Below are 144179 nucleotides of genomic sequence, written 5' to 3' on the forward strand. Positions count from 1 at the left end.
AAAAAAATCGATTCAGAGATATATCGAGATGTTACATCACGCAATTCTTGTATCGATTCAAATTTCATCAGTAGCGATTTTTAAACGTGTGTTTTTTGTGGAAATAAACAATTCAGTGGCCACACTTGTACTCCTGTCCAGTAGTTGGCAGCATTGCCTTGCAGTCTGCTGAAGTAACAAAACAACATTAGACTAATTCGAGTATAGATTTGCGTACGTTGCCCTCTAGTGGTTGCTCGGATTAGTCCTTTTATAAGTCTGAAATGTGGGCTCATTTTGACTATGCAAAAACGGAGGCATGAAGAATTTAGAATCCTGCATTGAGGCCGGTTTGGTCTAAAGCACTAAAAAACATAAAATGTTATAATGAAAGCCATATAGTATTCACACATAAAAACATTTTTACTTGAGGGCTGGATGAGGTTTCAGGAATAAATTGGTATAAATGTACTTATTTACATTTTCATTTTTTCGAAAGTGATGTACAAATATCGCAATAATCGTCTTCAAGTGTAGTATTGGGATTAATCGGGATCGAATCGAATTATGACCTGTGGATTGTGATACGAATCGTATCGCCAGATATGAGGCTCTACACACCGCTAACAGCGAATGAGTTAATAAGGAGGTGACCGTAAAATTCCCCCAAACCAATAGGAAGTGACATTAAATCAACAAGAGGATGTCAACTGGAAATGCCCCAAAATCAAGGGGAAGCAGTCTAGAAATGGCCAAAAAAGCAACAGGAAATGATCATAAATTTACAGGAAATAAATATTAGGAAGTAGTATTAAAGTATCTTAAAACAGCATGAAATTGACGCAAAATGAACACGTTGCCTGCCATTGACAACGATAGACGTCTAGTTCATTTAAACTGGAAGGACTGGCTGTGAATGGTAATCTTTCAGTGCTATTGACGGCACTCGATATCCAATCCATTTTGACCAGGAGGGCGCGAATTAAAGAATGGAAATAGCCAAAAAATCAACAGGAAATGATCCAAATTTACAGGAAGTAACTTTAAGTAAATATTAGGAAGTAGTATTTAAGTACAGGTAGTCCCCCGAGTTCCGTTCCTACGCTGGTGACGTATCCCGAATTTCTACGTAAGTCGGTATTAACTCTTTAAGTACTCCAAAATAACTATCCAAAAAGTCAGAAAGTATTGTATTTTGTTTATTGGTGGAGAATACACTGCCCTCTGGTGGCAGCGTTGGGTCTGGCTGGACTGTTGTTCAATAATGCTTCCATATAGGAGAATTCAGACGTCTCACATGGATAATGGATAGCTGCGCTCTGGTTTAGCGCACATAAGGCCGTAAGTTATTTCAGCTAATATATGTTCCTCTATGCTTTTGTAATTAAGTTTACAGCCACAGAGAGAATTTTAAATATGTTAGCATTATTAGCATTTAAGCAAAATGACTTTTGTGAAGTAAACTTGGCTAATTTAATCAACTCAATTTATATATTTATCAGACTAGATGGACGTTTGAACACCAGTCATTTTGTGTCGAGTGTTTTATTGTTAAAATGCATGTCGTTTTGAACAGATGTGTGTTACAGCTTTACAAATCGTCAAAACTGAAGGAAGTAAAAAGCTTCAAAAAACGCAATTGCTCTGTTTGCTGTCTGTCAAGCTGAACAACGTTGAAAAAAAAAAAAACAACAACAAAAAGACTAGAGACATAATCGTGGACGAGACACCAGCGTCGCAAAGTCGAAATCGCGTAATTCGAGTATGTCGTAACCCTGGGACTACCTGTATCTTAAAATGACATGGAGGCGACGCAAAATGAACTCGTTGCCTGCCATTGACTACGATAGACATCTAGTTCACTTAAACTGAAAGGACTGGCTGTGCATGCTCATCTTTCAGTGGCATTGACGGCACTCGACGTCTAATCCATTTCACCTTGGAAAGGGGCAAATAAAGTACCCAGATAGCAGACCGACATTGAATAAACGTTGATTTTCCATCAAAATCATCAGTATGGTTGACATCGAAATTTTCGACAATAAACAATGTTGAATCAATGTTGCAAATACCGATGACACACGGCAGTGACGTTGAAACAACGTTGTTCTACAGTATGTCAGGCGTTAACATTGTTTTATAGTTGAACTAATGTTGACAAATAGTTGATACATGATTAAGCGGGAAATGTGATTGAAAAGTTGTTGAATTATGGATGAGCGGGAGTTTTGGTTGAAAAATAGTTGTTTTCTTGGTTGACCGGGAAGATAGCGACTCACTTCGAATGAACGCCTCTGGAAAGGCCTCATTTATGGATAGCCATATTTGAAGGTAAGCATGCTGCACTTTTTCAGAGCCTTTAACAGCAATGATTTATTCTGGTAAAAAGAACCTTGTTTGTCATTATTACTTGTTTAAAAATGCTTAAATCCCTGAATTCTTCATGGATATGGACGTAAGACAGTCTTAATTCTTGGTTAAAAGCAAAAAAAAAACAAAAACATGCAGTTAGCATTTATTTTATGTAAATTTGTCAAAGTATGATGCTAGTCTGTCAGTCAATGTGATGGCTGCCGTATGTAAACAAAGCTTTTCTAGTGAAAATTCTTGTGAATAAATGCTTAAATCCCTGAATTCTTTATAGATATGGACGTAAGACAGACTGAATTCTTGGTTAAAAGCCAAAAAAAAAAAAAAACACAACTTGCAATTAGCTTTTATTTTACGTAAATATGTCGAAGAACGATGCTGGTCTGTTAGTATATTTGGCGGCCGCCTTATGTAAACAGAGCTTTTCTGGAGAAAATTCTTGTGAGTAAATGCTTAAATTCCTGAATTCTTTATAGATATGGACGTAAGACAGTCTCGATTCTTGGCTAAAAGCGGAAAAAAACGTGCAGTTAGCATTTATTTTACATAAATATGTCGAAGAATGATGCTAGTCTGGTAGACAATGTGGTGGCAGCCTTACAACAAAGAGCTTTATACGTTGAAAATTCTTGTGAAAAAACAAAACATTTAATATTTACCTTGAATCCTTGAACAAATCACCCCTGAGACAATCCTTCCTGTTTGTATGCGGTACACCTTTCATACTTTTTCAACATAAATCCGGTGTTGGATCGCTGCATGTGTCTGACTGCGAAAAACTGAAGCGGATTGTGGGATGGCCCCCTACTTGAAGGCGTAGTGCTGTGAAGGTCGAATCTGACCCGTCAGTATCATTATGAAGTCTATGGTCCTAGGGTGAAAATGTGAAAATGGAATGGACGTCGAAGCCTGTCAATGGCAGCCACTGAGTTAACTTATTTGGCCCAAAATAAACTAATCAGTCCCCACATGAGATGTAATTGCCACAAATGTGCTCTGCGAACCAAAATGAGCTGGACACTCCTGATTTATTTTATTACAGATATTAAACGTTAAGTTAGGTATACTGAGTGATTCAACTGTATTTGGCTCTTATTTAAATCTTGATTTTACCCTTATTATAAAATTTAATGTGGTGTTTTAGTAGAGCTTAGAACGAATTAGTCGATTTATTTAAAACGCCATTCACTATACGAAAAAATCATGATATGAAAGCTACTCCGGAACGAATTATCTTTGTATCTTGAGGTACCGCTGTATTATTTAAAAATGGCTTCTGGTAGAGTGAAAGAATATCATGGCTTACAATGATACTCTGACCTCGATAAGGCTTTCGCAAAGGCCGCTATGTTTCTTCCCTTATTATTGCAGGCGAACTGAAGGCAATGTCAAGAGTTCTGTCACAACAAATCATTATCAGGTGTTAATATTTGGCTTAGTTTTGCATACACATTCGCATGCCGGGTGAGATCTGAGAAATATAAAACATTTTGGTTATAGGACAGTCTCCCGCTAGCATGCTAATGTGACGCACGTTTCGAAGCAGATCTGACGTGACAAGGCTCTTTGAAGGCTTTTTCAACATGCACGTATGCTTGTACACAGGCAATAAAGGCAATATGCTTTGGTATGACTTTGAGGTAGGGACATATTAGGAGGGGGTGTTAATATACCGTCGGTCCAGGGTGTTGCATTTTTTTATACTCGGGTTATAGCAGCAGTTTTTGTGTTCCCAAACTCGAGAGATGAGAAGGGGATGTTGCTAGGGGGGGAGGGGCGGGGTTTTAGGGGGGGGTTTGACCAGTGTTAGCCTGTGCCAGTGCCAGGAAGACCCGATGAGTGTTGCTCAATGACCACTTGGCATTGTGCCGGGGAAACCGCTTGCTGCTGACAGGAAAAAGATAAGAGGAGATAGGCAATTCATTAGAGGGAATTCAAGCATCTTTGTGACTTTTTCATGGTCGAAAGGGATGACAACTATAAGGTTAAATCTTTTGAATTATTTAGATTAAAGTTTGACAGCACTGATGTGTTAATACAACTCCAAGCAAAAAGTATGGAATCACCAGGCTAGGACGAGCACTCACTCAGACATTTTATCATGTAGAACAAACTCAGATAAAAAGCTTGAAAAAATAATGAATTCCAAAGTTCTAGCATCATCACCTTGTCAAGAGTCAAGAATCTGCATTGGACAAGGTGTCAAGAGTCAAGAATCTGCATTGGACAAGGTGATGATGCTGGAACTTTTGTTTGGTGTCGTTCCAGGGAGATTTACAAAGATGACTGCCTGAAGAAAACATCAAAATTCCCTCAGTCAGGGGTTAATTTGAGCCGGATCTTTCCGGAACAAGATCCGGCACCTCTTGATTTTGCCCTCCCTGTGTTCCGGGACTCATTTGGGCAGATCCGGCACCTCTCGTGCATAGAAAATAATTAAAATATAAAAACATTGTCGGAAAAGAAGGAGAGGAGTAGTTGATAAACAAAACAAAAACAAAATAACAGCGGACTGCCGCCACATTCGACCGCGAACTTTTGCTTCTCGCCCGTCTCCCCCTCGCTTCCTACTACTCACAGCTCTCCAGTCCCATTGTCTCTTAAACTGACTGCGTAGTGTCTTGTTTTGAGCTTTTTGTTGACAAACAGTACTGTGCAAAAGTTTTAGGCAGGACACCTGCCTAAAACCTTTGCACAGTACTGTATATTTTTATTATATTATGTATATACAGGATATACTGTATGTATATATTTTCCCCAAGTGGAAGTTTCCATGATCCTAATAAATTTGATAATTAAAAAAAATATATACAGTACTATGCAAAAGTTTTAGGCAGCCTAAAACTTTTGAACAGTACTGTAGATATCGAACCACGACGTACTGACAACTTTGCTACGAGCTAACAGCACGAACACAGCTTGGGGCTGTGCCTCGCTATCTCACTCACGCGTCACATGACCAAAACAACAGTAACGTTGTGTGCACGTCAGGGTGTCTCGGAAAACATTATATCAGAATATTACACATAGTTACGGACATTACAGTATGAAATAAAATTAACCCTAACCCTAACCCTATATGCATACATTAATTTACAGAACAAATCCCAATAATTGAATGTTGTTTATAAAAATTTAACGTCATTTGAAAGAGTTGGAGATTTGTTGATGCAATGAAAAGCTGGACCAACAAATCACGCCCCTGCCATAAGGAACACAGGAACACAGACTCACTCCCCCTTTTTCAATCCAAACTCAAAACTCACCTGTTCAGACTCGCATATCCATAATAATCCCTGACTTTCCTCATGTTTTACTGTTCTGCTAATTACTTTCATACATTAGTACAGTATTTTTATTGTTTTGAACGTTCTATACTTAATTATTTTTATCGGTTTTTAGTCTTTAATTTGTCTAATTGTTTTTTTTTAAATGATTGTACGGTGACCTTGAATGCAAGAAAGGCGACTTCAAATAAAATGTATTATTATTATCATTATGATTATAAAAGAAAAAAAAACTTTTTGAATTTGCGACATCTGGGGAGTAAGCAGACAGCATCAAACGGTATTTCAACATGCGAAAAAGACAGTTGCATTTACTGACTTTTTTCAAAAAGAAGGAAGATGGTTCAAAATGAGTCAGAAAAGCACAAAGAAAAGAAATAAAAAAAGAAAAGTCCCACAGCATGGCAAGTGGGCATTTGCGTTTTTTTTTTTTTCCCAGCACAATTTTCTGTGTATGTTCCGGGACCTGTGCCCATGTCGTCATCCCTGCGCTGTCATATGTACTTTGCGTTCCGGTACTTTATGATTGACAAATTATGCACTGCCCTTAGTCCTTGATGATATGGGGCTGCATGTCAGGCTAAGGCACTGGGGAGATGGCTGTGGTTAAATCTTCAATACATGCACAAGTTTACATTGAAATTTTAGACGGCTTTCTTATCCCTTCAATTGAAAATATGTTTGTCATTTTCCAAGATGACAATGCATCATGCCACAGAGCTAAAACTGTTAAAGCATTTCTTGGAGAGAGACTCATCCAGTCAATGTCATGGCCTGAAAATAGCCCAGACTTCAACCCTATTGAAAACCTGTGGTGGAAATTGAAAAAAAAAAAAAAAAGGTCCACAGCAAGGCTCCGACCTGCAAGGATGATCTGGCAACTGCAATCAAAGAGAGTTGGCACCAAATTGATGACGAATACTCATGAAGTTCATGCCTCAGAGACTGCAAGCTGTTAAAAAAGCCACAGGTGGTGCTACTAAATACTACAGATGTGTTTTGATTGTTATTTCTTTGCTTGTTTCTCATGATTCCATATTTTTTTCCTCAGAATAGAGTGATTCCATATACATTTCCCTGCACTTGCTCTATAAAAGTAACATTTACTGACCACCACAATGTTTTTATTCGTTTCTTTGTTTCTTGTGTTTCTGAATTCTAAAGAGTTGCAGTTTTGAACAAATTCATTATTTTTTCAAGCTTTTTATCTGAGTTTGTTCTACATGATAACATGTCTGAATGAGTGCTCGTCCGAGACTGGTGATTCCATACTTTTTGCTAGGGGTTGTAGGTGCCTTAAAAAAGTATTTCACACAGAATACCACAATTTAGGGGCAGCTCTATTTGAATGGCGATATACGCTGGACAAAACACATCTGCAACATGTTGCTCTTGTTTTTGACTACCTGCGGCACCGGCTCCATCCTAGGACGGTTTGTTGCCTCCTTGTGGATGCCATTGTGTCCTGTGTTGTCATTTGGTACAGACCAGCTGTCCTGAGTCCCTTTACCGCAAAACAGACTGCAAACACATTCCCAGATGAATATGAAATTTGACCCAAACATCCATTTCAATCTCACACATAACTGTCGCTTACCTGCGGCGATATCCAAACATGAGAAAAATGACGCAGAAGATAATACAGGCCGTACCAATGTGAATGCCGATAACAATGCTGCCCAGAGAGGCTTCTCCGTCCCTGCACTGACACGGTGAGTTCTCGCCTGTGGATTTTATATTGCAGACACAGTTACTATACAGAACTGTTTAGCAATGACTGAATTAGTTTCATTTCACCGGCTAAAATGATATGGACCTCAAATGCCTTAACACAAACTCTAAAACATGATAAGTCATTTCAACTCATAGTTTAATCAAACAATGGAAAAATTCATTCACAGTAACTTGGACAACTTAAGTATTAAATATGTACAGTGTATTTGATTGGGCTAGTCAACCTGGGTGTTTAGCTTAACTGTCTGCTTGCTATGCCGCCACAGTGGTGGCCTAGTTTAAATCCTGCTTGGAACAAATTATTACATACTGTACGCAGGGGTTAAAGTGGCCCGGAGCCCTCCAGAGTCGAGCTCCACCTCCACAGTCAAAAAAACAAATGATTCATAATTCAATTCAAATTGTCACTAGAGCCCATAGACTGTACTAGTCCTTCTAAAAAAATTAGCATATTTTAATAAAGTTCATTATTTTCTGTAATGTACTGATGACTGTCATCTATTTTAAATTAATTACACAGAACTGAAGTAGTTCAAGCCTTTTATTGTTTTAATATTGATGATTTTGGTAAAAAAGTCAAGAAAAAACAAAAATCCCTATCTCAAAAAATTAGCATATTTCATCCGACCAATACAAAAAAAGTGTTTTTCAATACAAAAAAGTCAACCTTCAATTAGTTATATCAGCTATGCACTCAATACTTGGTCAGAAATCCTTTTGCAGAAATGACTGCTTCAATGTGGCTTGGCATGGGGGCAATCAGCCTGTGGCACTGCTGAGGTGTTATGGAGGCCCAGGATGCTTCGATAGCAGCCTTAAGCTCATCCACAGTGTTGGGTCTGGTGTCTCTCAACTTCCTCTTCACAATATCCCACAGATCCTCGATGGGGTTCAGGTCAGGAGAGTTGGCAGGCCAATTGAGCACAGTAATGCCATGGTCAGTAAACCATTTACCAGTGGTTTTGGCACTGTGAGCAGGTGCCAGGTCATGCTGGAAAAAAATAAATCTTCATCTCCATAAAGATTTTCAGCAGATGGAATCACAAAGTGCTCCAAAACCTCCTGATAGGTAGCTGCATTGACCCTGCCCTTGATAAAACACAGTAGACAAACACCAGCAGCTGACATGGCACCCCAGACCATCACTGACAGTGGGTACTTGACACTGGACTTCAGGCATTTTGGCATTTGCTTCTCCCCAGTCTTCCTCCAAACTCTGGCACCTTGATTTCCGAATGACAAGCAAAATTTGCTTTCATCTGAAAAAAAGCACTTCGGACCACTGAGCAACAGTCCAATGCTGCGTCTCTGTAGCCCATGTCAGGCGCTTCTGCCGCTGTTTCACACACGCCTGTGCACTGTGGTTCTGGATGTTTCTACTCCAGACTCAGTCCACTGTTTCTGCAGGTCCTCCAAGGTCTGGAATCGGAACTTCTCCACAATCTTTCTCAGGGTGCGGTCACCTCTTCTGGTTGCGCAGTGTTTCCTGCCACACTTTTTTCTTCCAACAGACTTCCCACTGAAGCGCCTTGATACAGCACTCTGGAAACAGCTTATTCCCTCAGAAATTTCTTTCTGTGTCTTAGCCTCTTGCTTGAGGGTGCCTTCTGGACAGCAGTCAGGTCGGCAGTCATTCCCATGATTGCAGTTTTGAGTAATGAACCAGGCTGGGAGTTTTTAAAAGCCTCAGGAATCTTTCGCAGGGGTTTTGAGTTCATTCGTTGATTCAGATGATTAGGTTAGTAGCTTCTTTAGAGTACCTTTTCATGATATGCTAATTTTTTGAGTTAGGGATTTTTGGTTTTTCTTGACTTTTTTGCCAAAATCATCAATATTAAAACAATAAAAGGCTTGAACTACTTCAGTTGTGTGTAATTAATCTAAAATATATGAAAGTCTAATGTTTATCAGTACACTACAGAAAATAATGAACTTTATCACAATATGCGAATTTTTTGAGAAAGACTAGTATATAAAGGTAGCGCCGTAGAATAGATATCATTCTAGCATGCAGAGTCTGCATGGCTCTCTCATATGTAAGCGCTGACATGCCCAACAAATCAGAGAGCAGCATCACCCTCTGCTTGCTCCGTCTTTTTTAAGACAAAGCATCTATCGAGTCAGTCAAATCACCGGTGTTTGCAGGGTTTCTCCCATTAATAAAAGATTGTGGCGCACCACCACACCAATATAAAAACCACCACATCTTACGAATGAATTTTATTTTGTTTTTTTTAAATTCTTTTTAAGATTTAAAGATACATTCTAATTTATCATGTGTATGATTTTAATAATACGTCTAAATGAATATATACAATGAATCACAAAAGTGTGTACACCCCTCGCATTTCTGCAGATATTTAATTATATCTTTTCATGGGATAACACTGACAAAATGACACTCTGACAATGAAAAGTAATCTGTGTGCAGCTTATATAATAGAGTTAATTTATTTTCCCCTCACAATATAGCCATTTATATCCAAACCCCCTGGCAACAAAAGTGAGTACACCCCATAGAAACTACGTACATCCCTAAATGTCCAAATTGAGTACTGCTTGTCATTTTCCCTCCAAAATGTTATGTGACTCATTACAGGAGTGATGTCAGCATTGCTGCAGAGATTGAAGAGATGGGTGGTCAGCCTGTTAGTGCTCAGACCATAAATCAAATTGGTGTGCATGGGTGTCACCCCAGGAGGAATCCTCTTCTAAAGACGGTTCACAAGAAAGCCCGCCCGTCTCATCGGACCATAGGACATGGATCCAGTAATCCATGTGCTTTGTTGACATGTCTTCCGCAAACGTTTGTGGGCAAAAAATTAAAATTTTTAAATGAATAGCTGCTTGAGATGATATGCCGTGTTTAATGGCAAAATATTAATGGTTATCTCAGTTAGCTTAAAAGTAGAGGCTGTGGCTGTGAATGACAATTGTTTATTGATTGTTATGAATGTTGTGAACCTAATCTAAGTGTTAATGTCTTATAAATTTGTTGTTAAAGATGGAGGAGAAAAAAGAAAGGCAAAAAACGAAATTTTGTTTCACTCACCTGTCACCCACTTTGTCCAAGTCGCTGTGTTACGCTTTCAGTTTGCTTTTTCTTTGAGATAGTTAACCACGTTTAGATGGTTAGATGTGTGTTTTTCCTGTTTATCCGGATTGTATGCCTCTTTACAGAATACATATACGTAATTTTCCCTATTGTGCCGAAACACTGAATTTTAGGGCTCCCCCACCTGTCAAGTCCCACTTTAACCACTGACTGTGTGTACTCAAAAGTACGATATAATGTGTGATCCCACTTACCAGTGTTTTGGGCAGTGGTGCCTTCATCTGCCAATGAGACAAGTCTCTTAGAGCAGTCACTCTCCCCATTTCCATTGTAGGCCACCAGTTTGACTTCATACACTGCACCTGGTTCTAAAATAGAAGGAACAGGAATAGCAAGTGAGTTTGTGTTAGAATGCAATCAATTTACTTCTGCTGGTATTGCAAGATTTGCCCTTTAATCATAACCCTGCAGTCATGTTCACAGTAATGAATTTAGTCTATTTAAAGGTACCCCCCAAAAGGTCTATTTAAGTACCAAGATAAATCAAAACCAGGCGTTTCGGTATTAAAACAAGTTCTATTGTTGAGCAATAAAGGTTGATAAATCTATATCCAGTGGAGGATCAAGTGCTCACTTTTTTTCACTCAAGTGAAAGTACAAAAGTACTTGCTTTAAAATTTACTTTACAAGTAAAAACTAAAAGTATTTTCTACCGATGCAAAAATGTAATATATGTATATACCTTATTGGCCCAAATATAAGATGGTGTTTTTTGCATTGAAATAAGAGTGAAAAAGAGGGGGTCTTCTTATATCCGCTGTCTTGACATTATATGCATTCACGACGCTAGATAGCGCCAGATATCATTGAAGCGATGTTCTGTCATGACATATCTCAGCTACTCTCCCCATTCACGACGCTAGATGGCGCCAGATATCATTGAAGCGATGTTCTATCATGATAGGTCTCAGTTTCTCTCAAGTTTAACCAGTTTGCAATTTTTTATTACAATGTTTTTCCTTATTTAGATTTGTTTCAAGCCTACAGTTACAGTTAGACTTCACTTTGATGGATAATGCAGTTATTGCAATTTTGTTGTTTTATCACAATAGATTGTTTTATTTACATTTCAAAAACCAGAAGCCATTCATTTACGAATGTGATTGCACTTTAGTTTACATATGTAAATGTTCAGATATTAAGATTTGAATAAGGCAAAATAACATGTTTTTCTTTCAAATATATTGTTATAATCAGGGGTGCACATAATTTTTTTGCCCAGGTTCTCAGAGGAGGACCTGGAGATGTGACTTGGTCCTCATTGAGCTTGAGAGCCGACCCGCCTGATGCGATAAATTTATGACAAGCTTCACTTAGAGCCAACTAACTTTAATTAATTATATTAACAATTAATGCTTGATTAAAATCAACTGGCACAACAAAATTGCCATTACTTTGAAGTGAAATGTAAAGAAATAAAAAGCACCTATTCAAAATAAAGGGCATTATGCGGCTCCCACATTAACTCCAAGCCCTTTTAAAAGTGGGATGTCCTCCTCATAAGACCTCATTGAACGTGCATGTTTAGCTTTGTAAAATGCGAGCAAAAACACGTTTGTCAGTGCATTTCGCTGTTCATTACCTTTATTCCACCACTTGTCCATAGGGCGAGTGGGGTCCTGTTTGACATCGATAGTTTGCGTAATTGCCACATGCGCTCTGTTTTTTCGTGCTTTTCAAAGTTTGGATGGCTGAAATTCTTTGACCCAACATAAAATGCGCTGCTCTTATCGGCGACATTGGGATTCTCACGGCACATTTTGTACCGCATTTCGGTGCAAGCATCATTTGCTTCTAGCCATGGTACATCCTGTAGCCACTTTTCAGCAAAAGTCCTTTTTTTCGGTAGCTCCGGTGATGTCTCTGTCGTCTGTCTGTCTTTTGACGGGGGTGGGGGAACACGGAAGTAATTACTCAGTGTGGCCTGCCTCTTCGACATTTTGAGAAGTTATTTTCTCGTGTCCGCCGCAAATACAGTGGTCAGCCATCGGTACGCAAAAGCGTATCTAAGCCGTTGAGGGCCAGTGCGTTTGTCTATGTCTAGTACGCATGCGCGCATGCGGACCACTTATGTGCACCCCTGGTTATAATCATTTGTTTCAGATGTACCGTAATTATTTTCTGCATAAAAATTAATTTGGTGTTCAAAAAGTCTTTTTTTCAAACTTGAGTCTTGAAAAAGAGGGGGTCGTCCAATAATCAGGGCCGTCTTGTATTCGGGCCAATACGTGATATGGCGGAAACACAGACAAGACTGAAAAAGCAGTTTCCCTCTCTTGCACCCTTTAAAATAAACTGCTGTATTTTAAGCCAAAAGAACTGTTGTGTTTGATAGAACAATATGTCTATATCCTGCCATAGCAGATTCATGGCGCATTAAGCCCCTGAACTATTTTTAAGTTGTCCGTTTTACCCTGGAAACCCTCGTTTTACAGACACCGTGCAACCGCTTTTGTTTCAACCCAGCCATAAAAAGAAGATAAGTTATTATGTTTATTATTCAAAACATCTGTCATTTTTAGCTTAGAATCATTAATTGATGTCTAATATTTCGTTAAAAAAAAAAAGAAAAGTTAAAAAATTATTCACTCGCATATTTAAAACTTTTAAATAAATTACGTCACAATGAAAAAAATTGTGTCTGTAAATAAGTCACAGATATCTACCTCATAACTATCGCTTAATTGTATTTTTTTTTGGTTTTGTTACTGTCGCATTTTCCCCGATATGTTCGATGATAAATAATCGATCCAAACAAAGAAAAATTGAAAAAGAAAAAACATTTAGAAGGGTAAATATATGAAAAAGAACATCTCGACCACTACTTGATGTCTGGGATTTCTGCATCACGACCCTTGTTATATTACCGTGTTTCACCCATAAAATCTCCCAAAAATCCGGCTGTGGCCATTCACATCTGTGTCTTGACACTCGGTGATACATGCTACATGGAGTTTTTGGATCGAAGCAAGGTAAGTACGTGATAATTTCTCATTAAAATCATGGCGTCTTGAATTATGCTCTTTCATGCTCTCACCTCCAGTTATGGTTTTGCTGTTTTAATTTTTTTTTTTTTTTTTTAATGCCCTCCTGTTCAAAATTTTTCTTCCCCCAGAAAACTGAGATTTTAAGCTTTCCAATAATGTATCACACATGCATATATAACAATTTTGAAATTTGGCCAAATTGGGGGTCTCAGAACGGAACTTCACATCACCTGAGTGTTTTCCGCCATGTATATAAACTCCAAAAATTAGCTTAACGGCGGATTGCAAGCAACCGCCAGGTGCATACCGCCACCTACTGAGTGTGCAGCACCTCTATGAAGGCCGCTGCTCTCACTGTTGGTTATTATTGGTCAATATCTTGTTCACCTGCCTATTCTTGCTTGTACTTGTGTTGCTGCCTTTAGTGCTCGATTAAAGTATATTTGCAAAGGTCTTATTGATTGCGCGGAGGCATGAAAACGAAACTATCACTTCACAATGAGCAACAACAAAAAACAAAAAAATTAACATGTAACGCAGGCGATAATTTGAAAAGTATTGGAGTAAAAAGTACAGATATGGGCTGTAAAATGTAGTGAAGTAAAAGTAAACAGTACCACTTTGTATTTGTACACAAATAAAGTACAGATATACTCGAGTACAGTAACAAGGTACTTTTACTTTGTTACAGTCCACCACTGTCTATATACATGTCATATAAATTACAAAAATACAGAATATCAGAAACTATAGCTTTAATTTGACTACTATTTGGAATCTGCACACTAGTAAAGATCTAACTAAAAAAATAAACAAATAAGTAGTGCTTGTGAAACACAATGATTAAATAGTATTAGCCGTTTTTTTCATAAATAATAATGATAAATGTATTATAAAAGTTATAACAAGGTTTAACCAACTTAAAGGAACAACTCAACCAAACAGTAAAGTGTCACATCACCCCATTAAATGTATTGATCCACTGACACTCAAATGATGAGTCCCCTTTCATTCTCCAGAGCATCTTTCAACATTCTATAATTTAACAATATTGATTCCTGACCGGAGACGACAGTGTATCCATGAATTCATGCTATCAATTTGAGGCACATTCCATTATTCACTTCTGTCATAATCCCTGGCCTCATTTTTAGACTGGTTGAGATCAATTAGAGGGTAAAGTGAGGCGGAAATGTCCATGCGTGTGTAATATTGCTGCCAGTGAGTCTATAATCAAATAACAAGAGGCTGCACAGTGCAGCACATATGATTTTTCCTATGTTGTCTTGTTGTTATGGTAACTAATAGTTCTTCATTGTGAACAGAAGAAGGAATCAGTGAAAAAAATCATGTTAATGTTATTTAATAGGATTTATTCATTCGTCTTATTTTTTGCAGTTGGTCGCAGCGACACATGCAGCGATCCAACGCCGGATTTATGTTGAAAAAGTACAAAAGCTGTACCGCATACAAACAGGAAGGATTGTCTCAGCAGTGATGTGTTTGAGGATTAAAGGTAATTATTATATTTTTCGGACCATGCATGCATTTGAAATGTGAGAAAAATCAATGGGAGAAATTAGCTGCTACAGAATTGGCATTATACTTCGCAATATTTACCGTATTTTTCAGACTATAAATCGCACCTGAGTATAAGTCGCACCAGCCATAAAATGCCCAATGAAGAGGAAAAAAACATATATAAGTCGCACTGGAGTATAAGTCGCATTTTTGGGGGAAATTTACTTGATAAAATCCAGCACATAGAACGGATATTTCATCTTGAAAGGCAATTTGAAATTAAAATACAATATAGAACAACATGCTGAATAAGTGTACAGTATGATAAGGGTTACATGATGCATGAACAAAAAAATGCGAACGTGGCCAGTATGTTAACGTAACATAGCTATTAAGAGTTACTCAGATAACTATAGCATCAAGAACATGTTAACAAGTTTAGCAAACCATCAGCGTCACTCCAAAACACCAAATTAACATGTGAAATTATATAAAAATGTGTTAATAATTTCACACATAAGTCGCTCCTGAGTATAAGTCGCACCCCCAGCTAAACTATGAAAAAAACTGCGACTTATAGTCCGAAAAATACGGTACGTAAAATAAATGCTACCTGCACGTTTTTTTGCTTTTAACCAAAAATCGAGACAGTTTTACGTCCATATCAATAAAGAATTCAGGGATTTAGGCATTTATTCACATGAAATTTCAACGGAAAAAGCTTTGTTTACATATGGCGGCCACTAATTTCCTTACTGACTAGCATCATAGTATGCAATATTTACGTAAAATAAATGCTACCTGCAGTTTTTTTGCTTTTAACCAAGAATCGAGACTGTTTTACGTCCATATCTATAAAGAATTCAGGGATTTATGCATTTATTCACAAGAATTTTCACCGGAAAAGCTCTGTTTACGTACGGCGGCTGCTACATTGACTGACAGACTAGCATCGTACTTCGACACATTTACGTAAAATAAATGCTAACTGCCCGGATCTTTGCTCTTTTAACAAAGAATCGAGACTGTTTTACGTCCATATCTATAAAGAATTCAAGGATTTAAGCATTTATTCACAAGAATTTTCAACGAAAAAAGCTCTTTGTCTGTAATTTCACCCGGTCAGCTTTGACGGCCACGCCAATAATGCAGGCCCCCTATTAATCGGCCCCGTGCCCTGTCAATATAATTATGAAGTCTATGGCTTCTAGTGAAGGAGAAAACCGGGTTAGTTGTCAAAATAGTATGTTTCCCTGTGATAAAGGAATAACAATTCTAAGAGGTGTTGATAAGAAGCTATTCATGACACTGGAACGTCTGTGACACGCCAACACTGTTCTTCTCATGTCTCATTTAACACATACCCAGATCTGCGACGACGTGGGCATTGATGTGACAGGGCAGCTGGATAGGTCCCTGGAAATCAGCACTGGGGACCCTGCGGTAGGACAACCTGAAGCCCTCAGCTTTACCTGCCTTGCTAGGGAGCTCCCACAGTACTTGAACAGCACTGGAATTCACCACTTTGGTGAAGAAAGTGGGAGTGGTCGGTACTGCGTGGGAGTATGACAAAGTAAAGTTAGAAATAACCAATACCTGTTAGCAAAAGTGCCACAATTTATTGCATTTTTAATGGCTAAAGTATTATCCGAGTTAGTACTAAAGGCTCCTTACCGCCACCTAGTGTTGTTGCCACCACAGTGCGAGACTGCTGACTAGCTCCAAGTGGGGAATAGGCCTTCAGGTAAAGGGAGTAAGTAGTGGCTGGATCCAGGTTGTTCACATCATGTTGAAAGGCTCCTTTGCTGATGGCTTCTTGTAGCTCCAAAGCATCTGGTTCTAAAAGCACAGGGAAATCAGAATTTTACTTTGAAATATCAGCAAATATCATTCTAGTTTTTTCAGTATTTTCATGATGACACATACCTCCAATTTTGCGGATATGCAGCACATAACCAATGATACCCTCAGTGACTTCTGCGGGCGGCTGGCTCCATGAAATCTGCAAGGCGCTAGTGGACAGCACATTGACCGCGAGGCCCTCGGGAGCGGCCGGCAGGTCTTTAGCTTGGGCCACAGCGAGTCGGGCGCTGGCCTGGTTTGTGCCGGCGCTGTTCTCAGCGATGCACTGGTAGATGGCCTCGTCCTCAGAGCCGATACGAGTGAGAGCCAAAGTACTGCGGGAACAATCCGTGACATGATCGCTTTACAGTCGCACATAATTGAAAGCATGGATAGAATAACATGCAGTTGGAAAGTGATATTGTTGGTGCGCTCCCTCACTTTTAAAAATAGTTCAAATTTCACCTCCACAATTACAATACAATTACATTCTACATGCTTATACATTTTCCAAGGCTTAAAGTGTACTGCAAATCTAAAGGTCATCGTCAAGGTCGCCAAATCAGTGCCAAAGTTCCCCTAACTACTATAATATACAGCCCCTGACAAAAGTCTTGTCGCTTATCCATTTTGTAGAAACAATTACTAATAACTAGAGATGTCCCGATCGATATCCCGATCGATCGGGTCCGATCACATCATTTTCAAAGTATAGGAATCGGCAAAAACATATCGGACATGCCTTTTTTAAATATATATATATATATATATATATATATATATATATTTTTTTATTAAATCGTTTTCTAATTGTATTTAACGTTACAGACATAATATGTTACACTCATCCAGAGTCTTTAGTTTAGGTTTAAGGTCGGGTTATCAAATTTATCCCGTTAACGGCGGAAATGAATTTTTAAAAAAATGTATCACGTAAAAATATTTAACGCAATTAACGCATGCGCTACACGACCCACTCACGCATTGTCGCGTTCAACCTGTAATGCCGCCGCTTTACCTATATATAGAGCTAAAAGGCAGCGTAAAATGAGTAGAGTGAATTTTGGCAGGCTTTGGAGCCTTTTTTTAATTGGCTAAAGCCTTACAATCCCTCTCCCTACGATTAGAAATATCATGGGAAGCAATGTGGGGAAGAAAGGTAGTAATTGATCTTTTTCTTAACACCCTATGTTATTTCCCAACGCAGAGAAGATATATCAATTGGTACCACTACGCACAGTCATGGTTGCACTTCCTATCATGCATTTGGGCAGAACAGTTAAATGGCTACAGTATCATTTACTGAAAGCTCAACAAATACATTAGATGGCAATATTTAGTCACAATTTACAAAGTCACATTTATCCTTTAAGAATTACAAGTCTTTCTATCTGAGGATCCCTCTCACAGAAAGAATGTTAATAATGTAAATGCCATCTTGAGGATTTATTGTCATAATAAACAAATACAGTACTTATGTACTGTATGTTGAATGTATATATTCGTCCGAGTTTTATTAATTTTTTTCTTAATGCATTGCCAAAATGTATATGATCGGGAAAAATTATTGGGAATGATTGGAATTGAATCGGGAGCAAAAAAAAAAAAAAAAAAAAAGCAATTGGATCGGAAAATTTCGGAATCGGCAGATACTCAAACTAAAACGATCGGGATCGGATCGGGAGCAAAAAAACATGATCGGAACAACCCTACTAATAACCTGACTTTTAATTATTCAATTGGTTTTAGAAATGGCTCATATGAAAGCTAAGACCCTCCCAAATGATGTTGAATGTACAAAAATATATTTGTTTCACTGAAAAAAGATTCATCATTTAATGAAGACTTAAATGTCAAATTTTGGCAAGACAAAAGTTTTGTCACCTACAGAAAGTAGTGAGAAAATTGAACAAAAAATGTACTTCAAATACAAAAATATGTTACATAACATAAGCGAATTAAGTAGTGGTGCGGTGAGATCCAAATTTAATATTTTGTATGACTTCCATGGTCTTCGGCAAGGATTCGTACAATTTATTGATGAAGTCATCAGGAACATCAAAGAAAGCAGTCTTGCATGCCTCCATGAGTTCATCAACATTCTTGGGTTTCGTCTTCCATGCTTTCTCTTTCATCCTACCCCAGACATGCTCAACGATGTTGAAGTATGCGATGGAGCACTATCCTGCTGCAGAATTTGTCCCTTTTTGGTTAGGAACGTAAGAGGCAGCTAAGATTTGTTGATATTTCAAACTTTAATCTCTCAGGGTGCAGACAATTAAAAAACCGTGTGGCATTTGTCAAGGCCCACAGCCTGTCAAAAGGATGGACGCTGGAAAAGTGGCAAAAGGTGGATATTTCAGATGAATCTTCCATTGAATTACACCACAGTCGCCGCAAATATTGCAGGGGACCTACCACGGATCCGAGATTCACTCAGAAAATAGTGAAGTTTGGTGCTTATATCATTACCAAAATCATAGTCTGGGGTTACATCCAGTATGGGGGTGTGCGAGAGATCTGCAGGGTGGAAGGCAACATAAATAGTCTGAAATATCAACAAATCTTAGCTGCCTGGATCTCACAGCACCACTACTTAATTCGCTTATGTTAAGTAACATATTTTTGTATTTGACGTACATTTTTGTTCAACTTTCACACTACTTTCTGTAGGCGACAAAACTTTTGTCTTGCCAAAATTTGACCTTTATGTCTTCATTAAATGATAAATCTTTTTTCAGTGAAACAAATATATTTTTGTACATTCAAAATCATTCGGGAGGGTCTTCGCTTTCATATGAGCCATTTCTGAAACCAATTGAATAATTAAAAGTCAGGTTATTAGCAATTGTTTCTACAAAATGGATAAGCGACAAGACTTTTGTCAGGGACTGTATACAGTACATTTTTAGGGTGTTATGTGTTTTTTAATGTTACATTTTAATGCAAAGTACTATTGCACATTAACCCCCCATGCCAGGTTTACTGGTAATCGAGTACACCGTAGGCCTCAAAGTGATTTCCATACAAACATTTCTCGTCAATATTATTATAGCTATTTAAATTTGGCAATCATCTTAAATTTGATTAGAATGATACTTAAGTTTATCAAAACTGACAAACGCTACCTGTTGTTATTGGTTAACTTGACGTTCTGTCCAGGCATTAAAACCTTTCCGTTTTTCAACCAGATGAGGTGAGGCTCTGGTACACCCTGAGCCACACAAGTGAACACGGCACTGCCTCCTGCTGGTTTGGAAACAGATTGCGGCCACTGCAGGAATTCCGGAGGGGCTGTGGAGAATCAGGGACAAATCAAAGATGAGACTGGTGAAGGAACAACCAACACAATTTGGCATCAAAACACAGAATGAGGAAGAATTTATCACAGATTTCAACCAAGAAACAATGGGTTTGATTTTTATGTATGTATGTATGTATTTATTTACTTATTTTTAATTCATCCAGAAACGACATCATTAAACCTCCTCAACAACCACAGGCTCTTGATTGATTGATTGATGTCTGAACCTGAACTATAATTGTAATTCCCATGATTTTGACATTTGACAAAGTTAATTAGAGCGGTTAGAATTAATGTTAGTGTTGTGTCATGCCAAATTTATGACATAGAATTGCCAAATGCCAAATTAGAATAAGGGAATCTTTATGGATACTAGTAAATTGAGGATTCACTGTGTGTACACTGCTGGCCAAAAGTATTGGCACCCCTGCAATTCTGTCAGATAATGCTCAATTTCTCCCAGAAAATGATTGCAATTACAAATGCTTTGGTAGTAATATCTTCATTTATTTCGCTTGCAATTAAAAAAAAAAAAACACACACAAAAGAGAATTGGGGAAAAAATTAAATCATTATCATTTTACACAAAACTCCAAAAATGGTCGGAATAAAAGTATTGGCACCCTTTGAAAAATCAAGTGATGCTTCTCTAATTTGTGTAATTAACAGCACCTGTTACTTACCTGTGGCACATAACAGGTGGTGGCAATAACTAAATCACACTTGCAGACAGTTAAAATGGATTAAAGTTGACTCAACCTCTGTCCTGTGTCCTTGTGTGTACCACATGGAGCATGGAGAAAAGAAAGAAGACCAAAGAACTGTCTGAAGACTTGAGAAGAAAAATTTTGAGGAATCTTGGGCAATCTCAAAGCCACAAGTCCATCTCCAAAGATCTGAATGTTCCTGTGTCTACCGTGCGCAGTGTCATCAATAAGTGTAAAGACCATGGCACTGTGGCTAACCTCCCTAGATGTGGACGAAAAAGAAAAATTGACGAGAGATTTCAATGAAAGATTGTGCGGATGGTGGATAAAGAACCTTGACTAACATCCAAACAAGTTCAAGCTGTCCTGCAGTCCGAGGGTACAACAGCTTCAACCCGTACTATCCGTCGGCGTCTGAATGAAAAGGGACTATATGGTAAGGAAGACCCCACTTCCGACCCAAAGACATAAAAAAGACAGCTGGAGTTTGCCAAAACTTTCCTGAGAAAGCCAAAAACGTTTTGGAAGAATCTTCTCTGGTCAGATGAGACAAAAGTAAAGATTTTTGGGAAAAGGCATCAACATAGAGTTTACAGAAAAAAAAAAAAAGAGGCCTTCAAAGAAAAGAACACGCTCCCCACAGTCAAACATGGTGGAGGTTCCCTGATGTTTTGGGGTTGCTTTGCGGCCTCTGGCACTGGACTGCTTGACCGTGTGCATAGCATTATGAAGTCCGAAGACTACCAACAAATCTCAGAGACCTGGAGCAGTTGGCCAAAAGAAGAATGGACTAAAATTCCAGCAGAGCATTGTAAGAAACTCATTGGTGGATACCGGAAGCGGTTGTTCGCTGTTTTTTTGTCGAAAGTTTGTGCTACCAAGTATTAGGCAGAGGGTGCTAGTACTTTTGTCCGGCCCATTTTTTGAGTTTCGTGTAAAAGGATTTTTTTTTTCATTCTCTTTTGTGTTTTTTCATTGCAAGCAAATTAAATGAAGATATTACTACCAAAGCATTTGTAATTGCAATCATTTTCTGGGAGAAATTGAGCATTATCTGACAGAATTGCAGGGGTGCCAATACTTTTGGCCAGTAATGTATATTTATGAAAACTGTGTAGACATGAGTGTTTTTTAGATAATTTCTGAGGTTTTTTAACTTCATGATATTTATTTCATGACGAGCAGTATGGCTCGGCGCTGCTCGGGTGAAAAAGATGGCATTTTCTATGCTAATTTTTGGAATTGCGAATGAATTTTCGGCACCAAATGGAGGCCTACATAGATAAAACTCATCTAAGAACACTTCCAGACACTTAAAGTATAACTGTATAAAAATTTGTCAAAATCCGCTTAGCCGTTTCGGCGTTCATAAAACACAAACACACAGACACACAAAATTCAATTTATATGATATGGATATGATATTTTATGGGACATGAAATGAGGACATTTTGAAAATGTTTACATAGTGAAACATTTTTTTACATAGAAGAGTAGGCATGTGCCGGTATGAGATTATGACGGTATGATAACCTTAAGCCAAAATATCACGGTTCCTCGGTATCACGGTATTGCAATCACAGCTCTAAAATGTGTTACTTACTATAAAAAAAAAATCCGTTGAACAGGATTTTTATTTTTTAAAACACAAATTGGAGCATAAGCATAATGTTAAGTTAAAAAAAAAAAAAAAACTGAAATATTCTAAATTGAATTGAAATAAGTGCAGTCCTTCAGGTGAGCTGTGAGTTTAGACTCACAGCCACTGCTCAACATTATTGCAATCAGAACAAAAATAATTGAATTATTTTCCATAAAAAGCATGTGCATATGACTTGTATCATGTTTACATTATATACAGTACACACTCTCTTTCTCAACACAGATAATTGCCAGAGAGAAAAAAAAAACGTTACACCACCGCTAGACACACTGAACACGCTGGAGTTAACTCTCATAGCTGGTGGGAAACGTTCATGACAGTGTGTGCTAACCTTTAATTTTGTATAAATACAAAATCATATAGGACGTATTGCCTCCTCGGTAGCCACCCTTCGTAAACATGTTTTACATGTCGGTTGGCCCTTTTCCTCTAAGCCGTGGCTGTCTGAAACATTTTTTGTAGCCGTAGTATTCCCACACCGCCTATTTCCTTTTCTCTGACGGGAGAAAAAGTTCGGGAGCTTCACCTCCTCCAGCCTTCCTTTAGCATAGCTGACTCACTGACACTGAGCAACACCCAATGGGGGAGGGTTGAGCCTTGCAGCTGCAAGTGAGGGATTTTCCCCTGCATTTTTGGGACATTAAAAAATACCAAATACCGCAGTTTTCATACCACGGTATACCTTGAAACCGGTAATCGGCACATGTCTATAGAAGAGCAAAAAACCACATATGCAGACACTGGACAGATTGCAGGGAAGACCTCGTCTCACCCTTTTTGAAAATTTTTCATCACAATAGACTTGCATATTAATGCACAGCTCTTTCACCCCTCCCTCCCTTCCAACCAGCTCAGTATCTCATTGATCCGCTGCACTCCAATCCACTTTGACTCCCAAATTTAAGCCAACGAGGATGTGTCAACATCTTATCTACCCCATTTTAACATCTTTTTGTTTGCATTCTCTTGGAACCTTCTCATTTCTCACATTCTTGAAACCAATACTAAATGAGCGATATGTGCCTGTGGTGTCATTTTACACGCTCCCAAAATTATCTTGCGCACATTTAGTTGGATATTTTGGATTTAAAATCATGAAAGATCTGACAAGCATGTAAACATGAAAGTATCCAACAAAAATGCTTATAAAACGACTCAAGTTTAATGCTTTGTTTCCTTCATTTCCACCTCACTGCTTTTGTACATGCAATTCACTCATCAATGAGGAAAGAGCTGTCCATCACGCGGTCTGCTCAGCTGTCCAAACGTCATGTTGGAAATTGTCAGGCGTCCTCAGCTGACTGAGTATATTTCGATCCATACTTTGTATTGATCAGTGATTCTGTTGACCTTGAGTTTTACCGCAGCTCATAAATCTTTCTCTTTGTTTGCAATTGTCATTTGGAAAAGACCGTTACATTGCCGTGCAAAGTGCCTGTTATATACAAGTAGCAAAAAGTATGGAATCATCAGTCTCAGATGAGCAGTCACTCAGATATTTTATTATGTAGAACAACCTCAGATAAAAAGCTTGAAAAAAATAATGAATTAGTTCAAACGTGCAACTCTTTAGCATTCAGGAAAAGTAAAAGAAATGAATAAAAAATATTAAAAAAAGGGTTTTTTTTGTTTTTTTTTAACTGACACCTTTTTAAAACGATATATCAAGTCTTGGCAGAACGTCAGCTGCTTTCAAGATGTAAAAACAATAAGTATAATAATAATAAAATAAAATAAAAAAATAAAAAAATAATAAATAAGAATAATAAAATAACAAAATAGCAATAAATAATAATAATAAAATAAAATAATAAATAATAATAATAATAATAAAGTAATACAAATAATAACAAATAATAAATGATAATGATATATAATAATAATAATAAATTAAAAACAAATAAAAATAAGATATAATCATAAATAATAAAAGAAAAATGATAATGATAATAAATACATAAAATAATGATAATATATAAATAATAAAAAATTAAAACCTTAAATAAAAAAAGATATAATAATAAATGATAAATAATAAAATAAAATAAAAATACATTAAAAATAATAATAAAATAACAAATAAATAAAATAACAATAATATATAAATAATAATAAATTAAAACCATACATAAAAAAATAAGATATAATAATAATAATAAATGATAAATAATAAAATGAAAAATAAATAAATAAATAAATAAAATAATAATATATAAATAATAATAAATTAAAACCATCAATTAAAAAATAAGATATAATAATAAATGATTAAAAAAAAAAACACATTTAAAATAATTATAAAATAATAAATAAATAAATAAATAATAAATAGTAACATAAAAAAAATATTATTACTAGTTAAAAAATGAAAAGGTTAAGAGAAAGGACAAAAGGAAATTATTATTATTTCTTTATTATTTTGTTGAATATTGATAAATACAGTACTTTCAACACAAAGCCTGTTTAACTTTGTTTACCTGGGATAATTATATAATATATAATAATAATAATAATAATTATTATTTTTATTATAACCTTTTGGGATACAAAGTATTACAATATATTGTCACACCACTAATATTAAGAGACAAAGCAATCACATTTTGTGTGTTAGAAAATGCTTGAATAAACTTGAATAGAAATCAGTACACACACTGCTTGGCAGATTTTAAGATGTGACAAAATTAATAATAATAATAATTTCTAAAAAAGTGAAAGAGGAAGGAAAAAAGGAAAACTAATGTGTCCATATTGCATTTGTGACAATATTTTTTTCTTTATTATTTTGTTGAATTTTGATGAATGCTGTACTTTCAACACAAAGCCTTTTTAACTTTGTTTACCTAGGACATGTAGATATTCATAATATCGAATGATTTCCAATTGTTTTGAACGTGCTAGCTATCATTTTTCACTTTTTTTTCTAGTTCCTTCTGTGGGAAAGTTGATATAATTTATGAGAACATGAATGCCTTTGTGGTATCTGCATGATAAAAGATCTGCATATCTTTTTTCCAGAGGACTTTGTGGACAAAACCAGAGAGGAGGGGGTGTTATGAAGGCTGAGACAGAAGGAGGGAGCGGATTTTTTTTTTTTTTCAGCACTATTCGATAAATTGGCTGGCCATCTTTTGTGTCTAACACGGCGACACCCTAGTCGCCCTCACCGCCCCGCTCCCCCTTGTGGGATGCTATCCATCTTCCACCCTTCCATAATTAACTAAAAGAACCTCTTTTCATTTCAATGTCCGTCCCGGCACCTCCTCCCTCCGCTCAACCGTTTTCACACTTTTATGCCCCTCGGCCCTCCTGTCGGGGTTAAAGGTGAGAGGTCACACCCCTTCCCCTTTTTCCTCTCGATCCATTTGCGCCCTCCGTATTGACAATTTCGTCATCCTCTGCTTTGTTTTGAGTTTTCTGATCCTCTTTGTCCCATCTTTCTCCCTGACCTGACCGTGGCCGTGGACACAGATGGGCTGATGTCAAGACTGCGTGAAAGTTGGAACCTGCTCGCTAAAATCCCACTGAACTTGATTCAGTATGAGACAACGGATGGTGCACTTGAATTTTTACAACTTTTTCAAAATAGCTTAACTTGGACTTGGACAAGACCAGTTGTGTGGGTGTCAATGGCCGAAATTACTTAAATATTGGAAAAAAAAAAGGAAAAAAATATTTAACTTTATAGTGTTACTGCGAGCCATAACTAGAATGTCTCTTTTTATTCATTTGAATTTTGCTTTTTTTTTTTTTTTTTTAAAATAAAAATAATAACAATAATATTGATTTGTAAGTTTAATTCGTCATAAAAATATAGATACTATTTTTAAAATACAATTTAGAGCTGCAGCAATTAATCGATTAACTCGAGTAATTCGATTAGAAAAAAAGATTCAAATTAAATTTTGCTGCTTCGAGTATTCGTTTATTTAAAGTGGCATTGTAATGGTTTGTTTTGAAAGTGTTTGCATTTAGTTATGTTGATTTGGGTGGATACACTGCCTTCTAGTGGCAGCAGTGAATATGACATCACTCATTTCACATGGCTGAATCCTGCTGCTCCCTGTTAAGACCAACATAAGCTAATTTTTTGTTTGAGCTAATATGTTTTTTATGCATTCATAATTTAGTTTATAGGTATATTTAGGGTTTGTTAAAAGCATTGTAAAAAAAAAAAAAAAAAAAAAAAAAAAAAGTTTGCATTTTATAACATTAAAGCTAGCTGACTTTTTGTTTGAGTTAAGGGTTTTTATGCATTTGTAATTTAGTTTATAGGTATATTTTCCAGTTTTTTAGTGGGAATATGTGTTTGAACCATTTGTAAGGAGCATTTTAAAAAAAGCCTTTTATAGCATTTTTAGCTAGTGGACTTTTGCTATTAAAGTTAGCCTATTGTTCTTTTGTTGTACTTCGATCCTCATTTTTATATCGTTTGAGGATCAGCGCAGGTATTTAAATTCTTTATGTTCTTTTCCAATTACTCGATTATTCAAACAAACTAATTCATCGATTAATCGTTTACTGAAATAATCGATAGCTGCAGCCCTAATACAAATATTTTCATTAATAAATAACAATCAAAACATAAAAATATGATAATATTTATCAGGTGTTCACATATGTGGGTTACGTTGGGTCATTTTTCATATTATGAAATTGAGTAAAAACAAAAAAGGTTATTGGGAGCCAGTATTTTTTTTGTCCAAAATGACGATAACGAAAATATTTAGTCGACAAACATTTTTTCTTGATGATGGCGAGCTAAAAACGTGGCTCGGGAGACTAGAACATAATGAGACGAATGTCAGTTTTCGTCTGATGAGACGACAAAATACGACATCGTCTCTGTCATATGTTCACAATGCGTGACATTTTCATATTGTAAGTGGCGTGCGTCAGCTTGCATTGTAGCGGTGTTTGGGTATCACTCATGTGAGCTGTGCTGCACCTCACTGCAGTTAGGATGTATCTCAAGATAGGCTGTGCACCATCTTGCTTGTTTGGAAACACGATAAGACAAGTTTGCTTATTTTGGCAAGAGAGAATATGCAATGTTTCAATAGTCTTTAAAAGGTCTATGCTGAGTGATCAGCAGACGCTAAAGCGTTAACTCAAACTCACTCAAAGCGTTAGCGTAAAATTCGCGTTAGCATTAGCTTCAGAATGGCGGCCGTCCTCTTAAAACACTGGCCAGTCTTTTTTGTTTTTTCAATGTTTATTTATTTTACGTTTTTTTTATTTTATTTTTTTTAATAGTTCATGGCTACTATGTAAGTTTAATTGAAAATAATGTACCGCTTTACCTTCTAAGTGTGTATTATCACCACAACAAAGTTAGCGTTGTCCATGTAGACGCTACAGTATATGCTCACTTATCTATGTTCATTCGAAATTGTTGGAAACCTTTATTTATAAACATTTGAATTTTACAGACGAAAAAATTTTGAGTAACTGTCTACTAAAACTAAAAGAAATATGTGTGGGATTTCGTTGACTAAAACTAGACGAGGACGAAAACATTTTGAAAATGACAAAAATATGACTAAAAAGTATTTTCGTCCAAAAGACGAAGACAAAAATTAAAAGGGCTGCCAAAAACAACACTGTCGGGAGCCACAACTAGAGTGTGTCTGTTTGTATTCATATGAATTTCGCTTTTTGAATAAATTTTATTGATTTATAAGTTCAATTTGTAAAATAAAATATTGATAATATTTAAAAAAAAAAATAAAATAAAAAAAAACGATATTTTTTAAATTAGTAAGCAATATCAAATATAAAAATATACCGGTAATAGTAATATTTACCTGGCAAATCTTAATATTGTTGCTTACATGACCCAAAATCTGATGTCAATATGGGAGGATGCCTAGTTCTTTTTTTAATAAACAAAAATACCTACCGTAATTTTCAGACTATAAGGCGCACCTGACTATAAGCCGCCATCCACCAAATTTGACACGAAAACGTTATTTGTTCATAGATAATTAATATAATTAACTGTAACTCCTACTAAATATCAGCTGATCCAGTTAAATCATCAGCTTTTTATGTAATTTGTGGTGGCCATGTTAACAGACGATCAGTGCTACTCATTGTCTACAAGAGAGAAACTAGATCAATACATTAATGAATACATTAGAGATGATTTCTATTCTTCCTATTCTTTTCCAATCACTGGAGAGCCTGTCAAGGGCTAAAGTATTGATTGATGTTTCAACTGGGGGAGGTATGATCGCAAGGCTGAATTGTAGGAAAAAGACAAGAAACATAACTGTTTCTGATATATAATTTAATAATGATATTCATTATTAAAGCTGAATACATTTCTGCCTTACTAAGACTTTTGATGAATGAGGTTGGAGTAGTATTCGTTTTAAATTAGTCATGTTTCAAACATTAAATAAGGTATTTTATATCTCTCAGCATTGTATTACATTTACTTAAAATATGATCATCATATTTCCTAATTGTTTGGTTGAAAGAAACATCGTGAATCTAATGCAATAAAAATGGAACGCGGCATCCATTTTTGCAAATGGAAAAAAAAGTATTAGTATTGCTTGATACAGCTCCCACGTTGGGCTTTATTAAAATGGGCAAATAATTGCGATGTCTTGTGAGTGTTTATGTAAAGGACATAATAAGATATGTATGCATATGTATACTAATCCCAAGCCTAAAATAAGGTATGATATTGTCAGGGAAGCTCAAGTTTGAACTCCAAGACAAGTGTTACCTCGATAGCTTGATTAGAGAAATGAATACGACCCCAACCATGGATTGCTTTGCTTCGAAGATTTTATGAGCAAGAGCTCTCGGGTACAAAATGATGTGACCCAGCCAGGAGCTGTAATCACCCAGAAGTACAAAGAAGTACAATTGAGGCTGGACATTTATACTGTTGAAGAGGCAGTGCCGAAGCCCATCGTGAAACGAAACTTACTAAGAAACGAAACTCATCATCTCAAAAACCTGGGTATTTTTCCATACAAAAACATCTTTGACCTGAGACCTTGAGCACTGGTCCCGGCTAGAACGAAGATAAGCTTAGTCTGATAAGCCACAGTCGCTCATTGTATTCATTCAGGGCATATTGGAAAACAGGAACATAACAGTCCATATTTGGGCATATTGTGATACAGTCTACAGTAGTCAAGGCCATGAGAAGGCACACTAAGATTAATATAACAAAGATGCTCAATGCTACAATGTTCTAATGCAAGCATAACAAAAGCATACAAAATATAATAATAATGATAAATAATAATAATGTATAATGGTTGTGTTTTAAGCATGAATAGAATTCTCTCACAGATATGATATGATCATGATATTCTTTCATACACAATCTCATCTGTTCTCTTATCTCTTACAAGACTTATTGTATGTTAACTCAGTGGAGAGAGCAGATAAAGCACCACAGTAAATAGATCCAAACTAGTATTTGCGTCCTTTCATCTTGTTTTGCACTAAACACTCCGGGAGGCAAAGTGCCATTGAGTCCAGCGCACGACAGCCAATTAAAACACAGCTAATGGACATCTGCGAGGTGATGGATGAGTACGCGTCATCAGTGGCCCTCCGCAATCTTCCACCCCCCACCTCCTCCAGGATATAAATTCACAAACAGTGACTCTGATTTCTTACTTTGTTGTCCAACAAACTGCTTCGATATTTTGAATTACTCCATCTTTTATGACATTTTGCAAATTTCAAGTTGAGATAGATACAATGATATCACGATGTGTTTCTCTTGTGTGGACAGAGGTGTCAAGGGGGCTCATGTGAGAAAGATCCGCCCCCATCTAGGAGTCAGGGGCAAAGGTGAGACAAAAGGGTGGAGCTTTGCTATTGACCTTCTCCTTCCTTTCCATTCACTGCTGCTGCACATTAACATAACCAAGTACTACACACGCGTGAACACACACTAGCCGTAGATGCTCGAGGCAATTAACAAAGCCCGCATGGCTTTAACCAAGAACTAATATCAACCCAATAGAACATTTTGACATGAATTTTAGGCTGACATAAAAAAAGCACCTGGCAAATATGATTCTGGTAAAATGGACAACAATTTCTAAGACACAAATCCAAAATCCCCAAAATGTACATACAGTGGAGCAAATAAGTATTTAGTCAAACACTAATTGTGCAAGTTCTCCCACTTGAAAATATTAGAGAGGCCTGTAATTGTCAACATGGGTAAACCTCAACCATGAGAGATAGAATGTGGCAAAAAGAAACCAGAAAATCACACAGTTGGATTTTTAAAGAATTTATTTGCAAATCATGGTGGAAAATAACTATTTGGTCAATACCAAAAGTTCATCTCAATACTTTTATGTACCCTTTGTTGGCGATAACCAGTGTTGTTAATAACGGCGTTACTAACGGCGTTATTTTTTTCAGTAGTGGGTAATCTAATTAATTACTTTTCTCACCTTGGCAACGCCGTTACCGTTACTGAGGACGGAAAGGCATGCGTTACTATGCGTTACTATATTGGTCGAAAAGTCTGAGGGAGACGGACTCACCGAGACGACAGTGCAGAGCAGGAGTAGGGAGGAGGCAAGAAAGTTGTGACGCCGAGCAAACGCGATGCTAGGTAGCTCCAATAATACATGTTGTAGCTGATAGCCGACAAACTACGCCCGCATGTTATGGTAGATATGGTAGACATGGTAGATATCACATGTACTGTACATAGATATAACTAGATGCAAAATGACAGACATGGCACTAAATGAGTTAGTAGACAGCCGCCATCTTAAAGCAGTAGACTTTTTAGACGGCTCTGTTGTAGAGAACCTTCGTAGCGAACCTAATTAACTTTTTATCTAAAATACTTCTAAATCGGCAAAATCTTGACTTGAGTCTATCTTTAAATGATGAAACAGTTTTAAAACTTTCATATGTCGAAAGTAGAAAGAAGGGAACTAATGCAATAATAGGAGCAATTTTAACAACTTTTAACAGTTGATTCAGGGTAAAGGGTAAATTAGGGTAAAGAATTGGGCTCGGGCCAATTGTACCAAAAACCTTCACAATAAACTTCACATAGTGTGGCCAATGTTTTTTTTTTTTTTTTTTTTCCTAAAAAAAAAAAAAAAAAAAGTAATTATCACCAATTACTTTGCCAAGTAACTAATTACTCTTACATTCAGGTAATTGAGTTACTAACGCAATTACTTTTTGTGAGAAGTAATTTGTAACTATAATTAATTACTTTTTTTCAGTAAGATTAACAACACTGGCGATAACGGAGGCCAAACGTTTTCTGTAATTCTTCACAAGCTTTTCACACACTGTTGCTGGTATTTTGGCCCATTCCTCCATGCAGATCTCCTCTAGAGCAGTATGTTTGGGGCTGTCGTTGGGCAACACGGACTTTCAACTCCCTCCTCAGATTTTCTATGGGGTTGAGATCTGGAGACTGGCTAGGCCACTCCAGGACCTTGAAATCTGGGGCTCCATGCAAGATCTCACCCCGTGGCGTCAAAATGATAACAAGAATGGTGAGGGAAAAAAATCCCAGAACCACATGGGGGGACCTAGTGAATGACCTACAGAGAGCTGGGACCACAGTAACTCAGGGACTCAAATCCTGCACTGCCAGACGTGTCCCCCTGCTGAAGAAAGTACACGTCCAGGCCCATCTGCGGTTCGCTGGAGAGCATTTTGATGATCCAGAAGAGGACTGGGTGAATGTGTTATGGTCAGATGAAACCAAAATAGAACTTTTTGGTTTCCTTCCATCAGCAAGGATATTGAAGATGAGACGTGGCTGGGTCCTTCAGCATGATAATGATCCCAAAAAAACAGCCAGGGCAACAAATGAATGGCTTCGTAAGAAGCATTTCAAGGTCCTGGAGTGGCCTAGCCAGTCTCCAGATCTCAACCCCATGGAAAATCTGTGGAGGGAGTTGAAAGTCGGTGTTCCCCAACGACAGCCGCAAACATACTGCTCTAGAGGAGATCTGCATGGAGGAATGGGCCAAAATACCAGCAACAGTGTGTGAAAAGCTTGTGAAGAGTTACAGAAAATGTTTGGCCTCCGTTATTGCCAACAAAGGGTACATAACAAAGTATTGAGATGAACTTTGGGTATTGAACAAATACTTATTTTCCACCATAATTTGCAAAATATGCAGAAATCTTGCTTGTTTGTAGGTGACCAAAATATTTTTTACTCTAATTTGGAAATAAATTCTTTAAAAATCAAACAATGTGATTTTCTGTTTTTTTTTTTCTCCACATTCTGTCTCTCATGGTTGAGGTTTACGCATGTTGACAATTACAGGCCTCTCTAATATTTTCAAGTAGGAGAACTTGCACAATTAGTGGTTGACTAAATACTTATTTGCCCCACTTTATATCATGAATACATTATTTTATGTATGTTATTTATATTATTATTATTTTATTGACGTTTCAAACTATTCTTTAATTTTCTAATGATAACATATACATTTATTGGGTTTCATATACACTTATTTATATTATATATACACACACAAAAAAATGTAGGTTAAAAATCACTTTACACTGTCGGTTCTGGTCCCCATTAACAGCGATAGGGGGGTTCACTGTAGTCCCTTTAAGAGCAGATGGAGATACAATGGCGTACCGCAAGCAACACGTCACTTCCGCTCATTAATATTCATGGCATTAGCTACGGTTGCTATGCAAGGACAAGCCACCATTTGTCCCTAATAGGAAATGAATGGAAATCGTGTACGCAGGAGATGTTTACAGTGCTAAACCTACCAATTCTCTCCGAAAATGATGTGCCTGGTGCCAAATTGACTGGCATAGATGTGGAAGAACATAAAAATGTTCAGTTAAAGAGATGGCTTTAGCGTCGAAGGCTGAAAAAGACGAAAAAAACGAGCCGACCTAAGCATAGCTTTAGCTTTTTTTTAATCGACGCGACTGACAATGACATTCTCCGGTTTCAACAAGCTATCCTTTACCATCAGCCCTGTCTTTCTTATATATCCTCTGGTTGTCCTACGTCTCTTACCGTTCTTGGGGGTAATTTAGTTAGCTTTGTGTAGCGGTCGCAAATGCTACTCAGTGACAGCCAACGAACACTTTAAATTTTTTCATTGATAACACATCTTAATCCTATAATTTATTTACACTTCCCCCTTACTAAAATTGTTATATATATATATATATATATATATATATATATATATATATATATATATATAACAGAAACGGTAACAGTGGCAGTCAGATACCATTGTAGTTTTTTCAGGTCATTCATTGTCAGACAGAAGCAGTGCGGCACAACGTTACGCTAAAAATTAATAAAGTAAAAATATAAAAATGGCTTACCTCTTTGTCCTCTGAAAGACCATGCCAACCCAACATAATGTTTACTGCATATGAAACGTGAATGGATTCGCCGAGCTGGTGTTAAAGTCCGCGCAAGTTGATTCGGTTTTCACATTTTTTTCCTCCCGAGTTTTTGGTTTCCGGGAACGTATGAAGAAAACATCCTTCATGGTCGTAATGTCTAGAGTCGTTTCTACAAGTTCCAAAAAAGCAATGCGTGATCGCCATGTTAGTTTTTGAAAGATTACCGGCGAAAAGTAGCACTTTTTACGTGGGGTCTATGCGAGGGCGGGTCTATAATGTCCCACTTCAGCTTTACTTCCGCTTTACGATGCGACGTCACGGTCTAAAAATGTGGTTCATAACTCATTTAATTTAAGGACAGATCGAGACACAAAACTGCTAAATAAAGTCAACTGGTGATCCAGGAATATGCTGCTACAGTGCCATGGATGAACCATATCGCGAAAGAACACAGGTTGCTTGTTCTTTTCGACAATTGAAGCATTATTTTATATTGCATTGCAATGCAATACATTGGAAGGTAATGCCTTTGATTATTTTAAATAACCATGTTCAAATAAAGAATTTATTTCACAAAATTCACTAATTGGCGACTGTATTGAGTGAAATTATTGAGCTTCAATCAATCTTGTGCAGGGGAGTGTGACTGACCTTGTACCACAAGTCGGCCAAGCGCTGTACGCCTCATCCTGGTACCCGGCCGGTTGGCAGCGCACACGTACACACCAGAGTGTTGCAGAGAAACATCTGAGATCATCAGGTTCCCTGTTCCCAGAACCTGGATCCCTTCCACTCCAATTGAGCGGCCATCTGATTGAAAAACATAGTGGTTTGAAAAACCTAGATGACCCTTCTGCAGTGTTACAGTATTACCTAGTCTGCTCCAAGAAACTATAGGCTTTGGGTTTCCTGTGGCGATGCATTCCAAGATGGCGGTCTGATGTACAGTGATGGTTAGATTCTGGGGTCCTGACAGAATGACTGGCTCCTTGTAGGTTCTTGAAGCTCCACCTAAAAACAAGGGAAATTATCCATTATTCAATGCTGCAATGGCAAAACTGTATTCCCAAAGGCATTATTGTGTATATGTGCAGCCACCTACCAGTCACGTTGAGAATGGCCTCATGGCTATACCTAGTGTTTGCAATATTGGTGGCCATACAACGGAAGACCCCGACATCGGACTGTCTCACACCTGTCACCTGAAGGATCCCCATTGGTAGAAGAGTATATCTGGATAGGAGAAGAGAAGTAGCTAAGAATCTAGCTCAAACAGGATTATTTTACTTCTATCCATATGAAGGACTGTTTGGTTATTTCTTACCAATATTGTCACTTGATTTAGATCTTATTTAATCAGGTTAAAATATAAAAGAGGTAGCTGACAGTTTGCAAACTATTTTCACAAACAGAAAAAAGCTATGGGAATCAAATGGGATGAATACCAAACTTTGTCAAACTTAAGGCCTGCGGGTCATTTGCGGCCAGCTATATCATTTCGTCATGTGCGTCAACGTCATGTTTCTTACTAAAATAAAATTTTTTTTTTTTTGAAAATCAAACAATATTAAAGGTTTTTACAAGGGATGTCCTGATCGCATATTTATATCGATATCCAGTCCCGAACTGACTGAAGATTTTTTTTTTTTTTCATGTCTTTGAACTGCCCCACTGTATCGCCTTCATAATGTGAATTATTTTAAAAAAAGAATAACGTAGAAAAATGCTAGTCTTTATTAAACGCTTCATTGAGTGAGTCCACTGAAATGCACTCACGCTTTGATGCTCACGCTGCTGAGAACAGCTTCTCACTTACACAATGAGTTGCCGCAGCACACATATGGAAGTTTAATGATGATTGACACATTTGTGCCTTTGCTTGTAGAGCTACCAAGCTTCTCTGGCAAAGATCTAAATCACAAACCTGTCAATCATCGTTAACTTTAAGTACCAAACACAAGATGGACAGTTTGGTGCTGTGCGAAAATGAAACAGAAAAACATTAATATATTTATAAATTAAAAACCCGATCCTTTTCACCCGATTCCAAGCGTCTGAAAAATGACCCTAATTTATAATGAAAACATTCGTTTTTAACCTAGTATTTGATATGTAAATAAATAAATAACTGAAATGAAAACTAAATAAAAATATAAAAAATAAAAAGATAATATTTACTGATTTTTCCTGTTTTAAGTAAAAAAACAAAACAAAAAAAAGAATACAGACTTTAAAAGAAAATGTTTTTGTCACACCTGGATGAGGGTTGTCACGTCTTGGTATATTGTCTCTTCCTGCTTTATTTTGAAGCCTCAACGTCCTGTTTCCACCACTCGCCCTTCCTGCCGTCTCTCTCACCTGTCTCTGATTATGATTACCTATTGTTGCCACTTGTGCCCCCCACGTGCTTAAATTGTTTGTCACTCCCTAGTCTCGTGCCAAAGTGTCTTCGCCTTTCGTTGCCACCAAAGCCAGTCCATAGCCAAAGATATTCAAAGTTGTAAGTTGTTCATAGTATTTTGTCATAGCTCTTTGTTATTTTGTGCCTCATGCATAGCCCTTTATTGTAGTTGTATACTCCAGTGTATTTTGCCTGGCTCTCTTGTTTCTAGTTTATTTTTGTTTCATAGCCTGTTTTTTCCTCTTGCTGGAGCGCCCTCAGTTTGTACCTACCTCTGACCATTTTTTGTTATTAAAAGACTGAATTCTGCATCTGAGTCCGCTACATCATGTTTAAGTGTGACAGCTTTCCCCCATTATTGCAAGACACTTTTCTATGAGGAAACTAAAAAAGAGGATTTGGATTAAGTTTAGCTCAATACTGTAATGTCAAATGTACAGCCCACGAGCCAGCATGTTGTAGCTCAGGGGTGCCCAATCCTGGTCCTCGAGAGTCCCTATCCAGCTTGTTTTCCGTGTCTCCCTCCTTTAACACACCTGAATCAAATGATAAGCTCATCAGCAAGCTCTGCAGCAGCCTGATAACGATCCTGATTAGTTGATTCAGGTGTGTTAGAGGAGGGAGACATGGAAAACATGCTGGATAGGGGCTCTCGAGGACCGGGATTGGGCACCCCTGTTGTAGCTCATTCAGACTGTACATGCAAAATCAAATTTTATTATTTTGACATCGGCAATTTAAAACTAGAATTGCGTGACTGAGTGCGTGCACTACTGCACTTTCATATGCACAGTTACATTAATTTATTTGGCCCTTCCCAGTCAAAATGGATTGGACGTCTCACACCGTCAATGGCAGCTCATGTTGTTTAAAATGTCACACAACATCAAATACAAACAAATTGCTTCCCATCCAACACTGCAACCTGTACCTTTTGTCACTAGTACTCAGTGGCACTCTGTCTTTCTCCCAGGTGATGTTGGCCTCAGGTATTCCATTGATCTGACACTGGAATCGTGCAACTCCTCCCTCATCCACTGCCATGGACATTGGGTGTGTGTGGAATTTAGGAAGCGCTGAGGAAGAAAGCAGAGATCAGCATATAGTGGAGAAATATTCAAATTGTTTAGAGGATGATGAAAACTGGAACAGTAACTGAATTAAAACTGCCACTCTGGCTCTTCCATCAGGTCTATAATTTCCTAAATAGTCCTTCCACTTTATCGACTCCAATAAAGGATTCCCTATGACCTGATGGCCATAATCGATATGAGTGTACACAAGCAAATGACACAGGATTTGCCATGGAGACTCATTGCATTGAGGTAAGACAAGATGGCTATAACTCTCCTAAATAACCCATAAACCCCTGATTTTATTGGTGTGACCCAAGTGGTGGTCAGTGGGGGCAGGGAGGACAAGGTTGAATACTGTTTGTGTTCAGTAAAGCAACAGTACTGAGTCATGCTACACATCATGTTACTATAATTAATGATTTTTACTTTCCCTGCAGCTCCACCAAGAGTCAGAGGTGTGCTCAGGTTGCCAGGTATGATGCATAAGTGTTCACCATATGACACATGATTTATAATAAGACCACCAAAGAATGTTTTGACAAAGATATAGCCAATATGCGGTGACTTTCAGTGGGTGCTCACTTTTTGAGTTGAGACTGAGATGATTATCAAAAAGTAACAGGACACATCAGCTATCACAAACGTACTGGTTCACCTTTAAATCAAGCCCCCGACATATATTAAAAAGATACTGTATCCACTTTTGAACCCTGGACCATAAACTTCATAATGATATTGACAGGTCAGATTCCACCTTCACTGCGCCACGCCTTCAAGTAGGGGGGCATCTCACAATCCGCTTCAGTTATTCGCATTCGGTCGCAGCGACACATACGGAGATCCAGTGCCGGATTTGGGTTGAAAAAGTACGAAAGCTGTACCGCATACAAATAAGAAGGTTTGTCTCAGGAGTGAATTGTTTGAGGATTCAAGGTAGTTATTATTTTTTCGTTTTTTTCACAAGGATTTTCAACGTAACAAGCTCTTTGTTTTACGGCTGCCGCCATATTGACTAACAGACAAGCATCGTACTTTGACATATTTACGTAAAATAAATGCTAACTGCCTGTTCTTTTTCTTTTTTAACCAAAAATTGAGAGTATTTTACGTCCATATCTATATAGAATTCAGGGATTTAAGCATTTATTCAAAAGAATTTTCACCGGAAAAGCTGTTTACATGAGGCGGCTGCCACATTGACTAACTGACTAGCATCGTACTTCAACATATTTAAGTAAAATAAATGCTAACTGCACAGTTTTTTTGCTTTTAACCAAGAATTGGGACTGTTTTACATCCATATCTATAAAGAATTCAGGGATTTAAGCATTTATTCATAATTTTCACCGGAAAAGCTCTGTGTACATAAGGCGGCCGCTACATTTGCTTAATGACTAGCATCATAGTTCGCAATATTTACGTAAAATAAATGCTAACTGCACTTTTTTTTTTTTTTTTGCTTTTACCCAAGAATCGAGACTGTTTTGCGTCCATAACTATATCTTTAAACAAATGAGGGATTTAAGCATTCATTCACAAGAATTTTAAACGAAAAAGCTCATTATCCCCCTTTTAATCGGCCCCGCGGCCCGTGTCCCATCAGTATCATTATGAAGTCTATGCCTGGACTACTATGGATACGTAACAATAGAATGATGAAGTGACCAATATTGTTTATTCCCCATCTCTTTGATGGTGGATGAAGTACTCACTTTTTCTTTTACTTAAGTAAAAGTACGGATATAGAGGCAAAAAAATTACTGTATTTTTTTTAACTATAAGGCGCACCTGACTATAAGCCGCCACCCACCAAATTTGACACGAAAAGAGCATTTATTCATAGGTAAGCCTTGCTGGACTATAAGCTGCAGCTGACCTCACTGTATTATTGGATATTTATACCAAAAGATAATAACCATTAACAATTTATTTGACAGTGGGAGACAGTCAACCTCTGCTGGCACCTGCTGTCAACACTGTTGTTGTCCAACATGCCTCCTAGCATGCATTGCAGCGCTACAGATGTAAATAACAATCAAAATTCATGTTCTGTGCTAATTATTTCTTCAGTTACTGTTCCAGTTGTTTCATTAATTGCTAGTTATGGTATTTGGTAGATTCGATAGATAAGATCCGAGCTAGATATAAATGGAGTTAGTGACATAATTTGCCAAATGACACTTGAGTGAGTACAGTATATTATTTTGTCATTGAATTTTGTTATTCATTAGATCTAATCTAAATGGTTGATATCTACAGTAATTGCTATGCAAATCAGGTATTTTATTACACTACTGTTTATGTGCGGTCCGCTTTTCTTTGTGGCACTCGGACTTGTTGGACGTGATGCCAGCGCTATTTTCGGTTAGTTTCAAGCGTTGCTTTCACGTTGGGAAGCTGGGGTGAACGCCAGTTAACATTTCAAGAAGACAGAGAAACTGTAAACGGAGCGAGCTCATCAATGCCCCGTTAGCCGCTATTAGCCCGCTAGCTTATTGAGCAGCGTTCGTTTTCACCGCTGGACCAGTGCCACTAATAGCTGAGGTTCTCTTTGTTGAATTGCCCAAGATATGGACCTTATTTCCCTCGGTATGATTGTGCAGCCGTTGTGCTATGTTTTTGTAAGCAAATATGTCTTCATTGATTTACTTATTAGCATTATTGTATGCTCTTTGTCATTATTGTATTTTATTTTCTAATTGTGTCTTTATAGTTTGATGGGGACAAATTAATAAATGTTAGTTGTAAGAAAATGAGTATGGTGTGATCGGGGTTACTGAAGGGAAGTAATCATCCATCCATCCATCCATCCATCCATCATCCATCCATCCATCCATCCATCCATCCATCCATCCATCCATCCATCCATCCATCCATCCATTTTTTTTTTTTTAAACTTTATTTTATTAAAAGGATATATAATACACGTTTTTTGAATAGTTATTTTAGTATTTAGGGGTACTTAAAGGGTTAATTCAAACTTAGGTGGAAATTCGGGTTATGTCGCCAGAGTAGGAATATAACTGTAGGGAATGGAAAAAAAACAGTAATAAACTTGACTACATGGTAGACAGAAGCTTAACAAGCAAAAAAAAAAAAAAAAATCCAAAATGTAATTACGGATTGCAAGCAGCTATCAGGTGCATACCCCCACCTACTGTCCAAAAGTTTGCAGCACCCATTTGAAGGCGCACTGCTCTCACTGTTGGTTTTTATTGGTTAATATCTTGTACACCTGCCTAACCTTGCTTGTACTTGAGTTGTTGCCTCTAGTGCTCAATTACGGTATAGTTGCACGGGGCTTATCGATTCCACCGGAGGCATGAAAACGAAACTATCATCATTTCACAATGAGAAAAAAACAAACAAAGATAACGTGTAACGCATGCGACAATTTGAAAAGTAGTGGAGTAAAACATACCATTTCAGTATCACTTCATATTTGTACTCAAATAAAGTACAGATACACAAATATGTACTTAAGTACTGTCCACCACGACATCTCTTATTCATTAAAGCTGCGATCCACTTACATGCCAAGAGAACTTTGGCCTTGCGGCTGACCAGCATGCCATAGCGACTCTGAACAGCGCAGTCGTACTCTCCCATATCAGCGTCACTGCCTTCTTTTCGTTTCTGGAAGCTGTGAATCAACAGGGTGCCATTTGCCAGAACCTGAATCCGTGGAGTGGTGGTCAAAGGCACGCCGTTTTTTCGCCAGGTGATCTGGACGGGCTCCTCGCCCTGCACGCTGCAGTCCAACATGAGCGAGCGATCCCTCACTGCAATCACATCTCGGGGTTCCTGTAGAAACGACAGCTCTGAGGCCAAGCAGGCACCTGGGACAGAGAAAGACAGAACATGAGTAATGAGAATCTGACTAGTGTATATACAGTACTTAATATATGGGGCTTTGCCTTGCAAAGGCTAAGATAGGGTTGTTCTGCAACTTTATTAATCTTATTAAAAATAATTATTACACGTAGAATATGTCCAAAAACATACACGCAACCAAGTTATCATAACCTATTTATCATCGTTGAAGAAACAGACAGCAGTGAATCACGATACACTGGAGCTGACATCAGACATCAGACTACAGATTTTTTACTGTGATTAGGCAAAATACTGTAAATATCAAATAAATCATGTAGTTAAATTTTTATCATTGATCTGTAAACTGAACTAATCGACCCTTTGATCGTTTATAGCCTATTAATAATAATAATAATAATTAATAATACATTTATAGCAGAGAAATGAAAGCATATTTTTCAGGAATTTTGAAGCCATAATGTCCTCGAATTTTGTCCAAAAGCAAACATAACCCAATTATCATAACCTTTTTATCATTGCACACTGCAAAAACACCCCTCCTCAAAAGTAGTTAAATTCCCTCGTTTTCAGTGTAAATCTACGAGAAAAAAAGTGAAATTATCTGCCAGTGCTTCAAGTAAGTTACACCCATTTAAACTGCTTGAAATAAGAAAAATAGCTAGCTGAAAATAATTCAGAAATAATTCTGTAATTCAGAAATGTTCTGAATTCAAGAAAGATACTGCTCAAAACATTATTTGAAAGCAAATTTTCTTGATTTAGGTGAAAAATGACCAACTTTCAAATGCATGGGCTTAATAAGAGCAAATAGTATTATTTACTTAAAGTAAGTGGCAGGCTGAGATAACAAGGCGGACTCAGCTGCGGAGTTCAGGCAACCAACATGAAGAACTCCAAACAGAGGAATAAGTCAGGACAACCACGATCAAAAGTTCAAACAAAAATCACTCCAAAAGGGGGAAAAGTACAAACATAAAACACTCCAAATGGAGGAAAAAGCCAAGATAACTATGATCAAAAGTTCAAACACAAAGCACTCCAAATGAAGGACACAATCTAGACAACTATGATTGCTATGAAACGAGGCTGACATTATCAACATGGATAGCAAGACACTTCTGCACAAGACAAGGGAAACTCAGGCAATATATACACACAAGGTAATGGGGAACAGGTGGAAACAATAGGCGATTAGGTGACAAGAGGAAGGGCAAGTACACAACACGAGGAGGCTGAAGCCTTCAAAATAAAACAGGAAATGACATGACAGTAAGTGAAATAATCTGACGCATGAATGTGTTAACTAGTCCTTAACACTCAAAACAATCAAAACAAGATGGAGAAAAGTATTTGACTAGATTTAAGGAAAAAAAACATTTACACACCAGAGGCAAACACCAGTGAATCACATGATACACTAGAGTTGAGATTAAACTTGTTCCAAGAGAAAGGCTAAAGCACATTTACCGGTATGTCCTCTTTGATATGTCTAGTATTTTTACAAAAGGCTTGGATGTCTCACTGTACCTCATGCAACATGGAAATTCCGTAATTTTCCGACTATAAGCCGCTACTTTTTCCCTTCATTTTGAACCCTGTGGTTTATAGTCCAGTGCGGCTTATTTCATGATTAATTTGGGTAAAAATGTAACACTGGATTTGACAGCAGCGTCATTAGACTGTCATAAAGCCGATTTAATTATGACATGACACTGTCATGGGCATTAATGAATGCTTATAACAGATGTTAGCAAGTGTCATCCAGCAATTTTTGTCACTAACTCCATTTATGAACAGCTCAGATCTTTTACATCCATTCAAAAATGAGATAATATGCCGGATGACAGTAATACTCATGACAGTGTTATGTCATAATTATGACGGTCTTATGACAGTCTTATGACGCCGCTGTCAAATAAAGTGTTTGCGGTTAATATCTTTTGGGGTATATCCCTTAGTACAGTGAGGACAGCTGCGATTTATAGTCCTGTGTGGCTTATCTATGAACAAATCCCATTTTCATGTCAAATTTGGTGTGTGGCAGCTTATAGTTAGGTGCACCTAATAGTCCGAAAATTACAGTACTGTACTTGTATATTCAGAACAGCGGGAGAAACAGCTAGCTAACATCAGAACAGATTTGTTACTATTCTTATGAAAAAATATTGTAGACATGTAATAAATGATGTACATTATTTAGTCATTGATAGTTTATAGCCTATCAATAATAAATAAGGAGTAGACAAGTAGAGAAGTTAAGCTTATTTTTCCAGAATTTTGAAGCCAAAATGACCATTGTGAAGCTGGCCCTCCATCAGACGCAAATTTAATAAAAAATGATGTCAATCGTTTGTGCTGTAAAATGTTTCGTTTGAGCTGCTATCGTTTTTAAGATATTTACAGTACATTTCTTTCAGAGGTCAATATGAGATTAACCAGCCCCCCATTTGGGTTATAATGGCTAAAAATGGTATCAATCTTTGCTTCGCTTCGTTTGTGCTGCTATAGTTTTTGAGAAATTATTTATTTTGAGTGATGACGTCAATCGTAGCCTCGTCTTCATAGCTGACGAAGCGTACCAACTTTCTCAATAACAGAGGGGTGTCCCAACAGCTGGCGCAAACGTAGCTCATACTAATGACACTACATTAGGTCCATTTTGTAGTAAAAGGAGGGGTCGAGTCACGTCATCACTGAAAATTAATATCTTAAACCACACATTTACTTCAAAATGGACCCGAAGAGGGGCCATTTGTTTGTGCTACATTTGCGCTAGTTGTCGGGACACCTCTCTGTTATTGAGTGAGTTGGTATGCCCCATCAGCCGCGGGAGTTGGATACAGAAAAGCTGCGAGTGATGACATCACTCGAAATTAGTATCTCAATATCTCAAAAACGATAGCAGCAGGGACAACAATTTTTACAGCACAAACCAGAACAAATGTAGCACAAACGATTGACGCAGTTTTTAGTCATTTTTAATCACCTCGGATTGACCGACAAAACAATTGTTAATACATCAAAAACGATAGCAGCACAAACAAAATAAGATTTCCGCACAAAGAAAGCACAAGTAAATGACAATTTCTTTCTAAAAATTCGCGTCTGATGGGGGGGCCAACTTCACGGAGGTGCCAAAATGCCCTTAAATTCTGGAATTACCCATATAAAGTCCACATTCCACACCTTTCATGACTACTTATTTTACATCTAAGCAAGCGTGGAGCAGAATTTGCTTAGTTTGATCAAAGCCACTCAACAATTCATACTATGTTATACTTTGATCAATGAATGAGATTGAGGGCAAATTTAGGAAAGCAAGCTAAAACTGTCGGAGCTGGCGACTTCTCCTTTGATGGACGATTTGCTGCATTTATCACTTTTACGAAGGTGAGCGACAATAGAGGCGGAATGCCAGTGAAGCATCCATGCAGAGAGGAGCACAACAATGCCTAAAACTGAGGAGAGAACACTGGCAAGGGTGTCCGGGGTCAAGTTTAGGAGACCGTCTATACAACAAGGGGCCTACCGCGACAATGGTGTTGTGACTATGATTATTTGCACCCAACCCCCAGTAACCTCTGTAAAACTCCGTCAACTACCATGCACCCAAAGGGCACCATCTGCCCCTTCTTATGCATCCCCTCCACCCCTCCCATCTTTCTCCATCCTTTCAGATCATCTCCAAGGTGACTTTCCCATGCCACCAGATCTCCTCCATCGCACCCTTGTGCCCTCTCCTCCGTGACCTTGGCGACACAAGCTAGTCTTCTCTGTTTTCTCTCAGACTTAACGTGTTAATGACCTCATATGCAAAACACCGGCTTTCGCCTTCCCAGCTGCGGCGTTGGAACAATTGCCGTCTGCACTTGAACCTGCACAATGACCGATCAATGTCATGACGATGTCCCCTCCCTAAACTTTCAATGTCGTCCAGACGGCGTTAGTTCCCACATTCGAGACAAAGCAAGTTGCAGATGAACTTGAATCTGGTTTGCTTTCATTCGTCTGGTCGTTAGGGTGAACATTCGCACATCTGTGACGGTTTTCAAAAAAAATCTCGTGTCAGGATTTGAGATTCAAGCAAGACAAAACCACAGCTAGTTGTATCAACAATATAAAGAAAAAGTCAAGCCAAAGTCAACTTACATTTATTGATAGAGACCCTAATCACAATAACTGTGTCTAAAGCGTCCACATTATCAATAAAATCACAACATCCCCTGATCTAAACCCTAGTAAGGGTAAGAAAAACCCTCCAAAAACCCTGATTAACCTGTATGATTTGATGACGAAGAAACACTTTTTTTTTTTTTTTTTTAGAAAAACACAATTCTTCAATCCTATAAACACTTCTAAAAGTCTTTATTTTCAGTATCACTTATGAACAGCTCTGCCAATCCTGGAAGTTGTCGCACAGTGTAAAAAAACATGAATCTGCAATTAAATAAGGGTGATTCTCATGAAACCGATGCATTACGGTAATGAAGGACATTTACCAAAACTAGCTTAGAATAGCAGAATGCTATGATGACTTAGTCATTTTTTCATTAACAGTTTGGGCTCACTAATATTTCATTTACAGTAAAATATCTATTTGATTAATGTTGAAAAACATGTAATATTACAACTATCAACAATATCAAAAAAGGCCCAGCAATCTTACCCTGAAGTTATCTTTAGTCTTGCCTTGTTTGTGGTGCATTATGGGTCAGAATAAATTTTAAAAAAAACATTGTGATTAAGATGAGACTATGAACACAGTAATGAAAACTGCATTTTTTTAATACAAAGTAAGAAACCATTAAAGTATATCGTTATCTGCTAAATTATTACATTATTTGTTTTATGAAATTGATTGAATATTTATGATGCTGTATGGAGCTGACAACATCTAAGCTGTTCATAAATCAGTTAAAAAACATACAAAATACTATTTTGGTGACAAATGGTGGAAAATGAACTATTTCAGGTTTTCATGACTGTACACATAAAACAGTGGTTCTTACCCGTGCTAAAGATACCGAACCTCCATTAGTTTAATACGTGCATTAAGCGAACCCTTTGTAATTAGAAAAATCTTTTTTTTTTTTTTTTTTCAAATTCAAAATTGATATATCTAAGCTAGTAAGCTAAAACCTAAGTGAATGTCCATTCAAATTTCTTCTCATTTAGACAGCGTGTTTTTTAAACAAGCCAAATCAAATGTTGCTGGTTGCTATCGATGCCCATAGTAAACGGCCAGAGGTAGCTATCATGAAATCAACGACATCGGAAAAGACAATTGAGAAGTTAGAAGAGATGTTTAGCCGTTTCGGAGCCACAACACAACTCGCGTCAGATAACGGGCCCCAATTTGTGTCAAAAGAAATCGTTGAATTCCTGCAAGCCAATGGGGTTCAACACATCAAGTCGACTCCCTATCACCCAGCAATCAGCGGCTTGGCAGAGAGGTTTGTGCAGACCCTCAAACATGCTCTCAAAGCATCACAAGGACAAAGTACACTACATCAGAGACTACACGAATTTCTACTCAAATACCGAACATCAATGCACGCCACTACCAAGATATTGCCAGCGAGTCTAATGTTTTCTCGAGAGCTACGTACTGGCATGGACCTGCTGAAACCACCAACCCTGGGAGACATTGTTCAAATGGATCAACGGAAACAACTCAAGTACAGAGACCTGCACTCCAAGAGCCAACTTTTTGCACCTGGTGATTCTGTTATGGCCCGGAGTTATCAGAGTAAGGAAAAGTGGGCCCCTGCTATATCATTGCTCAAACTGGGCCTGTTTCCTACTAGGGGTGCAACGGTTCAGTTAGCCCACAGTTCGGTTTGAACCTCGGTTTTGGGATCACGGTTTCGGTTTGTGTTTTGCAGTTTTTTTGTTTTTTTTGTTTAACTGCCTTTATTTTGCTTTTAAGAAAATGAAATAAACACTTAAAATGTAAACATTTTCGTCTGTTAAAATGCCTCTTAGCTCTTTGGCTAGTGTAGTGACTGACTACTGAAATACACACACAGTAGTAAAAAAGTTACTTGGCAAAGTAACCGGTGTTACCTTTCATGTTTTTTTCCCATTTAAATAAAAAACAAACAAAAACATAGTAACCTTTGCTATGTTTGGAGGTCATTTAATGTTGTCAATCAACCGTTAAAGTTGATAAAATTGTTCCTGTTTTTGCATTTGTTCCCTTCCGTCTACTTTCGACATGTGAAAATTTTAAAACTGTTTCGTCCTTTAAAGATAGACTCAAGTCAAGATTTTGCCGATTTCGGAGTATTTTAGATGAAATGTTACTTAGTTTCGCTAGGTAGGTTCACTACAACAGAGCCTTTCTGAGAAGTTTTCTGCTCTAAAATGGCGGCTGTTTACTAACGCTACCGAGTCTGTCATTTCGCATGTAGTTCTATACGCATGAGATATCTAGGCATAGATTGTAGGCTGTCGGCTACAGTCAGGAAATATCTGAGCCACCTAGCCTAGCATCGCGTTTGTTACAGCGTCACAACAAACACTCTTCCCTCTCCGTGTCTCTAACTTTTCTCGCGTCATTCAACCAACGTATCGTTGCCGAAACGCTGACAAAATCCGAACGGAGAAAAAAAAACGTAATGCACGAAAAACATTCAGATTTTGAACGTAACGTACAGTGTACACATTTAAAAATCAGTGCTCACTTGTACAAATTACGCCGAGACCGTACAACTTGACAGGTATAAATTATAGTGGACCGTCACAGTTAGGTAGTAGCACTCTGTAGCACAGGACGTCCAACAATGTAACGCGGGTCAAGCGTTGCAAATAAATTAGTGAAGCCCGCCGTGTGTTTTCACTGGTGTCATCTTCGGGGTTGTCCTGCTCTGAGAAAGTGATATCTGTGGGTGATGCCGGCTGAGGTGCTGGAGTCATGCTATAAGTGTTGCCATTAGCATAGGGAACAAGCGCTGAGCAATGCTTGCAAATTGTTTTATTTTTTTTCCCAATATTTTCTCTCCCTCCGCATTGTAGTCCACGGGGAAACCGAAATGTTGCCACACCGCAGATTTGAAAGAAGCCGGTGCTTCCTCAAAATTCGGTCTCTCCAATCCTCCGCTCGCCATAGATTTTTGTTTTCTTTCTTGTTTCACTTTCACTTCGCTCGTAAGCGAGAGAGGGCGTTAGTCGGCTTTTATTACACAGGTGCTTGACAGGCGATCGTACCTTTACTTGCGGGGCGGAATTTCTCCATAGCTGTGCTTCACATCACACACAGGCACACTGAGCTCGACCAATTCATTCCACAAGCGTTCGGAATAAATTAATTGCAAAACCGAAAAGGCGCGGGTCAAAAAGGCATATTGAACCGTACAGGGCGAACCGTTGAACTGCTATTTCCTACACAGTTCAGACAGCTGATGGTGTTTGGCGTCGTCATGTGGATCAATTGTTGGGAACATCAGACACTACTCCAGAACTGTCTATTGATTGTGATGATTCTAGCAGTGTACTTATTTCAGAAATGGTTAGCTTACCGGATGTATCAAAAATACCAGAAATGTCTAGCTTACCGGATGTGTCAAAACTAAACAATCCAGCTGTAATTGTGTCTAATTCAAACAATGCAGAAATGGAACCTGCAACGGTATCGGAGCCTGTTTCCACAAGTGAAAAATCGGAAGTGACTGTTGAACGTTGTTATCCTGCAAGTGCCTGCTAGATTGGATTCATAACTAATAAGTAAGATAGGAAAAGCATGAGGTTCTTTTGTTTTTATTTCTGGGACATGTTATGTAAGGAAGAAGGATTTGTAACATATTTATGTCACACTGCTGTTGCCATAGTTGTGCCCTCTTTTTACTTGTAAGCAAGTACTTTTCTTAGCTACTTGTACCTGTACTATAAGTAATTTTTTGCCCCTGTATCTGGACTTTTACTTAAGTAAAAAAAAAGTGAGTACTTTATCCACCACTGAATCTCACATCTTAGACATAGACATAGTTTAGGTTAGTCATTAAAGTGATCCTTTTGGTAAGAAATGTGTTTTGCATCCTTTGGTCAGCTTCCCCGCAGGTTCAACATCCACCGTCGAGATCTACGTCATTGCTTCGACTAATGTGTCACATCCTGACATGAGCATCTGCCCCCTCCCTCTAATGAGAAATCTCTGATATAGCAGATGTAGTAGGATTGTGGGTGCACCAGTCAGCTGTCCCTGAATGAGTTGATATGACCCAAAACACCCCCCACCCAGCTGATCTCAGTGGTAATGAAATTCAGGGCTCCCAAGAGTGACATGCATTGCATTTTCTGGCTTATCGAACACATGGCGTTGCAACCTGGGAGGTTGAAAGGATATTTGGTGCAGAGTTTATGAGTGATGTTAACAGTGATGTTTATCACTTTTCAAATCCAAATTCAAAACATATCTGTGAAATGATCATATCTATCTTGATCCTATGTTGTTTTGTGTTATGATTTCTATCTTGCTATGTTAATCTACCCAGATTTTGCTTTTAATTTGTGTTTACTTTATCTTTATTATTATTATTGGTACGAATATTAACAAAAAGGTTACTGTAGGATTTGCATAGACAGCTTTCTCTGAACCAAAGAACTTTAGGGGAATTGTGTGTGTGTGTGTTTTTTTTTTAAACTTTCTTTACATTCAACATTTATTTACTTACTTATTAAACTATTCTTTATCTATCTTTGATAGAGGTGGACTGATATGAGATTTTCAAATGCCGACGCCGATATAAAAAAAAAAATTCAGCTGATTGCAAATATCCAAAGCCAATTTTGTAAGCCGATATTTGAGGCCGATATACTTTTTTTTTTTAAAGCACGTAGATCATGAAAGGCTATTTAAAAAAAATATATTTATACTTCAACAGCTTTAAATTTACAATGATCATCTGAGACTTAAACGATGAATTCGGTCTAGTGCTCCCAAACCTACAAACCCAGCACTTCTTTTTGTGATTATACACACTCAGCAAGAACAGTACATTAGTTTAGAATAATTTAACCCACCGGGATGTCACGACAAGATGTAAACAAGTGAGTTTAAGAGGATGCTCGCCATGCTAAAGCTAACACAAATGCTACGCAAATGCAACAAGATAAATTTACATTAAAGTTACATTTAGAGTGTTAGGATTACTCAGTAAACACTTTAAAAGGCTAAAGCAACATTGGGGTTAGAATATTTACAGAACAGGCAAGCCTGAAGCTTCCTGTAGCAGCCTGCCTTGAAGCTGCTGCAGGGTCCTACCATCGGTTAGCGGCAGCCACAGTTGCCCACATCGGTGCCGGATCAAAATCGTTTTTTATCTTTTTTTTTTTTTTTTTTTTTGTTAATCGACTGATGTTGGGAAAAAAATCGATGTATAGGCCGGCCGATATATCGGTCGACCTCTCATTTTTGTATTATTTCTTTTTATTTACAGTGCTGTTGTGTTGTATACTGTCACAATTTTGCGGCCTCTTCATGAGGTTGCTTTTGAACAAAAGATTTAATACCTCAATAAGCTTTTAGTTGGTTAAAAAAGTTTGGGTTTCTTTCATCTCAAAAAAAAAACAAAAAAAACCAAGCCTAAACAGATTCCTTTTGCAATTGAAAATGTGAAAATGTACCCTGAATTCCAATGTTTAAAAACAGAAGATACATTTGGAGTAGAGCTGCAGCTATCAATTATTTTAGTAGTTGATTAATCTATCAGCTAGTTAGTTTGAATAATCGAGTAATAGTAATTTATAGTTTATAGTAATAGTAATTTAATGCGTTGCAGAATAAATCTTAGGAGATGTAAAACAAAGGCGCTCTCAAAAGACCATTAAATGCGAATACAAAATAAAATTCCAGACTGTTTCTTCAAACAATGCAAGATTGCATTTTCATTTAAAAATAAATGAAAACACCTGAGCTAAGCCTCAAATAATATAAAATAAATAGATAGATAAGTAAATAAATGAGGATCTAAGTACAACAAAGAAAAATTGGTTAACTTGCATAGCAAAAGTCCGCTAGCTTAAATGCTTTAAATACTAACGTTTTTTTTTTGTGTTTTTTAAAAAAAAATACTCTTAAGCAATCGTTCAAACACATATCCCCCCTCCCCTGCATACAAAAACGACTAAATAAACCTATAAAATAAATCACGAATGCATAAAAATGACATATTACCTCAAACGAAAACTTAACAGGGAGCACCTGTATTCGGCCATGTTAAATGAGTTATGTCATAATCACTGTTGCCACTAGAGAGCAGTATATCTACCCAAATCAATAAAACTAAATGCAAACACTTTTAAAACAAACCATTACAACCCCAATCTAATTAAATGAATACTCAAAGCAACAAAATTTGATTCGAACCTATTTTCTAATCGAATTACTCGAGTTAATCGAGTAAAAGTTGCAACACTTATTTGGAGTGACCAATCTCTATTTAACAAATTTACAATGATGGTGAAACAGCACAGCTTTTGTTGTAATTAAGCCAAATTTTTCAACTGCACTGCCCCATATAAAAGTCGGGTTTATTATTTTGCTGCTCTTGCATATTGCTTGATAAAGTAACCAATACATTAACAAGGAAATATTACAGACTGTGATTGTTGCTGAGCAATATCAGGGAACAAAATGCAAAGTATTAAGAATACTTGACAGGAGGTTGACTGTAATGAACTGTCCGTTCATTAGCTTGATTGATTGAGACATGCTTAAATTACGGCTTAATGAGTAATTTGCTTGTCAACAAAAATGTGTGGCAGTGGCTATTTTGGTTTAATGGAGCATTTACTGAACGGTTATATTAGCTTGCATTGATTGTAAAGAAGAACCAAGTAAACTGTCAGCTGAGATTTGTGCTTTTGCGCATTAGCATTGATTGTTGCTTTGTTTCCTTTCCAGATTGAAGCTCCAACTCACGAATATTGTGCAGCGATCGGGCCATTTTCAATATCGAGCAAGGACTAATAATGAGATTTTATTAAAGGAGGGGGTTGTCCAGCAACCCCCACGCTAGCACCCTATGCCTGTAACCCCGAGCCCCTCAGGGGTCATGAGAGAGTCAGAAGCAAGGAGGATGGATGTGTAGACTGGGGGAGGTAGTTTGTGTCCAGCCAGAGGTACTCATCTGCTATTGTTTGGCTGAAGGCTGTCCCTGAACTTCACACATTTGACCACCACGCCATACAAAAAAAGAGAAATGAATTGTGTGAATGCTCAACTTGACTCAACAAGACTGACTGGGTTTTATCTCACCTATCCTGAAACTGGATTAGGCCCAAAGTTTTTGATGCAGCGTTTAAATACCTGACAGACGTAAAACAAATGAAATCCTACGATATTTTGCTTTGATAACTCTGTTGAAGTATCAGTTGCAGTTTAAAAAAAAAGATGTGAATGGATGAATAGGCATGAAATCCATCGCCTCAGGGCTTCTTTCTTTATTCACTTGATGGGTGTTAAACTCTTGTTGCCGTGAGGCCCTTTCCACTGTGTTATGCAAACATGCTTAATGCGATTGTTGCTACCGTGGGGGGTCCGTCATGGATCTTTTCGCCAGCCCCATTCATAACCGTTTAGGTGGAGTTCGGTGTCTGTAAATGTTATTGTAATATTAATGCTTGAAATAATACTCTAAGCATTCTGAAAGTGATGCCAAAGTTCTACTTGATTCGAATTTTACCTACCGTAATTTTCGGACTATGCTACTTTTTTTCCTTCATTTTTAATCCTGCGGTTTATAGTCCAGTTCGGCTTATTTGTTGATTTATTTGGGCTAGTAGGTAACACTTTATTTGACAGTGGTGTCATAAGACTGCCATAAGACCGTCATAATTATGACATGACACTATCATGGGCACTAATGAATGCTTATGACAGCTGTCATTAAGTTTCTTCTTCTCAAATTATGGCACTTACTCCATTTATGTCCTGCTTGGATCCTTTACTTCCATTCAAAAGTGAGATAATTTACCAGATAACACTAAATGACATCTATTATAAGCATTCATAAATACTCATGACAGTGTCATGTGATAGTTATGATTGTCTAGCAATTAATGAAACAACTGCAACAGTAACTGAAGAAATAATTAGCATAGAACATGAATTTATTTGATAGTCTAGTGCGGCTTAATGTTGATTTATTTGGGTTAATAGGTAACACTTTCTACCAAATACCTTAACTAGCAATTAATGAAACAACTGGAATAGTAACTGAAGAAATAATTAGCACAGAACATGAATTTTGATTGCTATTCACATCTTTAGCGCTGCAATGCATTCTAGGAAGCATGTTGGATGACAACAGTGTTAACAGCAGGTGATAGCAGAGGTTGACTGTCTCCCCCAAAGGTAGCAGTGATGGACAAATGACGCTTCTTGAAGCAAAGAAGCTTTGCAACCAAGTGGTTCAAAGCTTCATGGTTGTCCATTTGGTCATATGCCAGTCGTTTGATGCCACTGTCAAATAAAGTGTTACCGGTTGATATCTTCTGTTGTTAATATCCCATAATACAGTGAGGACAGCTGCGGTTTATAGTCCAGTGCGGCTTATCTATGAACAAATGCCGTTTTCGTCCCAAATTTGGTGGGTAGCGGCTTATAGTCAGGTCCGCCTTTTAGTGTGAAAATTACAGTACTTTGTCAGTGTTGGGTGAGGACCACCTCAAATGCATTTCAATAAATGCCCAAAAGAAGCAGTCAACCTCTTCACCGCCAGTGTGGATCAATAAGGAACAACCTTTTCTGATAGAGTGATGGGGCTTATTGTTTTTCTAGTTTTAATCAGTTAAGTATTAGCTCACATTGAAGTTGCTTCAAGACTTGCTACACAGTTTATGGTGCCAGGGTGAGCGATTACTGAGTAGAAAGTAGGATGTTGATTCAAAAATACTCACAGGAGATGTGTCTTAATAATAGGTTGGCCACCAAACATTAGTAATATTGTTTGCCCTGTCACACCCTAATCTGGCCTATCTTCCCTCTTCCCATCTTATTGTTTACTCGTTGTATCCCCTTGGCAAATGGTGTCCCATCGGTAATTGTAGTCACAAAAAGCTTACAATGCTACTTACAGCAAAGTAGCATATGCAGTATATTCAATTATATAGTCATATACAGTGGTACCTTGACTTACAAACGTCTCTACATAAAGAATTTCTCGCAGCTCCGGGAGTTTACTGAACGTAACAAACTTATAGCTGCTCTGCCATTGGCTATTGCCTAGCATTCCTGGCATCCAATTGGCTAAGAGGGAACTCTACTGTATGTGCATGTTTATAGCCCAGCATCCTCTTAATTTGGGCCTGTATTCCAACAGTTTTACATGACTGTATTAACTTTTATTTCTTACTTTATTGTTGCTGGTTTTTTTACATTATGCACAACTCTGATTTTACTGTATGTTTATTGTGCAATAATCTAATTGTAACATGGAATTGTTAAATTTTTCAAAGCATATGTATGCATTATGAACGATTTATGTCTAAATTTTGGGGGGCTTGAAACGGTTGCATTTACATTGGAAACGCGTCTTACGAAACTACTTCCAGAACCAATTAATTTCGTCAGTAGGGAGACCACTGTGCCGTAATTTTTTGCACTACAAGGCGCCACCCACCAAATTTGACAGGAAAACGATATTTGTTCATCGATAAGCCGCACTGGACTATAAACTGCAGCTGTCCTCACTGTATTATGGGATCATACGACTGTCAGAAGACCAAATGAACCATCGTGGTCTTCAAGAAGCTTCATTTAGCCATCATTGCTCCCTTAGCGGAGAAAGTCAACTCTGCTGCCTCCTACTGTCAACACTGTTGTTGTCCAACATGCCTCCTAGCATGCATTGCAGTGCTACAGATGGAAATAACAATCAAAATTTACGTCTGTGCTAATTATTTCTTTAGTTACTGTTCTAATTGTTTCATTAATTGCTAGTCATGGTATTTGGTAACACTTTATTTGACAGTGGCACCATAAGTCTATCATAATTATGACATAACACTGCCATGAACATTAATAGATGCTTATGACAGATGTCCTTTTGTGTCCTTCGGCAAATTATCTCACTTACACTCACTTTATGTCCCAGCTGGGCATAAATGGAGTTAGTGACATAATCTGTGAAAGAATATTTTATTCATGCTTATAAAACACATAACTGCTGTGAAACTATATTCATTTGTTAGACTGTATCGTTCTTGTGCTGCACATATATTCCTTTGAACATTTTACAATGGGTATCTGTTGACTGCCTTATCTGATTTGACTCCCTTTTGTACCAGGTAGAGCTAGTGCTCAGGGTCGTAACTCAGGATGTATTTCTGTGGGAAATCACCAGAGTTGGGCTGTAATAAGGTTCACTTTCGTTTTCGTAGAAGGTGTCGTTTCATAGTAAGCAAATGCCCTTTCTTCATTATATAGAGGCTAGATTTGTATTATCATCTTCCACTTCTGCATGGTCACAGGCTTGTCTGGATAACATTGTTTGTACCCTTGATATACATATCTTGTTTATCTATAAAGTCTTCGAAGCAGGGAATCCTTGGCTGTGTCTGATTCTTTTCTCTCCTTTGAGTTGATACTTGTCTTGGAGTTCAAAAGTAAACCTCCCTGACATAATCGTATTTAATTATTTCTTCAGTCAATGTTCCAGTTGTTTCATTAATAGAAACAACTTTTTTAGCGGTTTCCTACTAAGACCTTTGGATTTTGAGCCATTAAAAAGATTCAGTCAAAATCGCAACACTTACTTGGTGTAATTGATAAAGATGTTAAGATCGAGGGTTTTAAGTTGTGACATTGTGTCCCCACTGTGGATTAAATCAAGGGGTGTTTCGGCGAGTTTACCCTACCGTGGACCCGTTGCGAGAGGAGGGGAGGAGGTTTAGTGGCGACAGCCGTGGGCCGCTATAGGCAGATTACCTCCACACTCATGTTTAATAAGGTCTCAATCTGAGCACAGACTGGCGGTAGTCTTATGGAGATGAGGACGTGACGGTCAGGTCAGCCGACACAGAAGGAAAGGGCAGCCTATTGTGTCCATGGTGAGCCCCCCTCACAGGCTGTACCTCTGGTCAGCACGACCCACCGTCCTACCCCCTTCTTCACAGGTCAAAGGTTATTGACTTGAACCTTCCATTGTGGTCCGAGCTAAAGACAGCCTCCCACACCGTCTGCACAGCCCCCCCTACAGATATTTAATGCAAATCTTTTCTTTTAGAGGGGCGGATTTGAGTGACTATGTCTGGATTAAACAAAATTATGATAACCTCAGCAATTTTTACTATTAAACCCTCACATACAAATGGAATCATATATATTTTTGGAGTGTTCATGAGTCAATTTCGCACTGTTATGATATCTAAGCAAATTACACTCAGTAAGCACCAGCCTAACAGATTTGTTGGCCATGCTGAATGAGACTGTCAGGTGTTCTTCAAGTTCACTGCAACATCGCCTGAGCTAATTCCTTGTACTTCTTAATGCAGCAAATTTTATGTACAATAAAAAATATTAAATGTTTTTTTTCACTTACTTATTTTTCTCCCTTCTGTTGTTGTTTGCATACTATCCTCATTAAAATATGAAAACCTATAGATGTATGGGTGGTTTTAGTTAAAGCAGACACTGTTTTTTCATCTGTGTGATTTGATCAGATCATATTTGATGGTGATTTTATGCAGAAATGTGAGAAATTCCAAAAGGTTCAGATACTTTTTTATACCACTGTATATACATCATATCTTCCGAACCAAGCCAACATAAAAATTAAATTTTGTTTGAACAAATCCAGTTTCGAATGATATGGACACTTAAACCAGTTTTAGACACAAACACAAAGAATTTCATATATAATACATTGTTACCTCAACATACGATCCTTTCGACATCTGACGTAAAATTTGACTCGTCATTTGTCTCGACATATGACGACATGCTTCATATGCGAAAAAATCAACGTGTCCCAAGAAGGTTAGGGCAGGTAGTGGAAAAAGGAAAAAAGGTGACACTCACTAATACACTTTGCACTATCGAACTCTAATCTGACCTAACTTCCCTCTTACCGTCCTATTGTTTACTAGATGTATCCCTTTGGCAAATGATGTCCCATCTGTAAGGGTGGTCATAAAGAGCTTACAACATTATTTAAAGCAAAGTAGCATATGCAGCATAGTAGTTTATTTAGTCTCTACATACAAAATTTTCAGGTTAAGACACACCTCAACTGCAAATTAAGAAGGAAATGACAGAAAAATATGAGCATGGTGTGCGTGTGAGTGAATTGGCTCGACAATATGGCTAGTGTCCTCCGACCTCCGTTCGCCAGTTAAGGTGACAAAAACGCTTCAAGGAAGTCACCGGCTTCGTCAGGTTTTTAATCATTTATTTCAGAACTTGTGCAACACAACAAGGCTACTGTCCGCTGTAGCTGACGCCAACGATAACATGAAAAAAAGTAAAAACTTCCCACTCTAACACACCTCACTCACTCTTTGTCGTCAGTCACACAGTTCATGAACAGCATGCGAACCTTAGAACTTGATTTGTTACCTTATTATTATTATTTATTCTGATATGTATTTATAATTTTTTTGTTTTGCTATGTGTTATTGCCATTTGTAATTGTACCAGCAGTATTTATGAAGGATTTAGTACAGGTTTGGGGGCTTTGGAACGAATTAATTAAATTATAATGTATTCGTAAGGGAAAATCTTGCTCGATATACGACCATTTCAACTTAAAAACCAGCCACTGGAACGAATTAAATTCATATATAGAGGTACCACTGTATTTTCTTTTTAATTTCCCCTATCTATATCAATGTAGTCACAAAAAATATTTACAAACATTACTTAAATTCAAAAGAGTTCAATTTAAGTTGTCAATTCGCATTTTAAATCACAAGGTTCCATTGCCTCATAATGAGGTACATAAAATCAATCCAAATATATTTACACGCATAGAGAAATTGGCTTGGCAATTGTAATGCAACAAATTGAACTTTGAGAATTTGTTGATCATATTTGTACTAGCAAATAAAGTGTAAAATGCAACATGCAAATGAAAACTAATTTAAACTTTTAAGCCATTGATTCAAGTGGACATCAAAGCGTCATCACAGAAAATCCCATTCTCAATGTTCTGCAATAGAGCAAATTTACCAACAGTTTAAAAGGCAAAACTATACTTACTCAAAAACAGCAAAGCTGTGAAGCCAATCAGCAATATTCTTGGTTTCATTCTGGCGTGCGTCACTCCAATTTATGTGATGCCAAAGCTTCTGGTTCTCAAAAGTCTTCAAAATCAAAAGAAAGGTAATCCAAATGAAAACCCTTCTTCTTATTAGTGTATTCTTTGGTTAGGAAGCTACAAAAAAGTCTGTTTGTATGACTATAGCATTTCTATAATTTTGTATTCTCGATACAGGGACGGGGCCCGCTGAAGGCTGCTGGTCATGTCCAAAGCCACTCTGAGAATAGTGAGAGGATGACACCTCAGCCTGCGTCAGGCTCATTAGTTATTCGGCTTCATTGTTGCCGCTGACCGGACAATGATGCGGCGCCTTTCTCTGGCTGACGGCAGGTTGGTCTCTTCTGGACCAATGGCAGCCTAGTGGGGTTCGAGGGGTGGCGAAGTGATTGATAGTCATTTCAATGGAGAGCTGCCGGATAGTCGCGCTGACTTGGCCTGCTGCCTGATGGACCAGCTGTGGCCTGAGCTGGACACGCTGCTCTCCAGTCAGCTGTTGAGTGGCCTTTTGACCTTGGGTAGCTTTGATTTAGATAGCCAAAAATCTGAGGTGGGTAGAGTAACCAAAAAATTCAGTCAAGTAAGAGTAGCGTTACTTCAAAATAATATTACTCGAGTAAAAGTAGACATCTGAAAAATGTACTCAAGTACAAGTAAAAAAGTATTTTGTCAGAAGAATACCCAAGTAATGAGTAACATTGTGAGTAACTGCTTACGTTGTTTGATATTTTTTTTTCTGAACAATGGATTTTTTTTCTCAGCACAAAGTTATATATATGAACTGTTATTATTATACAGTACTATAACCTGTTACATAACCACTTTAAGCCAAAGAAATACAAAAAAAAAATAAGTCATTGAATTCTGGTGGGAGAAAAAAAATCTACAGAAATTAAGCGTTATTCATCCAAAGACCACGAGTGCCCTCTAGTGGCGGACACATATTTCCTATTATCGAACTGAAAGGATCATATCTCCGCTTTTCCGTGGTCAATCGCTGCCAAATAAAACTGGGAGAGAGATTAAAATCCGTGCTTTCAAGTCATGTTGACGGCGGCGCTCCGTGTCAAATACTTAATTTATTACGGTGCTTTAAAGACGTCATGTGATTAAACAGGCTGGCATGATCGCAGAAAGGCAAGTTTGAGTCTGATTGGTATAATGGAGTCATGTGACTATTGTTGTGACTAGTGCTGTAACGAATATTCGATTAACTCGAGTAATTCGATTAGAAAAAAGATTCAAATTTAATTTTGCTGCTTCCAGTACTCATTTAATTGAAGTGCCGTTGTAATGGTTTGTTTTGAAAGTGTTTGAATTGAGTTTTATTGATTTGGGTGAATACACTGCCTTCTAGTGGCAACAGTGAATATGACATAACTCATTTCACATGGCTAAATCCAGCTGCTCTCTGTTAAGACTAACATAAGCTAAGTTTTTGTTTGAGGTAATTTTTTTTTTAATGCATTTGTAATTTAGCTTATAGAAATATTTAACTGTTTTTTGTGGGAATAATTGTTTGAAACATTTGTTTAGAGCATTGTAAAAAAAACAAACAAACAAACAAAACAAAAACATTAGCATTTTATTGCAAATAAGCTAGCGGACTTTTTCTATGCAAGTTAGCCAATTGTTCTTTTGTTGTACTTTGATCCTCATTTATTGTTATTATTTTTTTATACCGTCTGAGGCTCAGCTCTAGTATTTCTATTTTTTATGTTCCTTATCTGATTACTCGATTATTCGAACTAACTAGTTCATCGACTAATCGACTACTATAAAAATCGATAGCTGCAGCCATAGTTGCGACGTCTCATTGGTGAAACTGGTAGACCCACTGTTGGCGTCTCTGGTAAGAAAAAAAATAAAACGTGCAAGTAAAGTAAAGTAAAGTAAAGTAAAGTAAAGTAAAGTAAAGTAAAGAAATAAAGTAAAGTAAAACTATGTAGATTAAAGAGGAAAAATGTAATGACTTGTGTAGCCCAAAAGTAGTGGAATACGACTAGCGTTTGTTCTTCACAAATCTACTCAAGTAAAAGTATGGCTTTGTAAAACTACTCTTTGAAGTACATTTTCTCAAAAAGTTACTCAACTAAATGTGACGGAGTAAATGTAACACGTTACATCCCACCTACCCACCTCTTCCACAAATGGCTGATCAGGCCAACTAAACTCCGATGGGTTTAGCCATGCTAAGCAAGCTTTGAATGGTTGTGCCCCGTCTGCGTGCCAAAGTATAAATACTGATTTGCAAGGAGTTCAACTCAATCTGTTACCGCTGTGAAGAATATCTCAAAATCGATAGCAGCACAAACGAGCACAAACTTAGCACAAACAAATGGCATGGGAGGCTGCGTGATTTCATCACTCGAAATTAATATCTCAATATACGCTATCATAAACGGTAGCAGCACAAACCAGCACAAACGTAGCACAAACGGCTGACACCAATTTTAGCCATTTTTAATCAAAATGGGGGGTTAGTTTACCTCAGCTTGACCTATAAAAGAATAGTTGATATCTCAAAAACAGTACCAGCAAAAACACATTTTTTTTTTCAGCCCAAACGAGCACAAACATAGCACAAACGAATGATATCATTTTTCTACAAATTTGCATCTGATGGGGGGCCAACTTCTCGTTGGTCAATCTAAAGAATGTTGAGTATCACTTCGTCTTTTATTATAAATTACTTTTCAATTAAACTTTACATGGACCGCAATAATTATTTATTTATCAATCACAATTCATAAACCTAAGGTAAAAAACGCCAGCTCCTCTTGCTTTCATTTTTCGGTTTGACACATAGATTTTATAATAGATACGGCTAGATGACCAAAACTGAATCGGCGACGTACGTAACTGACGGCCATCTTGCGTCGGATGACTTCTCTGAGCTCCACGGCAGCGGACAGCAAGGTGAGATTTTCTCCACTAAAATATTCTTAAATCGTTATTACGTGACTATGCCTCAGGCTGGATGTTGATTAAAAAATAATATCCGTTTTTTAAAGGACGCAGTAAATGTACTGTACTATCTCTAACGTTTATAAGAAAATAAACCGTAGACGCAAAATGGCCGACAAGGGACCATATCCGTCTCAGTTGGCTTAGAGCACCAATGGACATCTAGGCTAATAGGTATGATATCTATGGTTTGACAGGTCCGTTACTGACGTTCCACCCACCACACGTGACGTGAGCTTCCATGTGACTGACCAGGAAGGGCAGGATTTTTTTTGACGGCAAGGGAAACACAACGCCTATGTGTTCTTCCACGGCCAAATAAGCAAGTATAATATTTAATTCATACCATATCGAACGACATACTACGATTTAAAACCCCACAGTATCGGATAAACACTTAAAGATTCAATGAAATCTTTCATCGTCACGTAGCTAGAATGCTAACAGCTGAGCAGAGCTCTATTGTGTCTACGCAACTTTGCTTTAAATCCCCCGCTGTAGAATCGTTATATGGGCCGCGCTACGTAATGAAAATTTTCACACAATTGTTTTTCACAGCGTTTAAACAATTCTTATGTACTTGCTTTGATCATTGGATTTGAGGCATTCGCTAGCCAACGACCTATCGCTAGTTACTGACGAGCTGACCTCATTCTAAGTCCAATTAAGTTATAAAATCCTAATTGTTCCTCAACTTTAATGGGATCAGGCGTTACTATGTTTGTCACAAAAAGAAAGCTTACCATGTAAAAGCAAACCTTAACTTAGAAAAATAAAATCTCTGTTACTATGGCAACAATCGAACGATTAACACAAACATTTGTGCTGCAGTTAGGCATGTGCCGGTATAAGATTCTGACGGTATGATAACCTTCGGCCAAAATATCACGGTTTCAAGGTATCACAGTATTGCAGTTACAGCTCTAAAATATGTTACTTTGAGATATGTGGGTTAAAAAAAAAATCATTTGAACATAAGTATAATGTTAAGATAAAATAAAATTTAAAAAACAACAGAAATATTCTTAATAAAATTAAAATACAGTAAATGCAGTCCTTTAGGTGAGCCTAACCCACAACCACAGCTCAAAATTATTACCATCAGAACAAAACAATTTAATTATTTTCCTTAAAAAGCACGTGCGTATGACTCGTATCATGTTTACATTATACACAAACTCTCTTTTTCAACACCGACAGTTGCCAGAGATGAAAAAAACCAACATGTTTTACCACCGCAAGACACACTAAACACTAGTGGCATGCGACATTTCTGATTCTCAGATTATTCAAGGTTCCGCCGTGGAAGATTCGAGAACGATTCACAAACATCCAAATTCCGATTATTGAATTATACCAGGTAAAGTGAAATTAAAACACAGTCAGCACGGTCTTCGGGACGCAATGAGGAACGGACCGAGAGTAAATATCATGTTCAACTCATGCTGCTAGATAAAAAAACAATAATACCTGACTGTGGCCAACAGCTGCTACAAACAACGCCCAGTTGCTACAAACATACGGCCACATACGGCTACGGTAGATATCACATATATGTAGAACTAGATGCGAAATGACAGACGATGGCGCCGTTAGAACATGTACAGAGAACCAGATGCGAAATGACAGACTTGCCGGCGTTAGTAAACAGCCGCCATTTTAAAGCAGTAGACTTCTGTAGAAGGCGCTGTTGTAGCGTACCTAATTATCTTTTTATCTAAAATACTCCTAAATCGGTAAAATCTTTACTTGAATCTATCTTTAAATGATGGAACAGTTTTAAAACTTTGACATGTCGAAAGTGGACAGAAGGGAAATTATGGAATAACTGGAGCAATTTTAACAAATTTAACGGTTGATTTACAACATTAAATTAATTGAATGAAGTTTAAAGCTGCTGATACAGAATGGGGACTTGAGTATTTTATTTACTGTTTTTAACTGTTAACTTGATACTGAAATATTAGTTTGGTTTAGCCTGAGAGGTTTTTGAACAATTTTGAAACTAATGTACAAAACAATAAAAGCATTGGGGGTAGGGGTAGGGAGGGTTGGTACATCAATCAGCGATTTATCATCGAATCGGAGCCTCTCAATCATAATCGTAATTGAATCGTTAGTTGCCCAAGATTACCACCTCTACTAAACACACTGGAGTTAATTCTCATAGCTGGTGGGAAACGTTGATGACAGTGTTTACTAACCTTAATTTTGTATGTATGCGAAATCATATTGGAGGTATTGCCTCCTCGGCAGCCACCCTCCGCAAAGATGTACATGTCGGTTGGCCCTCCTCCTCTAAGCCGCAGTAACTTTTCTGTAGCTGAAGTATTCCCATACCAACGATTAAGTTTTCTTCAATGGGGTAAAAAGTTCAGGAGTTTCACCTCCTCCAGCCATCGTGTAGCACAGCTGACTCACTGACACTGGGCAACAACAGGTGGGGGAGGTTTGAGCCTTGCAGCTGCAAGCGAGGGATTTCTCCCTGCATTTTTGGGCCATAAAAAAATAGTTAATACCTTAGGGAGGGTATGACGGAAAATTTTTGCGGTTTTGAAAGCGTGACATTTTCTTACCACGGTATACCTTGAAACCAGTGATTGCCACCTGTCTAACTACAGTATTACATTTTTGACACGCATCTCAATTTTTGTGCAGCCAAAATTTCAAGCCAAACGGACCTCCAAGAGACAACATGTCGTACGGTCAAGGAGAGAGTTATCGCTCAGCCCCTCGGGACTTCACAAGCCTTATCCAAACATGCAGTTCCAATATCCAGAAGATCACTCAAAACAGTAAGTGCTGTCACCTAGCAAAATACATTTACAATATGTCAATCTCATGCTGTTACTGGGGAGTGAGCCAGTGCCACATACTTTATGTACTGTACTATGACACAGGTATTAAACACGTAGCCCATGTAATTGATTAATCGGCCAATTAATTAAACAATTCATCAATTAATCGGATAAATGTCACTTTTTTAAATTCGCAGTGTATCTCGAGGCATGTCGTAAGTAACAATGAAGAAAAAATCCAATTTCAAAGCACACTCTCTTGTATGACAATTTACAGTTTGAAGAGGAGTTAGTGTTGAAATTCAAAGCTGTTATATGAATGGGTTTGTGTGTGTGGTTTCTTTATAAAAAGAAATTTACTATCAACTCTACTATCTAACAATAACTCAAGCACTAATATGCTTCTCCAAAACACAATGCAAACGGATGCTTAGGATACTGATTAGCATCAACGCTAATTAGCTTAGCCTTTCGTGATAAGTAGTAACGTCTCATCAACAAAGAATACAAACAATGCAATTGGCTCCATTTACTCACCTCTGACAGAGGCACACTGGATCAAACAACACAAAAGACAGTCTAACTCTCTACATTTTATAATATTATTGATTCAACAACCCTACCTGAATGTAGCAGTGAACTCTCTCTCTTTTGCTGTAGTCACTGGCACGCGTGCGAACAGCCTCACATGACACACAAACAAGGACCCAGATGGGACTGCTCATAGCTGCCGGCAAAAATCGAATATCAAATTAGTCAGCAACTAATTTATTCATCGATTTTAATTGATTAGTTGTTGCGGCCTCATTAAGAAGCTAGTTTAGATAATAAGATGTCTCAAAATTGTTGAAGAATTTAGACAAGTTTAAGGGGAAGAAGGTCCTAAATGATTAATTGCTTATCAAGATAGTTTTCTATTAATTTGCTAATCGATTAGTTGTTGATTAATTGTTACACCTCTAATTCTTTTATAGGTCATTCTGAGGTCAACCAGCCCCCCATTTTGATTAAAAATGGTGTAAATTGTTCATGATTGGTTTGTGCTGTAAAAAATGTTGTTTGTGCTGCTATCATATCATCAGTTTAAAGTGATGACATCACGCATCCCCCTATTTATTGCAAAATGGACCCGATATGATTCAAATTGTTTATGCTGCGTTAGTGCTGTAATTTTTTTTTTTTTTTTTGCTGCTAGCGTGTAACAGATATTGAGATATTGATTTCGACTGATGACGTCAATTGCAGCCCTTCCATCGCGGCTGCCGGAGCATACTAACTCTCTCAATAACGGAGGGGTGTCCCAACAACTAGAGCAAACGTAGCACAAACTAATGGCATCCCTTCAGGCCCATTATGAAGTTAATGGGTGGGCTGCAAGTCATGTCATCACTCTAAAGTAATATCTCTATCTCATCAACGAAAACAGCACTAACAAAACCTTTTACAGCACAAACCAGCATAAACCAGCACAACCGATTGACGCCATTTTTAATCAAAATGGGGGGCTGGTTGAGCCCAGATTGACCTATAAAAGAATTGTAAATATCTTAAAAATGATAGCAGCACAAACAAAACTTTTTACAGCACAAACGTACCACGAATGTTTGACATCATTTTTATATAAATTTGTGTCCTTTGGGGGGCCAACTTTACGGAGGTGGCTGGATCTGGCCCATCGTCTTGTGCGGCCAGCGTAAATAAATAATGGGCTTCATGTTTCTCACTAAAATTGAAATTTCTATAGTCCTTGATCAAGTCATCCAAACATCAAATTCATTTTGAATAGTTTGGACCTCTAGTGCAGTCAGTGAGTTAAGTATTTATATGGGTTGGCATGAATCAATAAATAATCAATACATCAATAATCATAATCAATACATAAATCATGGCAATGATGTGGCCCACGACAAAAATATTTTTGACAACGCGTACTATAGGATAATGCGTCAACATTCAGTGCAGTGCTTCTCAATTGTTTTCTGTAACACCCCCCCCCCCGCAGGAAAACGTAAACGATACGCGCCCCCCCAACTCTCTGCCACCACGATAAATAGTATAATTTGTCTATAAAATTATTATTAATATACGTACCCCTCTGCATAACATTGTGTCCTTTTAAATACTAAAGAAGTAATATAGATCAACTTACAGTAAAATATAACTATATTAACATTAAAGCGGGTAAATATGGCAGAATTAAAAAAACAAAAAACAAAACCCCCCGAAAAAAGTCACTTCCAAACTGTACAAATAATACGTTTATTTTTCGCATCATGCCAGCCAAACGACTGCAGAAAAATCTTGCTGTAACGAGGGACAGGCATGTGCGCCTTTTTGGGGTTTCAAAAAGTTACCATTCACCGGTGGATATAGGCCAAAACAAGCCCTACTACTGTGGGACCATGGGACTTACGAGGAAGTGAATAAACATCGTGTTTTGTATTATGTTAAATACTGGGATCATTTTAATACGGAGGTGGCTTGCATTTTGCGGCTGACATGCTCATTGTCACCTTGGCTGACGACCAGCGGCTTGTCGCACATCCCCCCGCCAGGAGAGCACTATACTCGGCTTATTCCCCTCTTCATGTGCCCGGTGTTCTGTCAAATTTTCCGACCGATGAGAAATTGCAACTTTGTGTTAAAAATATCCGCGAATACAGCAATTACAAAGTAAACACTACAAACTTTCTTTAAATAAAGGACTACTTACGTTTGATCATGGATGGGCATGTACCGTAAAAAGCTCTCCTCATACACATTAGCTGCACATGTTAGCTGCACAACAATTTCAGCCTCCCTCCTCCACTGAGTATCCCGCTGTTTACAACTTCGCCGTGTAGTAACGCATTATTTTGCTGTATTCGTGTTGACCATTTGGCAGCTAAACGCTCCTCCGACGTCGGCCGGTTTGTTCGGCGGTCATTGTCTAGCTACTTCCCCGGCGAGCTCTCCTGTCCGTAGTAGCAGGGGAACGAGCTGTAAACTGCTCTCCGCTGGGCGGTTTGCCGATCGGCGAAGACAGTCGACAACCCAGTCGTCATGTGAAATGATCCGGGCTAGTTATGTGTGATTTTCCGCTTCGAAGGCTTTGAAACATCACTCTGTTCGGGTTAGCATGTCGGCTAGCTGTCACGCCTCTTGGTTTGTTTACATTCTCCGAAGCTTGGGAAGGGAAATGACATATGCCCAATTTAGGTGGCATAAAATATCGTTCGGGAGGTGCGACAGTAAAGGTGAAGTCGACAGTTTTGACCATTATGGAGTAATTTTGCCATGTCGTCTTGAATAAATGCAATGTTATTATTTCATATATTCCATTTAGCACAAGACTGTTATTTGTCATGACCATGCCATTTATTTAGCTATTGGGGAAAAATACTTGGATTAAAAGAATATCTTGTAAATATATTGGAGTAGAGAGACTGAAACAATGACATTTTGCGGCTCTCTTCGTCACGTTTTCTTCGTTCTGAATAATTCCCCCTCAATGGGCTGGATACTAAATCAGATGAAATCGTGACTCCGCTGACGTCATCCACCTGTTGGGGACGCGAGAGCCCTATAATGGTAGGCGTGGCTAACCAGCAGATTAAAAGACTAATTTCTCGTCATCTGCGCTTTGCTAAATTGTTGTATATAGTCGAATCGTCTCAAACTATAATTCTAATTCACATAATAATCCTTTTTAAGACTTTTTTTTTCTTCAGGTATTAATGATTTGGCTTCCTGCTGTGCGCTGCAAACATTTTTAGACACGATAAACAAACTGGTCTTTCCTCGTCTCTCACTGTATTAAAAGTCAAATCCAAACCCTACATATGCTTCAACACATTTCTTCGTTTTAGCTCCTCATTTACCCAGTTCTCTTTGCTGTGTGCTCTTGTTTGGTTTAAAATACTGCACACACTCTGAAAATGAGAGAGCCACTTCCACCCACTGAGTGGATGTGCAATTACACTTTATTCTAGTAGGGCAAAAAAGTATGTTCCCCGAGGTCACATGCGCCACCCCCGGCATTGCTCTGCGCCCCATTATTTGAGAAGTGCTGATTTAGTGTAAGAGCATTTGAGTTTAGTAGCAGGTTTAGTGTTGTCATGTATTTGTGAAGGAGGCACCGTCTCACTGTTTCAATTATTCTAACAGATTTAATATAATCAATCAGGGAATATTATCGTTTCTCGTATTTACTGTTTGACTGTTTATATTACACCAACACACCCAATATAAAATCACTTTTACCATAGTTTAAGGAAAACAAGCAGAACATAGGGCATAAAGAGATTCACGGCGCCTTCTTATCACGGAAGCCCAACGCGTGCGTCATGCAACTGACTGAGCTCCAGCAATCAGTTCTTCCGGCCAGTCCAGAACAAATGGCTGGACGCCCTGTCCCAACACAATGAAAACCGGAGCACACCTAAAATCCAACTGATAACACGACTGACAAGACTCGAAGAGGCCCTTTGACGCTGAAGTGGCAAAATCCACAACCCTCGTTGCCCTGACAACAGTCACTCCCGAATCCTCCTGTCCGATCCACAAACAGACAATAATCCAAAACAACACCTAAACACACCCTTCTTTCTGCCCAGAGCCCGCCCTGCGAAAGCCTTCAAAAGACTGAAGGTTTAACTAATCGTTGCCATTTTTCTCGGGAACCTTTTGTTGACTTGTGATATGGTGACCTTGCCTCCTCGCCTGAGTCTGTTTCTGTTTCGCCTTGCCGTTTGATCGCTGCCGACCTGAATAAATTGTCCACTTTTGCTTCGAAGCCTTTTTCCAGCTTTCAAAATGGAGTCAGTACAAAGGGTTAAGACTAGGGTGAACGCGCGGAGTTTGGCCTTTTGGCCGGGTGGTTGGATTTCCGCCGGCTGAGATCGTTGAAGCTGTGCCAGTGCGGGTCCGGTGGTCCGGCTGGCGTGATTCTGGCAATCTGGCTAAAATGTCAGATTCCTTCAATTTGTCATGTCAGACATGCTCAAGGAGAAACAATATTACCCACAAAATCAGTTTTTGGATAACCGTTTGTGAAGTTTGAACTTGTTGCATTTTCTCTACTGACATTCCCCTGACAAACATTCTATACGAGTAATAGTGACACTGTGACAGTGTCACAATAATGAAGACTCGAATCAGCTGACTTTTTTGAAAGCATTTCACAGTTTGCTCATTTTATTAGCCACACCAATAGATTCATTTAAAAATGGTATCAAAATTAATTTGTGCTGCAGTTTGGTTTTCAGTTTTAAAGCCATTGCAGGGCAACACCCTTGCAATAACTCCAACAGTTCCTTTTTTAGTTTATAAAAATGAAATGTTATCCTTTTTGGCATCGAGTTAATCATGCCCTTTAACTGGTTTTCATAAGATTGTGTGTCTCATGTTGTAGTCGGTGAGTTAATGTCTAGAGTTAAAATAAAGACTGAGGCCCTTTGTTTTCTCCCAATGAGCAGAAAGTGGGCCATGTGATGTGACTGTCACATGCTGCTTCTTAAGCTACTTGTACACTGGCTTCTCGGTAAATCGTCTCATCAGGGGTGTAGCAGGGGAGATTAATTCACTTGTTACTTTGAGATGGAGCTCACAGCAGCGGGAAGGTTCAAAGTGTGTGGTCATGGAGCTGTTGTGGCTTGCCTACTTGGGATAATTGGATGTATGGCGTGTGTCATTACGTTTCCTTTCACCAAGAAGAGGAATAGGCAATGTTTGGTGTTACAATTAAGGCTGTCCCAAACGATAATTTTTCTCCCAATTAGTCTGCAGACTTTTTTAACGATTAGTCGACTAGTGTAATAACTTTAACAAACTTTTTATTTATTTATTTTTTACTAATCTTGCAATTAAATTTTTGCTGACGATTTTTAATTCACAAAAAAACATTTTGGAACAATTAAATTCTTTATTAAAGTACAAATAAACACATAAATAACAATAATAAATCACAAATAAACGAGGTCAAATTCTGATGGCATTGGTAAATGGTAAATGGACAGTACATATATAGTGCATTTATCTGCATGGTTACCATGCCCAAAGCGCTTTACATTAGCACACATTTACCCATTCACGCACACATTCACACACAGCATTAACTAGTGCAAAGGAATGGAATGTAAACAGATTCAGAACACTGTGACTTCACTTTACCTACAAGTTTCAAAACAATTCTTACTTTCTCTATTCGTGGTTTGTCTGTATTGTTCCCAGCATTAGAGTGAGCACCAGCAGAGTAGATTGATATTAAAGAAAAAAGAATAAATAAATAATAAAGGAATAACTTCAGTGAGACGCGCTTTGTAGCCATCTACCAGTCTTTGACATCGGTCTGAAGAAAGTTTGCCTCACTCCTCAACGCAGAGTCCTTTCAACAGCGAGATATATTCAGGGATTTCTTGCATGTACATTAGGGCTGGGCGATATGACCTTAAGTACGTGTCACGTTAAATTGAGCAGATTTACGTCAATAACGATAAATGACGATAAATTCGCACAAACGGACAATTATATACCGTATTGGCCCGAATATAAGACGGTGTTTTTTGCATTGAAATAAAATGAAAAAAGAGGGGTCGTTTTATATTCGCAGTCTAGACATTATACCCATTCAGGACGCTAGATGGCGCCAGATGTCATTGAAGCGATGTCCTGTCTTGACAGCTCTCAGCTATTCTCCCCATCCATGATGCTAGATGCCGCCAGATAACATTTAAGAGATGTTCTGTTAACCAGTTTGCATAGTTTTATTGCAATGTTTTTCCTTACTCAGATTTTTTTCAAGACTACAGTTACAGTTAGACTTGACTTTGATGGTTAATGCAGTTATTGCAATTTTGTTGTTTTATCACAATAGATTGGTTTATTTACATTTCAAAAACCAGAAGCCATTCATTTACGAATGTGATTGCACTTTAGTTTACATATTTAAAGGTTCAGATATTAAGATTAGAATAAGGCAAAATAACATGTTTTTCTCTCAAATATATTGTTATAATCGTTTGTTTCAGATGTACTGTAATTATTTTCTGTATAAAAATTAATTTGGTGTTCAAAAAGTCTTTTTTGTCAAACTTGAGTCTTGAAAAAGACGGGGTCGTCTTATAATCAGGGCCGTCTTATATTCGGGCCAATACGGTAATTTGAAAATCTGAATCAATGCATGAAATACAAATTAACTGTTTCTCGTTGATTTATTTACCAGCTTTCAATTTAACATATTTAAAAATTGTACATGCAGTCTAAACATTAAGTATATTGATAAATCTTGTAAACCATAAGAATTCAAGTATGACCATTTATAACATCTTGTATGACTTGAACAATGTACAACATTATAAAAATCAATACGACGACTGTGCAAAGTCATTGTAACACAAATGACTTACAGCTTGAATAGTACACTTCAAACGGTCAACTTATTGTTAATGGCTGCTGTGACATAATTACTCAACACAAATGTTTACTTCAAGGTGTCATTTTTTTTTTTTTCTCCCTAATACATTTTTTAATACATGCACGCAAACAGGCATCCCCCACACAGACACACTCACACATTAAAGCTATATTGCTCTTTTGCCAATAAAACATTTAAGATTTTATGATTGCAGTAATGACACAGAATAAAGCAAGCACATACAGAAAAATAGCTATTGCCATTAAACGGTCATATTATAGGCTTCACTGTTGGATTATAATTTATGATGAATGCTTTGCCATCATAAAATATATCAAAGAAATCACACACACACACTGATACGAAATAATGCGACATACTAATTGCTAGATGCAGTCCGTGCCAAATCCACTCATTAAGTTCAGCCGTTTTGACAGGGTTAAAGCCGCTATCTGACTCCATCATGTTCATTTGTGGCGTTAGCGGCTAGCGTTAGCCTGTGGCCTGGCTACCAGTTGAAAGCACCCTCTCCTGAAATCGTGAGAACCAGAGAGGAAAGGGGGTGAAAGCCCCCTCTGGAGGCCGCCAAGAGTCTGTCGGGTGAAAGTTTGGCGAAGCTCCCTTAAGCCCGACTCCATCACTTTTGCTTGTAGCGCTGGCCACTAGCGTTAGCCGCTAGCGTTAGCTTACCGGGCTTCTGTTTGTTTGAGTTCGTGATAACCACGTGACTTTATACGTAAGCACACTGACTGCTTTCTTAAAGGGGAATGAATATCGCCGAACAACACAGAGTTGAAGCGGGATGAAAACTATATTTTTTCTTGTTTTATTGAATTACCGAATTTACCGACATGGTCAAAATTACGTCGGTCATCGTGAAGAATTTCGGTAACAGTAAATTTTCGGTATACTGCCCAGCTCTAATGTACAGCCTGGTTCAAGTCACCCCACAGTATCTCAATGGGGTTAAGATCTGGGCTTTGACTTGGCCAATGGCCATTCCAGGACTCTCCATTTCAGCCAGTCCTTGGTGGATTTACTAGTATGTTTTGGGTCATTATCATGTTGCAGGGTCCAGTTTCGCTTCAGCTCTAATTTTTTCACAGATGATCTCAGGTGTTCCTTAAGCACCCTCTGATACAGGATACAATTGACTGTGGATTCTATGATGGTGAGCTGGCCAGGTCCTACTGCAGCAAAGCATCCCGAAACCATGACACTTCCACCTCCATTCTTCACAGTTGTTATATGGTTCTTTTCCTGAAATGCTGTATTTGGTTTACGCCAAACATGTCCTCTGTTCTGGTATCCAAATAATTCAATTTTAGATTAATCTGTCCAAAGAACATTATTCCAGAAGTCCTGGTCTTTGTGCACATTCACTCTGGCAAACTTCAGTCTGGCCTTCATGTTCGTCTTGGAGAGCAAAGGTTTTCTCACCTCTCATGAAGTTTAAACTCGTGAAGTCTCTCTCTGATTGTAGAGGCTTGCACTTTCACGTCAACAGTAGCAATATCCTGCTGTAGGTCCCGTGATGACATCTTGGGGTTTTTGGAGACTTCTTTTAGCATCTTGCGGTCTGCTCTCGGGGTGAACTTGCTTGGACGGCCAGACCTGAGCATGTTGGCAGTTGTTTTGAATGTCCTCCACTTGTAGACTATTTTCCGGACAGTGAAATGGCTGATTTTATATTCTTTTGAGATCTTTTGAAATCCCTTACCAGACTCATAAGCGTCTACAATCTTCTATCTGAAGGCCTCAGTCAGTTCCGTTGATCTCGCCATGGTGTTTTCTCTCACTTCAACTGTCAGAGGCACACCAAACTAAATGTGAGGTTTAAATAAAGGCAAGCCTCCTTTAAAACACTGGGTAATGATTAAGCCTGTCGCAATATGCAATAATTCCATTTATCGCGCGATATATAAAAATGAAGGCGGTAACTTTTCCGCTGCGATTTATCGCCTCGCGTGCACGTGTGTGTGCGCGTGCGGCAGACGTGCTGTTAAACGTTCGTTACCAACTGCGCAAAATGCATCTTCGTTCCAGGTCCGCCAAAAACTAGCGCCGGAGCCAATTGTTCCCATTATATCCTATTGTTCAACGTATACCGGCCGCGTCAGTGCTCCGGAGTGACTGTGGACCATCTATGGCGCGCCGGTGTTGGTGACGTGTGGGCGCTCCCGTCAGGAGTGACATTTCACGCGGGACGGCTATTTTTCGGCACAACGCTGGATATTTATAACGAAGTCCGCCAAAACATTGTTACCGACTTGGCTGCTACGAATAACCTCACTTTGACAACGAACAGCTGAATGAAATTAAGAGCGCTGTGCTTCAAACTCGTCCTGTATATGAAAGCCCTCATATGCTGGTGTTGTGTAGTAATGAGCAGACGTGACTTCAGCGGCGCTTGCTAACTTTTTTAATGCGCGGTTGCGCGCACACACTAGATATCATGAAATGGCAAACTAGATATCATGAAATGGCAAACTAGATGTGCTACTTCCCATGCCATTGGCTACGTGAGCCCAGAGTGATTATGGGACATGTAGTCCATATACTACATCGATGAATTCTAAACTGTCATTTGTCACATGAGGTTAAGAAGGCCAAATCAATCCATACCAGTGACTATAGATAATGTTGCAAATATTGTTAATTCAGTACGTGACACAAATGGATTCAGATCATAAATAGGATGTCTTGCTCATGTAGTAAACCTAGCTACTAAGAGAGCTGTAGCAATCAACGGTGTGCCCTGCCTCACTTTACAAACAGTAAAGATTGTTCTCAGCACTTTTATACAATTTTTTTTCATATCAGTAAGAAGTAAGCAAATAAATATTATGCACTAAAATGCATGTTTATATGATGGCAATTTAATTTTTGCTCGTTAGCAAAAAAAAAAAACAAAAAAACAAAAAATACAATTGTTATATTTTTTTTTACAGAGCATTAAATGTATTGAATCGGATCGAAAATCGTGTCCTTCGTATCAAAATTCGTACCGAACCATGACTTAACTGTATTATTGCATCCCTATGGAACACCATTGCAGAAGCTATGACGGGAAAAGTTTTCATTTTTCTAAATGCTGAAGTTGTTAAGTGCAATTATTTATTTATTTATTTATTTTTTAAACACATTTTATTTATTCTGTGTTTCTGTGCGGCATCAATATTGTTGTTTTTTACTTAAGAGGTATGGTCTATTGTTTTTAGTTGTGATTTCTTAAAAAGTATATTTGAATTTAAGAGTAAATATCGCGTTTAAATGGGTGTACTTCATCTATTAATATATACTGTATTCGCACTGTGTTATTGTAAATTGGTTTAAAAAATTGGGGGGGGGGGCGCAATAATATCGCATATCGCAATAATTTATGAGAATAATTATCGCACATTAAAATTTGTTATCGCGACAGGCCTAGTAATGATGTTTATAATCATGTGCACCTGATGTGATACACCTGTGTGTGATTTTAGCCGTTTTAAATGGGATTGAATGTGGGGGTGTCCTAATTTATTCAACAGAAATTTCAGAAAGTTATGAAAATAAAAAAAATCAGTTTTTATCGTTTAGTTCGATTACTTGAAACTCTCAAGACTTTTAAAGTTGATATTAAATATCCATATGACCAAATATGTTACAAAACAAACAGGCCATAGGGTGTCCTAATTTTTTCACATGACTCTAAGTGCTGCATTTTTCCTCTAGAGATTCACATTGACGTTGTTTCTTTCCTATGACAGCCGCTCAGATCAAGAACATGGTGAGCCAGTTGGGGACCAGACAGGACAACAGTGAACTTCAGGACCGACTGTATGTATTCCCTGACAATATGATATAAAAACCAAATGATCAGTTTCACGGACAAGCCAACACTACAGTAAAACCTTATGAACGGGCAGGCGATTTAAAAAAAACACATTTTAGCATGACTAGTCAAAGAGAAGCGATTACAAGGCAGAAACATTATACTCACAAAACCAATTAATAGTGATAAAAGCTGTAATGTCTCAGATATCTCATATCTCAAAAATATGCCCAGCAATATTCAAAACTCATTTGTCACACAAGTATAAAAATATGTGGAGTGCTGTTTATATTCGTCTTGTTTCATTTATATGCCATGTTGGGGCTGCTTTTTACGGGCAATAGGGGTGCAGAAAAGCCACAAAGTGGAGATTATCCTTTCAAGCTTGCCAAATACTGTCATGTGAGTTACCCTGCGTTCTTGCATGTGCAACGATAACCAGAGGTGGTTTGAAGTCCTTAGTTATTGTTTGACTTGAATAATCTCCCCAAAATGAAAAAGCTGTCGGTCAGACCCTGCTAAGAAATCCAGCATAATTGTTGTGTTTTGGTACTGGACTTGCTCATAGGCGGACTTTTGACTTAACGCAGTGTCAGCAATTAAATGAAATTACAATATATATCTTGACACTGTTCGTGTTCAATCCTCGGTTCAAGCTCAGTTTTTGAAAGCGTATGTTTATGTTCAAATAAATTAGGTTTAAAGAAATTCTTAATATCCATATTTGCAAAAGCAAAGACTCGTCTTTAAGGTGCTAGTCACATGATCTGTTCGAAAAATAATTTTGACCAATTAGGAAATACTTTGCAGGATTCTTGTTCATTTCATTCATTTTTGTTGTTTGTTTTATTGCTTTACAACTTTTATAGACAACATTTTGACAGCTAGGGTTTTATTTTAAAGGATAAGTTCAGAATTTTTGACAAGTTCAAGGTTCAAGTTAGCAGGGGTTTATTTTGGCGATGGAGTTGATTTCAACAAATTCTGTGTAGTTTTCAGTTATTTGTTAGTTTCAGGGCTCCTGAGTGACTAAGATAGCATGGGTCAATGGGTTAGGATTAGCATGCCAATAAAAAAACAATATTAACAGATTAACATATTTATATAAATTCGAAATACAGATCATTGGTCGAAATACTCATGCGGCCAAAAAAATGTCACACCAAACTGCCGTAATTCATTTCATTTTGCAGGACTATTTTTTTTTAGATGCGTAATGCGACCACAATAGTACCAGCAGCATTTATTAAGGATTTAGTGTAGGTTTTTGGGCTGTTGAATGAATTAATGGATTTATAATGTATTGTTATGGCAAAATCCTGCTCGACATACGACCATTTCGACTTACAAACAAGGTCCTGGAACGAATTAACTTTGTATGTAGAGGTACCACTGTACTATGACAGCTTTCACCCCTCACTTTTCTCAGTCTTATTTGCCACATAGATACATGTAGACACTATTATTAAAACTTTAACTTAGCTAGTGAATTACTTTCCCGCCCTTAAACAAACCATATAAAGCCAAACACTTTGGGATGTAGCTAATATATCTTAAAAAAAAAAAAAAGAATAACAAATTATTGTTAGAGCACATGTTGCATTTTGTTCATATAGTAACACAAGCAAATTCATGTTACTCTCTTAAAGAAATTGCCATAGAATTCACAAACATTGTTGACCTCTTTGGCTTCAAGAGCACGTGATTTTGCCATTCAGCAAATGAACCTCCGTGAAGTTGGCCCACTCATCAGACGAAATTTATATAAGACAGATGTCAATCGTTTGTGGTTGTTTGTGCTGTCAAAAGTTTCATTTGTGGAGCTATCATTTTTAACATGTTTACAATTCTTTTACAGGTCAATCTGATGTCAACCAGATCCCCATTTTGATTAAAAATGGCTAAAAATTGTGTCAGTCGTTTAGGCTTTGTTTGTGCCATAAACATTTTTCTTTGTGCTGCTATCGTTTTTGAGAGAGTGCGATATTAATTTTGAGTGATGACGTCACGCGGCCCCCCACATATGGCGGAATGAAACCGCAATGGTGCCATTCATTGGTGTTTGTTTGTGCTGTAAAAACTTTCATTTGTGCTGCTATCTTTTTTATAGATATTTAGATATTAATTTCGAGTGAAGACGTCTATCGCAGGCCCTCCATTGCGACTCGCCACTCGAAATTAATACCTTAAGCTCGCTGTTTATGGCAAAATGACCCGAAGGGTTGCCGTTTGTTTGTGCTATGTTTGCGCTATTTGCTGGGACAACCTTCTATTATTGAGGGAGTTGGTATGCTCCGTCAGCCACGGAGTTGGATACGGAAAAACTGTGAGTGGCGTCATCACTCCAAATTGATAGCTCAAGTTCTATAAAACGATAGCAGCAAAAACAAAAAATTTTTACAGCACAAATGTAGCATAAACGAATGGTACCATTTTGGGTCCATTTTGCAATAAACGGGGGGCTGGTTGACCTCGGATTGACCTAAGAAAGAATTGTAAATATCTGGAGAAAAAAAAAGCGCAAAAATAAATAATTTCTTCAGTTCCTGTTCAAGTTGTTTCATGACTTGCTAGTTATGCTATTTATTTTGTTGTTATGCGATCATTTTAATTTTAAAACCAAGAGTTTTAGTGACATGTGATTCAATGACTTGCTATTTGTGACAATTTGTTATGAGGTGAATGTAAGCTTATGCATTTGCAAACAAAACACAGTTTGATCAGTGGCGTTTTGATTAATGATCCAAGTCTTCATAGACTGATGCACTTGAATTATACAAAGGACAGAGCCACCACTGATTCATAGCGATTAAACATTTCTCCTCTACCAAGCATACTTGTTTGTTGACATGGAGGTCACTTTAATCATAGCTGATTTTCTAAACTGTGACCATTAAGCGCATAAGAGCTGGTTAGTTGTATATACAGTCTACTCAACATATCACAATGTTGGCGATATGAGATCTTCATTACAATATGTACCGGTAATTTAAATCGACGATACAGTGGGGCAAATAAGTATTTAGTCAACCACTAATTGTGCAAGTTCTCCCACTTGAAAATATTAGCGAGGCCTGTAATTGTCAACATGGGTAAACCTCAATCATGAGAGAAAAAAATGTTGGAAAAAAAATCTCAGAAAATCACATTGTTTCATTTTTAAAGAATTTATTTGCAAATCTTGGTGGAAAATAAGTATTTGGTCAATACCAAAAGTTCATCTCAATACTTTGTTATGTACCCTTTGTTGGCAATAACGGAGGCCAAACCTTTTCTGTAACTCTTCACAAGCTTTTCACACACTCTTGCAGGTATTTTGGCCCATTCCTCCAGGCAGATCTCCTCTAGAGCAGTGATGTTTTGGGGCTGTCGTTGGGCAATACGGACTTTCAACTCCCTCCGCAGATTTTCTATGGGGTTGAGACCTGGAGACTGGCTAGGCCACTCCAAGACCTTGAAATGCTTCTTACGAAGCCACTCCTTTGTTGCCCTGGCTGTGTGTTTTGGATCATTGTCATGCTGAAAGACCCAGCCACGTCTCATCTTCAATGCCCTTGCTGATGGAAGGAGATTTTCACTCAAAATCTCTCAATACATGGCCCCATTCATTCTTTCCTTGACACAGATCAGTCGTCCTGGTCCCTTTGCAGAAAAACAGCCCCAACGCATGATGTTTCCACCCCCATGCTTTACAGTGGGTATGGTGCAATTCAGTATTCTTTTTCCTCCCAGCAAGAGAACCTGTGTTTCTACCAAAAAGTTGTATTTTGGTTTCATCTGACCATAACACATTCTCCCAGTCCTCTTCTGGATCATCCAAATGCTCTCTAGCGAACCGCAGACGGGCCTGGACGTGTACTTTCTTCAGCAGGGGGACACGTCTGGCAGTGCAGGATATGAGTCCCTGGCGGAGCGTTGTGTTACTGATAGTAGCCTTTGTTACTGTGGTCCCAGCTCTCTGTAGGTCATTCACTAGGTCCCCCCGTGCGGTTCTGGGATTTTTGCTCCCCGTTCTTGATATCATTTTGACGCCACGGGGTGAGGAGGGAGTTGAAAGTCTGCGTTGCCCAACGACAGCCCCAAAACATCACTGCTTTAGAGGAGCTCTACATGGAGGAATGGGCCAAAATACCAGCAACAGTGTATGAAAAGCTTGTTAAGAGTTACAGAAAACGTTTGGCCTCCGTTATTGCCAACAAAGGGTACATAACAAAGTTTTGAGATAAACTTCTGGTATAGACCAAATACTTATTTTCCAACATGATTTGTAAATAAATTCTTTACAAATCAAACAATGTGATTTTCTGTTTTTTGTTTCCCACATTCTGTCTCTCATGGTTGAGGTTTACCCATGTTGACAATTACAGGCCTCTCTAATATTTTCAAGTGGGAGAACTTGCACAATTAGTAGTTTACTAAATACTTATATGCCCCACTGTAAATATCGTCATATCGTACATCACTATGATCTCATGATAGACTGTTCTGGCATGAATATATTTATAATTGTAAACTGTATCTCTTCCCACAGGCAGCAGATACAGCACTACACTAATCAACTTGCAAAAGAAACCAACAAGCACTTGAAGGAGTTGGGCTCAGTTCCTTTGCCAATATCACCGTCGGAGCAAGTTAGTACAGTAATTAGCAATCTAAACCTGTAGCCTTCAACTGTTACTTTATTATCTTTTTAATTGAAATTTCTTCTGTTAATTTACTGTTTTCATTCTTCGTTTCTCGTGTTATTCTTTATTCAATATACTTAATTGATTCCCTGGGAGTAGCTGGTGACCATGCCTCTCACTCTAAGTCAGCTGTTATTGGCTTCATCACACTTAAGCACGACAGAAGACAAAGGGGTTGGATACTTAAGTGATCCCTGAAGGGAAATTCTCTTAACCATCCGAGTAGATGTTCTGGTGGATTTACACCAACAATCCACGTGTAGTGTTCACCTCATTCAATACTAAAGCTACTTCAATGAATGTTCATTATTTTAGTTGGGAGTGGTTTTAAATTTGAATGTTTTGGTCCGCTTATCTTGCCACAGAAGACAAAAATATAAATAAACTTGATCTTTGTAAATGCCAGTGGTGGATTAAGTGCAGATACAGAAGCAAAAAATTACTCAAGTAAAAGTTAAAGTATTTAAGCAAAAAATTTACACATATACAGTGCCTTGCAAAAGTATTCGGCCCCCTTGAATCTTGCAACCTTTCGCCACATTTCAAGCTTCAAACATAAAGATATGAAATGTAATTTTTTTGTCAAGAATCAACAACAAGTGGGACACAATCGTGAAGTGGAACAACATTTATTGAATAATTTAAACTTTTTTAACAAATAAAAAACTGAAAAGTGAGGCGTGCAATATTATTCGGCCCCTTTACTTTCAGTGCAGCAAACTCACTCCAGAAGTTCAGTGAGGATCTCTGAATGATCCAATGTTGTCCTCAATGACCGATGATGATAAATAGAATCCACCTGTGTGTAATCAAGTCTCCGTATAAATGCACCTGCTCTGTGGTAGTCTCAGGGTTCATTATGAGGGAGCATTATGAAAACCAAGGAACACACCAGGCAGGTCCGAGATACTGTTGTGGAGAAGATTAAAGCCGGATTTGGATACAAAAAGATTTCCCAAGCTTTAAACATCTCAAGGAGCACTGTGCAAGCCATCATATTGAAAGGGAAGGAGCATCAGACCACTGCAAATCTACCAAGACCCGGCCGTCCTTCCAAACTTTCTTCTCAAACAAGGAGAAAACTGATCAGAGATGCAGCCAAGAGGCCCATGATCACTCTGGATGAACTGCAGAGATCTACAGCTGAGGTGGGAGAGTCTGTCCATAGGACAACAATCAGTCGTACACTGCACAAATCTGGCCTCTATGGAAGAGTGGCAAGAATAAAGCCATTTCTCAAAGATATCCATAAAAAGTCTCGTTTAAAGTTTGCCACAAGCCACCTGGGAGACACACCAAACATGTGGAAGAAGGTGCTCTTGTCAGATGAAACCAAAATTGAACTTTTTGGCCACAATGCAAAACGATATGTTTGGCGTAAAAGCAACACAGCTCATCACCCTGAACACACTATCCCCACTGTCAAACATGGTGGTGGCAGCATCATGGTTTGGGCCTGCTTTTCTTCAGCAGGGACAGGGAAGATGGATGCAGCCAAATACAGGAACATTCTGGAAGAAAACCTGTTGGTATCTGCACAAGACCTGAGACTGGGACAGAGATTTATCTTCCAACAGGACAATGATCCAAAACATAAAGCCAAATCTACAATGAATGGTTCAAAAATAAACGTATCCAGGTGTTAGAATGGCCAAGTCAAAGTCCAGACCTGAATCCAATCGAGAATCTGTGGAAAGAGCTGAAGACTGCTGTTCAAAAACACTCTCCATCCAACCTCACTGAGCTCGAGCTGTTTTGCAAGGAAGAATGGGCAAGAATGTCAGTCTCTCGATGTGCAAAACTGAAAGAAACATACCCCAAGCGACTTGCAGCTGTAATTGGAGCAAAAAGTGGCGCTACAAAGTATTAACGCAAGGGGGCCGAATAATATTGCACGCCCCACTTTTCAGTTTTTTATTTGTTAAAAAAGTTTAAATTATCCAATAAATTTTGTTCCACTTCACGATTGTGTCCCACTTGTTGATTCATGACAAAAAATTAAAATTTTATATCTTTCTTATAAGGTTCAAGGGGGCCGAATACTTTTGCAAGGCACTGTATATACGCAAAAGTAGCGTACGCAACCCCGGGTTGCGAGTGAGTTCCGTTCCTACGCTGGCGACATAACCCGACTTTCCGCCTAAATCGGAATTAACCCTTTAAGTATGCACCCCTAAATTTCAATAACTATCAAAAAACATGTATTGTACATCATTGTAATGTATTGTCCTTACCAAGATGTTGGAGCTAAGTCATTGCTAGGCAGTGAGCTAAACTGTAATCTTTCCGCTGTCTCTCTCACTCGGCTGTGCAACTTCTTCATGGGAGCAAATATAGTGTATGACAAAAGTGAGGACACCCCTCACATTTCTGCAGCACTGACAAAATGACACTTTGACACAATGAAAAGTAGTCTGTGTGCAGCTTATATAATAGAGTTTATTTATTTTCACCTTAAAAAAGCTCAAAATAGCCATTAATATCTAAACCCATTAATATAGCCATTAATATCTAAACCCCTGCCAACAAAAGTGAGTGCACCCCTTAGAAACTACGTACATCCCAAATTGCCCAAATTGAGTACTGCTTGTTATTTTCCCTCCAAAATATCATGTGACTCTTTACAGGAGTGCTGTCAGCATTGCTGCAAAGATTGAAGAGGTGGGGGGTCAGCCTGTTAGTGCTCAGACCATACGCTGTACTCTACATCAAATTGGTGTGCATGGCTGTCACCCCAGGAGGAAGGCTTTTCTAAAGACGATACACAAGAAAGCCCGCAAACAGTTTGCTGAAGACATGTCAGCAAAGCACATGAATTACTGGAACCATGTCCTATGATCTGATGAGACGGACGGGCTTTCTTGTGTACTGTCTTCAGAAGATGCTTCCTCCTGGGGTGACAGCCATGAAAGTGACGTATGGCTTAAAAAGCTCAAAACTTAATGGCGGATTGCAACTGAATGCGTGTTGCTCTCACTGTTGGTTTTTATTGGTCAATATCTTGTTCACATGCCTAATCTTGCTTGTACTCGTGTCGCTGCCTCTAGTGCTCAATTACGGTATAGTTGTTCGTGGCTTATCGATTCTGCCGGAGGCATGAAAACGAAACTATCAATTTACAATGAGAATAAAAACAAACAAATAGAAGTAACATACAACGCAGGCGAGAATTGGAAAAGTAGTGGAGTAAAAGCTAAAGTACCACTTCATATTTGTAGTCCAGTAAAGTATGGATACACAAAACATGTACTGAAGTACAGTAACGAAGTACTTTTACTGCGTTACATTCCACCACTGGGAAAGGCAGAATTAATGATACAGCTCCATACTACAGCAGATACTGGATATCAACTGGTTCATTGAGTTATGTACCGTATTGGCCCGAATATAAGACGGCCCCCTCTTTTAAAGACTTAAGTTTGAAAAAAGACTTTTTGAACACCAAATTAATTTTTATACAGAAAATAATTACAGTACAAACAAACAAATGATTATAACAATATATTTGAGAGAAAAAGCATTTTATTTTGCCTCATTCAAATCTTAATATGTGAACATTTAAATATGTAAACTAAAGTGTAATCACATTTGTAAATTAATGGCTTCTGGTTTTTGAAATGTAAATAAACCAATCTATTGTGATAAAATAACAAAATCTGAATAAGGAAAAACATTGCAATAAAATAATGAGAGTAACTTAGATCTATTATGACAGAACATCGCTTCAATGATGTCTGGTGCCATCTAGCGTCATGAATGGGTATACTGTCTTGATCGCGAATATAAGACGACCCCCTCTTTTTCAGGCTTATTTCAATGCAAAAAAACATGGTCTTATATTCGGGCCAATACGGTATTTGTCCAAATAGAAAAGTATCACAATCTCAAATGACATGTGAGTCCTTTTGTTTTCAATCCTAGCAAACGGAGCATTCATTTTTGTCAGACTGTTAGTCGATGAGTGCGCATCGTTCCGTTCCTAATCAACAACTGTGACTAATCTTTTCTTCACCTTTCTTTTTCCAGCGGCAGCAGAAGATTCAGAGGGAACGACTGATGAATGATTTCTCTGCTGCTCTCAACAACTTCCAAGCAGTCCAGAGACGTGCGGCAGAGAAGGAGAAGGAGTCAGTAGCCCGAGCAAGAGCTGGATCTCGCCTATCAGTATGTAGGATTTCATGAACTTTAGATGAATATTTTAACTGAAGGAATATACCGGTATGTTGATGAGCTGACACACCTTACGACTGCTGTACAATTTTTGAGTAACAAGCCCCAAGGGTTTGTATGGTGTCCTTAAAATCCTTGAAAATTCTTGGATTTTATTGTCGTGTGATTCGAGTTTTAAAAATCACTTAAATTTTGCGTAAAGTCCTTGAAAATGCTTGGAAGTGTTAGGCCCAAGTCAAATAGTCGCTCCCAAAAGTACAATGTATTTGAGTCCGTGCGTGTGTAGTTCAAGCGAACAGTGTACAAATAGAGTAGTATTTGAATGCATGTATTTGCATTTGCTGTGGTTTAGTACAATATTTTTATCACACAACCAGTTCCTGTTTTTGTCACATTTGTTTTCTCAAGCTCAACAATTATGAATGTATTTTTTTTGCAAAACACAACTAGATAAAATGAAACATTTTAAACATAGAGTGAATCAATCTGTGGACACAACAAAATATTAAAATAACGATACTTAACTATACTTTAACTGCAGTGCGTAATTTTTAATCATAAGGTGTCAGAACGCGAAGTACATATGACAGCGCAGGGATGACGAGACGGGAACAGGTCCCTGAAGATACGCAGAAAATGGTGCTGAAAACAACACGCAAATGCCCACTTGCCATGCTGTGGGACCTGCAAGCCTCAATTTCATCCATGGTATAAATTAGTGATGCACGATAATACATTTTTCAACCGATAACGATAACCGATAATTTCCTCCTCATTCCAACCGATAACCGATAATGTCAAGCCGATAATTCTATTAAAAGATTTATTTAAAATTTTAAAGTATACACAAAAGAAAATATTACTGTGCAAAAATATGATTTATTGCTCTTTTTTTCAACATAAAATACGAACAAGTATTCAATTCCAACATCTAAATAATGACAGATTGTCTGACATTGTGTAATGGTAAACTTTTGGCAACAATTACTTACAGAGTAAATACCTAAATTGCACAAAAATGCCTTTAAAAGTAGCCATTCCTAACATATATAACATTAATACACTGCAAAACACACCTCCTTAAAACTAGTCAGTTTTATAAGTGTAAATCTATTAGAAATAAGTGAAATTATCTGCCAGCGCTTTAAGTGTATTTCTCTCAGATTTCTTGGAAGAAAAATAGCTATCTGAAAATAATCTTAACAGCCTTATTTTAAGCAATACACTATTATACTTAATCCTACAAAAAAAAACTTTTTTTAAATAATATTTGTGGCTACAGAATGTTATTGTTATTTCATTACAACAGGAATGTGCATATTTAAATTGATGAGTGTTAATAAGTGCCAATAAGTTTTGATTATCTACTGTGACTGTAATTGAGCAGACAAATACGTTAAATTAATTTGAGAAGTGATTGCTAATGTTATATACTTTATTGCGCACTGTGAAAATGATTAACTCGAAGAGCGAGATGTCATGTATCCATTCTGCAGCGCTTTGTTTCCATTTGCGGCACTCACGACATGTGCTTTACAGCAGCTAAACTGATACACGGCAGTACTATTTGGATGGAGTTGGAGGTCGCATCTCCGTGCGTGTTGTTTTGTGCCTGAGTTTTGTTAAGCCGAAAATAAAGGCAGCGTTACAAAATCATCTGACCGCTCGTCAATTTACATACTGAATGCATTATTGACTGGCTGACTTCGTTTTCTCCATGTTTAAATTATCATCTAACCACTGTGCCGTCATGATAAGCTTGCTTACTGGACATCACTTTTACAAATATCAGTGGTGAAAATGTGATTGGCATGTTTTTCATGAAGAATGGTGGTCGTAGGGCTTTGGCTCTCGGGTCATTTCGGTAAAAAAAAAAAAAAAAAAATCGTGTCTCGTCTCGGCGGCTACGTTCGTACCGGATAATCCGCCCACACCGGCCTGTTCGCCGCGGCGTATTCGGGGCCTGGCTCTGCTCGCACGCCGTGGGGGAACGCTCGAGAAACCGGGGTGTTCGCCGGAGGTCCTGAAGCCGGGGAACCAGGCTCTGCCCGCCCCGCCGAGCGGCCTGCCGGACCAGCCAGAGCGACGGGCTCCGTCGGAAGACAGCTACTTGCAGACTATCGGTCTCCAGTCGTGCCGGTGTTTCAGCCTTAGATGCGAGTTTACCACCCACCTTGGGCTGCTTTCCCAAACAACCCGACTCTGTATTGTCACAAGCCCCGTAGTTTAGCTTGTGTTTACAATAACTTTAGCATTCCCACTAGCAGCAGCCTCGTATTCGTTCCAAAAATCTTTGTGATGCAGTTTTAAATGAATGCTGGGTTAGTGGTTTTGAATGAGGACGCTTTCTTTCGGCCTCGTGGAACTTCTGGGGTACATGTTTCGCAGATGGCGAGAGCGTTGTTTTTTTAGTAACAGCCGCCATATTATTCAACTATTTCTTGTCGTGTAACTCCGCCTCTTCAACCCCTCCTCCCTCAGGGGCTTCAGAGAGGGGAGGGGTTGAGGAGGCGGCGTGCTGAATTCTTCGGTTGCGCACATTTGGAGGCTAAATCAAGTATATAATTATCGGATTGCATTATCGGTTGAATTTTTTTATTATCTGGATTATCTGTGTGACGTCATAATTGCCATTATCGGCCGATAATTATCGGCGACCGATATTATCGTGTATCTTTAGTATAAATGTTATGACAACAATTTACAATTATTTATGCTATACTCTTACAGCACGGGCAATTGCCCACATAACCAAAGGTGGGACTTACAGTACACAGTCCAATTAGTCTCGCCACAGGTTTAACTTGTAAAACATAAAAAAAAAAATGTGTGACACAAACCCATTCTTTTGCGAGTTTTTTTTTTTTTGGTGAAATACCATTTGATCCTGGCTGCTTGCTCCCCAGATGTCGCAAATTTGCAAAGTTTAAAACATTTTTTTGGGGGGGGGGTATGTCAGGGCATGATTTGTTGGTCCCGCTTTTCAGTCCCATCAACAAATCTCACTCTTTCAAATGGCATAAAACTTTTACAAACAACATGTAATTAATGGGATTTGTTCTGTAAATGAATTTATGCATGTTATTATTTTATACATTTTTTAAAAACGTTTTTATATCATTATTTTCTATACACGAGAGGTGCCAGATCTGCCTAAATGTCCCGGAACACAGAGAGTCCAAAATCAAGAGGTGCCAGATCTTGTTCCGGCAGGATCCGGCACAAATTAACCCCTGTTTAACTGTGTACCACACAAGCACTGATGGATTCTGGGATATTGTGTAGTTCTTTTGGCTTGCAAACCCAAGTCAAAACAGTTTCGGGTCACTGAAAGATGACTACAAATATGGCTGTTTCTTCAATTTGGTGTGCTGTCCGACCAGCTGAGAAAGACCACTGTTATACAGATAAATGTCACCCTGCTCATGCACGCTCGTGTTGACTTTCATTCACATTCTGTCTCGACCGTGGGATTCCCGTGTGAATCCCATGTCACGACTGGAGTCCCGACAAAATGTCATGCTCTACACTACACAAATGCAAATTTTCTTTTTTTTTTTTTTTTTTTTTTACACCTAGCCGTAGATATTGTATTAAAGAGATCGGTAAATGTAAATTTAACAAAGCGTGGTTGAGTAAACAATCCTTTTGCCCTTGGCTCAAACCAGTGGATAGCAGTGTGTTTGAGGCTTTTTGCGTCGTATGCAAAAAAAAAGTTCAGCTGGGTACAATGGGCATGAAAACGTTAGAGTCCCATGCTTAATCGTCCAAGCACATAACCTCCATGAGAGGAAAGAAACAAACTCCCTCAATTGCCGGCGGTTTTCAATCTGCCTGAATAAGACAGCCAGCTTCGCACGAGCCTGAAGAGATGGAAGCTAAATCCAGCCAGCAAGCTGCTAGCGTAAGCAAAGAGACAGCAGCTAACACTCGCCAAGTAGCTGCTTGTGCTAAGCCCCCCGAATCCAAGGCCAGCTATGGTTGCTAGTGGATTTCCGAGAGTGGATCTATGCACATCGTTTGGGTCCACAGCAACCATAAAAGCAGTGGTGTTGTGGTTGCTCGAGAGTTTAAGATGATACTCGCTACGCTAAATGCTAATGCTAACGGGAAACGCCTCTACCTGGCCTGTTGTCTGTGTCTGCGCTGTGGTGGTGTCGCGTGAGTAGCCTATTCAAAATGCTGCATTCTTAAATCCCGAGCACATTCCACATTTCCACTTTCGAGGAATAAATTAACACAAATTCACGGATTTTGTTTTTATTGGTCAATATGGCTGTGAAGTAGGTATTAAGTTTTTAAAAATGGTCTTAACTGGGTCTTAAAAAGACTTAAATTTAACTTGAGGAATCCTGTAGGAACCTTGTAAAAGGTTAATTCGGTCTAGTGCTACCAAACCAACGAACGCAGCACTTTTTATGATTATGCACACTCAGCAAGAACAGTACATTATTTTCAAATATTTAAACCTTCCAGCACTTCACAAGGGATGTAAAAAAGAGTTTAAGAGGATGTGTGCCATGCTAAAGCTAATGCTAACACGAATACTAACGCTATGAGTTACAGTTAAGAGTGGAAGGATCACTCAGTAAACACCTAAAAAGGCTAAAACAACATTGCATATTCTCCCTTGCAAGATTAAAAACAAATCTTACGATATTTACAAAACAGGCAAGCCTGAAGCCTTCTGTAGCAGCCTGACTACAGCCTGCTGCCGGGTCCTTCTAGGGTCCCGCGGCCACAATTGCCCATTTATCGGCGTATTCTTTTTGTTAATCGGCCGATGTTGGGAAAAAAAGTCCATATATCGGCCCGATGTATAGGTCAGCCGATTTATTGGTCAACCTCTCGTCCGAGCAAGGCCATAATCACACATAATAACATCATTTTTTTTCCACTTCTCTTTTAGAGCGATGACACTTCGCGGGAGGAAAAGCTTGTGTCATTTGATAAGTAAGTGGATGACAGTTATTCCTATTGGGTCCTGTTAAGATGTACTGTACTGTACAGCATACTGTAGGTACTAGGGGTGGGAACCTCGGGGTACCTCGCAATATGATACGATTAACGATACAAGGCTCACGATAACGATGATCTCACTATATGGTGATTAAACCATTATTGATACATAGGTCAGGAACTCATTCTAGAATATTCTACAAAACAACTTATTAACAAAAAAAATGCTGTTTTCATCCTTCTGCTATGAATTGGAATGATTTTATCATGAGATTATCAGGTCCCATCCGTTTCAACTGGGAGGGATGTACATCTATGACCGTAATTGGCAGCCAATGCCAGCAACAAGTTCATTTTGGGGCATTTACGGGTCATTTCCTGCTGATTTGGTCACTTCCTTTTCTTTTGGGGGGATTTACAGGTCACCTCCTGTTGATTTTTTGACATTTACATATCATGTCCTGTTGATTTTGTTTGACTGAAAAGGATATGACTTTTTCGGGCTGGCGTGGCTCAGTGGTAGAGTAGTTGTCCCCCAACCCAGAGGTTATGGGTTCGATTCTTCGCCCTGATGAACTTGCCTAAGTATCCTTGAGCAAGATACTGAACCCCATGTTGCTCCTGGTGCTGCGTCACTAGTAGGTGAATAGTGAGATAGTGTAAAGCGCTTTGAGCGCCTTGAAAGGTGGAAAAGCGCTATATAAGTATAACACCATTTACCACTTATTAATGTCCCCAAATAAATAGGAAGTGACTCAAAATATATTTGTAAATGCCCTAAAATGAACAAGTGACCTGTGAATGCCCAGAAAAGGCTGGATGTGAATGCTCTGGTTTCTGGGCCATTGACGGTGCTAGATGTCCAGTCCAGTCAAAATGAATTGGATGTCTAGCGCCACCAATGGCAGCCAGTGAGCTAACGTAAACACTATTCTAATAGAAGATTTTGGTTGCAACCTGTTGGTTCCTTTTTTTAAACAGTGACACCTTTTTAAAACAAGATAGCGATTCCTGGTGAGAGCATGTCGATATCCTTTTGCACTACAAAGTATCGCAATATAACACCTTTTGAATATATTGTGAAACCCTTAGTAGTTAGTCTAAACAGGAAGTTACCTAAAGAAAATCTATATCTGTATATCAGTGTAAACTGTTCATTTTATTCAGAGGTGGGTAGTGTAGCCAAACATTTTACTGAAGTAATAGTAGTCTTACTTCTAAATAATATTACTCAAGTAAAAGTAGTCATCCAAACATTTATTCAAGTACAAGGAAAAAGTATTGCTGAAAAGAATACTCAAGTAATGAGTAAAATTGTGAGGAACTGCTTACGATGTCTGATTAAAAAATGAGATGATTTTTTTCTTAGCATAACTTTATGTATATGAAGTGTTATTATTATACTGTACTATAACTTATTACATGGCCATATTAGGCCAAAAAAGATGACACAAAAATCATCCAATTCAGACCAGAACAACGCTATGAAACATCACCAGTCCAAAGAGCAGGAGTGCCCTCTAGTGGAGAACAAACATTGTTGCCTCTGATTGTTATAATGGAGTCATGTGGTTATTGTTGCGACATCTCATTGGTGAAACTGAGACAGCCACTCTCAGAATCTCTGGCAAAAATAAGTTCAATATGTAGATTAATGACGAAAAATGTAATGACTTTAATGTAGCCCAAAGTAGTGGAGTGTTTCTTCACAAATCTACTCAAAAAGTAAAAAGTATTGTGTGGTAAAACTCTAAGTACTCTACTCTAAGTACATTTTTCTCAAAAGTTACTCAAGTAAATGTAACTGAGTAAATGTAACGCGTTACTACCCACCTCTGGGTTTATTCATGTGTTAAGGGAAAGGAGAATACCTCAGCTAAATGATAATCATGTCAATAAATAATCTTTAAGCAAAAAAATGACACCACTTATGAGTATGGTTTAAATAGATTGTTGCTAATATGAATGTTTCTTAAATTAGGAGTCAATGCAGTAACATTTAAGCACAGTAATGATTTAAACTCTTCCAATGCTCCTTATATTTATTATATATTTTCTACTTGCATGCACACTGATACAATCCAACTTTTCAATGTTTTTGGTCAACAGTCAGGGTGACTGGGGTCAAATGACCACTCAGACAGAGGAGGCAGCGATCACAGAGGAGGACCTGGAACTTATTAAGGAGAGAGAAACTAATATTAGACAGCTGGAGGTCAGCAACGTCCTCTCATTGCTTATTACCCCTATCACTCGGTGAGATCATGTTTGTTTCTTGTTCTGTTTATCTTTTTTTCCACAGTCGGACATCATGGATGTCAACCAGATTTTTAAAGACCTCGCTGTGATGATCCATGACCAAGGAGAAATGATTGGTGAGAAGAAGCAGGCTTTTCTCTCATTAAAAAAAATCAAATAAAACATATGATTTGACTATAGAAAATGAACAACCAGTGTCGGGAAAGTTCATTTTCTACAACTTTCAACTTTTGTAGGTTTTTTTGTTTTTGTTTATTTTTAACTTTTGTAGTTTTTTATCCTAACTAATAATTGCAGCAAGCTATTATTGACATGATATTAGAACCACAGACAGCTATTATTTTTTCCACTTAAACACTGAAACTGTCAGAGTCGTCGGTACTAACCTGTTCGTAATACTCATTTAAATGTTGGTACTCTGCCAGTGTTCTGTCAGATTTTGTACCCCATCAAAAATGTCAACTTTGCGGTTCTGCACGTAACGTTACAAACTGCTGCGAAAGTAGCGATTCCAAAGTAAACAACAATGACTTTCTATATATAAAGGAAATTGTACTTTCGTTTGGTCATGGACGCACACGAAGGGAAGTTCTCTCTCACCGCATCTTCCCTGTGCCGTTAAGCATTTATTTACGCCGCATTCATGTTGCAGAGGTATATTTATGATGCAACTTGTTTAAATATGATTGAGCCACTGTTCTCTTGCAAAAAATAAAAAGAAAGTATAATACAGTGCCCTCCATAATTATTGGCACCCCTGGTTAAGATGTGTTTTTTAGCTTCTAATAATTTTTTTAAATTCAAATAATATTGGACCTTAATGGAAAAAAAGAGAAAAATCCATCCTTCAATACAAGTGCATTTATTCAGTGGGGGAAAAAATCCCACATGAAGAAATAATTATTTGACATCAAATAATGTGTGTCAAAATTATTAGCACCCCTGGTGTTAATACTTTGTACAACCCCCTTTTGCCAACAAAACAAGGTCTGGGGACTGAGATAGCCATGGGAGGAGCTTGATTTTGTGTCTGGTTAACCATTTCTGTGTAGATTTGGCCACTATATAAGTATAACACCACCACCACCATATGTTTAGGGTCATTGTCTTGCTGAAAGACCCAGTGACGACCCATCTTCAGCTTTCGGGCAGAGGGCAACAGATTTTGATTTAAAATGTCCTGGTATTTCAAAGCATTCATGATGCCATGCACCCTAACAAGGTTCCCAGGGCCTTTGGAAGCGAAACAGCCCCACAGCATCACTGACCCACCCCCATACTTCACAGTGGGTATGAGGTGCTTTTCAGCATGCGCATCTTTCGTGGCACGCCAGACCCACTTAGACTGTTTGGTTCCAAAAAGCTCATTCTTGGGCTCATCTGACCAAAGCACACAGTCCCAGTTGAAGCCTATTAGAGTTAACAGCATATCAGTGCCAATATAAAACAATGCAAATTGACTGCACAATATTCAACAAAACACAAATGAATTGCACAGTGCAATAGACAAAAAGGTGGGGGCGGGCGCAAATGCGCGCGCACAACCCGGAAGTATGCAGTACACACGCGCGGTCAATTGGTCACAAAACGTTTTTGCAACGCAACTTTGCAATCAGTCGGACTTACAACACCTCCCAAAGATGCTAAACGAACACGTCACCTCACAACATACAGTTGTGGTCAAACGTTTACATACACTTGTGAAGAACATAATGTCATGGCTCTCTTGTCTTTCCAGTTATTTCTACAACTCTGATTTGTCTCCGATAGAGTGATTGGAACAGATACTTCTTTGTCACAAAAAAAAAAAAAATTCATGAAGTTTGGTTCTTTTATTACTTTATTATGGGTTAACAGACAAAGTGATCAAATCTGCTGGGTCAAAAATATACATACATGGATCTGAAAAATCGAATCATTGATTTGAACAAGTCAGGAAAGTCACTTGGAGCCATTTCAAAGCAGCTGCAGGTCCCAAGAGCAACAGTGCAAACAAATGTTTGTAAGTATAAAGTGCATGGCACTGTTTTGTCACTGCCATGATCAGGAAGAAAACGCAAGCTATTACCTGCTGCTGAGAGAAAATTGGTCAGGAGGGTGAAGATTCAACCGAGAATTGCCAAAAAGCAGATCTGCCAAGAATTAGAAGCTGCTGGAACACAGGTGTCAGTGTCCACAGTCAAGCGTGTTTTGCATCTCCATGGACTGAGAGGCTGCCGTGCAAGAAGGAAGCCCTTGCTCCAAAAGCGGCATCTTAAGGCTCGACTGAAGTTTGCTGCTGATCACATGGACAAAGATAAGACCTTCTGGAGGAAAGTTCTGTGGTCAGACAAAACAAAAATCCAGTTGTTTGGCCACAATGCCCAGCAATATGTTTGGAGGAGAAAAGGTGAGGCCTTTAACCCCAAGTACACCATGCCTACCATCAAGCACGGTGGTGGTAGTATTATGCTGTGGGGCTGTTTTGCTGCCAATGGAACTGGTACTTTACAGAGAGTAAATGGGGTAATGAAGAAAGAGGATTACCTTCAAATTCTTCAAGATAACCTAACGTCATCAGCCCGAAGATTGGGTCTTGGGCGCAGTTGGGTGTTCCAACAGGACAACGACCCCAAACGCACATCAAAAGTGGTAATGGAATAGCTAAATCAGGCTAGAATTAAGGTTTTCGAATGGCCTTCCCAAAGTCCTGACTCAAACCCCATTGAGAACTTGTGGACAATGCTGCAGTAACAAGTCCATGTCAGAAAGCCATCAAATTTAACTGAACTGCACCAATTCTGTCAAGAGGAGTGGTCAAAGATTCAACCAGAAGCTTGCCAGAAGCTTGTGGATGGCTACCAAAAGCGCCTAATTGAAGTGAAAATGGCCAAGGGACATGTTACCAAATATTAGCGCTGCTGTATGTATATTTTTGACCCAGCAGATTTGATCACTTTTTTCTGTTAACCTATAATAAAGTCATAAAAGAACCAAACTTCATGAATGTTTTTTGTGACAAAGAAGTTTATGTTCAAATCACTCTATCAGAGAAAAATCAGAGTTGTAGAAATAACTGGAAACTCGAGAGCCATGACATTATGTTCTTCACAAGCGTATGTAAACTTTTGACCACAACTGTAAATATGCAACACGAATATGACTTAAACAATGCTCGCTGACTTGGCCTAGGACGAGTGGAAGCGATGACTAACTGCAACAGCAAAGCTACGAAACGGCCGCACATGTAGTGGCTCCAACCTATGGCTGGAACCCTTCAGAATGAAGGACAAATACTGACGTACATTCATGGACGCACACAGATCAACATTCCCCCGCACATCTCAACAAGTGGCCTCACTCGGCTCGAATGTGCATCCGCGATCCTCACGCCGTTCTGTCCCAAAACCAAAAATGGAAGTAACTGTTAGTGATTACCATGGAAACGAACTCGTAGTGGCAACCTTTCTAACATTTTCTGTTCGAAATGCTCTCATACATGACTACAATATTCTTCATTCTCCATACATTATGAGACAATAACAAAATGGTAACGCACAGACAAGTGCAAGGAAAAACCTTTAGTCCGATTACTGGTTTGGAAAAATGAACGCGTTAGATTGCTCGTTACTGAAAGAAAGCAAGATTACAATAACACGTAACTTATTAACACGTTAGTGACAACGCTGGTTCTTATATAGACTATAGTTGTGTTGCAACCAAGTCATGCAACACTATGTATTTTTTGCTTTGCAGATAGCATCGAGGCAAATGTGGAGAATGCTGAAGTCCATGTAGAGCGAGGGACAGAACAACTACAGAGAGCTGCCTACTACCAAGTAAGTCACTCCAGTCATTTTTGTCAATTTAGTGTCTTCTTCACCTTTTTGTGAAAATGTGAACCGTTCCACCGAAACCAAACGCTTCTTGTTCAGGCTTCGATGTTAAAAATGCAGTTTGGTGGCGACAGTAATTCTCCTTAAAGGGTACCACAGATAGAAAGACATGTATTTCCTAAATGATAAATGTTAGTATGAGTTATAATCATTTGATATTAAAACCTCTCTTAACGTTTTCGTTTTAATAGAATTTGTAAAATTAGTTTAGATAGTAGGTTGCCATCGTTGTTGACGACGCAGTGCACTCTTTGCGGTGACCTCACTGGGTGGCACTGCCGGGCTACCACAGTGTCACTCTTTAGCTGCATAAATATGTCGTCTGTTCTGCCCTTCCAATTAGAACCCGACTGTTGATATTTCACAAAACGAGCAGCAAAAGCAATGAAATGAAGGTGTCCCTCGGGATTCGACTGACGCGTGTAGGCCACAGGACTATACTTCCGCGTGACATTAGGGTCATGATTTTCCTTATAAAGCAATAGTACCCCACATGTGTTGTCTGTCTCTGTGCGGTAAAACTTAAAAGGGAAACGCAACTGAAAAGAAAGTGCGGTTAGCTTGACCAAGGAATTGGATAACGCGGCTCACTTCAGACAGCAAGCGGACAACAATAACGTAGGGATTGCATTAAACGGTTTATTGAACACACAAAAAACACGCGATCGCGAAAAGCAAGACACGAAAAGGGTCCGTGACAGTAGGTCAGGATCAATTAAAAAAAAAAAAATAAAAACTCGAGGGAAAACCGCGGTGAAAGGCAGACAAACGAAAAAAAAAACAAGGCAATGATGCAAATAGCAACGAAGGGATATCATGGTACCCGCGGGTTATTAAAAGTATTAAAAAAGCATTGAATTTAGTTTTCCATTATTAAAGGTATTAAAAGTATTAAAGTAGCTGTTGTAAGTCTGGAATTTTTTCACCGTGGTCTTAATTTTCAAGAACATCTCAGTGCAACCTAAATTATATCTGTGACAAAGTTTTTTCTTTTCTTTTCTTAAATTTATAATGAAGATGACGCATAGAATTTTTACGATGCACTGCACTACAAATCGAGATTCAACTCGTGCGTGCCAAACCACCACAACCGGCAAAACGGGGAATCCACCCACCTCTGCATCGGGAATGCGTCCTTTTGTCGGTGGAACGAAAACCCTGCAGGAAGAAGTATTGTGGATTCTGAACACCAAAACAGACCACCATTCATATACTTCAAATGAGTCCATTGGTGATCTGTTTCGGATATTACGTCATTTTTGGTCGGCATCGGCTGTCACAATGTTGGTCATATTGCGTTTTGTTCCAGAGGGAGCGTTCCTGATGTCGTAACTGTCTTTTGTAACGAATTTTCAGTTGGCAAAAAAAACCCCGCATATTTTCTTAATGTTTAAATAGTCTACATATTTTTATGATCATTATAAATGCATTTACACAATGAGATAACGCTGGAAAAGTTTGTTAAACATAATGTTGGTCAAATCGTGGTTTTTTCCGGAGGGAGCATTCCCGACTTCGTAACTGCAGCCAATTTAAGCTCATCAAAACTTTAAGATAGAGGTAAAATCGGGCCTAAAAAATCCAGCCCGACCCGAACTGGTCTGTGGGTATTAAAGCCCGACCTGCATTTTGTGTGATAACATTTGTGATGATGTCTGCATAAAAGCCTGTCTTTTGTAACGAATTCTCAGTTGGCAAAAAAAAAAAAACCTGCACATTTCTTAATGTTTAAATAGACTACATATTTTATGATCATGATAAATTCATTTACACAACGAAATAACGCTGGAAAAGTTTGTTAAATATAAATAAACAGATGCGGTTTTGCGGACTCGCAGAGGGGAAGATTAAAAAGGGCGTATAGGCACGCTCTGGCTCTGCAATGACCATACAGCGCCTTCTTTTTTTTATCCAAATGATTTATTTTAGAACAAGTATTCCTTAGTTTATCATTCATACATCATTAATATATAGTTATTTAAAAAAGTTAGTGAGAAAGAACCCTGGCCCGGCCCGACGTAATAATTGACATTTTAATTTTGGTCATGTTTTCAGTTTAATTTAGCTGTTTCCAGCTTGCTATGTTTTTAATTGCGATGTTTGTTTACTGCTTTTCCTCTTACTGCGAAGAGGGAGGAAGTTACATCGGCCGTCGCTATGATTTTTAAGTCATCAGCCTAGGGCTGGGCGATATGGCCTTAAACATGTATCACGATAAATTGAGCAGATTTATCTCGATAACGATAAATGACGATAAATTCGCCCAAGCGGACTGTTATATAATTTGAAAATCTGAATCAATGCATGAAATACAGATTAACTATTTCTTGTTGATTTATTTACCAGCATTCAATTTGATATACTGTATTTAACAATTGTACATGCAGTCTAAACATTAAATTTATAAAAATTAGGGCTGTCAAAATTATCGCATTAACTGGCGTTAATTAATTTTTTAAATTAATCACGTTAAAATATTTGACGCAATTAACGCACTTGCCCAGCTCAGACATATTTAAATGTCACTAGAGTGAAAGGCCCACCTGTTGTGTTTTGCGGAGTTTTGCTGCCCTCTGCTGGCGTTTGGGTGCGACTGATTTTATAGTGTAAGTAATTATTGCCATCAACAATGGCGGGCTACTAGTTTATTTTTTGATTGAAAATTTAACAAATTTTATTAAAACGAAAACATTATGAGGGGTTTTAATATAAAATTTCTATAACTGATTTAGAACTGATTTATTGTTATAATAAACAAATACAGTCCTTATGTACCGCATGTTGAAAATATATATCCATCTTGCGTCTTATCTTTCCATTCCAACAATAATTTAGAGAAAAATATGGCATATTATATAGATGGTTTGAATTGCGATTAATTACGATTAATTAATTTTTAAGCTGTAATTAACTCGATTAAAAATTTTAATCGTTTGACAGCCCTAATAAAAATGTATTGTAAGCAATAAGAATTCAAGTATGAACATTTATAACAGCGTGTATGACTTGAACAATGTACATTGTCAAAATCAATATGCCTGTGCAAACATGTAATTGTAACACAAATGACTTGCAGCTTGAACAGTACACTTCAAAAAGACAACTTATTGTTAATGGCTGCTGTGATATAATTATTAAATACAAGTGTTTACTTTATGGTTTAAGGGTTTTTTTTCCCCCCCAGTGCATTTTTTCATAAATGCACGCACAATAAAAATAGCTGGGGCCATTTCTCGGTCATTATAAGTTTCGCCGTTGGATTGTACTTTATGCAGAATTCTTTACCATCACAAAAGCTATCAGAGGAATCACACACACAGACAGATACAAAATAACGCCACATAGTAATTTCTAGATGCAGTCCGTGCCCAATCCACTCATTAAGTTCAGCCGTTTCGACAAGGTTAGAGCCTCTATCCGACTCAATAACGTTCATTTGTAGCGTTAGCCGCTAGCTAGCGTTAGCCTGGCTACCAGTAGAAAGCACTGAAAGCACCATCTCCGGAAATCGTGAGAACAAAGGAGGACAGCGGGTGAAAGCCCGTCTGGATGCCACCAAGAGTCTAGTAAATGTCGGTTGAAAGTTTGGTGAACCTCCCTTAAGCCACACTCCATCACGTTTTGCTTGTAGCGTTAGCTGCTAGCGTTAGCTTACCGGGCTTTTGTTTGATTGGCTTCCTGATGATCACGTGACTCCCTACGTAAGCACATTCACTGCTTTCTTAAAGGGGAATGAACATAGACGAACAACACAGAATCAAAGCGGGATGAAAAGACTATTTTCTTGTTTTATTAATTTACCGAATTTACCGACATGGTCAAAATTACGTCGGTCATCGTTAAGAATTTCGGTGACGGTAAATTTTCGGTTTACCGCCCTGCTCTACATCAGCCATCTGCTGTTACCCAGGAATTTAACGCCTGCTTTCACGCACACTGCTTCCCATGTCAGTCGACACGGGAAATTGTTTTCACACACAACTGCAGCCCGGTTAAGTCCCGCGATATTCCCGTTGTTTTGGAGTAGTGATAGGGTCTCAAGTTACATCCAGATACTTTAGGTTGCAGTTTATGGGTCATGCGAAGGCAGTGGACCTGCTTAAACATTTCGGTTTGCCTTTTGAATGAATGTGAATTTCGCCGTTTTAACTCGAGAGTTAGCCATGTTCACTGGGGTCTCGGCAGGTGCACTAGCGGCTAGCTTGTTACAGAAGATGGCTGGTCTGAGTCCTGTCCTCCTCCTCTTTTTGTCCATAATTATTGTGTGCGTGTGTGTGTTTAAAAAAATTCTGACAGACTTTATGTTACTTTAAAGGTGTTTTAATTGTATCTTCAATATAAGTGCACTCTTTTGTCAAACACACTTAGTAATTGAGATTAAATTTGATGTTCAGTGCTTTATTTATTTGATATGATTCAATATGATCTATTTAATGACTGCGAGAAAAGTATTAATTTTCAGTTGAAATGGCATTACAAAAGGTCTTAAAAGTCTTGAATTTAGATTTATCAATCCTGGGGGGACCCTGTGCTAGCTAGCTAGCACAGCTGTTCTCCCAGCGCTGCCCAACCGCGTCAGCATTGCGCTCGTAAAACATGGCCCCCTCCGAAGGTCAAAACATGTACTAAATATTATAGATTTGTAAATCAATTGCAATAATAAATGTGGAATAACATATTTTAGTAAAAAGAACAAACTGGCCTATAAGAGCCTACAAGTCTAAGTCTGAGGTTCCCTTTAAATTATCAAAATGTGGGTCTGAAGTCCTATTAGAAAAAAAAGATTTTTGGTATGGGTGTTTAAAAGTTGAAAACTTAACAATATTTTTCCTTATTATATTATACCCTGGTAAGGTACTCTTGTCTGTCTGCCAATAACTCATTTTGCTTTCCTTATGACAGCAAAAGTCCCGGAAGAAGATGTGCATCCTGGCATTAGTTTGCTCCATTGCGTTGGCTATTCTTGCCGTCATCATCTATGAATTGTCCAAGTGACTCCACTCCAGGTTAATTACTTTGTTATTACCACATTTTACTTTGTTCTCCACGCACCTGAAAGTATCACAAAACGAGCGGATCAATTTTGCTCACTTCATCAGAATCACAGGCATAGATTAGTGCAGAGCTGCAAACATGCTAATCTGGACTGTCCATGGATTTTTTTTGTTAATTGGTGACACCTGTATGAACTGCAATTTATGGGGAGCTGAGATTGTGTTAAGAGAATCATTTGTTTTCCTTTTCTCCACTAACACTGTATTTCAGTTTTCTAATTATTGCAATTAGGAGATCAAACCAGGCTAGTAAAAAATGTGTGTATTATTATTATTATTATTATTATTTTGGTCATCTCTCTGGTTGTGGCACATTCTCATGAAAAAGTGTGTTCGCTGCACTTTTGAAGGTTTGATTGAGCAAATGACTACTTTTAAAGCTGGCTGAGGCCTTAAAGAGTAAATTATGATAGCACATGGCCAGGTGGACTCCAGGTGGTGATTGTAGTATAAATGTTGTACACGTCTTAACAGATAGGCAGTAAATCCATATTTGTAAATATGACACTGTTCTGCATTATAGCCTGCCATATGAAATATATCTGGAAAAAGCAACTCCTGCCCTACGAAGCATTTGATTTGAATAATATGACTCATGTCAGTATGTCAGTATATGTAATAAATGTCTTGAATACAGTACTATAATTATGAGTTTATTCATTTTTTTCAACAAACGATGCACAGTCAAAAATGTTGGAAGCAGTCACAAACATAGTCATTTGGATTAGGGATGTTCCGATGCTGATTTTCTTTTAAATCCGTGAAGTTGACCCCCCATAAAATGCAAATTTATAGAAAAATTATGTCATTCATTTCTGCAAGGTTTATGCTATTTGTGTGTGCTTTTTGGTGACAAAATCTTCGTTTGTATTGCTATTGTTTTTGAGATATTAACAATTCTTTTATAGGTCAATCTGAGGTCAACTAGCCCCCATTTTGATTCAAAATGGCTAAAAAGGTGTCAATTATTTGTGTTACGTTTTTTTCTGGGTTGCGCTGTAAAAAATGTTTTCTCAATTTTTTAAAAAACTTTCCTGTTCAGCTGCTTTACACTGAGAATGGAAATCTGTGTTCAATTGGTCTGAACGGTTTTAAAGTATTATATGGGACTATGGGCATACTCCCATTGTGATCATTCAACGTACCTCGTTTGTTCGGCGAAAGCAGAGAACAGGATGGAGGTTATGGGGAACAGAAGAAAAGACGAGACTGAAGAAGCACAAACAACAACAAGAAATGCATTTAATGCCTACGCTGACTTTGAATATGTTGGTGCTATCATTAGCTAGTTGTATTTCCGGTTGACACCATGTGGGGGTCCTGATGACCAAGGAAAGGGAGGAGGGAGCGGGGTAGAGTCTGTAATACATGTAAATTAAAAAGTCAATTACATTGCAAAACTTTCTTACCTCAAGTGATGAAGGCGAAGCTCACAAACTCCGGTGTCCAGTACGTCACCAGCTCCCAGTGAAACTTATTTTTCTTAGACAATTCTTGCATACAGCAAAGTCCTTGTTCACCTGACTTCCTTTCTTGTTGGTGTAAAATCTAAAGTGTGTCCCCATGTGTGATTTGTAGCAATATTTTTCTCATTTTTTCCTCCACCGTTCTCACGGAGCTTTTTTATTTTTTTCAACCCACTTGGAGCTTCCTCTCTTCTTCTCTAGACAACTTGTGCGCACTTTACCCTCACCGCAACTCCCGAGCGCCCCTAGTGGACTGCCAAGGAATTGCTCAACAAACATTGAGCAGTTTACAGCATCCATACTCCATTTTATGGCCAATATGTTAAATAAAAGTATCGATTCTTGGCGGGAGCATATCGATAACCCATCGGGTTGCAAAATATCGCGATATATCGCTGTATCGAGATATTGTCACACTCTTATTTAGGACCCAGTATTTGTGTGAATCCCTTGTGAGCGTATGATGACATCCTAGTCTATGCTGTCTCATCGCTAATACTGACACCGAGGTTTTTTGCCTGAGTGTGTCCAATTGCACCTAGTCAATCCCATCAGACGTGCTGGTCCTGCAGACGAGTGGAAATGATGCACGGGTCAAAACGGCAAAATTATTAATATCTCGACAGATATTAACAAAAAAGAAAATTGATAATATCTCATAAACAGATATTAACAATTCTTTTGAAGGTTAATCTGAGGTCAACCAGCCCTCCATTTTGATTCAAAATGACTAAAAATGGTGTCGTTTGTGCTACGTTTGTGCTGTAAAAAGTTTCGTTTGTGCTGCTATCGTTTTATAGATGTTAAGATATTAATTCCGAGTGACGACGTCAATTGCAGCACCTCCGTCGCGGCTGACGAAGCATACAAACTCTCAATAATAGAGGGGTTTCCCAACAACTATCACAAACAAATGGCACCTCTTTGGGTCCATTTTGCAGATGGACTTGAGATATTCATTTCGAGTGATGATTTTTCTATCGTTTTGCATCCGATAGGGGCCAACTTCGCATAGGTTCTTTTGCCGATACCGATCTGATAGCCATATTTTTCGACCAGTAAAAATATTGCAAAAAAAAAAAAATTCTGTTAAACTGAGCTCTGCTGGCACCTACACAATAATATTACACAATGCTATGTTACTATCATTAGTTTCTTAGGAGCTGTAGTCTCACTCAGCTGAAATATTTGCCTATTGGTTGGATTTACAGTAGCCAAAAAGCATGAAAATACTGAAAATATGCGATTACTGGATCGGATCAGATATTGTCACCAAATCCAAGACTGTCCGATACTCCAAAATTAGACGTATCGGGTGCTGATACAGATACTGAGTATAGGATCGGGACATCCCTAATTTTGATATTGAAGGGGATTTTCCTCTTCAACATATTCTTTTTGTGTAGGGCGGAAAACACTCAGGTGACTTGAAGTTCCGCTCTGAGACCCCCGAATTTGGCCAAATTTCAAAATTGTCATATATGCATACGGGATATGTCATTGGAAAGCTTAAAATCTCAATTTTCTGGGGGAAGAAACATTTTGAACAGGAGGGCATTTAAAAAAAAAAAAAGAAAATTAAACAGCAAAACCCTAACTGGAGGTGAGCGCACGCAAGAGCATAAATAAAGACGCCACAATTTTAATGAGATATCGCGTACTAACCTCTTTTCGATCCAAAAACTCCATATAGCATGTATCACCGAGTGTCAAAACGCAGCTGTGAATGGACACAGCTGGATTTTGGAGGGGATTTTATGGGTGAAACGTGGTAATATAACAAGGGTCGCGATGCAGAAATCGCAGACATCAAGGAATGGTTGAGATTTTCTTTTTCATATATTTACCCTTTTAAACTTTTTTTTTTTTTCAATTTTTCTTTGTTTGGATCGATTATTTAAGGCAAGGCAAGGCAAATTTATTTATATAGCACGATTCAACACAAGGCAATTCAAAGTGCTTTACATCACATGACGATCATAAAAATCACATTTAAATCAACACACCGTAAAAACCAAGACAAAAGATCGCATTTAATCACAGAATAAAAAATAAATAAAAATAAAACAAAAATCAAAATAAAACAAAAACTACTACTAATAATTGAAATCAGCAATGGAGATAAGCACAAGAGGAATAGAAAGCATCTAAAATATTGGGGAAAATGCGACAGTAACGAAAAAAATACAATTAAGCGATAGTGATGAGGTAGATATCCCTAACTTTTTTTTTACAGATGCCAATTTTTTCATTATTTCTTAATTTGTTTAAAATTAAAATAGTGAATGTATATATATATATATATATATATATTTTTTTTTTTAGACGAAATATTAGACATCAATTAATGATTCAAAGCTAAAAATGACAGACATTTCGAATAATAAATACGATTACTTCTTTTTATGACTAGGTTGAAACAAAAGCGGTTACACGACGTCTGCAAACAGGGGTTTCCAGGGTAAAACGGACAAATTAAAAATAGTTTGGGGGCTTATTACGCCACAAATCTGCTATGGCAGCATATAGACATATTGTTCTATCAAATACAACAGTTCTTTTGGCTTAAAATACAGCAGTTTATTTTAAAGAGGGGTGCAAGAGCAGAAACTGCTTTTTCAGCTTTGTGTTTTCCACCATATATAAGTGTGTACAAAACCCTATAAATGCATATTTTATTAGAATTTTAAAGTAAAATAATACAACAAAATGTCTATATGAAATGTACTGAACATATGTTAAGATGGACGAGAACATATATGGCACACTTCACATTAGCTGTGGTGTCCCTCAAGGGTCTGTGTTGGGACCAAAACTTTTCATTGTGTATATGAACGATATCTTCCATGTTTCCAATGCATTAAAACTTATTTTATTTGCTTACGACACCAACATATTCTATGGTAGTGATAATTATAGCGAGCTAGTAACTACCGTGAATAAGGAAGTAAAAGCCATAAAGAAGTGGATGGATATAAATAAATTATCCCTAAATATTAAGAAAACAAAGGCAATATTATTTGGTAATCAAATAGCTAATTCTGAGTTGAAAATAATAATTGAAGGTCTACCAATTGAAAATGTAAATGAAGCTAAATTTCTCGGTGTTACAATTGATAACACGCTGTCATGGAGACCCCATATCAGATACATGAAAAACAAAATCTCCAAATGTCTGTCAATCATAAATAAAGCAAAACAATACCTTGATGTAAATGCACTTCGGATTTTATACTGCACTTTGGTACTCCCATACTTTTCATATTGTGTCGAAGTATGGGGGAACACTTACCAAAGTGTATTATATCCATTAGTTACATTACAGAAGCGAGCAATTCGGGTTATACAGAAAGTGGGTTTTTTAGATCACACTCATGATTTATTAACTCAATCAAAACTGTTAAAATGTGATGATCTTGTACAATACAACACATCAATATTTGTATTTAAAGCATTTCATAAGTTATTACCCCTCAACTTACAATGTCTTTTTACAGTGCAAGAGCAATCTCATAATTCGAGAAGATTTGCCAACTTTTCACGACCAAAATTTCGTACTACTCTTAAAGGATTCTGCTTGTCTGTATGTGGGGTAAAACTCTGGAACAGTTTGGGATTACGTTATAAGCAGTGTCAAAGTATCCAGAAATTCAAATTGCTGTATAAACATCAAGTCTGGTCATGATATACAGAAAGAGGTCTTTAAATGTCTTGGGTATATGTAGAAGTATTACATACATAAAACATGTAGAAGTATTACATGTTTTATGTATAATATTTAGTACATATGTAATAGTTACTCATATGTATTATTAGTGATGTGTGTGTATACATATATATATATATATATATATATATATATATATATATATATATATGGATAGATAGATAGATAGATAGATATATTGGTGTTATTATTACTGCAGCTATTATTATTATTATCGATGTAATCATTATGATTAGTACAGCTGTTGTAGGGAAGTGACTGCATTCCTATGGAATTTTTGGATTGAAATGGGGGTGGGACACAAAAAAGCTCGGCTTCTTCCCACTCCTTTTCGAGCTACACGTGTATGTATTGTTATTATTTTTGTTACAATCATCATTAATGTTTTATTTTAATTTTATTTTATATTTTTTTCCCATACTTGTTGTTTTTTGTTATTGCTCGAAATAAAAATCAATCAATCAATCAATCCATCAATCAATCAATCACAAACATTCTCTTATATATGTGCATGTGTACCAGAGGTTGCGCTAGACTTTTTCGTTGTCTGTCATTTTGACTGACAGTGTCATAAAAATCCGGTCATAATCTATTTTTACCAGTCACTTACATTTTTAAAATGATAATAATGACATATTCTATAGTATTTAGTTTTCATTCATTTTTAATTAATATTCTGTCGGAATAAGCTTAATGTAGTGGAGAAAACTGGATTCTCGCTGATTCAGGTTGATTTTAGCTGTGTTCACGTCAGTGTGTTGGCCAAACACCACTTAAGGCCCACTCAAAGTAGAGGCAATCTTGGACAGGTGGCTGGATTTCTCCTTTTCCTTTAATGCAAATCCTCTTAAATCAACTTTATACAGTCCATTCATCCCAACTGTCCATGTAGATGTGGAAATGGTTATATTCTTGAGTAGGTGTTTGTGGGTATATATGTGTGTATCTGTGTGTGTGGTTTATCTGTACAAAAGACATGAAAAGAAACAAATAAATATACATTGCTTAAATTAAACTTAATTACATTTAAACATGTAGAGGGAATATTCGAAGTTAAGCTTAAACTATTTTCTACGCTCCAGCTAAGCACTTCCGGTTTCGGGAACTTATTGTGAAGCGGATTCACTCTACTTCCGGTGCGCTATGCCGCAACTTGTCGCTATTTTAGAATCGCAGCATAGCAACACGCTAACGGACTACCACGCAAAACAATCGGACGAACTATCATAACAACAGCAAAAGGTAATCATAACAAATTGTCTACGTAAATATGAATGCTGCTTGTGATACTCACTTTGCATTTACGCACAGCAATGAACAAACACACAATTAGACGCACGCTCATGTCGTGCATCCACCCGTGACTTTCTTACCATTGACATCCGTATTCTGGTACGGTGCATGCGCAATCCAACTTTTCACCTATTTACGTCAGCCAAATGTGGGAATCAAATGATGCTGAAGGCATTGAACGAGCAACTGTGAACATCTTAAGCAAACAATCACATAACTTTGTAGCCTTTTCTACACTTAACAAGAGGCAAACAGACAGCGGAGTTCACCAATCAGCGACGGGCAGACGTGCCGCTAGCAAAGCGACAAGGGCAGGACGAGGGACTTGCGCGCGGAAGTAAACACGAGGAGAACGGAGTTTATTCAACATGGCTAGCGAGAGACAGACTTGTCAATGACTCGTTGTGTTTTAGCTTATTTAAAACTGAATTTACCGCGGATTGGAACATATTCTCGGCCCTCCCGTTTGCCATCCGTGTTGTTCTAGAGACTTTCGGCGCGCAAGAGTGACGTTGCTCGTGAAGAACACGTCACGCAAATAAACAAATCTGATTTGTCGATTGATTTTGTACCTTCTCGAGAGGCTGTGTCCCAGACTTTTCTCTCAGTGTTTGAAAAATACAGGGAGAACAGTCTGGCCGTGCAAGGCAAACACTCAGTTGCCTTAACATTTTTCCGAGTAAGGCCAACGACGTCATGCATCAAGAGAGACAATAGCTAATTAATATGCTCACTTGCCACCCTGTGGGTGTGAATTGCAACCTGTCAAAATGACGGATGAACTTCAGTTTTTTCCGTCACCGTTTTAAAAAACTGGTCAACGACGGAAAATATTCGGTTAACGCGACCCCTGATGTGTACATAGAAAAACAAATGTACTGTACATAAAATGCATTTGTTTTTAGAACTCTTATATATGTTTTAAGAATCCGCGATGCACTAAGGTTGCGAAAGTTGAGCCGCGAAGTAGCGAGGGATCACTGAAGTTCATAATTCAACACAGTGAAAGTATCTATGGTCAAAAAGGGTAGGTTCCATGCATGATGGGGTGGCGTGACTCAGTGTTAGAGTAGTTGTCCCCCAACCCAGAGGTTGTTGGTTCGATTCTCTGTAGAACTTGCCTAAGTATCCTTGAGCAAGATACTGAACCCCACATTGCTCCAGGTGCTGCGTCACCAGTAGGTAGATGGCGATGTAGTGTAACGCGCTTTGAGCGCCTTAAAAGGTGGAAAAGCGCTATGCAAGTATAACACCATTTACCATTACCATGATCGATAATACATTTTTAGAAGTTAAAAAGGTCCTCTACGATGGTGTACTAAAATATAACAGAATTCAAAATGTAAAAACAAGTCATGAACATTGACACAAGGAGGCGCTAAAGCATTTTGCAGTGTTGGAAACGCTTTGCATGTAAGCTCCATAAGTGTGGAGTGAGTGAGTGATTCCAGTAGGTAATAATAATCACCACAGTATACCATCCAAATTCACACAGTAATATGAACTGCATTACATGGGGAGCTGTTGGTAACCTAACCTATGTTCTAAAATAATGTATGTTAGGTTCATGCACATTCAAAATGTTCCAAATGTGTGTGAATGGCTGTTTGTGTGTAAGACCGCACGACCCACAAAGCTAATGAGCTCAAGAGGAACACAAAACTGCTGGATTGCATTTGAAATAAGTTCAGGTATTACATAGCAAGTGGTCATAAAATGAACCTTTACTCCAAATGTAAAACAGGTACTAAATGACCATATACAACAAGGGGTGTTCTCACTTTTGTGATACACTGTAAGTACTGAGTATACAGCAACTTAAGGATAGTGTTGAAAATGTGAAATAGAAGAATGTTTTAATACACAGTATGTATTACATCCATTATCTTCTCACGTTCTTCTTCTCACAGTAGAATCACACGGCTGTCAGATTTGCTAGGAGGGTGCACCTTGGCCAGAGTTGACTATCCAGTCGATATTTTGTAAGTGGTCAAAAATTAACCACAAATATTTTTTTTGTCTCAGCCACGAGGTGTAACCATTGCCGTCGGCACCGACCGGTCCCCATTCATTAAAAGAATAGCCTCTTTCACACTGATCGGTTACAAGAATGTAGTTCTAGTCATAAGATCTAAATAGTTCATAGCGAATAGGGGGGGTATTCGCTGCCATCCCTCCCATTTCAAACAGATTGGACGCCTATAACCGTCAGTGGCAGCCAATGCCAGGCGACGAGTTAAACTTGGAGCATTTCACCTCATTTCCTATTGATTTTTGGTCACTTCCTTCTCCTTTTGGGGCATTTACAGGTCACTTCCTGTTTATTTTGGGTTACTGAACAGGAAGTGACTCGAGAATGTCCCCAAATGAATAGTAAGTGACTCAAAATGAACACAAAGTAACCTGTAAATGTCCTAAAATGAACAGGAAGTGACCTGTAAATGCCCACAAAATACTGGCTGTGAATGCTCTGGTTTCAGTGCCATTGGCGGCGCGAGATGTCCAATCCTGTCTAAATTAATTGGATTTGTAATGGATTTTTTTTTTGAGGAAAATATAAAAGTAAATAAAGTGTTACCATATACCATATCTAGCAATTAATGAAACAACAGGCACAGTAACTAAATAAATATTTTGAACAGAACATGAATTTTGATTTTTATTTACAACCGTAGCACTTCAATGCATGCTAGGAAGCATGTTGGACAACAACAGTGTTGACAGAAGGTGGCAGCAGAGGTTGACTCTCTCCCCAAGGGAGCAGTGAGGGCCAAATGAAGCTTCCTGAAACAATGAAGTAGGCCTGCAGCTATCGATTATTTTAGTAGTCGATTAATCGATCAACTAGTTAGTTCGAATAATTGAGTAATTGGATAAGGAACATAATAATATTAAAATTCATTTTAATTATAATAAAATTAAAATACCTGACCTGAGCCTCAAACGGTATAATAAATAACTAAATAAATGAGAATATATGTATAACAAAAAAACAATTAGCTAACTTACATAGCAAAAGTCGGCTAGTTTAAATGCTATAAAATGCCAACGGTTTTTTACAATGCTCTTAACAAATAGTTCAAGCACATATTCCCACAAAAAAACTGCTGAATATACCTTTTAACAATTACGAATGCATTAAAAAAAACATTAGCTCAAACAAAAACTTAGCTTATGTTGGTCTTAACAGGGAGCAGCTGGATTCGGCCCTGTGAAATGGACTGGACTACAGGCAGTGTATCCACCTAAATCAATAAAACTAAAGGCAAACACTTAAAAAAAAAAAAAAACATTACAACGCCGTTTTAGTTAAAGGAATACTCGAGGCAGCAAAATTTATTTCGAATATTTTTTTTCTAATCAAATACTCAAGTTAATCGATTAATCGTTGCAGCACGACAATGAAGCTTTGCAGCCACTTGGTTCAAAACTTCATGGTGGTTCATTTGGTCTTCTGACAGTCATAATATGCTGTTGTCAAAAAAAGCATTACCGCTTTAGGTGTAAATATCCCATAATACAGTGAGGACCGCAGCGGCTTATAGTACAGTGGGGCTTATCTATGAACAAATGCCATTTTAGTGTCACATTTGGTGGGTGGTGACTTATAGTCAGGAGCGCCTTATAGTGCGAAAATTACGGTATTTATTTCAATTTTATTTAAAATATTTGTTATTTTTTTCCATTATTTATTTTAACTTTATATTCATGTTGATGTTCCAATTTGCAAATATGTTGTAATTTGTAAAAAAGAAAAAAAAGAAGAAAAAAAATAACCCATACATCTCAAAATAACACATTTTAGAGCTATAATGGCGTGCCGCAAGCGTCACTTTCGCTCATTAATATTCATGACGTTAGCTACTGTTGCTAAGGGAGGACACGCCATCGTTTGTCCCCAATAGGAAATGAATGGAAATCGTGTACGAAGGAGATGTTTACAAAGCTAAACCTACCAATTCTCTCCGAAAATGATGTCCCCTGTGCCAAATTCACTTGCAAAGATGTGGAAGTACATAAAAATGTTTAGTTAAAGAGATGGCTTGAGTGTCAAGGTCCAAAAAAGACAAAAAAAATGAGCCGACCTTAGCATAGCCTTAGCTTTTTTATCGACACCTTTTTCTTACGCGACTGACAATGACATTCTCTTGTTTCAACAAGCTATCCTTTACCACCAGCCCTGTCTTTCCAATATATTATATCCTCTGGTTGTCCAACGTCGCTAACCGTTCTTGGGAGTAATTTATATAGCTATTTTTGTGTAGCGGTCACAAATGCTACTCAGTGAGAGCCAACGAACACTTTTAATTTTTTTGTTATTAACAAATCTTAATTATATAATTTATTTACACTTCCCCCTTACTAAAGTTGTTTTTTTTACAACAGAAATGGTAACAGTAGCAGTCAGATACCATTGTAATTCTTTTCAGGTCATTCATTCTCAGACAGAAGCAGTACGGCACAACGTCATGCTAAAAACTAAGTTGAAAATATAAAAATGGCTTACCTCTTTGTCCTCTGAAAGACCATGCCAACCCAACAAAATGTTTACTGCATATGAAATGTGAATGGATTCACCGAGCTGGTGTTAAAGTCCGCGCAAGTAGATTCGGTCTTCACATTTTTTCCTCCCGAGTTTTTGTTTTCAGGAAACGTATGAAGAAAATATCCTTATAGTCATAATGTCTAAAGTCGTTTCTACAAGTTCCAAAAAAGCAATGTGTGATCGGCATGTTCGGTTTTGAAAGATTACTGGAGAAAAGTAGCACAAATAACTTTGTTTCTAGGAGAGGGCGCGTCTATAATGTCCCACTTCGGCTTTACTTCCGCTTTGCGATGCGAGGTCACGGTCTAAAAAAAAGCATGCGTGCGGTACGCCATTGCAGTACCGTCAAACTCTCATATGGTCCCATGCCTAGTCAAATTTTCACAACCCTACTGCCAATATGATGATTAAATGGCATGTTTTAAGGTTTCAATGACTGATAAAATATTTTTCTTCCATCACTCTTGGTTTTATTGGGATTGTTAAAAAGTTCCTTTTTGGGGGGCGGCGGGGTGACTCTATATTGCCGTTTAATAAAGCATAGTGGTTCCTATATAGTTCTTAGCTATATAATCCGACCTATGTATACTGTTTGTGAAGTTTATAATGATGGTGACGGTGTGGGCGGTGTCCTTCCTCTCTCTTGGGTCACCTCTCCCTCAAATGCAGCTGAACCAACATGGGCCTAATGGTCCAGTAATCACGTAATGTTTTCAGCAGTTCAACAATCTTCTGTGTAGTATTGTCATTCATTTTGCACCAAACCTAGTCAGGGATTGCATAAACATTCCTCCCTATCTGTGCTTTAGAGTTTACAACCTCATGCATGTGAGCCTACTGAGGCAAAAGTACAAAAATACTGTACATACTGTAAATCACACGTTCACTGTTTTATTTCACATCAAGGCAAAATCATAAAAATGCCAAATATATTTGAGCATTTATTGTTATTGTACAGTAAAGTTAAATTACTTAAAAATGAATGATGGTGTGTGCCGTTTGAGTGTATTATACTTTATGATATCAGTCTGTTTTTAATCAGAACAGTTCATCTGCTCTGCATACTGAGTCAGAGTCAATCTTCATCAGTGGCACAAAGGTGCGTGAGAATGAACAACGATGTGATGTAAAGTGTCTTTTTACGACTTGGTCGGGGTACTTTACTTCCATGTCTGCTTTTTGACCAGCTGGTTTTCTCTGATTGACCTGCCAATGCTTGTGATGTTTAACCGACAGAGCAAAGAGTGGCAGCTCTCACTCCAACATACATTCTATACTGTACACGTCCACCCCGGAATCAATCCCAGCTGCCTCTGAAGTTCAATGACTGCTGAAAAGTTGGAACTTTAAAAACAGAGTTCAAATTAGAAACTTAATGGTGGCCTTTTTGTAAGCCTTTTGTACAATGTTCCATTTCTCTGTGCTGTAGTGCATTAAAAAAGTTGCCTTTGTACATTTTCATTCCAGAAATGCAATTACATAGTGTTTTATTAGCAAAAACCATGTGTAACAACCTTGTAAAGTCTGTTTCAAGGGAGGTTTTTGTCATGTAAAGACACCACGCCTTGCCGTTCTTAAAATAAAGTCATTGTTTGGTTACCACTCTTTGCAAGGTCAAACTATCTGTCCAGATTTAGCTATTTATAAGAAAAAATATAAAATACAGTGAGTGAGTACACCCCTTATTTTCCCCTCAAAATAACTCAAAATATAGCCATTAATATCTAAACCCCTGGCAACAAAAGTGAGTACACCGCATGGGAACTACGTACAGTGGGGCAAATAAGTATTTAGTCAACCACTAATTGTGCAAGTTCTCCCACTTGAAAATATTAGAGAGGCCTGTAATTGTCAACATGTGTAAGCCTCAACCATGAGAGACAGAATGTGAAAAAAAACCCAGACAATCACATTGTTTGATTTTTAATTAATTCATTTGCAAATCATGGTGGAAAACGATTATCTGGTCAATACCAATAGTTCATCTCAATATTTTGTTATGTACTCTTTGTTGGCAATAACGGAGGCCAAACGTTTTCTTTAACTCTTCACAAGCTTTGCACTGTTGCTGGTATTTTGGCCCATTCCTCCATGCAGATCTCCTCTAGAGCAGTGATGCTTTGGGGCTGTCGTTGGGCAACACAGACTTTCAACTCCCTCCTCACCCCGTGGCGTCAAAATGATAACAAGAAAGGTGAGCAAAAATGCCAGAACCACACGGGGGGACCTAGTGAATGACCTACAGAAAGCTGGGACCACAGTAACGAAGGCTACTATCAGTAACACAATGCGCCGCCAGGCACTCAAATCCTGCACTGCCAGATGTGTCCCCCTGCTGAAGAAAGTACACGTCCAGGCCTGTCTGCGGTTCGCTAGAGAGCATTTGGATGATCCTGGAGAAGAGGTCTGGGAGAATTTGTTATGATCAGATGAAACTAAAATAGAACTTTTTGGTAGAAACACAGGTTCTCCTGTTTGGAGGAGAAAGAATACTGAATTGCACCATACCCACTGTGAAGCATGGGGGTGGAAACATCATGCTTTGGGGGTGTTTTTCTGCAAAGGGACCCGGAGGACTGATCTGTGTAAAGGAAAGAATGAATGGGGCCATGTATCGAGAGATTTTGAGTGAAAATCTCCTTCCATCAGCAAGGGCATTGAAGATGAGACGTGGCTGGGTCTTTCAGCATGAAAATGATCCCAAACACACAGCCAGGGCCACAAAGGAGTGGCTTCGTAAGAAGCATTTCAAGGTCCTGGAGTGGCCTACCCTGTCTCCAGATCTCAACCCCATAGAAAATCTGTGGATGGAGCTGAAAGTCCATGTTGCCCAACGACAGCCCCAAAACATCACTGCTCTAGTGGAGACCTGCATGGAGGAATGGGCCAAAATACCAGCAACAGTGTGTGACAAGCTTTTGAAGGGTTACAGAAAACGTTTGGCCTCTGTTATTGTGAACAAAGGGTACATAGCAAAGTATCGAAATGAACTTTTGGTATTGACCAAATACTTATTTTCCACCATGATTTGCTAATAAATTCTTTAAAAATCAAACGTTGTGAGTTTCTGTTTTTTTTTCCATATTCTGTCTCTCATAGTTGAGGTTTACCAATGTTGACAATTACAGGCCTCTCTAATATTTTCAAGTGGGAGAACCTGCACTATTGGTGGTTGATTAAATACTTATTTGCCCCACTGTACATCCCGAAATGTCCAAATTGAGTACTGCTTGTCATTTTCCCTTCAAAATGTCATGTGACACATTACAGGAGTGCTGTCAGCATTGCTGCAGATTTTGAAGAGGTGGAGGGTCAGCCTGTTAGTGCTCAGACCATACGCCGAACTCTACATCAAATTGGTGTGCATGGCTGTCAGCCAAAGAGGAAGCCTCTTCTAATGACGGTACACAAGAAAGCCCGCCCGTCTCATCAGACCAGTTTAAGTAATCCATGTGCTTTGTTGACATGTCTTCAGCAAACTGTTTGCGGGCTTTGTTGTTTACCGTCTTCAGTCCAATAATTTACTCAAGTACAAGTCAAAAAGTAATTGGTGAAAAGAATACTCAAGTAATGAGTAACATTGTGAGTAACTGCTTACAATGTTTCTTTTTTTTTTTTTTTTTAAATAGTGGTTCAATATTTTTTTTTTTAACTACAGTGGTATGAAAAAAGATGTGGGGGGGCGTTATCAGTCAGACTTTCAGTAGCAAAATAAATAGTGTTTCCCACCTCCACAACACTGGCTTCATTTTAAATTACTTACAGTGGCTGCTGCTGGCCGAAAAAAACTTGTAATATCCCTCGAAGGGGGCGGAGGAGGCAGAATGTTGTTGCCATGCATTTCTGTCGGGGTGAGTGTAAGCGTGCCGTGTGTCGTAGGTGGGTCAAGTCATCAACCAATCAAACGTGCGTTTGAGGGGGGAAAAATGGACCGGCACATTCTGCAAGTGAAAAGCAGTAAATGTAGGTTTGAACATAATGAAAATAATTCACTTAATAATGGTAGGGTCAATTCTATCCTTACAACATATGGGAAGACAATCTAAATTACCTATATAAGTGAACTCATTATACAATGCATATAAGATGCTTAAAAGTTGGTGGGGACAATTTGAGCATCCTGAAAAGTTGCTAGTGTTATGTCCTTACCGTCCATATGCAAACCTACGCCCTTGGGTTGTTCAAAGAGTTTCCAGCCTTAACATAATGAGTGGAAAGGGAAACGTGTGTTAACAAGAACAGGTGCGTCCGCAAGACGACCAACTGTAGCTTTGGGAGGATTTTCAAGCAAAGTCCATTTAAGAATTTCAGGAACTTCACTAGAATCGAACAGATGCTTGAGTACGTGCATCGAGAGCCATCATACACAGCAGGTATTATTAAAGCAACGTTCAGACTGTCAGGGTTTGGCAAGTAGGTCCAGCTGCGGCCGTCAGTGCTCGCAGGGGGCGCAGTTGGCAGATGGTGAACGCTTGATCTGATTGGTCGCTGGTAGCGAGGGATAAGAGCTCAAGCTGGTCAGAAAAGGTCGCTCTTCAAGGAAGTCACGAAACCATTCCTCCAGCATCTAATTGTAAAACACGCCTTTATTAATCCTTTAAAGTCATATACAGTGGTAACTCTATATACGAAGTTATTTTGTTCCAGGACCTTGTTTGTAAGTCGAAATGGTTGTATGTCGAGCAGGATTTCCCCATAAGAATACTTTATTTATTCATTAATTCGTTCCACAGGCCAAAAACTTACACTAAATTCTTAATAAATTTTGCTGGTACTATTACAAATGGCAAGTACACATAGAAAAACAAATAAATTATAAATAAAAATCAGAATAATATTATAATAATAATAATTCCTGTAATAATGTAATGAATCGGGTTCCAACGTGGCGAATGTTTTTACTTTCACTTTTAATGTCCTGTTGTTATTTGCGACAGTAGGTGTGGTGTGTTGTGTTGCACAAGTTCTGAAACAAATGATTAAAAACTCGATGAAACTGGCGACTTCCTTGCTGATGTTACAAGAATAATAATTATGGAGATCGTGGATATTACACTTACACACACACAATGAGTCGCCACTGCACACTACAGCTAGTGTTTAACAAGCTGAACTAGCTCAAACATTTGGCGCCCTTCAAGGTAGGCGCTCTGTATTTACAGTATTTTATTATATTATATCATATATTATATATATTCTATATTCTATATTGAATTTGTTTTTTTTTAATTGGAAAAAAAAAAAAAAAAACGCGATGGAACTGAGGGCGCGAAGTTTGAAGCGCTAAGTAGCAAGGGATAACTGTATTTCTTTAGCCCTACACTTAACTAGACCAAGATAAAAAATGTAACTACAGTGGTACAAAATTAATTGTTTAAAAAGCAAATTTGTGATATTATTCATACTGTATGTCATATATAATCATATCATCAAGGACTGAGGGAATTTTTATGTTTACTTTCAGGCAGTCATCTTTGTAAATCTCACTGGAACAGCACCAAACAAAAGTCCTAGCATCATCACCTTGGCAAGAGTCAAAAATCTGCATTGGACAAGGTGTCAAGAGTCAAGAATCTGCATTGGTTCTGGAGGGGCCTAGCCAGTCTCCAGACCAAAACCCAATAAATAACCTTTGGAGGGACCTCAAACTCTGTGTTTCTCAGTGATAGCCCAGAAAACTTACTCATCTAGAGAAGATCTGTGTGGAGGAGTGGGCCAAGATCCCTCCTGCAGTGTGTGCAAATCTGGTGAAAAAGTACAGGAAACGTTTGACCTCTGTAATTGCAATAAAAGGCTACCAAATATTAACTCTCATTTTCTCAGGTGTTCAAATACTTATTTGCAGCTGTATCACACAAATAAATCCCCTCCATGATTTCTAAGTGGGAGAGCTTGCAAAATAGCAGGGTGTTCAAATACTTATTTTCTTCACCGTCATATGTTTAAGCTCCTGGTGAGTAGTGGCTATGAACTACTTTGTTTTTGAAACAATTTCTTCAGTTGAATATTTTCAACAATTAACTATGAACTGAACTGTTATGTTAGTTTCACATGATTTCCGTGTCTATTACAAATTTGTTATTTTTTGAATGGAAGGGTACCAACAAAATATATTCACCAAGTGATGTAATCCCGTGGGGATATAACCAGGCACTGTGACTGATAAGAGCCAATACAACATACAGGGAGTCTTCTGTTTACATTCCAATGGCTTGGATCACATTTTCCATAAGTTTCACCCTGAGATAATTAACAGGAGCAATGGATAGCAGATGTCAGTCACTCTTTGATCATGCACGCGGTATTTGTTTACGCACAGTTTGAACACTTGTAGATAGGTCTGCAAAGTTACTGGACGGCTGGCGGTGTCACTTTGGCCCCAATGTTTACTTTCGTCACAGGAAGAATCATTCAGATGGAAGGTGATGATTTCAATTCTCACACGAGCATGGCGTTTCTATCTGCATCATTCCCACCCAAATATCATGTAATAGTGACGCACACAACTTTGTCCCCTCCTGTGCAGAGTGGCTGCGGTGGTTGTACCGCGCCTGACTCAAATTGGCAGACACCCTATGCAAGCGTGAGCCTGATCCGAGACTTGACGCACTTGATGTCACACACGACTGTTTTTCCTCACAGCAGCAAAAGCATTACAGCAACACCAGAATTGGTAACACTTCCATCAACATGAAGCTAGTCAACAGATCACACTGAGAAACTCAGCAACTGGAGCGTGTCAAGTATAACAAAATCTGGGTTCCAGCGCTAAGAATAGCGCACCAGAAGGGAACATTTTGTGATATAAGAAAGTGTTACACATGGTTCTGACCAACTGAACAGTAAAAGCCATTCATTGAATATCAATTACATCATTATTTTTAGAAATGTGACCTACATCAAACTGAATGATATCTCCTACATAGTGTAGCGATACAATTAACTGTCAGGAAAGTTAGATCACTTTTGAACACCCAGACAAGTATCAATTTAGGAGAAAAGAATCAGACTCAGCCAAGGATTGACTGCTTCGAACACTTTACAAACAAGATATACACTCACCAGCCACTTTATTAGGTACACCTGTCCAACTGCTCATTAACACTTAATTTCTAATCAGCCAATCACATGGCGGCAACTCAGTGCGTTTATGCATGTAGACATGGTTTAAGACAATCTCCTGCAGTTCAAACCGAGCATCAGTATGGGGAAGAAAGGGGATTTGAGTGACTTTGAATGTGGCATGGTTGTTGGTGCCAGAAGGGCTGGTCTGAGTATTTCAGAAACTGCTGATCTACTGGGATTTTCACGCACAACCATGTCTAGGGTTTACAGAGAATGGTCTGAAAAAGAAAAAATATCGATTGAGCGGCAGTTCTGTGGGCGGAAATGCCTTGTTGATGCCAGAGGTCAGAGGAGAATGGCCAGACTGGTTCGAGCTGATAGAAAGGCAACAGTGACTCAAATAACCACCCGTTACAACCAAGGTAGGCAGAAGAGCATCTCTGAACGGACAGTACTTCAGACTTTGAGGCAGATGGACTACAGCAACAGAAGACCATTCCGGGTGCCACTCCTTTCAGCTAAGAACAGGAAACTGAGGCTACGATTTGCACAAGCTCATCGAAATTGGACAATAGAAGATATGAAAAACGTTGCCTGGTCTGATGAGTCTCGATTTCTGCTGCGACATTCGGATGATAGGGTCAGAATTTGGTGTCAACAACATGAAAGCATGGATCCATCCTGCCTTGTATCAACGGTTCAGGCTGGTGGTGGTGGTGTAATGGTGTGGGGAATATTTTATTGGCACTCTTTGGGCCCCTTGGTACCAATCAGAATAATCTTAGACTGGTTTCTTGAGCATGACAATGAGTTCACTGTACTCAAATGGCCTCCACAGTCGCCAGATCTCAATCCAATAGAGCATCTTTGGGATGTAGTGGAACGGGAGATTTCCATCATGGATGTGCAGCCGACAAATCTGCACCAGCTGTGTGATGCCATCATGTCAATATGGACCAAACTCTCTGAGGAATGCTTCCAGCACCTTGTTGAATCTATGCCACGAATAATTGAGGCAGTTCTGAAGGCAAAAGGGGGTCCAACCCGTTACTAGCATGGTGTACCTAATAAAGTGGCCGGTGAGTGTTTATCAAGGGTACAAAATGATGTGATCCATACAAGTGCTGGACCACGCAAAAGTACAATGAAAATACACAAGCCAAGGGTCTATATGCTTGTTGAAAGGGAGTTGCTTACTATGAAACGATACCTAGTGTGAAAACATAAGTGAAAGTTATTACTGCCCAACTCAAAAAACAAAAAACATCCTGAGTTATGACCTTGGAAACTAAATCTAGCTGGTACAAGAGGGAGTCAAATCAGATAAGGCAGTCAACAGAAACCCATTGTAATATGTTCAAAGAAATACACGTGCATTGCAAGAACACGGATGGATACAGTCTCACAAATGAATATAGTTTCACAGCAGTTATGTGTTTTATAAGCATGAATAAAATATTCTTTCACATTACCCAAAACACACTTGGTAGTTGTGTTGCCAGAAATTGATAAAATCAGACTGGCTGATTCAATTTTCTCAGACATTTTATCATGTAGAACAAACTCAGATAAAAAGCTTGAAAGAATAATGAATCAGTTCAAAAGTGCAACTCTTTAGCATTCAGAAACACTAAAAGAAATGAATAAAAAACATTGTGGTGGTCAGTAAATGTTAATTTTATAGAGCAAGTGCAGGGAAATATATTATGGAATCACTCCATTCTGAGGGAAAAAAAATGGAATCATGAGAAACAAACAAAGAAATAACTATCAAAACACATTTCTAGTATTTGAAACCTCTGGCTTTTATGACAGCTTGCAGTCTCTGATGCATGGACTTGATGAGTATTCTTCATCAATTTGGCGCCAACTCTCTTTGATTGCAGTTGCCTGATCATCCTTGCAGGTCGGAACCTTGCTGTGGACTATTTTTTTAAATTTTTTTTTCAATTTCAACCACAGGTTATCAATAGGGTTGAGATTTGGGCTATTTGCAGGCCATAACATTGACTGGATGAGTCTTTCTCCAAGGATTGCTTTAACAGTTTTAGCTCTGTGGCATGATGCATTGTCATCTTGGAAAACGATTTCATTATCCGCAAACATATTTTCAATTGAAGGGATAAGAAAGCTGTCAAAAATTTCAATGTAAACTTGTGCATTTATTGAAGATGTAACCACAGCCATCTCCCCATTGCCCTTGCCTGACATGCAGCCCCATATCATCAAGGACTTAGGGAATTTTGATGTTTTCTTCAGGCAGTCATCTTTGTAAATCTCACTGGAACGGCATCAAACAAAAGTTCCAGCATCATCACCTTGTTCAATGCAGATTATTGACTCATCACTGAAAATAGCCTTCATCCAGTCATTCACAGTCCATGATTGCCTCTTCTTAGCCCATTGCAGTCTTGTTCTTTTCTGAGTAAGTGTCAATGATGGTTACCTTTTAGCTTTCCTGTATGAAAATCCCATTTCCTTTAGGCGATTTTGCACAGTTCTGTCACATACCTTGACTCCAGCTTCCTCTCATTTCTTCTTCATTTGTCTTGTCATCTTCTGTTTTCAAGACATATGGCCTTTAGTTTTTTGTCATGACGTTTGGATGTCTTCCAATCTACCAATACGCTTAACTTTAAGAACCTTGCCATTCTGTTTGTACTTGGTCCAGATTTTTGATATAGCTGACTGTGAACAGCCCACATCTTTGGCAACCATACGTGTAGCGTTACCTTCTTCAAGAAGTTTGATAATCCTCTTCTTGGTCTCAAGAGACATCTCTCTTGTTGGAGCCATGATTCTTGAGAATCCACTTGGTCCAGCAGCCCTCCAAGGTGTGTTAACTGCACTGTTTTTAACTGCTGACTAATGAGCAGATCTAATCTGAGGCAAGGGCCCAATTAAGGAAAGGAAATTGACTGGGTGTGTCTGTATTTTCTACTCAAAATGGAGTGATTCCATATTTTTTTCTTCAGAATGGAGTGATTCGATATTTATTTCCCTGCATTTGAATAGAGGGATTCTGTATTTATTTCCCTGCACTTGCTCTATAAAAGTAACATTTACTGACCACCACAATGTATTTTATTCATTTCTTTTAGTGTGTCTGAATGCCAAGGAGTTGCACTTTTGAACTAATTCATTAATTTTTCAAGCTTTTTATCAGTTTGTTCAACCTAATAAAATGTCTGAGTGAGTGCTCGTCCGAGACTGGTGATCCATACTTTTTCCTAGGGGTTGTACACGTCGGGTAGAGTATGTCCAAAAAATTGACAAGGCATTCTATGTTGTAAGTAATGTTGCACCGATACCATTTTTTAGCCCCGATACCGATACCTGGCTGTGCGGTATCGACCGATACGATACAATCCCAATACCACTTTGTTTTAAATAAACCTTTGGCTCTCAAAGGCCGAAATGGTGCTATATTTGTGAAATTAAAACATGTACAATACTATCCCAACAGTAATAAAGTAAAACTACAATGAATGAATAATGAATAAACTTTTTTAAACCCTGAATTCTGTCTCTCAAAGGCCAAACAGTGCAACTTTCATGAAATAATTGACCACAGCATCCTGTCTCTATTAGCCTCCCTCTCTGTGCTCCAGCAGCAACACACACTTAGCCACTTAGCTTAGCTTAATTTGCTTACTTCTCCAGCACTTTTGTTTTGAAACAGGTCTCAAATTACTGCGGCATTCCTTTCAGTATAAGACGATAAAAGTAAAGTAGACCAGGGTTTGTTGCTCCGGTCCAGCTCGCTTTCTTTTGGTAGCAGTTGCTGCTGTTGTAGCCTCAAACTCGTCTGTTCGTTCATGTTTCGTTTTTAAATGTTTTATCAGGTTCGAGGTATTGAAACTGTCTGGTTTAAGTCCACCTCTCGAAACATTCAGGCCGCAAATCTTGCATGCCGCCATTGTACTTGACGGAGATTATAAACTGAAATATTTCCAGACCACCAACATTTTCCTCTCGTAGTTTTGTTTATCCTACATATGAAAAAGCTGCCCGCTCTCATTGGTCTGGAGCAGGCCAACAGCCATAGCTGCTTGGCATGCAAAGTGATAACGTGTCATCACACATCAGAGAGTGTAGTGAGTGTCAGGAGAAAAAAGGCTGCAGTCAAGTGTTATAATACTGGATCGGTAAATGGTATCGGTGCCCTCTTTGTTGGTACTCGCCGATACCAACACCACCATTTTGGGCCAGAGCGTCCACCCCTGCCGATACTGGTATCCGTGCATCTTTAGTTGTAAGGCCCCATGATCGGAATATGGGTGAACGCATCATTTTCTGTGATGGAAGCACCCATGGTTACCAATTCAAGACAGATTTAGAAAATAATGAAAATGCTTGGAAATAAGAACACACACATTGACATATTCTGACATGTTCATCCATTTTGCATGTAAAGACTTACGCAATCAACAAATGACTAAATGTTGTGGGTGGTGAGACTATTCAACAGAGACCCTTGATAATCCATTTTGACCATCATGACACATGCAGCTGATAATGTAGGAAACAGCAGAGAATTGTACAAAATCATTTGCATGGATGTACAAAAACATCTGCAACTTGTTCCAAGAAATGACGAACTGCTTTTTTGATGTGCACTGGTGATACAATGTTGGGAGGATTGAACAGGTAGTTTAGAGAATTTCAAGTCTGAGCAGAGAAATATACTGAAGCAATAGCGTACCGCACGTAACACGTCACCTTTGCTCATTAATATTATATTGTTAGCAACTGTTGCGAGGGGGGTCTAATTTGTGTTTGTCCCTCATGCTAGATGCATGTAAATAGTGTACGAACGAGATGTTTATTGAGCTAAACCTGCCAATTCTGTCCGAAAATGATGTCCCTGGTGACAAATTCACTGGTAAAGATTCAGTTTAAGAGACGGCTTCAGTGTCGAGGGCTAAAAAAGACGGGAAAAAGAGCCGACTTGATCTAGAGATAGCTTTTTTATTGGCACCTTTTTTTTGTGTACATTGCCTTATGCCACTGACAATGACATTCTCCTGCTTCAACAAGCTATCCTTTACCACCATATGCCCTGTCTTTCTTGTATATTATATCCTCTGGTTGCTTTACATCTCTGACTGTTCTTGGGGGTAATTTATATTGCTATTTCTGTGTAGGGATCGCAAATGCTACTCAGTGACAGCCAACGAACACTTTTAGTTTTTTCAAAACAAATCTTAATTCTATTAATTTATTTACACTTCCCACCCACTAAAGTTGTTTCTTAACAACAGAAAAGGTAAAACAGTGGCAGTCAGGAACCATTTTTTCAGATCATTCATTGTCAGACAGAAGCAGCACAGCAAAACGCCACGCTAAAAAATAAGTAAAACTATAAGAATGGCTTACCTCTTCGGGGCAGGCTGTGACAGGCAATGGATCAGCATTGTCATCCGTAGGACAATGGGTCCCAACAAAATGTTTACTACATATGAAGGTGAAAGGCTTCCTTCACCTTGCTGGTGTTAAACTGGTCATTTGGACGTCCACACAAGTTGATCCATTGTTCACATTTTTTGGCTTCAGGAAACGTATGAAGAAAACATCCTTCATGTGTTGTAATGTCTTGAGTTGTTTCTACAAGTTCCATAGCAGCAGTGTTTACTCGGCATGTTCTTTTTTTGAAAGATTACCGGCAGAAAACAAGCAGGATTAGCATGGGTTGTATGCAAGTCCGCTTCTAGAGTGGGGCAAATAAGTATTTAGTCAACCACCAATTGTGCAAGTTCTCCTACTTTAAAAGATCAGAGAGGCCTGTAATTGTCAACGTGGGTAAACCTCAACCATGATGGACAGAATATGAAAAAAAAAAAAAAAAACGAAAATCACATTGTTTGATTTTAAACAATTTATTTCCAAATTAGAGTGGAAACTAATATTTGGTCACCTACAAACAAGCAAGATTTCTGGCTGTCAAAGTGAGCTGTCTAACTTCTTCTAACGAGGCCTAACGAGGCTCGTTACCTGTATTAATGGCACCTCTTTTAACTCATTATCGGTATAAAAGACACCTGTCCACAATCTCAGTCAGTCACACTCCAACTCCACTATGGCCAACACCAAAGACCTGTCGAAGGACACCAGAGACAAAATTGTAGACCTGCACCAAGCTGGGAAGACTGAATCTGCCATAGGTAGAACGCTTGGTGTAAAGAAACCAACTGTGGGAGCAATTATTAGAAAATAGAAGACATACAAGACCACTGATAATCTCCCTCGATCTGGGGCTCCATGCAAGATCTCACCCTGTGGCGTCAAAATGATAACAAGAACCGTGGGCAAAAATCCCCGAACCACACGGGGGGACCTAGTGAATGACCTACAGAGAGCTGGGACCACAGTAACAAAGGCTACTATCAGTAACACAATGCGGCGCCAGGGACTCAAATACTGCACTGCCAGACGTGTCCCCCTGCTGAAGAAAGTACACGTCCAGGCCCTTCTGCGGTTCACTAGAGAGCATTTGGATGATCCAGAAGAGGACTGGGAGAATGTGTTATGGTCAGATGAAACCAAAATAGAACTTTTGGTAGAAACACAGGTTCTCGTGTTTGGAGGAGAAAGAATACTGAATTGCAGCCGAAGAACACCATACCCACTGTGAAGCATGGGGGTGGAAACATCATGCTTTGGGGCTGTTTTTCTGCAAAGGGACCAGGACGACTGATCTGTGTAAAGGAAAGAATGAATGGGGCCATGTATCGAGAGATTTTGAGTGAAAATCTTCCATCAGCAAGGGCATTGAAGATGAGACGTGGCCGGGTCTATCAGCATGACAATGATCACAAACACACAGCCAGGGCAACAAAGGAGTGGCTTCGTAAGAAGCATTTCAAGGTCCTGGAGTGGCCTAGCCTGTCTCCAGATCTCAACCCCATAGAAAATTTGTGGAGGGAATTGAAAGTCCGTGTTGCCCAACGATAGCCCCAAAACATCATGGTGACGTTGCGCAGCGTTGCGGTTTAAAAATAGCATTCGTGTGATACGCTATTGAGAAAAACTGTAAAAAAAAAAACAAAAACAACAACAACAACAACAACAAAAAAACACCTACACAAAAAGAATGTGTTGAGGATGAAAACACCCTCAATATTAAAATTAGGGATGTCCCAATCCGTTACTTAGTATTGGTATCAGCACTTAATACGGCTATTTTTAGAGTATTGGACAGTATTGGTTTTGGTAACAAGATCAGATCCAATCCAGTAGTCGCGTATTTTCAGTACAGTGTTGTTTTTCAACTGCTGTAAATCAAACCACTAGGCAAATATGTCCGCTGAGTCTATCTTCATTCATTCCATTCTATCTCCATTCATCCAATTGTTAAGTAACAACTCTAAATTGCCAGATGAGGAAGTTGAATTCAGCCTAAGATTGTTGTTCTGTCGTCAACCTCTCCCAAAAGTATGTTTAGAATGAGTTGGGGAAAGCCTTGTACTTATCATAGCATGTGTCCTATATTTTTAGAGCAGTGTGGAAACAGTGAAGCTGTATTTATATGTGAAAGCACTGATTTTCACACAAGTATAGCAAAGCAGCATGAAGGTGCTTGGGATATTTTCATAAGGTCACACACAGTAAATACATTCCAGTATAGCCTCAAAATGGCTGGTTTTCCATATAATTCTCTTCTTTATTACTGTAAACTAGAATGTTGACAACTGATGCTCAAATGCACAATCATTACATGGTCCTAATCAGACTCTGTCAGGCACAGTTTCCAACATTAGTGTCTGAGTTCAATATCCTAACTTCGGGCAATTCTAAATAAAGATCTGCCCTTTTCTTCATCTGTTTAAAATTTGAAATGTGTTAAACTCTTGTAAATGGAGCTCCTGGCTGAGACGGCAGATCTGTGAAGCATCAGAAGAAGGAGCAGACCGTAGAAAGGATGGAAATATGGCCATCTTCATTCTTTTGGCTTTTCCTGTAACCCATCCAAGGAAAACCTGCGCAGTGTTCATGTTTTTGACTCAAGATGTCGATTTTCAAACTGGATGGATAACTATTGTATTACTGCAATGCTGACGAAGACAGATTTGAACAAATTGTGAATGAGAGAGTTGTAAAAAAACAACAAAACATAGGTTTGCATGGAGGACGTTTAAAAAATTAATATTTGTTCGATTGATAGGGCAAATTTTTCAATTGACAATTACATTCAGATTTCATTAATATTTGTTATTACAGACCTTGTAAGACAATGACCAAATCAACACTTGATGTTGATCCTATAGTTTAAGAAATAAAAATATAATGAAATGTATCAATATTGATACTAGAAGTGTGACAATATATCTGAAAAGTGATATATCGCGAGACTTTGTAGCCAAAAGTTCATCGATATGCTGCCACCAAGTATTGATATATTGTTTTAAAAAAGGTGTCACTGTTTCAAAAAAAAAAAAAGGACTTACAGGTTGCTACCAAAATCTTTTTTCATGACGAAGACGATGACGAGCTGAAAACGTGTCTCGGGAGACTAAAACGTAATGAAACCAATGCCAGTTTTTGTCTGACGAGACGAGAATGAGATGAAAATTTGCCATTGTTTCCGCCACAAGTTCACAATGCGTGACATTTTCTTTTCGTATGTGTAGTTAGTATACATCGTAGCAGTGTTTGGTCGTGTCATTCATGTGCAGAATTGGGTAGTAATGCGTAACATGTACTCCGTTACATTTGCTTGAGTAACTTTATGAGAAAATGTAATTCTAAGAGTAGTTTTACTCAGCCATACTTTTTACTTTTACATGAGTAGATTTGGAATAAATATAGGGTATGGATCAAACCACCGTTTTCGCTCCCAAATATTTAATTTTTCTATTTTTTTTAAACCTGTTCTGTTCAGCTGTTTAACATGGAGAATGGAAGTAAGTGTCCGGTTGGTCTGAACAGTTTTAATTAGGGTTGTTCCGATCATGTTTTTTTGCTCCCGATCCGATCCCGATCGTTTTAGTTTGAGTATCTGCCGATCCCGATATTTCCCGATCCGATTGCTTTTTTTTGCTCCCGATTCAATTCCAATCATTCCCGATAATTTTCCCCGATCATATACATTTTGGGAATGCATTAAGAAAAAAATGAATAAAATTCGGACGAATATATACGTTCAACATACAGTACATAAGTATTGTATTTGTTTATTATGACAATAATTCCTCAAGATGCCATTTACAGTATTAACATTCTTTCTGTGAGAGGGATCCACGGATAGAAAGACTTGTGACTTTGTATATTGTGACTAAATATTGTCATCTAGTGTATTTGTTGAGCTTTCAGTAAATGATACTGAAGGCCATGCCCAATGCATGATGGGAAGTGGAACCATGACAAGTGAAACCACGACTGTGCGTAGTGTTACCAATTCATATATCTTCTCTGCGATGGGATATAATTCAAGGTGTTAAGAAAAGATCAATTGTTACCTTGCTTCCCCACATTGTTTCCCATGATATTTCTAATCGTAGGGAGAGGGATTGTAAGCCTTTAGCCAATTAAAATACGGCTCTAAAGGCTGCCAAAATTCACTCTACTCATTTTACGCTGCCCTTTAGTTCTCAATATTGGCAAAACGGCACCATTACAGATGGAGCGCGACAATGCGTAAGTGGGTTGTGCAGCGCATGGCTAAATTGCGTTAAATATTCTAACGTGATATATTTTTTAAAAAATTAATTACCGCCGTTATTGGGATAAATTTGATAACCCTACCTCAAGCCTAAACTAAAGACTCTGGATAAGTATAACATATTGTGTCTGTAACGTTAAATACAATTAGAAAACGATTTAATCAAAAAATATATATATATATTAAAAAAAGGCATGGCCGATATTTTTTTCCAATACTTTGAAAATAACGTGATCGGACCTGATCAATCGGGATCTCTAGTTTTAGTGTTTCCCATTGAGAGTATGACACATCTCCCATTGTGATCATTCAAAATACCTCGTTTATTTAGACAAAGCAGCGAACAGGAAGTGGTTATGGGGGACCACAAGAAAAGAAACACAAGAAAAGAGAGAAAAGAAACACAAACAACAACAAGAAATACATTGAACGCCTACACTACCTATTAATATATTGGTGTTATCGTCAGCTAGATGTATTTCCGGTTGTCACCATGTGGGGGGCCTGTTGACCAGGGTAAGAAGGCGAGGGGTGTAGGGAAGTCTATAAGCTAAGTGATTGGGAGGGGAAGAGTGTACCCAAATCAGCTCTGTTATCTAGAACCCAGTAATCATGTGAATCCCTTGTGAGTGTAAGCCCATTGGCAACCGACCCTACGCCGCCTGACTCCCACCCAAGCATGCCAAATAACATTCATCCGCACGTGAGCCCCACCAAACACGCGACAGCCACGCAGATGAGCGGAGACGCCGCACAGGCGCCAACCCAGTGCCGTGGCCCCCACCCAGCCCATCCCTCCTCCCGCAGCACAGCAAAGGAGCCATCCTCACACCCCCGGGATCAAGGGTGGTCACCTGGGCCACCCGCGCTCCAATCAACTGGCCCTCAGTGATGGGAAGAGAAGACGCACCACCAACCCCACGCACATCCCCACCCCTGTCCGTCCACCCAGCCCACGAGCGACAGCCGCAGCACCCCAACCGGCACAGCACGCCGCGGGACCCCCAGCGGCCCAACAAGCAGCCGAATCGTCGAGGGTGCCCGGTTTGGTGGCCTCAGCATTGCATCTCTGCTTTTTGCGGATGATGTGGTGCTATTGGCTTCATCAAGCCGTGACCTCCAACTCTCACTAGACCGGTTCGCAGCTGAGTGTGAATCGGTTGGAATGAAAATCAGCACCTCCAAATCCAAAACCATGGTCCTCAGTCAGAAAAGGGTGGCGTGCCATCTCCGGGTCGGGGATGAGATCCTGCCCCAAGTGGAGGAGTTCAAGTATCTTGGGGTCTTGTTCGACAGGTGGATCGGTTCAGCGTTTGCAGTGATGCGGACTCTGCACCAGTCCGTACTGGTGAAGAAGGAGCTGGCCAAAAGGCGAAGCTCTTGATTTACCAGTCAATCTACTTTCCTACCCTCACCTATGGTCACGACCTGCGGCCGAAACAATGACATCGCGGGTACAAGCTTCCGAAATGAGTTTCCTCCGCATCTCCCTTAGAGGTGAGAAGCACAGGCCTCCGGGAGGGACTCGGTGTCGAGCCGCTACTCCTCTGTGTTGAGAGGAGCAAGTTGAGGTGGCTTGGGCATCTGGTTTGGATGCCTCCTGGACGCCTTCCTGAAGAGGTGTTCCGGGCATGTCCCACTGGCGGGAGGCCCCACGGACGAACTAGGACATACTGGAGAGACTACGTCTCTCGGCTGGCCTTGGAACACCTTGGGATTCCGTCGGAGGAGCTGGTTGAAGTGGCTGGGGAGAGGGAAGTCTGGGCTATCCTGCTAAAGCTGCTGCCGCTGCGACACAACCCCGGATTAAGCGGTAGATGATGGATGGATGGAGCTGTCAGTCTAAACAAAATCTAGAAAGATATCATGGCCCTATTTCAAAGCCACTATCTGGGTAGATTGTGAGTTACATCCACAGTAACATTGTGGTGTTTTATTGTCTGAAGTGAATAGAAAGAATAGAAAGCAGAGGTCAGTGTGTTTATTGTATGTAATGCTAATATGAGGAGGTGACATAAAAATTAGATCAACATCACTTGCAAATGTAAACTGATTAATTAGAATGGAAGCGATGTTAATGTTTTGGATTAGCCAAGTCTTCATTACGACTTTCAACTCGTAGAACTTCTATCTTAAAACATACTTATTATCGAATTCTGAAAATAACTCACCTAAACTCAACCTTACTCAAAATTGCAAGTTGAGGAAAAGTGGGAGCCTATATGTTTGGAGGAGGATTGGAACCTTTTTAAATGGATCTTAACATGCAAAGAATGCTGTACATGACCCAGAACTCTGTTTCCGGAAAGTCAAACACAGAATTTTCCCTCAAATCAGGATAAACAATTCTATATATGTGGGCTACAGTCAATTAGAGAGCTGGGAGTTGGACATATACTGTATATATATAGTCAGCTGGAAACAAGAATGACTGAATGATCCCGAACAGGGAAGCCAAATAGCGGTAGGAGTGGTGTCACAGGAGAATTGTGGGGAGCGAGCTAAGAGTATGCACGTTACACACTTTGGGTGGGTCGCACTGACTCTTTGAAAATTGGTCTGGCCACCTCATCCACCTTTTCCCCTCTTTAATTATTTCCAGATGGGCCAAATGTTGAAGCTGGAAAGCCTTCAAGGGCTTCTCTCGTCTGGGTGTGTGTGAATGAAGGGTGGGCAAGGTGGCGGTGGGGGTTTGATTTGAAATGCCACCCCAACCCTCAATAAAGGACCGATGGGATCACTTTGAAAAATCCCCTCGCTTGTTCTTGTCGGCACGCAGCAATGCATTTTGGGCCACCAGACGTCCTCCCAACCTGATGTGTCTTATCCTGCCTGTCAAAGGCGAATAAGGCCCGTCCTCGCTAGGTGCCAATGGTATTTCTTTTCTCTTAGACCTGCTCCAGCTGCAATCCATGGGGACAGATCCATCCATCTCAGCCTGTTCCTTAAAAGGCCCTGCAGCTTTCAACTCCAATCGGTGTGGAACAGGCTACTTTCTGTGGTTAGTCCAAGCAAGCTTCATATCCGAGCATTCACAATATATTCTTTTAACTCTAGCAAGTTATCAATAGGGGGCCTCATAGGTTCAGTGGTTTGCGAAGTCATCCCACCACAAATGGTTTCGCTATTAGGGCCTTTCTGTGTACTACAGAGTCAGTATGGTCTTTTGTGCTAGTGTTTTGCAGATACATAAAATTACATTTATTTGTGGTTACTTCCTGAGTATCATTTAATAAATAACAAGAAGCACAGATAGATAGCGTGCATATACAGTGAGAAGGAGAATTATTTGCACCCCTTGTGATTTTGCAAGTTCACCCACTTAGAAAATGGGTAGAGGTTTGAAATTTCAATCATGAGCCACGTTTACATGCTGACTTTTATTCATACCGATTCAAATCATTCCGAATGGAAATTTCACATCAGCTGTTTACATGTCACTTCATCTATTCCGATCCAGCGTTTACATGTGTCTGCCTTTATTCCGAAAGGACGTTTGACAACTGCCGTCTGACATGCGCAGGTTAATCAAAACAAAGCGTCACGTTGCAAAACATGGAGATCGATCGTCAGATCAGCTGCTGTTTTAACTTTTCGAGTGGAAACAAAACTTCAGAATGACACGCCGTTCATTTAAAAAGTTGTGTGGGTGCGCTGTGCGTGTGTTTGGAAGCCATGTTGCAAGTGACGTTACTTACGTCACCAAGTGACGTCACCACGTCAGTACGGAGCATGCGCAGAAAGAACGCAACCAGACACCATTCCGCTTCCCTGTTTACATGATATAATTTTACTTCTAATCGGTTTGGGAAAAGGAATATTCCACCCCTGTGAATCGGAATGACATTCCATTCGGTTTGGGCCTGTTCATTCCGAATGAGGTGTTTATATGGAACACATTTATTCGGTTTGAACAAATATTCCGATTGTAATTGGAATATTTGGCTCCATGTAAACGTGGCAATGGATACAATTCCACTTAAAGAGACGTAATCTAAAAAAAAAAAAAAAAAAAAAAAAAAACAGAACTCATACTGTATGATTTTTCAATAATTTGTTTGTAATTTACTGGTGTTCATATGTATTTTCACCCCTGAGAAAATCAGTGCTAATATTTAGTGCAGAAGCCTTTGTTTGCAACTTGAAACTGCAGTTTATGGAGAAATTACTCTTGGTCTTTGCTGTATTGAGATACAGATCTTAGCCCCGCCCAGGTTGGTTTAGGAAAGTTCGGGGACAATATCAGGTCACTTTCTGTTGATTTGGGGGGAGTGGGCTGGTCATATCAGGTTACTTGGGGAAAAAATTTGGACGTCTATGGCCGTCAATGGCATCGATTTACGTAGGCGTCAATGGAATCGGGGACATTTGGGGGACACGTCCTATTGACATCTGGTCATTTTCTTTTGATTTGGGAACACTGTTTATTTTGCCTTTGAAAATCAATGGGAAAAAATTTGGATGTCCAAGGCTGTCAATGGCATCGACATCCATACGCGTCAATGGAATCCAAGTACATTGCCGTCAATAGAAATGACATACATGGCCGTCAATGGCATCTGTCTAAATTGGGCTCAATGCATTGTTAATGCCATTGGAACTGAATGGGAAATTTGGACGTCCATTGCCGTCAATGGCATCAACTTACATTGGCATCAATAGATTCAACATAAATGGCCGTCAATGGCATCAATGCAATGTAAATTCCATTGGAAATAAACATTGGAAATTTGAACGTTGCATCCCATTAAAAATGAATGGGAAAGTTTTTGGCAAATTTCTGAGAACCGTAATTTTTTTCCAAAATCTGTATACCACATTTATGCCCCTCACCGTCCCGGAATTTTTGGTGTCCAAATGTGATCTGGTCAAAAATTGCAGCACCAGATGCATTTTGAATATATATATATATATTTTTTTTTCCGAAAAATCGGTGAAAAATCTGCGTTTACAGGCGAACGAAAACGTTTTTGAGGCCGTTCGAAAAATTTCCTGCGTCGTGTGAAAATTCCAGTCGTTTTGATATTCGAACGGTGCTGATCAGTCAAACGGTTCGGGCTGTGCGGCGCACCAAAGAAAACCCATTAAAAAAAAAACACAGCAGAACACTATCTGTGTCTTTTTTCAAAGACCCAGATAATTACAGAGGTCAGATGCTTTCTTTACTTTACCAGGTTTTCACATATGCGAACGGGGATTTTGGCCCATTCCTCCACACAAATCTCAAGATCTGAAAGGTTTTGGGGCTGTGGTTGGGAAACACGGCGTTTCAGCTCCATTCAAAGATTTTTTATTGGATTGAGGTCTGGAGACTGGCTGTACCACTCCAGAACCTTTGATAGGGTTTTATTGCAGCCACTCCTTGGTCAGCTTGGCTGTGTTCTTCGGATCATTGTCATGTTGGAAGATCCAACCACGACTCATCTTCAAATATCTGACTAAGGGAGGGAGGTTGTGTCATGTGCGCTCCACGTGCGCTCATGTGCTCGCATATTGCATCAGACTTCCATCACAAAGTCTGTTCTGTCATGTGCCACCATATTGCATCACACTCATGCATCACAAAGGTTTCCATCATAAGGACTGTGCGCTCCTTAATATGTCACAAAGAACAACTGAGAACAGTATATAAGGCACAAACAAATAGCATTCAGTGTCAGGTCGTCAGCGTTCCAGCATATGCTGGCATGTCAATGTTCATTACCGCTTGACCTGATTGTTTTCTTTACCTGTCAACATCAATAAAGTCCTGTGTCTGCGATACGCAACTTGTTCCTCCGTCCCATTCATGACAGTACGACCTGACCAACATGGAACCAGCGTATCAACCTTCTGTTCTGGACCATCTTCACCAAACGGAAAAGGAGGTCTCAGCCCTTTGACAGCCCTAGTAAATAGTCCTTTATTTAAAGAAAGTTTGTAGTGTTTACTTTGTAATCGCTGTATTCGCGGCCATTTTTAACACAATGTTGCAATTTCTGATGGGGTTGAAAATTTGACAACACAGGGCACACGGAGAGGGCAATAAGTATATAGGTTTGTGTGCAAACAAGCCGTCAGTCGTCGGCCGAGTGGCATTCTGGACGATGAGTCACAAAATGCAAGCCACCTCCGTATTAAAACGTGTGCCATGATACCAGTATTTGACATACTACAAAATACGATGTTTACTCACTTCCTCGTAAATCCAATGGTCCCACAGTAGTAGGGCTTGTTTTGGCCAATATCCATGGTGAACGGGAACCTTTTGAAACCCATAAAGGCTCACACGCCTCTCCCTGGTGCAGCAACAATTATCGGCAACCGTTTGGCTGGCGTGATGCGAAAAATATACGAATTAATCCGCAAAATCAGCTGAAACCACTGTCCATCTGCATGCAATAATGCTGTGTTGTGAGATGCTGACCCGGGTGACGTCACATTCGCATTCGTCCTAAACCCGATACTGAAGCCGGAAGTCACTCATTCTCATGGCGTGGGACTCAAAAATGTAATATATAAAACGATCGCTTCCACACACATCCAAGCGGTCCATTTCATTCAGGAGCATACTGTAGAAGACTGCGTGAAATATGAAGTAAACATGCTTTTTGGTGTCATACGCAGTTTAAACCATTGCACCGTTGTGTTCTACTGACAGTAGCCTTTGAAACTGTCATCCAGCTGTCTTCAGGTCATTGACCAGCATTGTTAATCTTACTTTAAAAAAGTAATTAATTACAGTTACAGATTACTTCTCCCAAAAAGTAATTGCGTTAGTAACTCAGTTACCTGAATGTAAGAGTAATTAGTTACTTGGCAAAGTAACTGGTGATAATTTTCATGTTTTTTTTCTCTTAAAAAAAAAAAAAATAGGTCACACAATGTGAAGTTTAAGTTTTTTTTGGGACAATTGGCCCTAGCCCAATTCTTTACCCTAAACTTAACTATACACAGAGGTATTGCGGATATTGCAATAACTAGATAGTAACCTTTGCTATGTGTGGAAGTCATTTAATGTTGTGAATCAACCATTAAAGTGTTAAAAATGCTCCCATTATTGCATTAGTTCTCTTCTGTCTACTTTTAACATGTGTAAGTTTTAAAACTATTTCATCATTTAAAGATAGATTTAAGTCAATATTTTGCCGATTTAGGAGCATTTTAGATAAAAAGTTACTTAGGTCCACTAGGAAGGTTCTCTACAACAGAGCCTTCCTGAGAAATCTACTGCTTTAAGATGGCTGCTGTTTACTAACGCATCTACAGTGCCTTGCAAAAGTATTCGGCCCCCTTGAATCTTGCACCCTTTCGCCACATTTCAGGCTTCAAACATAAAGATATGAAATTAAATTTTTTTGTCAAGAATCAACAACAAGTGGGACACAATCGTGAAGTGGAACAACATTTATTGGATAATTTAAACTTTTTTAACAAATAAAAAACTGAAAAGTGGGGCGTGCAATATTATTCGGCCCCTTTACTTTCAGTGCAGCAAACTCACTCCATAAGTTCAGTGAGGATCTCTGAATGATCCAATGTTGTCCTAAATGACCGATGATGATAAATAGAATCCACCTGTGTGTAATCAAGTCTCTGTATAAATGCACCTGCTCTGTGATAGTCTCAGGGTTCTGTTTAAAGTGCAGAGAGCATTATGAAAACCAAGGAACACACCAGGCAGGTCCGAGATACTGTTGTGGAGAAGTTTAAAGCCGGATTTGGATACAAAAAGATTTCCCAAGCTTTAAACATCTCAAGGAGCACTGTGCAAGCCATCATATTGAAATGGAAGGAGCATCAGACCACTGCAAATCTACCAAGACCCGGCCGTCCTTCCAAACTTTCTTCTCAAACAAGGAGAAAACTGATCAGAGATGCAGCCAAGAGGCCCATGATCACTCTGGATGAACTGCAGAGATCTACAGCTGAGGTGGGAGAGTCTGTCCATAGGACAACAATCAGTCGTACACTGCACAAATCTGGCCTTTATGGAAGAGTGGCAAGAAGAAAGCCATTTCTCAAAGATATCCATAAAAAGTCTCGTTTAAAGTTTGCCACAAGCCACCTGGGTGACACACCAAACAAGTGGAATAAGGTGCTCTGGTCAGATGAAACCAAAATTGAACTTTTTGGCCACAATGCAAAACGATATGTTTGGCGTAAAAGCAACACAGCTCATCACCCTGAACACACCATCCCCACTGTCAAACATGGTGGTGGCAGCATCATGGTTTGGGCCTGCTTTTCTTCAGCAGAGACAGGGAAGATGGTTAAAATTGACGGGCAGATGGATGCAGCCAAATACAGGAACATTCTGGAAGAAAACCTGTTGGTATCTGCACAAGACCTGAGACTGGGACGGAGATTTATCTTCCAACAGGACAATGATCCAAAACATAAAGCCAAATCTACAATGGAATGGTTAAAAAATAAACGTATCCAGGTGTTAGAATGGCCAAGTCAAAGTCCAGACCTGAATCCAATCGAGAATCTGTGGAAAGAGCTGAAGACTGCTGTTCACAAACACTCTCCATCCAACCTCACTGAGCTCGAGCTGTTTTGCAAGGAAGAATGGGCAAGAATGTCAGTCTCTCGATGTGCAAAACTGATAGAAACATACCCCAAGCGACTTGCAGCTGTAATTAGAGCAAAAGGTGGCGCTACAAAGTATTAATGCAAGGGGGCCGAATAATATTGCACGCCCCACTTTTCAGTTTTTTATTTGTTAAAAAAGTTTAAATTATCCAATAAATTTTGTTCCACTTCACGATGGTGTCCCACTTGTTGTTGATTCTTGACAAAAAATTAAAGTTTTATATCTTTATGTTTGAAGCCTGAAATGTGGCGAAAGGTTGCAAGGTTCAAGGGGGCCGAATACTTTTGCAAGGCACTGTAGTTCTTTATTATTATACATGTTGCTAATCACCGTGTCTGTCATTTGCATCTAGTTCTGTATATATGTGATATCTACCGAAGCATCATGTGGGCGTAGTTTGAAGGCTATCGGCTCCAGTCAGGTATTATTGGAGCCACCTAGCATAGTAGCATCGCGTTTGCAACGGCGTCACACTCCTGCTCTGCCTTCTCGTCTCCGTGAGTCTGTCTTTTTCAGACTTTTATCGCGTCAGTCAACCAACATCGCATCGCATAGTAACGCAAGCTATCCCACCTCAGTAACGGTAACGGCGTTGCCAAGATGAGAAAAGTAATTCATTAGATTACTCACTACTGAAGAAAATAACGCCGTTAGTAATGCCGTTATATTCTAACGCCGTTATTAATAACACTGTTGACCAGCTCCTGCCGTGTAGTTCTCGGCTGAGCCCTCACTTTTCTCATCATGAGTGATGCCCCACGAGGAGAGATTTAACATGGTGCCCCAGTCCGAGGTAGATTATCAGTCGTGTTTAGCCTTTTCCATTTTCTAACAATTGCTCCAACTGTTGATTTATTCTCACCAAGCTGCTTTCCAATGTTCCTAAAGCTTTTTCCAGCTTTGTGGAGCTCAAAAACAATTTCTTTGGTGTCTTTCTAAGCTCTCTGGTCTTGCCCATGGGAGCATTTGGATTATGACTGACTGTGGGGTGCACAGGAGATAATAAAGAGCTCAAACAGGTGGTGGGTGGGTGCTTTACTAATGGGGTAAAGGTGGACTTTTTTCTTTAAGGTAGAGTGATAACTCTTTGAGTGTCATAATTATTGCTGATTTTCCAGGGTACAAATACAACAGTTTTGTCAAGAATGGGCCAAGATTAGTCCTGATCAATGTGCCAGACTGACTGATCTGCAGCTACAGGAAGCATCTGGTTGAAGTTATTGCTGCCAAGGGGGGGGCACACAAAAAACTAAATGTAATGGTTCACTTACTTATTTTTCCCCCTTCTGTCATTGTTTGCATGCTATCCTCATTAAAATATGTAAACCTATAAATGTTTGGGTGTTTTTAGTTAAAGCAGACACTGTTTTTTTCATCTGTGATTTTGATAACGATCAGATCACATTTGGTGATTTTATGCAGAAAAGTGAGAAATTTCAAAAGGTTCATATACATTTTCATACCACGGCATCATATTTTTTTCACTTCAGATCGACCCCCTACCAGAGCTCCAAGGGCTGAGAGAGCGAAAGGTAGAGCCAGAAGCATGAACAAACCCCTCCCATATGGAAAAGATGAAGTTTCATTTCATTGAAATGAATATAGAAAATGTTATTTTTCAAGTTTCATGACAACAATGTCCATTGTTTACAAAATATTGTCAAAAAGTGCCATCTTTGGAATGCAAATTCCTCTGTGCTCATTTGCTCAACCTTGATGTGCAATACGTTGTATTAAAGCTACGATGTTAAATTTTTATGATCAGTTATCAAAACATTTATAGTTTTATCTGTAAACAAGCAGCGTGTGTGCGTTTCCATATTTGGCATTTGAAATTCTTCAACTTTAGCTACTGTAATTATGACACTTTCAAAAATGTAAAACATTTTGGATTAAGTTCATAACATCATCCTTTGATGATTTAGGAATAAAAAGATGTGTGTGTGTTTCCATATTTGGCATTTGAAATTCTTCAACTTTAGCTACTGTAATTATGACACTTTCAAAAATGTAAAAAATTTGGGACAAAGTTCATAACATTATCCTTTGATGATTTAGGAATAAAAATATGTGCAACAAGACATGTTTAGTTATAAATAGTCATAGAAAGAGTGTACCGAACCAACATAAACCATTGCTAATATTTTCTGATATTATTTTAACTACAGTTATTGGCCACCTAATAATATTGGACAACTCTATTTGATACACTTGTTATTGTGCAGACAGCAACACGTTTACCTTACAGTGTATCATATGGGAGAAACGTTTCAAAGTTTAAATAAAAGTCTGAAGCTGATGGGTTTTGCAGAATGCATTGTTTGACATTGGAGTCTCGCTTCACAACTTTAAAACTGTCAGTTCAATAAAAATGTTTATATACGGTGACTTACAGCATAGTGTGTAATGAATAGTGGTGCAATAAGGAGTCTTAAAAGCTTAAAGGCTCCATAGTCTCTAAAACCTTGTGGACAGTTTGACTGATGGTCAAGGGACCAGAAATAGTGCATTGCTATTTGTATAAGATGACATATTGACGAGCGTGTTAATCCCCCAAACTCCATGAATCTTATAATGAGGAAACCTTTTGGTTGTTTGCATGGTTGAGTTACATCGAGAAACAAGTTGATGGCCATTACGCAATTGTGTCTGTTGAAGAATTCTTAATGTTACAGTTGCTGACAGGTTACTCCCCAAACCACTGACGTGTGATTGTTTTTAGCAGCACTTTTAATTTTCGTCTTAGTCTTTTGTCATATTTTAGTAATTTCAACATGGGTTCCTTTCTAGTTTTAGTTAACGAAAACTAGCAACCCCAAAACATCAGGGAACCTCAGCTATGTTTGACTGTGGAGACTGTGTTCTTTTCTTTTAAGGCCTCATTTTTTTCCTGTTAAATCTATGTTGATGCCTCTTCCCAGAAGGTCTACTTTTGTCTCATCTGACCAAAGAAAATTCTTCCAAAACATTTTTGGCTTTCTCAGGTAAGTTTTAGCAAACACCAGCCTCGCTTTTTTATGCCTCTGGCTCAGAACTGGGGTCTTCCTGGGTATCCTACCATAGAGTCCCTTTTCATTCAGATGCCGACGGATAGTACGGGTTGACACCATTGTACCATTGGACTGCAGGACAGCTTGAACTTGTTAGGATGTTAATCGAGGTTCTTTATCCACCATCCGCACAATCTTTCGTTGAAGTCTGTCTTCAATTTTTCTTTTCCGTCCACATCTAGGGAGGTTAGCAACAGTGCTATGGGCTTTACACTTATTGATGACACTGCACACGATAGACACAGGTCTTTGGAGATGGACGTGTGGCCTTGAGATTGCCCATGCTTCCTCACAATTTTGCTTCTCAAGCCCTCAGACAGTTTTTTGGTCTTCTTTCTTTTCTCCATGCTCAATGTGGTACACACAAGGACACAGGACAGAGGTTGAGTCAACTTTCATCCATTTTAACTGGCTGCAAGTGTGATTTATTTACTGCCACCACCTGTTATGTGCCACAGGTAAGTATGAGGTGCTGTTAATTACACAAATTAAAGGAGCATCACATGATTTTTCAAAGGGTGCCAATACTTTTGTCCTGCCCGCTTTTGGAGTTTTGTGTAAAATGATTACGATTCAATTTTTTGTCCATTCTCTTTTGTTTTTTTAATTGCAAGCAAAATAAGATATTACTACCAAAGCATTTGTAATTGCAATCATTTTCTGGGAGAAATTGAGCATTATCTGACAGAATTGCAGGGGTGCCAATAATTTTGGCCAGCAGTGTATAGTAGCTGAAACGACTTACAGCCTTATGTGGGCCAAACCAGAAAGCAGCTTCCTTTATCCATGTCAGACAAGTGTGCTCGCCAGTCATACAAGGTGACAGTCCAGCCAGACCCAACACTGCCACCATAGGGAAGTCCACCCACCATCAGTGAACAAAATACAATACTTTTAGAGTTTTTCGATAGTTATTTTGGGCGTACTTAAAGGGTTAATTCCGACTTACGCGGAAATTCGGTTTACGTCGCTAGCGTAGGAATGGAACTCGTTCGTAACCCGGTGACTACCTGTAAAGGACTTTCACATGATATTTTCCCAGTCCTTCACCCATGTATCTTTTTTAATCCAACCTTTCCTTGCTGGTCCTGGTCTATGTCAATATGTAATGCAGTTCACAGTCCACTTATGTGAAGTGTGAAAGTTAGAGAAACACATGCCAGTCTCATGTCCGTCAGCATGAAATAATACAGACACCTACTCTACTACTCCCGCCATCTCTCTGACTGTCTGACTTTCACAAATGATCATCCGGCCCCCTCTTTTCTCCTTCAGACAAGCGTCCCCCCCTCGGTTTTGCTCTCTTGTGGAAAACCATGTCTGCTTTAGTGCTTTGCATTCCTGTGGTTTGACTGGCACTTCCTGCCATGAGCGAGAAGTACGGCGGTGGAAGAGAACATTCCTTCAAGTGATGTAGATTTTTCAGAGCTGTTTTTCTACCGCTAAAATTCCTCTTCCATTTTTGGTTCAGATAAAAATGTCCCTAAGGATGCAATTAATGTGTGTCTATGGCAAAATGGTCCTTCTTCAATAGCTTTTGGTTAAGATGTGTTTGTTCCCTCACAACTATTGCAGTCAAACGCAACTGCTTTTGGTCAATTTAGTGTCTTCAATTGACAGAACATGCATGTTTTTAAAGAGGAGGAGGAAGCCCGAGAACCTAGAAAAAAAACGTCGGTAACACTTTACAATAAGGGTCCCTTAATTAACATTAGTTAATGCATTTTTAGACAATAACTAATTTTTAAGTAACATTACAATAATTAATATAATTGCTTATCTAACATTTATTAATATATTAAATAACATGAGTTAATGCATTAGCTAATGCATTAGTTAATGCATTAGGTAATGCATTAGTTAATGCATAACCAGACAGTAACTAATGGTTTGGTAAAATTAAAACATAAATAGGCCTATATAGGGTTAAGGTTTAGGGTTAGGGTTCGTCAACTTAGCATTTATAATTTCTTAGTTAAGGGACACATCTGCTACACTTTACAATAAGGGTACAAAAAGCATTCAGTAATGGTTAATTAAGGTTAAGTAATACTTATGAGGTACGTTCATGTGAAATAATACCATACTTAGGGTTAGGTTAGCAGCACCCAAGGACTCACAGAGCAATGTTTCTCATTTTAAAATAACATAATATATAGTATAATACTAGTAATACTAGTACCAGTATACATTAATAACCATTTAATAATGCACTAATGTATATGTGAATTAATGTCAAGTAATGTATCATATATATATTATATATTATAACCTAACCTTAAGTATGGTATTATTTCACATGAAAGTACCTCATAAGTATTACTTAACCTTAATTAACCATTACTGAATGTTTTTGGACCGTTATTGTAAAGTGTAGCACACGTATCCCTTGACTAAGAAATTATAAATGTTTAAGTTCCCCCCTCTTAACCTTTATTAACCATTACTGAATGCTTTTTGGACCCTTATTGTAAAGTGTAGCACATGTGTCCCTTAACTTAGAGATTATAAATGCTTAAGTTACCCCCGCTTAACCTTTATTAAGCATTACTGAATACTTTTTGGACTCTTATTGTCAAGTGTAGCATGTGTCCCTTAGCTAAGAAATTATGAATGCTTATGTATATATATATATATATATATATATATATATATATATATATGTATATATATATTAAAGATGCACCGATACCGATACTAGTATCGGCAGGGGGCACCGATCCGGCCCGAAATGGTGGTATCGGTATCGGCGAGTACCAACAAAGACGGCGCCGATACCATTTACCGGTCCATTATTATAACATTTGACCACAGCCTTTTTCTCCTCCTGGCGCTCACTACACTCTGTCTTTGTGTTGTGTGATGACACGTGAACACCAAGCAGCTATCGCTATTGGCCTGCTCCAGACCAATGAGAGCGGGCCAATAGCCACTCCTGACCAATCAAAAGGGGGCTTTTTCATATGGATGAAAAACAAACCAGAAAATATGGCGGCGCCGCGGCGGTCGGGAAATATTTCCAAATAGAAATCCCGTCGATTAGAATCAATGGCTGCATGCAAGATTTGCAGCCTGAAAGTTTGGAGATGTGGAGTTAAATCGGCCAGTTTCAATACCTCGAACTTGATAAAACATTTGAAGACGAAACGTGAACGAACACAACGAGTTTGAGCCTGCAAGAGCAGGACTGCTATCCAGAGGAAGAAGGCAGCTGGATCGGAGCAACAATCTCTGGTCAGTTCACTTCGTCTACTTTACTTTTATTGTCTTTTACTGAAAGAAATGCCGCAGTAATTTAGGGGACTCCCACCTCCCGATAAAAAAGGAGAGACGGGATGCTGTGGTCAATTATTATTACTTATAATTGTTAGCGTCCGCAAATGCGGAAACAAGGTTGAACCTCGAAGCAGACAACAAGCGGGGGATACATAAAAGGGTTTAATGATTGCAAAAAAAAAAATAACACGCGATCGCGGGACAGTAGATATAACAAAAGGAGTCCGTGACAGCAGGTCGACGGACAAACTAAGACGATAGGCAGCGGTTACAAACGAGAGCAGCACACTAACAGAAAAACCCAATGCAGGGGCATAACAAGCAAATGTAGCGAGATTATTGTGCCAGATGTCAAATAGCGATCAGCAAGGCAATTATTTCGGCAGCCTTCTCTGAGATCACCCGTGCTTAAATGCTGCGTTGATGAGCCTGCATTGGATTCAAGTGCCACGCCCCCACGCCCAGCAACAAAACACAATCTAACCAGCAGCAGAATGTGACAATAATTTCATGAAAGTTGCACTGTTTGGACTTTGAGAGGTTTAAAAAAGTTTATTCAGTTCATTCAGAGTTTATTATTATGGATTTATTTTTACTTTCTTACTGTTGGGCTAGTATTATACATGTTTTATTAATTTCACAAATTTAGCACTATTTTGGCCTTTGAGAGCGGAAGGTTTATTCAACTATTGTCTACTAGGGTTTAGTGTACTTTTTCCTATTTTGCATAGGTAAGCAACAGCCTGACAAAGCCTTGATAGCAATGATTTCACATCCAATTATGTAGCTCTTTGAAAAAAAAAAAAAAAAAAAAAAAAAAAAAAAGATATATATATATATATATATATATATATAATCGGGGTGGTATCGGTATGGTATCGGTATCGGCTGATACTGCACAGCCAGGTATCGGTATTGGTATCGGGGCCAAAAAAATGGTATCGGTGCAACACTAATATATATGTATATATATTAGTTACTGTCCGGTTAAGCATTAAGTAATCACTAACCCTCAACTATGACAGACAGAATGTGGAAAAAAAAACAGAAAATCACATTGTTTGATTTTTAAAGAATTTATTTCCAAAT

At 38.6% G+C, this 144179-nt stretch overlaps 2 protein-coding genes across 3 annotated transcripts; one reads left to right on the forward strand and one right to left on the reverse strand.

Moving 5' to 3' along the window:
* Nucleotides 1–1547: 1547 nt before the first annotated feature.
* si:ch211-57n23.4 (immunoglobulin superfamily DCC subclass member 3) lies at nucleotides 1548–58512 on the reverse strand. Its single transcript, XM_057828114.1, has 14 exons — nucleotides 58394–58512; nucleotides 40890–41195; nucleotides 37212–37356; nucleotides 34982–35112; nucleotides 34753–34890; nucleotides 34531–34689; nucleotides 19964–20129; nucleotides 16920–17170; nucleotides 16668–16832; nucleotides 16358–16546; nucleotides 10680–10793; nucleotides 7234–7360; nucleotides 7043–7157; nucleotides 1548–4233 (listed from the first exon to the last, which is right to left on the reverse strand). The coding sequence occupies exons 1-14, from the start codon at nucleotides 58440–58442 to the stop codon at nucleotides 4156–4158; spliced, it is 2133 nt and encodes a 710-aa protein (XP_057684097.1). The 5' UTR covers nucleotides 58443–58512; the 3' UTR covers nucleotides 1548–4155.
* A 3100-nt stretch (nucleotides 58513–61612) lies between these two features.
* stx12 (syntaxin 12) lies at nucleotides 61613–101016 on the forward strand. Of its 2 annotated transcripts, none has more exons than XM_057828132.1 (10): nucleotides 61613–61744; nucleotides 64077–64213; nucleotides 75362–75431; nucleotides 79958–80057; nucleotides 84138–84275; nucleotides 89191–89234; nucleotides 91350–91455; nucleotides 91543–91615; nucleotides 95235–95317; nucleotides 100277–101016. In XM_057828132.1, exons 2-10 carry the CDS (start codon nucleotides 64114–64116, stop codon nucleotides 100367–100369), a joined length of 807 nt encoding a protein of 268 aa, XP_057684115.1. In that variant the 5' UTR covers nucleotides 61613–61744; nucleotides 64077–64113; the 3' UTR covers nucleotides 100370–101016. The 2 variants fall into 2 exon arrangements, with proteins under 2 accessions (XP_057684115.1, XP_057684114.1); XM_057828131.1 differs by having other exon boundaries at nucleotides 61613–61740; nucleotides 100277–101015.
* Nucleotides 101017–144179: the final 43163 nt, after the last annotated feature.

This window comes from Corythoichthys intestinalis, chromosome 22 (genome assembly GCF_030265065.1).
Source record: "Corythoichthys intestinalis isolate RoL2023-P3 chromosome 22, ASM3026506v1, whole genome shotgun sequence".
In the NCBI taxonomy this organism is placed as follows: Eukaryota; Metazoa; Chordata; class Actinopteri; order Syngnathiformes; family Syngnathidae; genus Corythoichthys; species Corythoichthys intestinalis.

Excerpts from the sequence above, each read along its gene's own strand:
- si:ch211-57n23.4 (XM_057828114.1), bottom strand. The coding sequence starts at position 58,442 with ATGAAACCAAGAATATTGCTGATTGGCTTCACAGCTTTGCTGTTTTTG. Across the intron at positions 35,113-37,211 it reads CTGAGTACTAGTGACAAAAG|ATATACTCTTCTACCAATGG; the intron begins GTACAGGTTGCA and ends TCTCCTATCCAG. Across the intron at positions 10,794-16,357 it reads CCACGTCGTCGCAGATCTGG|AACCAGGTGCAGTGTATGAA; the intron begins GTATGTGTTAAA and ends CTTCTATTTTAG.
- stx12 (XM_057828132.1), top strand. The coding sequence starts at position 64,114 with ATGTCGTACGGTCAAGGAGAGAGTTATCGCTCAGCCCCTCGGGACTTC. Across the intron at positions 89,235-91,349 it reads AAGCTTGTGTCATTTGATAA|TCAGGGTGACTGGGGTCAAA; the intron begins GTAAGTGGATGA and ends TTTGGTCAACAG. Across the intron at positions 91,456-91,542 it reads CTAATATTAGACAGCTGGAG|TCGGACATCATGGATGTCAA; the intron begins GTCAGCAACGTC and ends TTTTTTCCACAG.